General features: G+C 38.8%; 7 protein-coding genes and 1 long non-coding RNA gene across 14 annotated transcripts; 3 read left to right on the forward strand and 5 right to left on the reverse strand.

Annotated features, from left to right (window-relative positions):
• The first annotated feature begins 24,955 nt into the window (after nt 1-24,955).
• Nucleotides 24,956-25,645, forward strand: LOC138898347 (uncharacterized). Its single transcript, XM_070184406.1, has one exon. The coding sequence runs from the start codon at nt 24,956-24,958 to the stop codon at nt 25,643-25,645; it is 690 nt and encodes a 229-aa protein (XP_070040507.1).
• Nucleotides 25,646-38,439: 12,794 nt separating this feature from the next.
• Nucleotides 38,440-41,622, forward strand: LOC104097966 (protein ECERIFERUM 26-like). The gene is made up of 2 exons (XM_009604597.4): nt 38,440-39,053; nt 40,647-41,622. Exons 1-2 carry the CDS (start codon nt 38,622-38,624, stop codon nt 41,508-41,510), a joined length of 1,296 nt encoding a protein of 431 aa, XP_009602892.1. The 5' UTR covers nt 38,440-38,621; the 3' UTR covers nt 41,511-41,622.
• Nucleotides 41,623-52,557: 10,935 nt separating this feature from the next.
• Nucleotides 52,558-53,097, reverse strand: LOC104097968 (uncharacterized). The gene has a single exon (XM_009604599.2). The coding sequence runs from the start codon at nt 53,095-53,097 to the stop codon at nt 52,558-52,560; it is 540 nt and encodes a 179-aa protein (XP_009602894.2).
• A 1,646-nt stretch (nt 53,098-54,743) lies between these two features.
• On the reverse strand, nt 54,744-55,748 carry LOC104097967 (uncharacterized). The gene has a single exon (XM_009604598.1). It carries the CDS (start codon nt 55,746-55,748, stop codon nt 54,744-54,746), a length of 1,005 nt encoding a protein of 334 aa, XP_009602893.1.
• A 3,330-nt stretch (nt 55,749-59,078) lies between these two features.
• LOC104097965 (chaperone protein dnaJ 20, chloroplastic-like) lies at nt 59,079-60,806 on the reverse strand. Its single transcript, XM_009604596.4, has 2 exons — nt 60,353-60,806; nt 59,079-59,523 (listed from the first exon to the last, which is right to left on the reverse strand). Exons 1-2 carry the CDS (start codon nt 60,749-60,751, stop codon nt 59,380-59,382), a joined length of 543 nt encoding a protein of 180 aa, XP_009602891.1. The 5' UTR covers nt 60,752-60,806; the 3' UTR covers nt 59,079-59,379.
• A 6,194-nt stretch (nt 60,807-67,000) lies between these two features.
• LOC104097963 (uncharacterized) lies at nt 67,001-75,702 on the reverse strand. 5 transcript variants are annotated; one of them, XR_686664.4, is made up of 7 exons: nt 75,027-75,702; nt 72,655-73,080; nt 71,663-72,182; nt 68,993-70,784; nt 68,405-68,589; nt 68,156-68,284; nt 67,001-67,535 (listed from the first exon to the last, which is right to left on the reverse strand). XR_686664.4 is itself a non-coding variant. In XM_009604595.4 (4 exons), exons 1-4 carry the CDS (start codon nt 75,592-75,594, stop codon nt 69,362-69,364), a joined length of 2,937 nt encoding a protein of 978 aa, XP_009602890.1. In that variant the 5' UTR covers nt 75,595-75,702; the 3' UTR covers nt 68,717-69,361. The 5 variants fall into 5 exon arrangements, 1 of the variants encoding a protein (XP_009602890.1); XR_686665.4 differs by having other exon boundaries at nt 68,156-68,288; XR_011411147.1 differs by having other exon boundaries at nt 68,402-68,589.
• A 206-nt stretch (nt 75,703-75,908) lies between these two features.
• On the forward strand, nt 75,909-98,940 carry LOC104097961 (uncharacterized). The gene is made up of 31 exons (XM_009604593.4): nt 75,909-76,096; nt 76,615-76,737; nt 79,949-80,106; nt 80,886-80,930; nt 81,517-81,595; nt 81,694-81,767; nt 81,943-82,049; nt 83,551-83,733; nt 84,110-84,313; nt 84,390-84,606; nt 84,691-84,765; nt 84,912-85,243; nt 85,572-85,770; nt 85,863-86,115; nt 86,185-86,524; nt 86,692-86,872; nt 86,978-87,118; nt 87,234-87,495; nt 87,614-88,027; nt 88,919-89,382; nt 91,131-91,267; nt 91,365-91,546; nt 91,630-91,986; nt 92,268-92,393; nt 93,455-93,520; nt 93,608-95,415; nt 95,507-95,786; nt 96,071-96,304; nt 97,160-97,672; nt 97,836-97,998; nt 98,418-98,940. Exons 1-31 carry the CDS (start codon nt 76,028-76,030, stop codon nt 98,669-98,671), a joined length of 8,040 nt encoding a protein of 2,679 aa, XP_009602888.1. The 5' UTR covers nt 75,909-76,027; the 3' UTR covers nt 98,672-98,940.
• Nucleotides 98,941-103,473: 4,533 nt separating this feature from the next.
• On the reverse strand, nt 103,474-115,179 carry LOC117277161 (uncharacterized). Of its 3 annotated transcripts, none has more exons than XR_004507436.2 (3): nt 114,793-115,179; nt 104,707-104,831; nt 103,474-103,757 (listed from the first exon to the last, which is right to left on the reverse strand). It is a non-coding gene; the product is annotated as an uncharacterized lncRNA (long non-coding RNA). The 3 variants fall into 3 exon arrangements; XR_004507437.2 differs by lacking the exon at nt 103,474-103,757 and adding an exon at nt 103,767-104,187; XR_004507438.2 differs by lacking the exon at nt 104,707-104,831.
• Nucleotides 115,180-130,131: the final 14,952 nt, after the last annotated feature.

The following is a 130,131-nucleotide window of genomic DNA, read 5'->3' on the forward strand; positions in this document are numbered from 1 at the left end:
TCACATAAGTATCAACGGTTTCAACAAAGTATGCAACTTTACAGTTGCTACGGGGCGGACCAAGTCGCAAATCCCCAACAGTGCACGCCCACACGCCCGTCACCTAGCATGTGCGCCACTAAAAATAGTAGAATGATACAAAATCCGGGGTTTCATACTCTCATGACTAGATTTATAATCGTTACTTACCTCAAACCGGTCAAATCTCTACCCCGCGATGCTCTTACCTCTGGACTCGGCCTCCAAATGCACCAAATCTATTCACAATCAGTATAATACCATCAATATACGCTAATGGAATGAATTCCACAAGAAAAGCATCAAAATTAGACCAAAACCCGAAATTGGCTAAAAAATTGCTTGTGGGGCCCACACATCTCGGAACCCGACAAAAGTTATAAAATCCGAAAGCCAATCCAACCACGAGTCTACCCATACCAATTTTACCAAAATCCGACCTCAACTCAACCCTCAAAGCTACAAATCTTATTTCCAAATTTCTAAGTTTCAATCTATGATTTACAGCTCAAAATCATGAAAACTAGTCGGATTACTCGATGATAATTCAATATTATGGAGTAGAAATGATCACAAGGGACTTACCTCAAGTTTTCCTTGAAAATATAACAAAAATCACCTCTCCCCAAGCTCCAATTTGTCAAAAATGGCAAATGGGACGAAGCTCCCGTTTTTATAATTCTGCCCAGACATCCTCGGTTCTGCCTCGATCTTGGCCTTCGATCGAGGTCCTCGATCCTGGTTCTCGATCCTAGGCCTTCGATCATGCCTCCGATCCTGGCCTTCGACCGTGACCCTCAACCCTGGGCTCGATCATATCTTCGATCGTGGCCCTCGATTCTGGGCTCGATCATGTCTTCGATCGTGCCCCTCGATTATGGGCTCGATCATGTCTTCGATCATGCCCCTCGATTCTGGGCTCGATCGTGTCTTTGATCGTGCCCCTCGATTCTGGGCTCGATCGTGTCTCCGATCATTGCCCTCGATTCCAGGCTCGATCGTGGCCCTCGATTCCAGGCTGGATCGCTGGGAGATTGCTGGGCTCGATCGCTGGGCAAAAGCAATTTCTAACAGAAGGAAATTGCAGCAACTGTTCTAGTTCAATTTGATCTGTTAACCATCCGAAACTCACCCGAGGCCCTCGGGACCTCAACCAAATATACCAACAAGTCCTAAAACATCATACGAACTTAGTCGAATCCTCAAATCACCTCAAACAACGCTAAAACCATGAATTACACCGCAATTCAAGCCTAATGAACTTTGAAATTTCTAATTTCTACAAACAACTCCTGAACCTATCAAATCATGTCTGATTGACCTCAAATTTTGCACACAAGTCCTAAATGACATAAAGAGGTATTCCAATTTTTAGAATCAGATTCCGACCCCGATATCAAAAAGTCAACCCCCCGGTCAAACTTCTCAAAAATAAAACTTTCGGCATTTCAAGCCTAATTCCTCTACGGACTTCCAAATAATATTCCGGACGCGTTCCTAAGCCCAAAATTACCATACGGAGCTATTGAAATCACCAAAATTCAAATCTGAGGTCGTTTACATATAGGTCCATATCCGGTCTATTTTTTTTTCTAACTTAAAATTTTAATTATGAGACTAAGTGTCTCATTTCACTCTAAGTTCCTTCCAGACTCGAACCAACTAACCCGATATAATATAATATAGCTGAATGACACAAAAAGAAGTAGGAATGGGGAAAATAGGGTTATAACTCTCGAAACGACCGGCCGGGTCATTACAGAATGTCCTTTTGGGTCAGTGGGCCCATTTGACACAATTTAGACAGGCTTCCTACAAAGGAACACTGTACTTAGGACCGGGCCTTGCTATGTCATAATGATATGATGCACATAGTAATAACTTAAATGTTGACCTATGTTTAGGGTTCACTAACAAGGCAATTCAGGGAAGCATATGGTCGATGGTGGTTGCTCAAGCTTTCCACCCACTCCATACGTCCGACGGCCCCCCTCCTAAAATAAGGGTGACTCAATAAAGAGTTCGTGTACGTGACGCTTACTATGAGACCTCTTGCAGAAAGAATTGACCCAGGGTTATGCAAGTGATGACAGTTATAAAGCAGTGACATATAAAAGGAAAAACTGTAAACACATAAACAGATTGCAAATAATAAAACAAAATAAACAAAACAAAAATTAAATAAAGCAAATAAAAAACTTAAAAACCTCAACCAAATACTCTAAAAAGACAACAAGATCTAGTACCGGCTCGAACCTTCAACTCCCCAGTAGAGTCGCCAAAGTTGTCATACCCCTTTTTGTCTGGAACCCCCCCCCCCCCCCCTATGCAAAAGCGTTCCCTTTTTTTTTCTATTGTCCCCCACTCACTTGTCACTTGTGTGTGTATTAATTAGAGTGGGGACCACCTAAACATTTGTTATGGAAAAAAGACAAAATCTAAAAATGAGATGCAATGAAAATCCTTCTCTTTTTTTATACACATCACGTGAGCATGCTTTTGTGATGACCCAATATGTTATTTTTAATTTTAAATATTCATTTATGTGTTCTGAGAACTCGAAAAGCATTATTCAGCATTCCTCGACTAGCGTGCACAATCTGTAAATTTTTTCGAAAAGTTTTTATATGAAAAATTGATTAAAATGTGAAAGAGAGCTTTAAAACTCATATGAGTTGACTTCGGTCAACGTTTTGGGCCAAAAAACCCGGATCAGTATTTTGACAGTTCAGGTAGGTCCGTATCGTGATTTGAAACTTGGGCGTATGCCCGGAATCAAATTCGAAGGCCACTAGGTCAAATTATCGACGTTTAACAGAAACTAGAAATTTAAAGGTTTAAGAATTCCATAATTTGGTCATAATTGGATTTTTGTTGATATCGGGTCCCGATTTAGATTCTGAGAGTTCGATCAGCTTCGTAACAATATTTATGACTTATGTACAAAATTTGAAGTTATTCCGAGGTACATAGGCACGTTTTCGTAACAATATTTATAACACGCGATTTGTAGTTTCGCCGTTGTTATGTGTGATTTGAGACCTCGAGTAGGTCCATAATATGTTTTGAGACTTTTTGGTGTGTTCGGACTGGGTCCCGAGAGGCTCGGGTGAGTTTCAGAGTGGTTTCGGACCATTTTTAGATCATTTTTAACTGCTAGTTTTTGACTGCAGTGTGCGAAATTTCTGATGCGTAGAGCTGACTTTGGAAGCTTATATCTGGCAATCTATATGGAATCTGGAAATTATCAAAACATAAAAGTTGTATCCCTTTGATTTTAGTTTTCAGAAAGATAAACTATTTATCATTTGAACATTTATACAAAACGTTATGATCGATTGACGGAAGACTGGTACCGCAATTTTTGGCTTGAATATTTTGAGACAATTTGCATCTCACGTATGCGATTTGCCTGGACAGAATATATATGTCCGGAGTCCGACGTTTTTGTTCATTTTTAGAGTTTTAGACCTCGATTTTGGGCGATTTCAGAGGTATTTTTCACGAGTTTGAGTTGGGTAAGTATTCTTTATTCGAAATTAGTTATATATCATGATTCCATACTCATTTATATCATGAATCTGTGAATTTATGGAAGAAAAAATATATTTTTATAAAATCTTCCAAAAATTAAAATTTAAGATTTGAAAGCCAATCCGATGTCAGAATTCGATAATTTTTGTATGGTTGATGTGATGACCCAAAAGATCATCTTATGTTTAAAACTCGAATCTGCGCTCTTAAGCCTTAGAAATCTCATTTTTACCCTCCTCGATTTGCGTGCGCAGTCTGGGCGTGTTTCCGGAAAAACCTTTATGTTGAAAATTGATGAAAATAAAAATTTCTACCTTAAAAGTTTATTTTAGTTGACTTCGGTCAATATTTTTAGTAAATGGGTCCGGATTCGTATTTTGACGGTTCCGGTGGGTCCGTATCGAATTATGGGACCTGGGCGTATGCCTAGAATCGAATCCAGAGGTCCTTAGCTCGAGTTATGAATTTTTGATAAAAATTAAAAGTGTAAAAATTAATTATTTTTAAGAATTGGTTGAAGTTTGGCCTTGTTGATACGGTGTCTGTATTTTAGTTCCGGAGCCCGGTATAGGTCCAATATAATATTTATGACTTCTCTGTGAAATTTGGTGAGAAACGGAGTTGGTTTGACGTGATTCAGACGTCCAATTGAGAAGATAGGAATTTTAAAGTGTTCTTGAGAGTTTCATTTGATTTGGTGCTAAATTCGTAGTTCTAGTTGTTATTTTGGCGATTTGATCATGCGAGCAAGTCTGTATGATGTTTTTAGACTTGTGTGCGAGTTTGGTTTAGAGCCCCGAGGCCTCGGGTGAGTTTCGGATAGGCCACAGGATGTTTTGGACTTTGGAAAATCTGGTTTTCTGCAGATTCTGGTGTTCTGGCATGTCCTTCTTCGCGTTCGCGAAGGTCCTCTCACGAACGCGAAGTGTAAACTGATGAGGCCGTAATTTTCTTCTTCGCGAACGCGAAAGCTTGATCGTGAACGTGAAGCGATGGGGGCATTACACTTCGCGAACGCGACAAGCTCATCGCGAACGCGTACTGTTAGGAACTGGAGGGGGAGTCAGCCTTTCCTTCATCGCGAACGCGAAGGCCAAGGGGGGATTGCCTACGCGAATGCGAACACTGTCTCGCAAACGCGAAGGCTTGGCAGCCAATGCTCTTCGCGAACGCGATAGTGGCCTCGCGAACGCGATGCACACCGTCGTCCAGCACTTAACAGAATCCAAACACGGGATTTAGCTAAAAAAATCATTTTCTCAAAAACCAAACGGTGAGAGGCGATTTTCAAGAGTCATTTTCTTCCCCCAAAGTGTTGGTAAGTGATTCTAAACCATTTCCGTTCAATTACCCATTACATTTCATGAATTATCAACCTAAAATCTAGAGTTTTCATGGTAGAATTAGGGGTTTGGGTAGAAACTAGGAATTTCAAAAATTTGGAGATTTAGACCTCAATTTGAGGTCGGTTTCAAAAACCAATTATATATCCGGGCTCGGGGGTGAATGGATTAATGGATTTTTTCGAACCTTGCGTTTTGACCAAGCGGGCCCGGGGTCGATTTTTAACTTTTTAGAGGAAAATTTGGGAAATTTAATTTATGCAATATAATTGATTTCTTTAGCAATATTTGATATTATTGAGTCATTTTTGAATAGATACGTGTGGTTTGGAGGTGAATTCTAGAGGAAAAGTTGTGATTGAGAATTAAGTGGCCTTCGTAACGAGGTAAGTGTTGTGTCTAACTTTGACTTGAGGGAATTAGGAACCTCAGACTATTTGTTATGAGAAATTCATGTGAGCGGCGTATATGTGAGGTGACGACTACTTATGTGCCGCTAATTTACCTGTTTTCCCCGTTTCTCCCGTTTTTCTTATATTGTCTCTTTCCCATGCCTAATTGCTACAGGTTTAGTCTAATGTTGTTAAACTAATCGTTCTTATCATGTTTACGGATCTTCAAGTGATAATTGAGTATTTATTTCAAACTTGAGATTGATATTGTGGAATCAAATGTTGAAGTAAAGCTTGTACTTGTTATTTTATTTTCCTGTTGTTATTTATGCATTGCATTATGGTAAGAGAGAGTGTTAATGCATGAAGGGTGATGTCGTGCCATATTGTGAGTGTTAATGTACGAAGGGTGATGCCGTGCCGTCAAGGTATATCTGTCGGCGTTTACAGACCTTGAAGTCCCCGTCTATCTTTTCTGTTCTACTGTTTCTTTCATTCTGACAGTTGTATTTCATTCAGACTATTACTTGTGGTAAATTCTAGAATGCTCGTGAATTGTGACTCCAGATCCAGGTGGTAGTAATTGATACAGTTTTTTTTATATATTATTCCGCACTTATTATATTTCATCTTAGCTAATTATTGTTACTTACTGAATGGAAATAAGGATTTGGGTTAATGATTCTCTAATGTTGGCTTGCCTAGCAAGTAAAATGTTTGGCGCCATCTCAGTCCCGGCGGTGGGAATTTCGGGTCGTGACAAGTTGGTATCAGAGCATTAGGCTGCCTAGGTCTCATGATTCACGAGCAAGCTTAGTAGAGTCTGGAGGATCGGCACAGAGACGTCTGTGCTTATCTTTTGGAGGCTATGAAGTTTAGGAACAAATTTCACTTCTATTCTTCTTTGTCATGCGATGTTATTTTCTCAATACTGATTGAACTTTTCTACTCTTATTCTCTCGCAGATGGCGAGAGCATGTACCGCTTCCTCGATTGTGCAGCAGCCAAAGCCTCCAGTGGTCGAGGTTGAGGCCGTGCCAGAGGTCGAGGTAGGCGCAGGGCTCAGCCCAGAGCCAAGCAACAGCCTCAGTAGTGGAGCCTCAGATAGAGCTTGATGAGGAGGTTCCTGCCCAGACTGTTCCTGCCGGACCAGCTCAATTTCCGGAGGGGTTCATTTCCACCCTAGTACTTCAAGACGCTTTGATTCGTTTGGTGGGCCTTATGGAGAGTGTGGACCAGACTAGCGCATTTCCCATGGCACCAACAGTCTCTCAGGCTGGAGGAGGAGCTCAGACTCCTACTACTCCCGCTCCGGAGCAGATAGCTCCCCAGTATCAGGCTCCAGCAGGTCAGCTAGTCGGAGTAGTTCAGCTTGTTGTTGCGGCACGGGTCGGAGATGGACCAGCTATGTCTTCTGAGGCTTTATGGAGATTAGACAGGTTTACCAAGCTCTTCCCAGTTCACTTCAGTGGTGCTCCTTCAGATGATCCCCAGGAGTATCTTGACAGCTGTCACAAAGTTCTACGGAACATGGGTATAGTGGAGACCAATGAGGTTGATTTTGCTGCATTTCAGATGACTGGTTCCGCCAAGAAATGTTGGAGAGATTATTTGTTGACCAGACCAGCTGGCTCTCCTGCTCTTACTTGGGACCAGTTCTCTCAGCTCTTCATAGAGAAGTTTCTGCCTATCATATTGAGAGATGAGTGTCGCCATCAGTTTGAGCGTCTCCAGCAGGGCAGTATGATTGTTACTCAGTATGAGACTCGTTTTGTGGATTTGGCCCATCATGCTATTCTTCTGCTTCCCACCGAGAGAGAGAGAGAGAGAGAGAGAGAGAGAGAGAGAGAGAGAGAGAGAGAAGAGGAGGAGGTTTATTGATGGACTTGCTCAGCCTATCAGATTGTAGATGGCTAAGGAAACTGGGAGTGAGATTTCTTTTCAGGCAGCTGCTAATGTCGCTAGACGAGTCGAGATAGTTCTTACTCAGGGAGGTCAGGGGTCTGACAAGAGACCTCATTATTCCAGTGAGTTCAACAGTGCCTCATCTAGAGGCAGGGGTACTTTTGGTAAAGGCCATCCTCCTAGACCGTTTCATTCAGCACTCAGGCATCCCACGCTGCCTCAGGTGGTCGTGGCCCTCAGATGCATTATTCCGACCAACTAGCCTATAGTGCACCACCAGCTCCTATTAGTGCACCTCCACTCCAGAGTTTTCAGGGTGGTTATTCTAGTCGACAGGGTCAGTTTTAGGGTCAGCAGTCACAACAACCGAGGTTATGTTATACTTGTGGTGATCCAAGGCACATTGCTAGATTTTGCCCTCGAGCAACGGGAAGCTCACAATATCAGAGTTCTCGTGCCATGGTTCCGGCACCAGTTGCTGCACCACTTGCTCAGCCAGCCAGAGGCAGGGGTCGGGCAGCCAGAGTAGAGGCCAGACTGTTAGAGGTGGAGGTCAGGCCGTTAGAGGTGGAGACCAGCCAGTTAATGGTCGTCCCAGGGACGTAGTTCAGAGTGGTGGGGACCAGCCCCGATGTTATGCTTTCCCAGCCAGGCCTGAGGTTGAGTCATCTGACGCTGTTATCACAGGTACTATTTCAATTTGCAGTAGAGATGCTTCAGTTCTATTTGATCCGGGGTCTACTTACTCTAATGTGTCATCCTATTTTGCTTCATATTTGGTTGTGCCCCGTGATTCTTTGAGTGCTCATGTGTATGTGTCTACACCGGTGAGAGATGTTATTATTGTAGATCGTGTTTATCGTTCGTATGTGATCACCATTGGGAGTCTTGAGACTCGTGTAGATCTTCTACTCCTCGATATGGTTGATTTTGATATCATACTGGGTATGGATTAGTTGTCACCTTATCATGCTATATGAGATTGTCAGGCCAAGATGGTGACCTTAGCCTTGCAGGGGTTGCCTCGATTAGAGTGGAGAGGGACTCGTGGCCATTCTACCAGCAGGGTTATCTCTTATATGAAGGCTCGATATATGGTCGAGAAGGGGTGTCTAGCTTACTTGGCTTATGTCCGCGATTCTAGTGCAGAGGTTCCTTCCATGGATTGAGTGCCAGTTTTTCGTGAGTTTCCATAGGTGTTTCCTGCAGACCTGTCGGGAATGTCACCCGACAGGGACATTGATTTTTGCATTGATTTGGCTCCGAGCACTCAGCCCATTTCCATTCCGCCATACTACATGGCCCCGCCAGAGTTGAAAGAATTGAAGGAACAATTACAAGATTTGTTTGATAAGGGCTTCATTAGACCTAGTGTCTCGCCCTGGGGTGCACTTGTGTTGTTTGTGAAGAAGAAAGATGGATCGATGAGGATATGTATAGATTATCGGTAATTGAACAAAGTCACCATCAAGAACAAGCACCCATTGACGATGATTGATGATTTATTTGATCAGCTTCAGGGTGCCCATGTATTTTCGAAGATTGATTTGAGATCCGGCTACCATTAGTTGAGGATTAGGGCATCTGATGTCCCTAAGACAGCTTTTCGGACTCGGTATGGGCATTATGAGTTTCTAGTTATGTTATTTGGGCTGATAAATGCCCCAGCAACATTTATGGATTTGATGAACCAGGTGTTCAAGCCCTACTTGGATTCCTTTGTGAGTGTGTTTATTGATGATATCTTGGTCTACTCCCACAGCCGAGAGGAGCACGAGTAGCACCTTCGGATCATTCTTCAGACTCTGAGAGACAACCAGTTATTTGCTAAGTTCTTAAAATGCGAGTTTTGGTTGAGTTCAGTTGCTTTCTTGGGTCATGTTGTATCAGCAGAGGGTATTCAGGTGGATCCTAGGAAGATTGAGGCAGTTCAGAACTGGCCTAGACCCACATCAGCTACAGAGATCCATAGTTTCCTGGGTTTGGAGGGCTACTACCATCGATTTGTGGAGGGGTTTTCGTCCATAGCAGCCCCATTGACCAAGTTTACCCAGAAGGGTGCCCCATTTAGTTGGTTAGATGAGTGTGAGGAGAGCTTCCAGAAGCTCAAGACAGCTTTGACTTCGGCACCGGTATTGGTGTTACCCACAGGTTCAGGATCTTATACAGTATATTGTGACGCATCTCGTATTGGTCTTGGTGCGGTATTGATGCAAGATGGCAAGGTTATTGCATATGCTTCACGCGCTGAAGATTTGGAGGCACTATCTTTACGGCGTGCCTTGTGAGGTATTCATAGATCATCGGAGCTTGCAATATTTGTTCAATAAGAAGGAACTCAATTTGAGACAGAGGAGGTGGTTGGAGCTATTGAAAGACTATGATATCACCATGTTATATCATCCCGGGAAGGCCAATATGGTGGCCGAAGCTTTGAGTAGAAAGTCAGCTAGTATGGGTAGCCTTGCTTATATTCCAGTTGGTGAGAGACTATTTGCATTGGATGTTCAGGCCCTGGCCAATCAGTTCGTAAGGTTGGATGTTTTTGAGCCCAGCCGTGTTCTAGCTTGTACAGTTTCTTGGTCTTCCTTGTTTGAGAGCATAAGAGATCGGCAGGATGACGATACCCATTTACTTGTCCTTAGAAACACAGTGCAACACGCTGGTGCCAAGTAGGTCACTGTTGGAGATGATGGAGTTTTGAGGATGCAGGGTCATATTTGTATGCCTAATGTGGATGGACTTCGTGAGTTGATTCTTGAGGAGGCCCACAATTCCCGGTATTCTATTCATCCAGGCGCCACCAAGATGTATCAGGACTTGCGGCAACATTATTGGTGGAGAAGGATGAAGAAAGACATAGTTGCATATGTAGCTCGGTGCCTAAATTGCCAGCAAGTAAAGTGTGAGCATCAGAGACCTGGTGGTTTACTTCAGAGGTTAGAGATTCCTGAGCGGAAGTGGGAGCGTATCACTATGAATTTTGTTGTTGGACTCCCACGGACTCAGAGGAAGTTCGATGCAGTTTGGGTTATTGTGGACAGGCTGACTAAGTTAGCGCACTTCATTCTTATGGTAGTTACCTATTCTTCGGAGCGGTTGGTAGATATTTACATTCGTGAGATCATCCGTCTTCATGGTGTCTCCGTGTCTATCATTTCTGATCGAGATACGTAGTTCACCTCGCACTTATGGAGGGCAGTACAGCATGAGTTAGGTACGCGGGTTGAGTTGAGCACAACATTCCATCCTCAGACGGACGGGCAGTCCGAGCATACTATTCAGATCTTGGAGGATATGCTCCGTGCATGTGTTATAGACTTTGGAGGATCGTGCGATTTGTTCTTTCCCCTTGAAAAGTTCGCCTACAATAATAGCTACCAGTCGAGCATTCAGATGGCTCCATATGAGGCATTATATGGTAGGCGATGCCGGTCGCCAGTTGGGTGGTTCGATCCGGGAGAGGCTTGGTTGTTGGGCACATACTTAGTACAGGATGCCTTGGATAAGGTCAAGATTATTCAGGATCGACTTCGCACAGCTCAGTCCAGGAAGAAGAGTTATGCCGACCGCAGAGTTCGTGATGTCGCATTCATGGTTGGGGAGAGAGTGTTGCTTCGAGTATCACTCATGAAGGGTGTAATGAGGTTTGGAAAGAAGGGCAAGTTGAGCCCTAGGTATATCAGACCTTTTGAGATTCTAGAGAGGGTAGGAGTTGTGGCTTACAGGCTTGCGTTGCCACCTAGTCTAGCAGCTATTCATCCGGTATTCCATGTATCCATGATTTGAAAGTATCACAGCGATCCGTCCCATGTGTTAGATTTCAGCTCTTTCCAATTGGACAAGGATTTGACTTATGAGAAGGAGCCGGTGGCTATTCAAGCCTCGCAAGTTCGCCAGTTGAGATCAAAGAGTTACCCTTCAGTTCGAGTGTAGTGGAGAGGTCAGTCTATTGAGGCAGCTACTTGGGAGTCTGAGTCCGATATGCGAAGTAGATATCCCCACATTTTCACCAGCTCAGGTACTTTTCTATGTCCGTTCAAGGATGAACGGTTGTTTTAGAGGTGAAGAATATGATGACCTAAAAGGTCGTCTTATGTTTTAGAACTCAAATCTGCGCTATTAAGCCTTAAAAATCTCGTTTTTCCCTCCTCGATTTGCGTGCGCAATCCGGGCGTGTTTCCGGAAAACTTTTATGTTGAAAATTGATGAAAATAAGAATTTTTACCTTAAAAGTTGATTCATGTTTTGACGTCTCGGTGGGTCCGTATCGAATTATGGGACCTGGGCGTATGCCCGGAATCGAATTCGGAGATCCTTAGCTCGAGTTATGAATTTTTGATGAAAATTAAAAGTGTGAAAATTAATTATTTTTAAGAATTGGTTGATGTTTGGCCTTGTTGATACCGGGTCCGTATTTTAGTTTCGGAGCCCGGTATAGGTCCAATATAATATTTATGACTTATCTGTGAAATTTGTTGAGAAACGGAGTTGGTTTGACGTGATTCGGACGTCCAATTGAGAAGATAGGAATTTTAAAGTGTTCTTGAGAATTTCTTTTGATTTGGTGCTACATGCGTAGTTCTAGGTATTATTTTGGTGATTTGATCGCGCGAGCAAGTTCATATGATTTTTTATACTTGTGTGCATATTTGGTTTGGAGCCCCGAGGGCTCAGGTGAGTTTCGGATAGGCCACAAGATGTTTTGGACTTTAAAAAATCTGGTTTTCTGTAGATTCTGGTGTTTTGGCATGTCCTTCTTCGCGTTCGCGAAGATCCTCTCGCGAACGCGAAGAGTAAACTGATGAGGCCGGAATTTTCTTCTTCGCAAATGCGGAGGCTTGGTTGCGAACGTGAAGCGATGTGGGCATTACCCTTCAAGAACGCGTAGTGTTAGGCACGGGGGGGGGGGGGAGGGAGTCAGCCTTTCCTTCATCGCGAACGAGAGCAATACCTCGCGAACGTGAAGGACAACGCGAACACTGTCTCGCGAACGCAAAGGCTTGGCAGCCAATGCTCTTGGCGAATGCGATAGTGGCCTCACGAACGTGATGCACACTGTCGCCAAACACTTAACAGAATCCAAACACGGGATTTAGCCAAAAAGAATCATTTTCTCAAAAATCAAACGGTGAGAGGCAATTTCCAAGAGTCAGTTTCTTCCCCACAGTGTTGGTAAGTGATTCTAAACTATTTTCGTTCAATTACCCATTACATTTCATGAATTATCAACCTAAAATTTAGAGTTTTCATGGTAGAATTAGGGGTTTGGGTAAAAACTAGTGATTTCAGAAATTTGGGGAGTTAGACCTCAATTTGAGGTCGGATTCCAAAATCAATTATATATCCGAGCTCGGGGGTGGTGAATGGATAAATGGATTTTGGTCCGAACCTCGAGTTTTGACCAAGCGGGCCCGGGGTCGATTTTTAACTTTTTGGAGGAAAATTTGAGAAATTTAATTTATGCAATATAATTGATCCCTTTAGCAATATTTGATATTATTGATTCATTTTTGAATCGATACGTGTGGTTTGGAGGTGAATTCTAGAGGAAAAGCTGTGATTGAGAATTAAGTGGCCTTCAGAACAAGGTAAGTGTTGTGTCTAACTTTGACTTGAGGGAATTAGGAACCTCAGACTATTTGTTATGTGAAATTCATATGAGCGGCGTATATGTGAGGTGACGAGTACTTATGCGCCGCCAATTTACTTGTTTTTCTTGTTTCTCCCATTTTTTCTTATATTGTCTCTTTCCCATGCCTAATTGCTACAGGTTTAGTCTAATGTTAAATTGATCGTTCTTATCATGTTTACGGATCTTCAAGTGATAATTGAGTATTTATTTCGAAGTTGAGATTGATATTATGGAATCAAATGTTAAAGTAAAGCTTGTACTTGTTATTCTATTTTCCTGTTATTATTTATGCATTGCATTATGGTAAGGGAGAGTGTTAATGCATGAAGGGTGATGTCGTGCCATATTGTGAGTGTTAATACATGAAGGGTGATGTCGTGCCATATTATGAGTGTTAATGCACGAAGTCGTGCCATATTGTAAGTGTTAATGCACGAAGGGTGATGTCGTGCTATATTGTGAGTGTTACTGCACGAAGGGTGATGTCGTGCCATATTATGAGAGTTAATGCACGAAAAGTGATGTCGTGCCATTTCTATTGATTTATGGTGAGAATGGGAGTAAAAGCACGAAATGTGATGTCGTGCATTTTTCCTTTACTGTATTCGTTGTTTCTGTTGATTCATAGTATATTGGTTGTTCCAGTTATCATTCTGCTGTAGTTCCTTATCTCTTTTTTCCCCAGCATGTTTCCCCCTCCCGATATTTCCTGTCTAGCTCTTCATTACTATTCTTTGTATATACACTGTTAAATTGTACAAGTTGATTTGTAGGTGCCTTGCCTTAGCCTCGTCACTACTTCGTCGAGGTTAGGCTCGACACTTACCAGTACATGGGGTCGGTTGTACTGATACTGCACTCTACACTTTCTGTGCAGATTTTGGTACCGTCTCGGGTTGATCGAGTTTTTGCTATTGGACCTCTATCCGGAGACTCAAGGTAGATATGTCGGCGTTTACAGATCTTGAAGTCCCCATCTATCTTTTCTGTTCTACTGTTTCTTTTATTCGGACAGCTGTATTTCTTTTAAGACTATTACTTGTAGTGAATTCTAGAATACTCGTGAATTGTGACTCCAGATCCGGGTGGTAGTAATTGATACAGTTCTTTTTTAAATATTATTCCGCACTTATTATATTTCATCTTAGCTAATTATTGTTACTTACTGAATGGAAATAAGAATTTGGTTTAATGATTCTCTAACGTTGGCTTGCCTAGCAAGTGAAATATTAAGCACCATCATAGTCCCGACGGTGGAAATTTCGGGTTGTGATAGTTGAACTCGTATCGGAATAGGTGTTCGAATTTTGTGTATTTTTCGGGATTCGAGACGTGGGTCCCACTGTTAGTTTTCGAAATGAATTTCGGATTTTAATCCGAAAAATTATAATTTCATATTGAATTAATTCCTACGATTCATGTTGAGAATATTGAATTGTTTGTGACGTGATTTGAAGCTTTCAGACATCAATTCGCGAGGCAAAAGTTTATTGGAATCTTGAATTTGGTTGCGAAGCAAGATAAGTGTCGTGGTTAACCTTGACTTGAGGGAATAGAACCATTGAATTATTGTTACGTGAATTTCATGTGTAACGACGTATATGCGAGGTGGTGAGCGCCTATACGTCGTCAAATTGATTATTTGCACATTTATATGGAAATCATAAATTATTTTAAATCATGAATTAATTATTATATTAATTCTTTCTCTCATATTCCTTGCTCAATATTATGCCTTGAATCCATGCTATGTTTGCTATATGCTTATTTGATTTATGTAACTTAATTGTTACTTGACATTTAGCATACTAAATATTAAATTGCCTATTTTCTCGTTAATTTTTACAATTAATTGCTACTTGTCATCGCTTGTTACTAATTAAATCATAATTAGTATATGTTTGTTGTCTTACAATTTCATATTAATTATTGTGTTTATTGGAATAATTTCTTTTAAAAGAATTGGTAAATTATATTATTGAGGAGCGAGTTGCACGCCGCAACAAAAATGAAAGTGAATATATTGGAGGAGCGGGTTGCACGCCACAACAGAATTGATTGAAAAGATATATTGAGGATCGGGTTACACGCCGCAACGGAATTAAATAAAAATAAATATATTGTGGGATCGGGTTGCACGCAGTAACGGAATTGAATATGATTATATTATGGGATCGGATTGCACGCCGCAACGGAAAGTGATTTAAGTAATAATTGGTTATGACTTCCGAGTTGGCTTGATTGTTGATATGATTTACCGGTTTAATTTCTATTCTTGTTCTCTTATATTGTTGTTATTATTATTATTGTGTACATGTTAATGTAAGTGACATGCCTTTGCCTTGTCACTACTTCGTCTAGGTGAGGTGAGGTACTTACTGGGAACATGGGGTCGGATGTACTCATACTACACTCTGCACTTATTGTGAAGATACCGGAGTTGGTCCCAATGGCGTACAGTAGATTTTTTCGGATTCAGCTATCCACAGGAGATTTGAGGTATAGCTGCACGGCGTTCGCAGCTCTGAAATCCCCATCTACTTTATTTTAGATGTGTATTTCTGTCAGACAAATTTATTTTCATTAAAACCCTTATTTGTATAATTCTAGTAGCTCGTGCACTTGTGACACTAGTTCTGGGATGGTATTTAGATATTGCTATTATTATGATTTACTCACTTTATTTCAAATTATATTCCAGTTATTAGTTTGTTTATTATTAATTAAATTAAATTATTAAAAATGGTTAAAATTATTTTAACGTTGACTTTCCTAGCAAATTAAATGTTAGGCGCCATCACGGTCCCGAAGGTGAGAATTTCGGGTCGTGGCAGCTTTAGAGAAGAGGGATGGTGGGTCCAACTCAATTTCTTTTCCCTATTTGCTTTGTTATTTTCGCTCTTTCCTTTTTTCTTTCTTTTTTTCTAAAATTTGATAATAAAAATGAAACTAAAAAAACTTCACAAAATTCTAATTTATCTAGGATAACAGAAAATATTATGAGACATAAAGTTACTAAGTTAATGAAATTTAAATACTACTCTATATATACTAAAACCTACAACTTTAAAACTAAACTAATTAAATATGTTTTTTTGAAATTTTTCTTCTTATCTTTCTTGGAAAAATAAAATATCAATACTATTTTTGTATTTTTTTTAATTTTATGAAAGGTAAGATAAACTAAAAGTAACTAGATAAAATATCAATTAGTTAAATAAAATAAAATATTTCTGTAGTTTTCATTTTTGTGATAAAATAAAGCAAAAGAGTCAAAACTAGTTAAAATAGAGATATTAGACCTAAACTAAATATCTAAACACTAAAATGTGTAAAATTTCGGGAAGGGTCAAAAATTACATGTCTACAAAGAGGATTCTCCACAAAAAGATTTTGTACAAAAACTTGAATACGAGGGTATTCCAAAATACTGTAAATTTTGTGGGAAACTTGGGCATAATATGATTAATTACAGAGTTTTTGAGAGGAAGAAATTGGCAGAGAATAAAGAACAAGACGGCAAAAAAGAGAACGAGCAAAATGTTGAGAATGAACAACTGGAGAAGGAGAAGGAAAGCACAAATGAAAACGTAGAACAGGAAAGCAACATTAGGCCGGGACATAAGGGCCAAAGTCAGAGCAATTGCAATAGAGATCATGGCAAGGCTATGAATAAAGAGAGTCCAATTGGCTATATACATAATACTAATGCTGGGATGGAAGAGAACAAACAGGAGAAGGCTCCAAATATCAAAGCTAGAACTTCCAAAAAGAAGAATATTGTTAAAAATAAGAAACTTCCGAAGAAAAAATCCAAGGTGACCTTCAAACCTATTTACCAACAGCCAACAGGTAGAAACAAAGATGAAAAGTATCGAGGGATGGCTATAGATATGCAGGATAAAGGAAAAACTATTGAACAAGAGGGCAGCAACACAAGTGAGACTAAAGAAACTCATGGTTCAAGGGAGCTTGATCAGAATCATGGTATCAAAGACAATACTCAAGCAAGTAGTAAAAAAGCTGTCAACACAATCTCCTACAATTCGGATGAGGTGATTCATGAGTGGACCAACATTTAGAATGTAAGAAACCAAAAAATTCCTAATTTGGAGGATTATGTTAATGGATCTACTAGTATCCCATCAGAAATCAAGGCTCTGCCAGGAATTGACTTGGTAGTGGATATAAATGCTGAAAAAGAGGTCAAGGCTTACAGGTGCCTCAACAATAGATAGAAGTCACTTCCCCAAATAGAGTCACTATAGTGATTCCTGAAGATCAAGTGTAAACTGGACATGAAAATGAGGGTGAGGATGATGGCTTCTCTCCAGTTATTAATGGTGGGAACAAAAACAATAAGAAATGAAAAAAGAACAAAGACAAAACTTATGTTCCTCTAGTAGGAGGAAAATAAAAATAATCCCCTCTTTTTTTCCACGATAAATTCCATCTTCTGGAGTTAACACCAAAAAATCCTTGCCAAGGCTCAAAAAATTTAGTATCATCAATAAAGTTGAGTTCATTGCCATCATGGAACCGTTTATTAGTATGAAAAAAACTACGAGATACATGAAGTTCTTAGGATTTCAGCACTGCATCTCCAACACCAATAGGAATATTTGGCTTATGTGGTCAGGAAACAACCAGACTAGTGTGGTTGAAAATGATGATCAACAGATTACTATCAAAATACAAAACGGGGCTACTAATGATAATCGTTTCTTAACTTCTGTATATGCTAAATGTACTGTAAAATAAAGGAAGGACTTATGGTGTAGTTTGGAAAATATTCATGCGCAAATTGATGGACCATGGTGTATCGGAGGAGACTTCAATATTATCCTGGATCCAGATGAAAAAAGAGGAGGCAAGCCTCACAAAATGTACAAAAGCTTGGATTTCAGTAGTTGTATGAATAATTGTGAAGTTATGAACTTGGGGTTCGTTGGGCCTAAGTTCACTTGGTGTAACAACTAGGAACCCAAAAGAAGAATCTGAAAAAGGTTGGATAGAATATTTGTTAACGACCAATGGTGCCAACTCTTTCAAAATAATATGGTTAGAAACCTACCAAGAACAGGTTCTGACCACAAGCCACTCTTGATTAATTGTTACAACAACAATCAGAATGGGATAAAGTATTTTAGGTTCTTGGATTTCTAGGCAGAGCAACCTTCTTTCATACAACTAGTGGAGGAAGTCTGGAACACTCGAACAAATGAAAATTCTATGTGGAGACTACAACAAAAGATGAAACTTCTTAGTAGAAGACTCTCTCAATGGTCCAAAGAGGATATAGGTAATATATATGATCAAGTCCATGTATGGGAGGCAAAAGTACATGATCTAGAGGAACTGGACTTGGCCAACAACACTGACACATCAAGAGCGGAACTAAACAAGGGCCAGGATGAGTACATATAATTAAATATCACAAAAATAGATGGGTTGAAGGTGATGACAACATATCCAAAGCTGCGATCCATCATTTCCAAAAATTATTTAACATTAAGCATCAATTCAATGACTATGACATTTTCAATTTCATTCCTAAATGCATCACTGCTGATGACAATGCTCACCTTACTGCCATTCCGGACACAGAGGAAATTAAAGAATCTATTTTCAACATGAGTGCATCTAGTGTTGCAGGACCAGATGGTTACAATGGCACTTTCTTTCAAAAATATTGGGAGATTATCAAGGAAGAGATCAAGAAATTCATCCAGGATTGTTTTAATGGGAAAAGAATAACTATGTTTTTTTCCCACACTTGTGTGGTCCTTATTCCTAAAGTGGATACCCCAACTAATTTCTCTGAGCTTAGACCTATTAGTCTGAGCAATTTTACTAGCAAGATAATATTAAAATTTCTCGCAATAAGGCTTAATCCTATGCTTGGAAAACTCATTTCAGAAAACCAAAGTGGATTTGTCAAATGAAGGATGGTTACTGAAAACATCTTGCTCGCACAAGAAATTGCCCAGAATATCAACAAAAACAACAGAGTAGGAAACATGATCATCAAGCTGGACACGGCTAAAGCCTATGACAGAATGCCATGGAATTTTTTGATGTCTGTTATGAAGAAGTTTGATTTTTCAGAAGAATGGATAGATCTTATTTGGGATCTGGTGGATGAGATTTGGTATTCTATCATTAATAACGACACCAGAAAGTGTTTCTTCACCTTATCACAAGGTCTTAAGCAAGGTGATCCTTTATCACCATCACTTTTCATCATTGGAGTTGAGGTGCTTACAAAATCCTTGAATAGTCTTATTGCTCATGCAAACTTCACCCCTTTTACCATGGATCACAGAGGTCCTGTCATTAATCACCTCGCATATGTTGACGATATAGTTATCTTCTCTGGAGGCAACAATGCCTCTATCAAACTTATCAAGAAACAAATCAGGAGATATGAGAAAGCTTCTAGGCAAAAAGTCAACAATGATAAAAGCTTCTTCATTACTGCACCAAACACTTCCCCTACTAGGATTAATAAAATGAGACAAGCCTCTGGTTTTATGGAAAAAAATCCCTTTTATTATCTTGGATGCCTGATATATTATGGTAGGAAAACCACCACTCTTTTTGATGGCATGCTATCTAAGATTGTGAAAGAGCTTAATGGCTGGCAGGATAGGATGATGTCCATTGGAGGAAGAGCCGTCCTTATCAAACATTTTCTTCAGTCAATGCCTACATACATCCTCTCTGCTATGGCTTCACCAAAAGATACTATCAGACTTATGAAAAATTGTTTTGCTAATTTCTTCAGTGGTGCAAATGAGGGAAAAAATAATTACCACTGGAGTTCATGACATAATATGTATTTACCTAAAGATGAGGGTGGTATTGGAATTAGGAGAATGGAAGATGTTATTGAAACTACTAGTATCAAAAGGTGGTGGAGATTTAGAACTCAACCATCCTTATGGGCCATTTTTCTCAGGTCCAAATACTGCAAAAGAGCTCACCTAGTAAAGAAACTACCAATCTCCTCTGACTCTCATATGTGGAAGAATCTTATGAAAATCAAGGACAAAACAGAGCCTTATCTCTACTGAAAGATTCAAGCTGGCAACTCTAGCTTCTGGTGGGACAATTGGACTGGTAATGGTCCTTTAGCTAGTCTGGTTCAGGGAACTAAGAAGTCGGCTATAGTTTATTTGAATAATTTCATCCATAATGGAACTTAGGACATCAATAACCTAGAGCAATTTCTTCCATCAGTATCATCGATAGCATCATCAACTTGGATATTGGCAATTGCCACACGGATGATTTCCCTGTGTGGAACATCTCTGAGGATGGTCATTTCTCCAACAAATCTGCCTTGCAATCAATTAGAATGAAAAGGCAGAAGAATAATTTCATGAGTAATTTTTGGCAAAATTCTATCCCCTTTGAAATTTCCTTTCTTACTTGGAGACTTTTTTAAGAGAAAATTACCTTTTGATGATATGCTTGGAAGATTTGGCACTAACATCACTTCTAGATGTTCTTATTGTACTAATGCACAGGTTGAAACTATGCAGCATGTTTTCACAGACAGTGAAACAGCTAATTTTATCTGGAATGAAATCGGCAACCCTCTAGGAATCAAACATTAGCCTAGTCCAGTCATAGGGATTATCAAGCGATTGTGGGATGAAAAGACCATTAATAGAGTGCACAAAGTAATGATACAAATTGCTCCAACTATGATTTGTTGGGAAACCTGGAAACAAAGGAGCTCGGGTAGACATGGAAACCAAAAGAACTCTCAACTCAATCATATGAAGCATCAAAGTATTTGGACTATTAAGGTTGTCATTTCCAAACTGATGTGAGGAGTTGATTTACAACTTCAATGGCCAATTTTATGCGGCAGAATGGAAAGACTCAGACCATTACAATCATGGAAGCAAGTGCTATGGCAACCTCCTATAATGGGCACCTTCAAAGTCAATACTGATGGTAGTTACATTAAAAAGAGTGGCAAAGCAGGCATCAAAGGTATTGTTAGGGACAACAATGGCGACTTAATCATGGCCTTCTCAGTACCCATCACTTGTGATAGCAACAATATGGCAGAGGTGATGGCTGTAGAGTTTGGAGGGAAATGGTGAAACCGACTAAGATACACTAATTTTACTCTCGAACTTGATTCAATGGTCATCGCCAACATGATTTCAAATAGACACTAATATCCTAAAGATCAAGATGGTGATCGACATGATTATTGACATTTTACAACTTGCCACTGTGACTGTGTAACATTGCTTTCAAGAGGGAAACCAACTAGCAGACTCGTTGGCTAAACTTGTTGCCCCTACTCAACAAAGTCTAATTTGTCAAACTTACTAGGAATTGCCTACAAATGCTAAAGGTCCCTTCTTATTAGATAAGTGGCAAACGCCTAGTATAAGGACAAAGTATGATAAGTCCAATTTTTTTGTTAGTTGAAGTTTGTACATGAAATTTTGCTCAGAAGGGGGCAATAGTGTTAGAACTCCTTCTGATTTATAGGTGATGGAATCACCATTGTTGTATACTTTTTTAGGTCAGGTCTTAGCCCCCCTCAATGCTCTTTTTTGGTAATGCAACACAACCCAGACTACTGTCTGGGTAGCTTTAATTAAAAAAAATTATAAGTGTCTCCCATGTTGCATGAGTAGATTTCAAGATATTTTTGCAAATTTATATATTGATTACAATAAGAACAATTTCACCCATTTTTTTTCTTTTTCCTTTTTTTCCTTCATTTTTCGGTAGCTAGAAAGGTGTGTACATTCATAGGTGATCATGGCTAGATACCTCTCATACTAAACATGAAGAGAATAGGTAAGACAAGTGAGGCTTGCTCAGTTGGTAAAAAGTATCTCCGCTCACGACCGTTAGGTGAAAGATCTCTCCATATTATAATTGAATCACTATTCCATTTCACTGTTAAAATGGGAGAAAGCAAACGAAATTTTGAAAATAAAAAAGTTATTTCATGCATATTCACTAAACTTTATATGTTGTATCAATAAATTCATAATAAAGTTTTTAAAAATAAGACCACTTTAATTCTATGTGATAATTACTCACAAATAATATAACTCATAGAAAAATATAATTGTCGACATCATAAATTACACATCATTACTATGTCAATATTTTTTCAATGAAAAAAGAATCCACGTGTTAAACTATAAACAATTAAAAACATTGAAACTAAAAGAAGAAAAGGAAAGAAAAAACAACTACGGATTTGTTTACTTGGAGCCTGGAGGTTAAAATATGATTACTTGTAGCAGACGGGGATAAAAAAAATGTGATTAATGTATCATGACCAGGCCCAACTATCAAAGTATAGTGTGATCCACTTTAGCCTGATCCTGTCGGGACTTTTGACTAAAATTTTGTATTTGTGCTAAAAACAAATCATTTAATCTAATCTGTATAAGTAATCTATCCAGAACCTAATAAGCAAAAACTATTTATAGTCCTAAACCATAAATTAAAAATCTTAACTCCGTCGATGAGTTTAAGCAAATAATTTGGTTCTAAGATAAAGAATAGATAACTCACATGACTTCTATGGACTTCCACGACCAGAACTAGACCTGGCGTTGTCCTTCTCATAATAGCTATTTGTCTCAACTCTCAACTGTACTAAGTAGTCCTATATTTATTTCTATTTTTATTATAATGATGAAGATGTATACCTAAATTATTGGCTTTCTCATTTTAACTTTACGTGGGTCTTGTTTAATTAATATTTTTTGTATTATGGCATGTGGAAGTTGTAGATATATGGAAGTTTACCCAAAGTTATTTTCTGGGAAGAATAATTATAGTGATATAATAAGGTTGCTTTTTTCCCATTGAAGTTTCATCTCCATAATATACTAGCTTGAACTTAGAGAGTACTTCTAATGACAGAAAACCTAAATTAATTGTTTACCCGAAAAACGGATAGGGTTGAATTTATACACAGTTATAAGAATACGTGGTATAAATTGAAAAGGATAAATAAATGTGTATTGAAATTAGTTATAAAAGAGTTGAATGCAAACCGAATGAACTAGTTAGCCTAAGCCTTCAAGTTTAATCACCTCCAAATTGAGTGAAAAACGATTGGTAGAAGAAACAATATGACTAAATACCAAAAGCCGAAAAAAGGATAGTATTTGCTCTATTTTCTGTATATATCAGAATGAATGTGTGTATCAATCAATGTGCCTCTTACAAATGATAACCACTCTTAATATAGTGAAAAAATCCTATTTTGGATATAATTCAAAAATACATAGTGGGGATCTCATGATACATTAATTAATTAGTTTTTCCTTGATTTTCGCCGAGATTCTCTCCCTAAATGCGGCTGTAACAACTTTTTTGTCCCTTGGCTCGATCTTGATCCTGGCCGACCTCGATCTCGGCCGATCTCGATCTTGATCGGTCTTTGAGTCTTAGAGCTCGATCTTGGTCCTGGTCTCGATCTCGATCGGTCTCTAAGTCTTCGAGCTCGATCTTGGTCTCGATCTCGATCTTGATCGGTCGCTCGGTCTCGAGCCTGGCAACATATACTCATCACCATGTCTCGATATCATAACGATAATCCTCGGACCACCACGTTCCAATCTTGATTAGACATACGAAGGGCAAATTTAGTTTTGACCGTATACAGATAGTCCCCTTGTTTCTTGGAAAGAAGATGACGAGAAACGATATGAATTACCGAAGTCGGGCTTGGTGGATGATGATGCCATCGAAGTTACCCGATTCAGAGCATGTTGGGCCTCATTGAAAAGGCAGGCAGGTCCTACCGTATTCATCATGGTTTGATCCTCTTCGGTCACTAAGGACCGAAGGTAACTATCAATCCCCGGGGGGGGAGAGAAAATTTGGGTATCCTCCGGGACGGAGAGCACTATCTTCCGCCTACGATCGGGATCAACACTCGGGGCCGGGAATTGGTCCACCAGTTTTGGAACCGATGAAGACCTGGTAGAGCCCGACCATGATATTTTCTTTGGTATCGGTAATCTACCGAACTTGATAATCTCCTCCGAGGCAGCTGACTCGAGCCTATCCAGAAAGTCGTGGATATCAGTCGGCTCCTAAATGCCATCGTAAGATCGACCTTCCAACATGCTGGCCTCACGGATCATAGCATCCGAAATCTGAGGGGATCCGCTAATATCAATTATCCTGAGCTCATCCCTCGAGATATCTTCTGCTTCCCGAGAAGTCCTGCCCACGGTTTCCCCTTCAACCATCTCAGCTCGAAACGGAATAGTCTCGGTTTTTCCTTGTTCCGAAATTATGGCCGGGGTTCCCTTATTCACCTCCGCCAATTCGGAGTATTATTGTATCACAACATTAGCCCGCACACAGGCTAATTCCTCTTCTCCTTCTTCAGGCTCATCCCTTAATCGACGGATCGATTCCGAAGGCATGACACCGGAGCACCCCTTTGGCTTGCGAGATTTCTTCACCGGTTTTTTCTTTTCCGAAATCGGGGAACTCGGTATATCTTTTCTCTTCTTTTCTGTAACCTTCTTCGGGACAGGAATCTCTTCATCACTAGATGGGGCCTCATGGCAACGTCCTTTCCAAGTCCATGACTACGGGCCTCCCATCGACCCTTTGATAATTCCATCCAAACGCGCTCGGAATACGGTCTCTGCAGCACCAGACCTTCAACCTATTGTTTAAGATCCGGAATCGGTTCAGGCATCCGAGCCACAGGGTTCATATTTCATTTTTCAGGGAACGACATGTCATCAGCAGGGATCAGGTCCGAGGTTCTGATTCGAACAAATCGGCACATCCAACCTCGATCACGAGTCTCGTCTATACTCTAGAACGACGTTTTGGTGGCTCGACGAGCAAGCTTGATAACCCTCCTTATTAAAGTCAGGGACTATAAAGGCACATAAGGTGATCGAGGGTGAAAAGACACCCCTCGATTTTGCATGAGAAGAATCCAAGGAGAATCACTATTCTCCAAATGGAAGGATAGATCTGGCCAATGGTCACGTCGTATCTCTTGCAAAAGGCGACGATGACAGGGTCCAAAGGACCCAACGTGAAAGGGTATGCATAAACACTTAAGAACCCTTCCACTACGAGCAGATTTGGCAATGGCTTGGGATGAGCATGAGGAGATGGCTGAGCAGGTATTCCGAATTCTTCACGATAGTGAAGATGAATTAGAGATAACCACTAACGATCTGAATCTGCAGGTTCGGCAGAGACTTGAACAGATCGGACAGCTCAATTCACAGGTAGATGAGCTAATGGCCGAGGAGGAAAAATTCAAAGAGAATATGGATATCCTCGCCTCCAACAAGGAGGTCGTTCAAGCGCAATTGGAGTTGGCTGAGTCCCAGCTTCGGGCTGCAAAAGAAAATGCCCCGGGGCAGATCGAGAGGGTTAAAGAGCTTCAGAGTCGGTTAGATTTAGTCACTTATGATAAGGCAAGCTTGGCTAATGAACTCGAAGTGGCCAGATCCGAGGTGTCCATAGCCAGATCCGAAGTGGAAGTAGCCAGATCTGAGGTGACTAAGGCTAATAAAAGAGCTGATGCTAAAGTGGCCCAGTTCAGGATTGATGTTGAGGTCAACCAGGCCAAGGCTAAGAGCATGGTCGAACATGCTAAATGGCAGACTCGGAGGGAAGCTCTCGACGAGGTCAGTGCTCAAGGCTTCGATGTTGAGGAAAATAGGGCTCGAAGGCTGGCCTTCCCTGAGGAAGACTCCGATAGCTCGAGCGAATCTGAAGGCGGGGAAGATCTTGAGGACGCGGCCTCCGATGAAGAACAAGCCACTTAGGACATTAAGTTTCTTGTTTTTTTTTTTTTGTATTTATTCTGAGGCCGATTTGGCCTTTTGTAAAAAAAACTTTTGAATATAAACATAAGGCTTTAATTGCCTCTTTGGTTTTTGTATTTTTCCTTTGCTTTTCTGTATTTTACAAAGGTCGAAAATGCCTTAGCATAAAATTGTATTCGAGGGTTCGGGAAAACCTTGTCTTTATTTCCCTTCTTTTATGAAGTTGTATTCTAAGGTCCAAGGTTCAGACAATTTCGATTGAAACCGAACCAGTGTAGCCTTTAGGAATTTACGATTGAGTGAGTGCTTGCTCAAACTCGAAGTAAGGTAACCCTTAGATTTTTTAGTTGAGCGAGGATGATCTCTCGAACTCAAAGCAAAGAAATAGCCCTTAGGCTTTTATAGAAAGAGTTTTTAAGGCTTTGTCCCCTTTTCGGCTTTTATTTGCAAAACTTGTAATGCCTTAGCATAAAGTGGGGAATTGTTTGAGAGTTCGAACCGTTTTGTACTCATTAGAGTTTTGAGGCTTGATATTATCGGAGCCTTTTATGATTTTGCCGGGGTAGCCTTTTTAACCGGTTTATGAAAGATTTCGAAGGCCTGTTTCGTTACGAAATTAGGACGTCTCTGATCCGTGTTAATTTGGTTGTAACCTCTTTAGTTCGGGGTTTGCCTTTTGGGATTATTTTTTCGTTTTACTTTGAGCTTGCCCGAGGTGGCCGTAGCCTATAAAATAGAAGGTTGCCTAAAAGGTCTTATGATTTCGGGCGACAGTCCCCGATTGTAGGGGTAATTATTCGAACTCCGATCATGGTCGGCCCTTAAGCATGTTTGCATAATAGATCGAGAATATGAAGTAGAAAAACTTTTCCAAGGTACGAGATATTGGTAAAGAAGAATACTTCTCTCTATAATTCATTATACATGCGTACATGTTTTGTGCCAGGGCTCGAGTAAACTATACGGGCATGGTTCGTTTGACCTTTTGGCCCTTACAAATTTTTCCTATCGAGACCTTGCCGCCATGAAGTAACTTCCTCGCATCGAAGTTGACATTTGAGGGCAATAATTTCCTCGCATCGAACTTGATATTTCTAGGGCAATGCCCCCCAGAATTCGGGGTTGATTGTAAAGAAGCCTCGGATATTGCTGAATTGTTCTAAGTTAGTACGATCAATGGTTGCCTCATTAAAAACCTTACCAAAAAACCCATTTGGGACAAAACCGGTCTAAGGAAAAAAGAGTGCAACGCATGCTTTCAGACCTAAGGGCTTCGTGTTGAAGAATCCATCATTGTTTCTGGTCGAACACCTGCAAGGGTTAGTTTTGAAATATAAATAAAAATGGGTGGGGCCGTACCTTAGCAGTAGTATCGTTTTAGGTGCGATACGTTCCAATTGCTCGGTAATTGTTTGCCATTTATCATGCTGAGCTTGTAGGATCCTTTTCCGACGACTTCGAGAACCTGATACGGTCCTTCCCAGTTCGGGCCCAGTTTCCATTCATTCGGATTTTGGGTGTTGAGGGTGACTTTTCTCTGCACTAAGTCCCCGATGTTAAAGTATCAAAGATTGGTTCTTTGATTGTAGTACCTTTCGATTCGCTATTTTTGGGAAGCCAATCGGACGAGAGCGGTTTTGCGTCTTTCGTCCAACAATTCTAGGCTCGTATTCATGGTCTCGTTGTTCGAATCCTCTGTTGCATATCAAAACCTGATGCTAGGTTCTCCGACCTCGACCGGGATCAGAGCTTCGGCGCCATAAACCAACGAGAATGGTGTTGCTCCAGTACTGGATTTCGATGTTGTGCGGCATGCTCATAGGACCTCGGGCAGTATTTCTCTCCATTTTCTTTTGGCGTCGGTCAATTTTTTCTTTAAATTTTGGTTGATGGTTTTATTGGTCGATTTGGCTTGTTCGTTCCTGCTGGGATGATAAGGTGTTGATAGGATTCTTTTGATCTTGTGATCCTCGAGAAATTTAGTTACCTTACTGCCGATGAATTATTTTCCATTATCACATACGATCTCTGAGGGCATCCCGAATCAACAAATGATGTGGTCCCAAATGAAGTCTATGACTTCCTTTTCTCTGAATTTCTCGAAAGCCTGTGCTTCTACCCATTTACAGAAATAATCAGTCATAAACAAAATAAATTGAACCTTACCTGGGGACCGATGGAAGAGGGCCAACGATGTCCATTCCCCATTTCATGAAGGGCCATGGGGATAGGACCGAGTGGAGTAACTCCCCGGGTTGGCGAATCATGAGCGCATGCCTTTGGCATTTGTCGCATTTTCGAATGAACTCCCTTGCATCCTTGCCCACAGCCCATATCGGTCCAATAATACCCTGCTCTGATCACTTTGTAGACCAGCGAATCAGCACCTGAATGATTTCCACAAGTGCCCTAATAATTTCTCGTAGGATGTAGTCGGTGTCTCCCGGTCCCAAACATATTGCCAATGGTCCATCAAATGTCCTTCTAAACAGTGTTCCGTCTTCGGATAATGTGAACTGTGCTGCCTTTGTGCATAGAGCTCTCGAATCCTTTAGATCTGATGGAAGCTTCTTGTTCTTTAAGTACTCTATGTATTTGTTTCTCCAGTCCCAGTTTAAACTTGTGGAGTTTATCTCGACATGACCTTCTTCGATTACCGATCTCATGAGTTGTACGACAGTCCCCGAGTTGAGTTCGTTGTCTTCGATCGATGAACCTAAGTTTGCGAAAGCGTCAGCCTCGTTGTTCTATTCTCAAGGTACATGCCGCAAGGTCCATTCCTTAAATTGATGTAGAGTCGTTTGTAGTTTATCCAAGTATCTATGCATTCGGTCTTCTCGGACTTCAAAAGTCCTGTTAACTTGGTTTACCACGAGGAGGGAATCACACTTAACCTCTATGACCTCCACTTCCAAGCTTCTAGCTAGTTCGAGACCTGTAATCATGGCCTCATACTCGGCCTCATTGTTAGTTAACTTAGTAGTTCTGATAGACTGTCTAACTATATTACCCGTGAGTGATTTTAGTACGATGCCTAGTCCGGACCCCTTCGCGTTCGAAGCGCCGTCCGTAAAGAGGGTCTATACTCCCTAAGATGTACCTGATTTAATTAGTAGTTCTTTTTCAATCTCGGGTACGAAGGCCGGTGTAAATTCAGACACGAAGTCCGCTAAGATTTAAGATTTGATAGCGGTTCGGGGTAGATACTTAACATCGTACCCACTAATTTCTATGGCCCATTTGTCCAATCGACCCGAAAGCTCGGGTTTGTGTAAAATATTTCGAAGAGGATAAGTTGTTACAACACATATCGGATGACATTGGAAATATGGTTTTAGTTTCCAAGAGGCGCTAATTATAGCAAGCGCTAATTTTTCTAAGTGTGGATATCTAGTTTCGGCCTCACCTAAGGTCCGACTAACATAATAAATAGGGAATTGCGTACCTTGTTCTTCTCGGACAAGGACTCCACTTACTGCTATCTCCGAGATAGTTAAGTACAGATAAAGTTGTTCATTCTCTTTCGGGGTATGAAGCAACGGCGGGCTCGATAAATGCCGCTTTAGTTCCTCCAAGGCCTGCTGGCATTCCGGAGTCCATGCAAAGTTACTCTTCTTCTTAAGTAGTGAGAAACATCGGTGGCTCCTATCTGAGGATCTCGAAATAAATTGCCCTAGGACGGCTATCCGGCCCGTTAGCCTCTGCACGGCCTTTACATTATCCACTACCGTGATATCATCTATAACTTTGATTTTATCGGGGTTGATCACGATTCCCCGATTGGATACCATGAAACCAAGAAACTTGCCCGAGCTAACCCTGAATGCACACTTTTCGGGGTTGAGCTTCATATTGTACTCCTTTAGTATATCGAAGGTTTCCTGCAAATGCTTTAAATGGTCCTCTGCTCGCAGGGACTTAACTAACATGTCATCAATGTAAACTTCCATTGATTTTCCTATTTGTTCTTTGAACATTTGGTTTACTAAGCGTTAATAAGTTGCACCAGTATTTTTTAGACATAATGGCATTACGTTATAATAATAGGTACCGTACTTAGTGATAAACGAGGTCTTTTCCTGATCCTCCGGGTTCATCTGTATTTGGTTGTACCCCGAGTAGGCATCGAGAAAACTGAGAGTCTCGTGGCCGGCCGTGGCGTCGATCATACGATCGATATTTGGCAAAGGAAAAGAATCCTTAGGTCATGCTTTATTTAGGTCTATATAATCTATGCACATTCTTAGTTTGTTTCCCTTCTTAGGGACTACCACCATGTTTGCTAACCATTTGGGGTATTTTACTTCTCGAATGGATCCTATTTTGAGAAGTTTGGTTACATTGTCCTTGATGAAGGCATGTTTGACTTCGGACTAGGGCCTTCTTTTTTGCTTTATCGGATTGAATTTCGGATCCAAGCTTAGTCTATGGTGGTGATTCCCGGTGGTATCCATGTCATGTCAAGATGGGACCAAGCAAAACAGTCCATGTTAGCTATAAGAAATTGAATAAGCTTTTTCCTGAGCTCGGGACTTAACCCCGTGCCCAGGTATACCTTTCGTTCGGGCAGATGTTCGATAATGTGATTTGTTCCAAATCTTCGACTCTTGACTTGGTAGCATCGGAATCATCGGGGACCACGAAGGACCTAGGGATCCCATAATCATCATCTCCGTCAGTCTTCTGCTTCTCTATTTAGGTCGAGGCTGACGTTTGTGATTGATATTTGGTATCTTATGTCTCCTTCAAATTTGATCCCTTTGTCGATGAGAGTGATGATATCGGAATCACCTCATCGACGGCAAACATTTACTTTACAGCTGGTTGCTCTCCGTAGATTGTTTTGATTCCCTCCGGTGTTGAGAATTTTAGAACCTGGTGAAGGGTCGAGGGTACTGCTTTCATGTTGTGGATCCACGGTCTCCCAAAAAGGGCGTTATACCTCATGTCGCCCTCGATCATATGGAACTTCATTTATTGGATGGTCTTGGCCACGTTAACTGGCAGAATTATCTCGCCCTTAGTAGTTTCACATGCCATGTTGAATCCGTTTAGTACCAGGGCTGCGGACACGACCTGGTCATGTAGATCGAGTTGCTCTATGACCCTCATTCGAATGATGTTGGCCGAACTACCTGGATCAATTAACACACGCTTAACTTGAGTTTTATTCATAAGGACAGATATTACCAGTGCATCGTTATGGGGTTGCATGATTCCTTCTGCATCTTTTTCATTAAAGGACAAGGTTCCTTTTGGTATGTAATCCTGAGCCCGAGATCATTTTTCCCTTATAATCGACACCTTAGTGAGTTTAAACACTGGCCCTTGGGGAATATCGATCCCTCCGATAATCATGTGAATAATGTGTTGCAGCTCTTCTTGCTCCTTTTGTCTATTGAGCTCTCTGTTTTTGAAGTGATTCTTGGCCCGATCACTTAATTGAACAACCGGGCAACTTCTTCTCTCAACTGCCTGCAATCTTCCGTTCTGTGGCCATGGGTGCCATGATACTTGCACATTTGATTGGGATTTCTCTGGGCTGGATCGGTCTACAGAGGTCGAGGCCATTTAGTATCTTTGATGCGCCAGATAGCCGATACGATGGCGGATGCATCAATGTTGAAGTTATATTCTAATAACCGCGGTGCTTCCTTAGGTCCGGAATGCATGTCGAAACCATTCTTGTTCATCAGCCCTTGAGACCCTTGGCCTCGGTCACTTCTCATTTCACCTCGTACGGGGTTACGTCCTGGTTCGCTGCCCCTATGATCTCCAATATACGGCCGGTATCGGTCCCTGTTCGACCTTGGTTCTCGGTCGATGTCCCTTTTAATAACAGACCCAGAAGGGGCTCCCAACTGGTCGTCTTCGGTCCTAATCTTCGATTGATATCGGTTATGTATATCGGCCCAGGTAACAGCCGGGTACTCAATCAAGTTCTGCTTCAACTGCTGTGAAGCCATTGAGCTTCGTTCGTTTAGTCCTTAGTTGAAGGCCTGAACGTCCCAATCATCTGTGACCCGTGGTAGATCCATTCGTTCCATTTGGAAACGCGATACGAACTCTCTTAGCATCTCGTTATCTTTTTGCCTTACCTTGAAAAGGTCCGACTTCCTGGTCTCGACCTTTATGGCTCCGGCGTATGCTTTCACAAAAGAATCTGCAAGTATGGCAAAAGAATCAATAGATCTAGGTGGTAAATTATGATACCATATCATTGCTCCCTTTGACAGGATTTTCCCGAATTTCTTCAATAATACGGATTCGATCTCGTCGTCCTCTAGATCATTCCCTTTAATGGCACATGTGTATGAGGTGGCATGTTTGATGGGATTGGTCGTCCCATTGTATTTAGGGATCTCGGGCATGCGAAATTTCTTGGGGATCGGTTTGGGAGCTGCGCTCGGGGAAAAGGCTTTTGTACGAACCTTTTGGAATCCAAACCGTTCAATATTGGTGGTGCCCCTGGGATTTGATCAACCGTGGAGTTATAAGTTTCTACCTTTTTGTCGTTTGCTTCAATCCTCTTTTCTCCTGACTTTATCCGTATTGTCAGTTCTTCGAGCAACTTTATAATTTCGGGGTTAGTCCCCGATTCTTGTTCATTTGACCTTATCATAGTTGTCCCCGTTCTGAGGGTGACTTCTCGGGGTGGACCGAGCTCTGGCCTGCTTGGTGCCTGGGCTTGGCTCTGCAACTGAGCTATCTCTACATGTCGAGCTTGCAATATTTCGAAAATCATACGCAGGTTGATCTCGTCTTCTCCAACATTTTGGGTATTTCGAACTACATATCGAGTTCTACCATGAATGTTATTTTCGGGGTCGGAATGTTGGTTTGCTTCGATGGCCACATGCGAATTAACGTCAATTAGATCTATGACACGAGTTCCAATGGGTTCAACGGGTGGCCTTTCATCCCCGGGGGTCACGTTGTTATTCTCATCTTGATGGCCAGATTCGTTGTCGATAGGTAGGGCCATTAACTGAGAGTTCGTCATTTTAGCCTGAAATCAAAGACACTTCCAAGAGCAAGTATAAAATAGTATATTTTTACAAAAAAATTGTACCAAATAACCACTATTATCCTTAGCCCCACGGTGGGCGCCAAACTGTTTACCCGAAAAATGAATAGGGTTGAATTTATACGTAGTTCTAAGGATACGTAGTATAAATTGGAAAAGATAAATAAATGTGTATTGAAATTAGTTATAAAAGAGATGAATGCAAACCGAATGAACTAGTTAGCCTAAGCCTTCAAGTTTAATCACCTCCAAATTGAGTGAAAAACGATTGGTAGAAGAAACAATATGACCAAATACCAAAAGCCAAAAAAGGATAGTATTTGCTCTATTTTCTGTAATGTGTGTATCAATCAATGTGCCTCTTACAAATAATAACCACTCTTAATATAGTGGGGGAATCCTATTTTGGATATAATTCAAAAATACATAGTGGGGATCTCATGATAGATTAATTAATTAGTTTTTTCTTGATTTTCGCCGAGATTCTCTCCCCAAATGCGACTATAATGACTTTTTTGTCCCTTGGCTCGATCTTGATCCTGGTCGACCTCGATCTCGGCCGATCTCGATCTTGATCGGTCTTTGAGTCTTAGAGCTCGATCTTGGTCCTGGTCTCGATCTCGATCGGTCTCTAAGTCTTCGAGCTCGATCTTGGTCTCGATCTCGATCTCGATCTTAATCGGTCGCTCGGTCTCGAGCCTGGCAACATATACTCCTTACCATGTCTCGATATCACAACGATAATCCTCGACCACCACGTTCCAATCTTGATTAGACATATGAAGGGCAAATTCGATTTTGACCGTATACATTAATATTGGATTAAAACTAGTTCTATGGAGGCCATGAGTAATAGATAATATAAATTCATATAGGCAATCACCACTAGCTTGGAATTGAGGCATAGTATTAGTAGTAGTAGTAATTGTAGTTGTATTAGAGCTTACAAATACAAGTTCAAACTCAGCTTTAATCCATTTATTATATAAAAAATCACATATTTGGCTAATGATAAAAAACCAAGTGCATACGTAACAAAACATCTTTAAAATATAATTAATTATGAATATAAAAGTTAGCGCCCTCTAACAGATTAACCTTTTAGATAATGTGGTAAAACAAATAAAATAATTAAGCGCTATTTAATTTCTAAGAAACGTCTCTCAATTTGCATTAAATACATACATACATATATAGGATCAACTTTAATCATGCTAAGAAACTAAAATTAGCAACAATAAATATATATATATTTGCATCTTGAAAGAACAATTGATTTGTTTGTACAAATCCTAAGAAGGACAGGAAAATAAATACTACTCCCTCCGTTTCAATTTAGATGTAATAGTTTGACTCGACATGGAGTTTAAGAAAAAAGAAGAAGACTTTTGAAACTTGTAGTCTTAAAAGCTTAAGGGGGTAAAAACTTTGTGGGGCCATTACATTTGTATGATTATAAAAACTTCTTATTAAGGATAAAATTGGTAAATGAAGAATTTAAAATTGAATTATTTTCAAATTTAGAAATGTGTCATTTATTTTGGAATAGACTAAAAAGGGAAGTACCTTGTCTAATTTGAAACTGAGAGAGTAGTAATAGCTACCACTTCATTTTTATTCCACATAGAAAGATATAATTGTTGCTTATGTTTCAGAATAATTGTATTAAGCTATTTTTGGCCAATAATTCTCCTAATTACATTTGTAAGGTCAGTCCTTTGTGTGTGAAACATACCGACATTTTTTCATTTCTTGATGCTGAAATTCTAACTTTAATTAATTGAAGTCTTGTTCTTTCTTCCTTTTTCTTTCTTTTAATTTTTTAAATTTTTTATTTTGCTGCAGGTGCTAACTAGAATGTCCATTTTAATATTTTAATGGGATGACATACTAAAAGTGCCTATTACAGTTGTCTAGTTAGATTGCACTAGTATTATTTAAGGCAATTAAGGCAATAAGTACACACTATTTCTAAACTTCAATGATTTGTTTCCTTTTTGGTGGTAAAAAGGAAGTTAAGGAGACGTTCTTCTTCAATTCCATCAGGCAAGGAAGAGCTTTTTTTTTCATATATTTTACCCCTCCCTTGGAATTCCTTCCATTTTACTTTTTTTCATGACTCGAACCAACAATCTTAAGATCGGAGCTGAAGAATACTTAACACTTGAACAATTTATTTTTGTCAAAAAGAGCTAAAAGTTCTTGTATATGCAAGACGGGATGACGTAGACATTTATTTATTTGTATTTTTAAAATATGCTAGTCTCCGGATCAATTTGTACTAAGGGTGGCATGTGGGCCGAGGCCGGTCCTAATTGGGCTTTACGGGCCCGGTCCTAAGTGGGCCGGTCATAAGTGGGCCGGTCCTAGGTGGGCTGGTCTTAAGCGGTTCCGGGTTTCGCGGGTTTCTTGTTGGAACCGGTCCGGGACCGGGACCACGAACTAACGGTCCCGGGTTAAGTGGGCGGGTCCCGGGCCCAAGCGATACGATAGTATATATACATCTTAAGATATATAAGTTATATTCGATTTACTATATATACATCTTAAGATATATATATAAGCTATATATATATATATATATATATTTTTATAGTATAGTATATACTATAGTATACTGTATATACATCTTAAGATATATAAGCTATATTCGATATGTATATAAACTTATATATATAATATACTATATTATATATACATCTTAGGATATATAAGCTATATTCGATTTACTATATATACATCTTAAGATATATAAGCTATATTCGATTTATATATTATATATACATCTTAAGATATATATATATATATATATATACACTATACTATATATACATAGTATATAAGTCATATTCGATAGTATATATTTTAAGATATACTATATATACATCTTAAGATATATATATATATATATAAAAGAAAAAGTGTAATTATAACAAAAATTGGAGTTAAAACAAAGTTGGGGGGTTAAATGCCTATTTATAAATAGCTAACGGCTATTTTGGCAGGTAAAACGACCATATTTTAGATGCCATAATAACTATAATGTGGCAGATTTTTTTTAAAAAAAATTTAGTCCTTGGGCCCGGATAGGCCCGTTTAGGACCGCTTGAACCGGCTCACTTTCCAGCCGGTCCCGGTCTCGCGGGCCTCGCCTATGGGACCGGCCCACTACCCATCCCACCTCCCCACGGTCCCGGTCCTATCCGGTTAGAACTGTTTAGGCCCACTGCCCATTTGGACTTGAGGTCCTGAGCCAGGCCCGGTCCTAACCGGCCCACATGTCACTCTTAATTTGTACTAATCTTGATTATGCCAGTCAATACCTACTAATATCATTTATTTATCCTCTGAATATAATAATAATTATCATTTTATATAAATTCTATATTTCTTAGTCTTTTAAAAAAAGATAATTATACACATCAAAATATTGAGAAAACAAACATAATCCTACTACAAGCTTTGTTCATTCTTCTATTTTGACAGATGGTCGAAACTTCATATTGGTCTGAATCTTACTAAGAGGTCTGTTTTAATTATCCAATAGATGTTTAAATTTAGAGACAATATCTTAACAATCATATTTTATTCAGATTCAAACATTTTATTCAAAATTGGGTCTTTCTCTCTCTCTCTCTCTTTCTTTTTTAGTATTCCTATTTTTTCCTAATCACATTTAATCCAAAATGTTGCTAAATCAAACTTATATTAAGATCTAAGACCTTCTCCTTTTATCAAAATTAAGAACGTCAACACCTAGAATAGCCTTACAAGTTTCTAACTATGTGCATTCACGAGAAGCTTCAAGAGATCTATAGTACTTACTATTAAATGGAATTAACTCCCTAAGAAATAAAAGGTGCAGTGGCAGTTAGGGACTCAAGGGCCGAGCCCGCGCCGAACCCAATAGCTTTGGTCTAAATCTTATATTTGTCTTTATTAAATATGCACAAATTATTAAGTTAGAACTCACTAACTTTAAAAAAAATAGAATTCTGAACTCATAAGTTTCAAATCATGACTCCGCCTCTAATTAGGGTTTGTACATTTTTTTTGCAATATATTAATAGCATAACTACCTCAATGTGGACAATATAATGACTCACACGCCATAATTTGCAATAAATCCCATCTACCAAAATTTTAATGCCTTGCCGCTACCTGTACTATTTTTTTTTCCAATTAGTGATAAGACTTTACCTCTTTAAATTACTTAGATAGCGACTATTCTTTTATTCCATTTTATATGGAAATTCCTATATAAGAGATGTTTAAAATATTTTCAACTGGAGTTCTCATTATACAGGTCTTGAAATATACGAAAATAGAAGTGGAGAATTTCATGTACAAAAATGGCATCTCAATTATGCAACAACAACAACATACCGAGTGAAATCTCACAAGTGGACTGAAGAGCATAGTGTGTATATAGACATTACTCCTACATATCGAAAATATGTTATTTTCAATAGACTTTCGGCTCATTTCAATTATGCAAAAAGTTAAATAATGAAGAAAGAACTACGTCTCAAGTAATTGAACACAAGTACATAATAGTTTATTCCCAATTACTTTTATCGTGACGAGAGATGACTATATAAATCATAATATCAAAAATATCTATTATCTTTAAATTTGATGTATCGACCTTTAAAGATTTTAGACATGGACTTATTATACTTTAAAATATATGTCCATATCTGAAATTTCCTGAAATTTTAATAGAGTTTTACATATATATTTGTGTCGAAATATCGTGAACCCGCAGTCCAGGAGCTGCATCCGTCCCTGTCTATAATCACACAGCAAAATTGAAGAAGAAGGTATTCAAAATTGAAGTTGAAAAAATATATTTAAGTCTTAGAATTTGTTTTTGAACATAAAATACACTTGGAAAAAAAATTGCGTCTTTGTACTTTTTCGCTGGATTTATATTCTACCTTAGATTACCTGGATATTGTTTCTGTCATTGTCTTTCAGTCAAATGTTGTCCTAACAGTTTCTTCTTTAACCCTTGGTAAAGAGTCTTATCATCAATCAAGAAAACATTGACCTTGCGATTTTCTTATTTCACTTTCTCTTTAAAATTTTACCTGAAAATTGACTCACTCTTATTTCGAAATTCGAATATATAGTTATAGAATATCACACTCATATTTTTTTTGGTAAATTATAGAAATTGCAACGAGAAAGATGTTTAAACTTCTTATATACTCCTAACTTGGTGGAGCATTTTTGGGATTATTTGCACCATATGACGTTCTTTGAGGTCACTCTTTAAATTTTTACCCACATTTAATCCAACGGACTAATTTAGCTTTTAAAAGCGGGTTAATGAACTTTTATAGATAAATTTAGCCAATTGCGCTAACGAGGAACATTATTTCAAGAACAACAACAGCATATCCAATGTGATATAAATTTAGCCCATTACGCTAACGGGAATGTAATTTCAAGAATAACAACAACATACTCAGTGTGATATAAATTTAGCCCATTGCACTAATTAACGGGGAACATAATTTCAAGAACAACATCAACAACAACAACAACAACATACCTAGTTTGATATAAATTTAGTCCATTGCGCTAACAGGGAACATAATTTCAAGAACATACTCATTGTGATTCTAGAAGTAGGGTCTATGAAGTATGGGATGTACGCAAACCTTACCTCTATTTTGTGTACGGGCAACATAATTTCAAGAGCGGCCTAAAAAAGGGACCATTTATGCAAATGTCCTTTATTTGTTCATGAGCTAAGTGATTTATGGCTAGTCCATTATCTCACCTCTAACCCTTTAAATATGCTTTGCAATCAAGAACATCACACATACAGTCAACAAAAATCCCCCTTACTTATAATCTTTTATCCTTCAACTTCTTTCCAAAGAAAAAACCAACTCAATCAAAATAATCTCAAAAATAGAAAAAATTTAATTTCAAGAAATGGTGTCTTCAAAATCAGAAGCTGGTCTAATTTACAACATCAAGTTTTCCTCAGTTGGACCAGCAAATGTAACAGGACAAGATGTAGTTTATGAGCCAAGTAATATTGATTTAGCCATGAAATTACACTACTTGAGAGGGATTTATTACTTTAATAGCCAAGCGTTTCAAGATGTAACCATATATAAAGTTAAGGAGCCAATATTTTCATGGTTTAGCCATTTTTATATGACAGCTGGTAGGTTTAGGAGAGCAGAATCTGGGAGGCCATATATAAAATGCAATGACTGTGGAGCTAGGTTTATTGAAGCACAATGTGATAAGACTTTGGAAGAATGGCTAGAAATGAAAGATGCTTCTCTTGAGAAATTACTTGTTTCTAATCAAGTTCTTGGTCCTGAGTTGACTTTCTCCCCTCCAATCCTCATACAGGTATTGTTCCTTCTTGAAATTAATTAGCTTCTTTCCAGTTTAATTATACATTATTCAATGCACTGGCTCGACTAATTAGGGTTTGCATCGGGTAGCGGCCTATTAAAAAGATAAAATTCTCCTTAACAAAAAGTTCTTTATTTTGAAAATACCAGCAGATGCAAAGAACACTAGATGATTTCTCTAATTCCATCTATCCTAACTTTGGTGGATTGAATTATTTGGTATCTGTTGTTGGTGGGAGGTATCCTGTGGAATTAGTCGAAATCACGAGCTGACGGAAAAGTACCAAATAACTTGGTCTACTAATACTTGATAGATGCATATCTCCTTTCAATTTCTAACTAAATGAAAGACAAACTAAAGCCAAATACATTCTCTCATGTTTTCGTTCTTCCTTTATACCTCATTTCTTTTTAGTCATTCGGTATTCAAAATTGATTGAATCAATTAATTCGAATTGTGTTACATGAAGCTAACAAAATGGGATAAAACGCTTCTTACTGGAAGCTTGCCCATGTCATGAGTTAAAATTAAAGACATCTAGTTAAGGTTAAGAAAAGCCTTATCGTTAGTTCTTTTTTATTTAAATAGTGTCAAATTTAAAAATAAAAGGAAAAAGATGCTTGTACACGTTAGATTTGCTAACTCAATTGATCTTACTGTGTCTAGATCAGGTTTCCCGTTTGTTAGCTTCTTATTGGCTCCCATCTTACTTAACGGCCCCTAGTTCAATTGTAATTATCCCACCATACTTCGGTTGTACACCCCAACTATTTGCTTCGAACATATATCATATATGTATAATCATTTAAATTTCCAGAAGAAATTAATTAGGTCCAACCAAGTGGCAATTATTTCCCTATCGTATTAAAGATCGTATGGTTGTATATGTTGACTGATATTATTTCAATTAAATGAGGTAGTTGTGGTAGCTGCTTTGATAACGCAAGACTTTAAATGTACCAATTAAAGAAAATTGACAAGAAAATACCGCCATTATTATTTTGCCAACGTTATTACAGTTAGTTGGCTATTACTTTTTTTTTTGTTTGTGTGTGTGTGTGTGTGGGGGGGGGGGGGGGGGGGGGGGGAGTTATATAGAAGGTACTTTTTTAAAAGGCAAAGGTGAACATCAATTCTAAGGCTCGAGAAATATTTTACAAATCTAGTAATTTATTATATTTTGTAAAATAACATAAATTATATAAAAATATATAAGATGATGCATCATTAATGCTCTATAAAATCCATATCAACAATTTTCGAGAATCGATTTCGTAGGCATAACTATATAAAACTTTCTAGATCAAAAAATCCTTAATTATAGAAAAACATATCATATGAATTACAATCAAATACACTTAAAAGGAATAACAAGAATGAAATGACGTGGCAATGTCAATTGTTGGTTATGTTGCATGACCATCTATACATTTGCATCCACATTGTGTAAGGGAATTTTTTTTTTTTTTTTAATTTACCAATTTTGCTATATGAGTATTACTTTTCCCTCTTTCTTTTTTTTTTTTTTAAACTTTTCTTATTTGTAATTGATAGTTGACTCATTTATATCTTGGGCTATCAATGTAGCATACAAAATTCAAATGTGGAGGAATTGCATTGGGCTTAAGTTGGGCCCATGTACTCGGAGATGTATTCTCAGCCACTGAATTTATTAACTTTTTGGGGAAAGTAGTTGGTGGATTCCAACCAGCCCGGCCCAATAACTTGGCCCATTTATTGACAAAAGCAAACCCAACCCAAACCCTGCAAAAGATCGTGGAGGATCCACTTTCAATAAAACGGGTCGGACCAGTTGAAGATCATTGGATTGCCAACAATAGTTGCAAAATGGAGTCCTTTTCATTCTATATTACTGCCTCCAAATTGGGCCACTTGCAATCAAGAACAGAAATTCAAGGCCCATTTGAATCATTATGTGCTATTATTTGGCAGTCCATTTCTAGAATTAGAGATGGGCCTGAGCCCAAAGTTGTGACCATTTGTAAAAAGAGTGAGGAAAAGAAAGAAGGCCCCGTAGGAAACAATCAATTCATTGGTGTGGTAAAGGTTGATCACTCAATTAGAGAAGCTAATCCTAGTGAATTAGCAAGGTTAATTAAAAATGAGATTATCGACGAGCGATTAAAGATCGATGAAGCCATCGAAAAAGATCATGGAGTATCGGACGTGGTTGTTTACGGAGCAAATTTGACTTTCGTGAACGTGGAAGGTGCTGATCTCTATGGATTTGACTGGGAGGGACACAAACCGACGAATGTAAGTTACCTAGTCGATGGAGTTGGCGATGCAGGAGCCGTCGTGGTGCTTCCGGCCGGGCCAAATGATTCTAGCAAGGATGGTGATGAAGGAAGGGTTGTGACCATGACTTTGCCTGAGGATGAGATAATGAAGTTGAAATATGAGCTAAACAAGGAATGGTCTATTGCTTGAAGTTAAAATGTATTTGTTTCATTCTTGTTCCATAATTTTAATTTGGTGTGAGGTCCAAAGACACTGTATTTAATAATTGCTTTATGTAATGCTATTTAGATATTAGCCAGTATTTATTTTGTCATAAAATTTTAAATTAAAATTCGTAATTTCAAGACAATTCAGGATATTTTTGTCCTGAAAAACTGAAATTCATGATACATTGGCTAATTTTTAAATAGCAGCCTTTAGAGTGGCTACCTAGTGTCATTTTCTACTTTATGTATTGTGTTGGAAATGTTACTACTTGTGTGTCTTTCTTCTGAAAAGCATTGGGCCCAAAATTGTAAACATGGGAGAATATAAATTAGTTGTTAGTTTGCAACATTACTTAAGTTGTGCTTTTAAACCTTTTCTTTGTCAAATGATTTTTTTTATTTAACCAAGTAAACAATATACATGTATTAGCCCTTTTGACTCTAGAGCTAGAGCAAATTAAAATAACCACTCCCAACAAATCCTAAAATAAAAAATAATCCTAAACTTTATTTTTTACTAATTTTAAAGAATACGGAGTATATAATCCGCATATAATCGATGTGTATGATGATTATACACTTGTTATATAAAATGTATAAGGCTCGGCGTCGAGCGAGAAATAATATATACATGTTCAATTTCAGATAGACAAAATATGTAAGAAAATTATGATATAGATATATAGATTTAAAGTACCAATAACTGTAACTGAATTTTATTAATGACAATCACAGCTTTTTTTTTTATTTAGCAACATGAAACTCACGAGTACAAATAGATAAAAAACCATAATACTTTCTCGAATTAACAAATATTTTTTAAAAAAATTAATCAATGGTGACAATTTGCAAGACAATCTTCAGGAGAAGGATAGCATCCTGAAGCCCAGGCACAACACCATTTGGCTGGTACACCAGGAACTTGGATGCATGGATCGATTGAAACTTCTGCTTTAACTCTTGTACTTTCGTCACCTGCATTTCATGAAATAAGAATTTTTTACACTGTCAGATCAACTAAAAGATAACAAACGGTAACCGTACAAAAATCTACTTCATATTGTTTGCATTTGTTTTTTGTTAATTCTAATTCTAATTCCAATAATAATAATAATAATAATAATAATAATAATAATAATAATAATAATAATAATAATAAGTTAAAAAAAAAAAACTAAATATGGACATACAATGATGAAGAGCCAACAAGGAAAACAAAACCATGCAAAGCAGCAAAACTGACTGAAGGGAGAATTTGGTAGTGGCCATGGAATTTAAGATATGATTTAGTGCTAAAATGTCAAAAGATAGTGAGAAATATTTATGGAATTCTTCAAAATATATAGACCTATGAAAGTGCTTGATTTTGGTAATTAACACAGACTAATGATTAATTTACCAAGTTATTTCCTATTTTTTTATAATCTAGCTAGAAATACAACATTTAAAATCTTAACTACTTACCTTTTTCATGCTTTAATTGAACACCCCCTCGCTATGGTAATGAGAATATTGATAAAACAGAAGATATTATCTTACTTTCTATAATGATATAAACGTAAAATTGCAAATTTTTGACAAGAAATTGGTATGCCCCTAGTATGTTGTAGTTTAAAAGTTGTAGTTATTTTTCAAATATTTTGCAAAAGCTGCTTATATTTCAAAGCGTCCCTAAAGTGGCTAATGGCTATTTGGTATCATTTTTACCAAGAGCTGAAACGCTTTCCTGTAAAATTAACAAAGAGGTCCAACCTACGGTTTATGGGCTAAGAAATAAGCAAATATCTGGGTATTATACAACATAGATTCGTAAGAATGAAGAATTAACCCAAATAGCCGTCTATCCAATTGCTTAAACTAAAAATAGCCGGTGGATGTATAATATATGCATATGTATACTCAATATATAATCTATGTATATAACTAGAAAAAGTAAACAATAAATATTGTCGGCTATTTGTATAAAGATCCCTGTAAGAATTGCACCGTAGAAATAACAACAGGTAGCCACTCTATAGGGCTGCTATTTAGGATTTAGCAGTGCATTTTGAATTTCAGTTTTCAGTTCAAATTTTCGGGATAAACGTGTCATGAATTGTCCTGAAATTAAGATTTTTAGTTTAAAATTTAAGGACAAAATAAATACTGGCTAATCTCTAAACAACATCCCTAAAAATGGCTATCTATGCACTTGCCTCAATTGCACCAAATATCCTCTTTGAGAACCTCTATTTTAAGTTAGGGAAATGTATGAGTATCCCCTGAGATATAGCCGAATTTTCAACTACACACTTAAACTTTATGTGGGTCATATTTAAACTACATACTAAACTATTTTAAAATAGAATAAATTTACCCTTAAATTGTCACAACCACATCTATATTATGTGGTGGAGTACACACGCCTCAATATTTTTTATCACTAATTTTTTTTTTTTTCAATCTTCTCATTTCTTTCTCTATTCTTTCTCTCGCCTCCATTGTCAACAACCACAAAAACTACCATTATCATACTTGCTTCATCAGACACCATATCTTTACCACCTCCAAAAGAAATTTTTGACTTCCGCCATTTTTATTTTTACCTATCTCATCGCATTCGCCACCTTTATTTCTCCCCCCATAACCATAGAACTTTAATACTCCATCCGTTTCAATTTATGTGAACTTGCTTGATTGGGCATGGAGTTTAAGAAAAAATGAAGATTTTTGAAATTTGTGGTCCTAAACAAATCAAAAAAGGGCCCAGAGTATTTGTGTGGTTATAAAAGCTTCTCGTTAAGGGTAGAATTGTAAGTTAAAGCAAAATTGTTTCTAAATTTAGAAAGGGGTCATTCTTTTTGGTACGGGCCATAAAGGAAATAGGTTCACATAAACTGGAACGGGGGGAGTATATTAATACAAACATAATTCCAATAACGCCGATCAATTAGAGTACAACATAAACGAAAGATAGATCTTTTAATCCTCGAAAACTTCTTAGAAGATAATAAAAAAAATTAGAATCGTCGTTGTCACCATAGACAAAATAGTCGCTGGTGGTTTTGATACTCTCAAGTTCTAGAGTTGTCAAACCATCATTATCTTCTTATTTTAATTCAATAGTTGGTAGTTTTTATTGGGTCTTTATTATTGCTGCAAAAGGGGGATGCACGGGTAAAAATAAAAGTGGAGGAAGACGAAAATGGTGAGATGAACTCCATTTTTCCTGGCGAGGAATTCGCCGGAGTTCTTGTGGGAATCCCTTACAATGACCGGAAATAATTAAATGGGTTAGATATTATTGTAATAATAAAATATAACTAATTATAAAGTATCCAATTATAAAAAGACATATATATGTAGACATTTAATAAAAAATTTAAGGTAGTTTTATGCTCTCACGCGCCTCTAAGAAAGTGAACATACTTTTTGTACCATGTCATCTCTCAAGGGGATATTTATTCTACTTTAAAATAGTTCAGGGAGTACTATTGACCCCGGCAAACTTAAGTGTAGTTGAAAATCCGACAATATGTTAGAGAGATACTTATGCATTTTCCCTTTAAGTTATATTTACTTTTTAAAAACTATTTAAATTTTAGCCAGAGTTGGCAAACTTAGACCTCCTCCTCCTGCTCTTCCGCCTCTTCTTCTTCTTTTTGTTCTTCCTCCTCCTTCTTAGCAAGTCGCAAAATCAGACATTAATTATACATAAGGGATCCATTCTGGCGCATCTTTCGAAGTAAATGTCATTTACTTACGAGTGTAAAGTTTTGCTTTGTAAATTCCATGCACCTCTAGAGTGCTTAAAAATAATAAAATTGAATCGTATTCATTAAAAAGTTACTGTAAAACACTTATATTTAGTGGTGACAAAATAGATAACAAAAAATAGTTATTCATTCATATGTTTTACTAAAAAATGAGTTGGATAATAAATTTTTTAAAAATGGGTCAAATATGAATAAAAATTATATATATCCACTAAGAAATGGATCGGATCGGATATATTATCTGTTTTGCATTTTCCGTTTTCAATCCGACTATATCCGACCCGACCCGACCGTTTGTCACCCTACTTATATGCATGCTAGGAATGTTTTCTCTGAACCTGTTAAATTTTTGTGTTTTTTGAACCGATGATCTATCGAAAACAACCTTTTTATCTCCATATTGTCTTTTGTGTAGTAAGTCCATGCAAGGCGGGATAGTAATGCCAAGTTTCAATAGTTATCTTACCTTCAAATCTAGGTTATGCCAGCTTTAGATATTAATGTACAATTAGGCTCTGCCAAGTAACTTCCTCAGGTCTGATTTTGAACTTAATTCAAACTAAAAAAATCAAAAATCATACATTTGGTACTGAAGTTAGTTTTTGCAGGCCCATCTTTATACCCACATATTTGAAATTTGAAACTTTAGACCCAGGATTTTCAACTTCAATCGTCTCGCGTGAGTCTAAATTTTATTCCAAGGTGGCTAGACTTTTTTTTTTGTTGTTATAAAATTCGACTATTTTTTAAATAGAGATCCTAAAAACGGCTATTTGTGCGCTCTCCCAGATTCTTTACTCTAAGAATCACTTATTGCAAAACCCACGAGGGCTGAAAATTACATTTCCTAATAATTTGAGAGGTGGGTTAACAATTATGAAAAGTTTGTGCAAAATTTCAGAATGAGAATGACACATTAGTTGGCTGAAAATATAAGAAAAATAAGACCAACAAGCAACAAAAACGCAAAATGAACGCAACAAGTCTACGACTCTCCATTGCTCCAATTACAAAAGATTCAAAGAATAAACGTCAGGTGATTTCTTCATATTTATTTAAATTTTAATGCTAGAGTTACATTATTCGTAATAGTGTGAGTTAATTGATACACTGTAAAATATGTGTCGTCTTTCTATTAAGACGATACATATTCCTGCATCTTTTTGTTAATTATTGTTCCTTTCATTCATTTTAATGTGAAACCTACCGCCCGTACTCCAGAGCAGCAGGTTCACATTAATCAGGTTTCAGGTATAGTACCGGTACAATCTGTTATTCCGATTCAGCATGAGGTCAGGCCAGAGGTATCAGAAGAGGAACAAAAGAGACTTGAGAGATTTAAGAGGTATAGTCCACCTATCTTCACTGGCACATCTACCAAGGATGCCTAGGGATTTCTAAAAAAGTGTCACCGTATTTTCCGCACTATGGGTATTGTAAAAGTGAGCGGAGTTGCCTTTACTATATTTCAGCTGTCAGGAGCAGCGTATCAATGGTGGCAAGCTTATGAAAAGGGTAGACTAGCCGATGCAACACCACCAACTTGGGCTCAATTTTCAGAGATTTTTTGAAAGAGTCTATTCCCCAGACTCTCCGGGATGCGTGGCGCACAGAATTTGAACGATTGTGTCACGGCACCATGATAGTATCAAAATATGCCATCAGGTTCAGTGAGTTAGCCCGTCATGCACTTATTTTGGTTCCCACAGTCAGAGAGCGAGTCCGTAGATTCATTGAGGGGCTCGATTATGATCTTAAAATATGCATGGCTCGAGAATTGCAGTCTGATACTCCATTTCAGCAAGTAGTAGAGATTGCTAGAATGTTAGAACGTGGTAGGAATGAGGAAAGAGAGTCTAAGGAGGCCAAAAGGTCTCAAAATTTTAGAGGATTTAGTGGATTATACTCTGCATCTAGCACTCATCATGGCGGAGGCTCAGGTAGTCGGTCAGCCCAGTCTGCAATTCAGAGTACTCGTAGTGCTCCAGCTAATACTTTTAGTACACCACCGGCACAGGGTTCTTACAGTGATTATTCAAGTTATTCTGCATAGACTCAGTATGAGCAGTCGCGCCCGTAAAGGGGTTGTTATGATTGTGGTCATACTAGGCACATCATGAGAGATTATCCCAAACTTGGGAGAGGTGGATTTCATTAGAACACTCAGGCTACATGTTCTATTCCAGTTACTACCCCACATGCACAGCCAGTTAGGGGTGGAGGACAGGCGGGTAGAGGGCACCCTAGAGGGGAGGCCCAGCCCGTTGATATAATTGCTATAGTATGGCCGAGGCCGCTACACCAAATAGTGTCGTTACAGGTATCATTTAATTCATAATAGAGGAGCACTATTCTTATTTTGATTCAATCCCGATTATCGAGGTGAGATCTCCTATCATGCTCCTTATATAGCGAGTTTATGAATTTGTACTTCACTCACGTGTTTATCCCTGTTGGGAGATTTGATGGTGTTAGCCCGTGTCTATCATTTTTGTTTTGTACACTATTGAGAGCTATGAGTCCAAAAGTGACTTTCTATTACTCACTATAGTGGGTTTTGATACAAATTCAGGATAGTTTGGTTAAAAATTATGAATTTAATATACTACCGGTATGAGGGGTTCATTATGTGTTGTGAAATTATTTGTAGAGATTTATTTAAAAGAAATGAAAAAATTTCAGTTGGCATGATGTGCATAATACTTTTGATTCAGAGCTGAGGATGGGATCTTCGCGCTTTAATGTGAATTGATATGTCTAAACCGGGCTACGTGCCGCGGTGGAAGTTATATTGAGATCTTTGTGGTTAAATTCATATATTTTAAATTCTCCCTTGTGAATTTTTTTTCATTATAGTACAAATAGGGAGTTATGCCTGTTGGGCTTGTTTGATAATTCTTATGTGTATTTATCTGCGCATGCTAGTCATAGTTATGTTGTGCTTATTGTATTTTAGCCTATGAGGTGTGTGCCCAGATGATGTTAAATGTGACTCGTTAATTCAGGTGAATAATTACGAGGGTTTCATGTTCCTCAAATCATTGTCATTATTGTGAAGGTTTGAAACAAGGCTTAAATTGAGGTGAGATTAATTGTCGATGCTATAATTGATTATGGGCTTATGTATGATGTGTCACACAATGTGAATGTGCCGTGCGAGAGTAGGAACGAGTTGCTACAGCCGGTTGAGACTAATACCATGTGTTGATGTGAAATCAGTCCTTTTGAAAATATTTGGAGTGTAAGAAAAGTTTGGTTTTAAGGCTTGTAAGTGTAAACATGAGAAATAATCTCAACTGAGATGGTGTTGTCGGACCCATATTAATTTTCGGTGACGTAGGATCACCCGCGAATATATGTATAGTAAATACACTTAGTAAATTGAAGTCCTCAAAATAATTCTTGACACATTCGAGGATGAACGTATGTTTAAGAGGGGGAGAATGTAACGACCCGACTTGTCATTTTGAGAATTAGCGTCCCGTTTAGTGACTTAAGGTCCAGGCGTAATATGTATTATGACTTGCGTGTTATTTTCGGAAGATTCATAATTAAATTGATGATGTGGGGTTATTATACTGGTGATTTTCACGTGATGTTGTGATTTCCTTGTGATTACTTTTATATCTTGTGCAATTTATTTTGTTAATTCAGTAAATTTGATAATAGTCTGATACATGTTGAAATTGTAAGCCTGTGGCTATTGCCGGGCGGAATATGTTATTGGCACGTGAGTTGTCCGTGCAGTTGTGATATGAAATGTAGGCACGAGGTGTTGTGGGTATATAATGATTATAATATTGGCACGTGAGTTATCCGTGCAGTTATAAAATGAGATGTGGGCACGAGTTGCCGTGAGTAAATGATGATTTTATTATTGGCACGTGAGTTGTCCGGGCGGATCTTATATATTAATATTTTGGCACGTGAGTTGTCAGTGCGGTTGTGATAGAAATATGGGCACGAAGTGCCGTGAAAATATGAAAGTGGACTGAGACCCGTGTTACAAAATATGAAAGTCGGCTGAGACCCATGTTTTATGATTATGAAATGAGGTATCACATAGTGACTTTATTTGAAAGAATTATATTCGAAAGATATTTGTTTGAAAGAAGTATATTCGAAAGATAGTTATTTGAAAGAAGTATATTCGAAAGATATTTATTGGAAATAAGTATATTCGAAAGATATTTATTTGAAAGAAGTATATTCGAAAGAATTATATGTGAAAGATTTATATTTGAAGAACTTGATTAATTGGTTGTACTTGTATTCCTTATTCGTTTGAGCAATAATTATGGTGTTCTTGTTGCCTTGCTGTTTATATCACTGGTTGATTTTTATTGCTATCATTACTAGCTGTTTTCCAGTACTAGAGCAGAGAATACTTAGATGCGCCGAATCAATCGCTTGCCGAATCACCAATATTGTATACTACTATATTGCACAAGTTATTCGACTAGTGAGTATCTTGATTGTACCGCGTCACTACTCCACCGAGATTAGTCTTGATACTTACTGGGTACCGACTGTGGTGTACTCATACTATACTTCTGCACATTTTTATGCAGAGCCAGGTATTGGAAATATCGGACTCGGACAGAATTATACTATGATCACAAGGATTCAAGGTAGAGCTGCTTGGTCGTCGCAGTCCCTTGGAGTCTTTCCATTTTATTGTACTGTTAATTTCTTATTCGAACAATATTGTATATTCGATCCTCGAGATCATTTCATGTATTCAGTTAGAGTTCGTGACTCAATATTACAAGTCTTGGGAGGTTGTTATAATTGTTTCCGCTTTTAGTTTCGACACTTGTATAAGATTCTATTTTTTAAAAAAGGTTGGAAATGTAATTGTAATCGGCTTACCTAGTCTTAGAGATTAAGTGCCATAACGACGCATGTGGTGGGATTTTGGGTCGTGACAAATTCCAACTTCTTGTACTATTACATTTTGTATGTATTGAACGAACCAAGTAGAGATAAGTATTTTATACCGACTTAATAAAATAAACTCTCTAGCCATTAAATGTACTTATACTCTTAATCTTGATATAATTATTATTAGCTGTGTATATTATTATTGTTTTAATTTATTAAAAGGCGAGATCCTTTCGTGGGTAAATATGTCTGGTAAATTGGATAATAATAATGTATATTATCGAAGTAATAGTTATTTGATGGAATCCATGTCTCGGTTTAGAGATTGATGATACACCTTTATGAAAGCTTATAAGTTTTCATGTGTAAAGACATTAATTTAAAGGATGCAATATATTGACATTTTGTTAAGAAGGAATTTAATTCCGGTTTCTGGACAAAATAAGAGATGGATATTTGTTTTATTTTTCGAATAACTCTTGAGTTATTGAGCTTGATAAATATTTTATCTCTTATGGTACATGAATGCATGACCTTGTTATTGTATATAATGTCTCTCCTGAACATAACAATATTAGTCTACCTCATAAGTGAATATGTTCTTCAAAATTGAGTAAAACTTATCTATGCACTTTTGTCTAAGTCATATTAATTTGGATAGGATTTCAAGTTGGTCAGGGATGGACCTTAAGGTTCATTGAAAGTAGAGGCACTACCAACTTGTGGATCCCGTTTGGAAAGAAATTTGACTAAAGTATATTTCCCTTCAAAAGGAAATAAAGCTAGTGATAAGCTAGAATGAATCCCTTCTGATTTGTATGGTTAAATGAACATAATGGTAAGAGATAGTTTTGAGTATTTTTGTGACATTCATAAATGATTACTCAAAATATTAATATATTTATTTGATGCACTGTAAGTCTTAATGATTTAAGTAATTCAAGGTTTTTAAGACTTGAAACGGAGAAGCACCAAGGAAAAATATTAAGTTACTGCAATTTGATTGTAGTGACGAGCACCTCTCTAAAGAGTTCTTTTGTTACTTATCAGAATAAGGGATTACATCTCAATTATCTACACCGTAAACTCCATAATAGAGTGGTGTGGTAGAAAGAATAAATAAGTAAGTCTCTATTGGACATGGATAGATTAATGAAGCATTATTCAGATTTGCCTTATTCGTTTTTTGGAATATTTCCTAGAAATTGCAAATTACATTCTGAATTTATTTCCTTCTAAGTTAGTACCTGTGACATCTATAGAACTGTGGACTGAATGTAAGCTTAGTCTGCGGCATGTTCAGATATAGGATTGTACAGCATATGTGTTGAAAGGGAAAGCAGATATGTAAGTTGGAACTAAGAATGGATAGGTGCATGTTTATTGAATATCCAAGAAAATGAATGGATGTTTATTTTATTGTCCTAAAGGAAATAAGACAATTGTTAAAATAAATATAGTTTTCTAGATAAGGGCTGCATAATAAACCACGTTCCTAGAAGTAAACTAGTTTTACAGGAATTAGGCAAAGAAATAACTAGATGTTCAAGAACATCAAAACCCAAACGTTGGAATTGACGTTCCATTACATTTTAAGTAATGGGAAAGCGTTAATAGGCAGAATATGCCTTTTATCGAGTGGGAGTGATGTTTGAACAATCAACACTATAGCAAGAAGACGCTAATATTTTAATACTGTAAGGTAATATTAGTAGTACTTCGTCGTAATAGGAGAATACTAAGGAAGATCATAGTTCGGTGTACACTCTTGGGATATATTTGGTAACAGGATTCCTGGAGAGTTTAATACCAAACTAGATAGTTACGACAAAACACTAGTAGACAAAGATTGCATCAGAAAATAACTTGGCAAGATTCTTTAACAAAACCTTATTTGGTAAAGACTTTTAATAGTCATGTAAAAGAATGCCCGAGAAAGTTGTAGATGCATGGTTATGAGTCTAAGTGAGAGATTGTTGGGGCATATACTATTAACCATGCGTTTGGATATAGTATATTCTAACAATTGTCATGGCTAAAAGTCTAAGTGAGAGATTGCTGGGATATATACTATTAACCATGAGTTTGGTTTAGATATAGTATTTTTATTTGGTAACTGTATATTTATATTTCCACGAACAAATATTTACATCCATCAAAGAAAACCCAAAGAACAACAACTTGGACATTTAGTCCCAAGCTTACTGAAACCTCAACTCTGCAAACTAATCTATTTCTATATACAGCCTCTTATGGATAGAAATTTAGTGACTGCATACGTATATCTAGTCTAAGAATTCTACGTGCTCTAAAATGTAGTTCTCTTATCACTTGCCTTATCACTTGATCCGCAGTTCTTCTTTGAGACTTGAAGATCCTTGCATTCCTTTCTTACCACAGATGATATACTCCCCCAGCTAGTGTCATCCGATACAATTCCTGTTCAGCATTTTTCCCTTTTGCATTTTCCATTGCCCATGTTACTTTATGCTGCCAATTACTCACATCCCTGTGAATTCCTTGCCAGAATAATAACTTGGACCACACTTGTTTGGCATATTCACGTTCAAACAGTATGTGATCTATATCTTCATTCTCCTTCGAGCACAGAACACATTCCATGTCTTTAATATTTGCCCAACATGCAATCCTCTCCTTTATTTGTAATCTCCTTTGTAGTGCCAATAATAGGATGAATAGCCATTTAGGTAATCCTGCATTATTGCATATCAATCTTCGCCATGGGATTTTCTGAAATTCTCCACGACAGAGTCCATATACTTTCTTTATTGAGTAGTTGCTCATTGCTGCCACATCTGCCTCAGTCAATCCTATCTGCTCAAACATTGTCTTTGCTGCACAATCCATGAAGACTGAGTAGTCTTGGTTCCCCATACAGTACCTCTCTTTGTATAGTAGGAATGAATCCATTTAACCCATAAGCAGTCTTTCTTCCTGCATATATTCCATAATAGTTTCCCAATAGCTACCAAATTCCACACCTATATGTCTAGGATATTCAAGCCACATGCAGTTCTAGGAAGACATAATCTATCCCACGCAATAAGTGCTTTTTTTTGTAAGCTCATTTCCACCTGTCCATAGAAAGTTCCTGCAAGTTGATTCCACCAGTTGAGCCACCTTTTTAGGTAGAATAAAAACTTGCGACCAGAATATTTGAATTGAGAAAAGCACTGATTTCACAAGCTGTAATCTGCCTACATATGATAGATATCGTGTAGTCCATGATTTGATCCTGGCTAGCATTTTATCAAGGAGAGGTTTACATTGCACAATTGATAGCCTTTTAGTACTCATGGGGATTCCTAAGTATCTAAAAGGCATCTCTCCCTTTTTGAATTGGATAGCATGTAGAATATTATGTTGAACTTCTTGTTACACCCCTCCAAAATACACTGAGCTTTTATCAACATTAGCAACCAAACCTGACACTTGTGAGAAATGCTGAAAGTATTGGACTAGTAAGTTGACTGATTTCAGCTCTCCTTTGCAAAATAGTAGAAGATTATCAGCAAACCCAAGCTGTACAATTTGCAGCTTCTTACACCTTGGATGGAATTTGAAGCTTGGTTCCTCACTGGGCCTATTTAAACTACGACTAAAGTATTCCATAACTAGCACAAATAAAAAAGAGGATAGAGGATCCCCTTGTCTCAATCCTTTTCTTGCTGGAAATGGAACCACTGGCTCACCATTGAGTAAGATTGAGTATGAGACAGTTGTAATGCAACACATGATCCATTTGACAAATTTAGTTGGGAACTGGATACAATTTAGGATTTGCTCAATGTATAGCCATTCCACTGAGTCATACGCTTTCCTCATGTCAATTTTCAGCATACATCTAGGAGTGATGCCCTTTCTTCCATACCCCTTCCCCAGTTCATGGCTCAATATGATGTTGTCAGGGATTAGCCTTCCTGGAACAAAAGCAGATTGGCTTTTATCCACTAGACTGTCCATAACACCCTGCATTCGTTTAGTGAGGATTTTAGAGATCAATTTATACAACATAGTGCAACAAGCTATAGGTCTAAATTCAGATATCTTTGATGGATTCTTGACTTTTGGAATCAGTGTTATTGTAGTGCAGTTAATAGCTTTATGTATATCCCCATCCGTGAAGAATTGAATCACAACAGCTGTAACATCTCTTCCAATCACAGACCAAGCCTTTTTGAAAAAGAGAGCATTGAAACCATCACAACCAGGAGCTTTGTGATCATCTATGCTAATAAGGGCTTAATATACTTCTTCATGAGTGACATGTGCTATCAATTGCAATTGTTGTTGTCTTGTTAGTCCATTCCCACACTTCATGATTTCAGTATTTACAGCTGGTAGCTGATCAGCAACATTGCCTAATAGCTTCCTATAATAACTGATTAATTCCTCTACTATGACTTCTGGTTATTGGAGGATATCACCTGTGGCATTAACAATACTTTTGATCCTGTTTTGGGCTTGCTTATTCTTTAGATGAGCAAAAAAATAGGCAGTGTTTGTCTCTCCCAATTCCAACCATTCTGTTTTACTATTCTCTCTTCCACAAGGCCTCATTTCTCTAATTCTAGCTTTAATTCCTTTTCTTCTACAAACAACACATTTGGATGATTGTGGCTTCCCATTTGTGTTTGAATATCATGTAGCTTCTGTCGATATAGCTCAATATTCTCCTCTACATTCCTGAATTCTCTTTGGTTTAACTGCTTCAAATCTGTCTTCAACACTTTGAGCTTCCACCATATATCCTCCATGTGATTTTTACCAGTTGGCCTGCACCATACATTAGCCACCACACTTGGGAAATCTTTGTGCTCCGCTAAACAGTTAAGAAATCTGAAAGGCTTTGGACTCCTCTTCACAGCTTCCTTGAGTTGAATACTTAGTGGTGTATGATCAGAAATCTCAGGATTTAATATCACCACCTCTGTAACAACAATTGTTAACAACCATTCAACATTTACTAGAGCACTATCTATCCTGCTACAAATTTGCCCATTTGGCCATGTATATCTTCTACCCACTATACGTAATTCAGCCATGCCACTTGACTGTAAAAAATCATTAAAATCTCTGATCTCATTTTCCTGAACTGGATTACCAAATTGTCTATCATCCATGTCAGTTATTGCATTAAAATATCTAATAGCTAGCCATGGTCCTTGAACAGAGTTGTTGACACTTCTCAGTTCCTCCCATATGTCCTTCCTTGTTTCAATAGTATGCATTCCATACACTGCTGACATAGTAATTTTTATTTGCAACTGAGAGATACTAATTGTACCATGGATGGCTTGAACACTCATACCAGATATTTCAAATTCTACGCTATTTGGGTCCCAAACAATCCATATTCTCCCTTTAGAACTATGTGAGTAGTTTGCACACCATCTCCAATTTGTTGTAATCTTGTTGATCACTCTACTTGCATTCTCCTCCTTGACTCTATTATTCAGTATTGCTATCAATCCTACATCATTATTTGTAATAAACTTCTTTACTTCTTTTTGCTTGTATACTTTATTTACACCCCTCACATTCGATGCTATGATTTTCATTTAGTTGGTTGCTTGAGTTTTGGGTCCCCAGTATCACCTTGGTAGCTGCATTGTCCCTTCTCCTTAGTAGAATTGTCCACTGATTCACCAGCTATTTCAGTAATGAATGGACTAAATCCATTCACTACATTAATGCTTGTTGTTTCTCTTATTTTGGACAGTCCACCTTTTGCTGCAGATTTCCTTTTTGCTTGCTCCCATTCTGTTGTTTTATCATCCTCACAATGTGACCTTATGTTTTGTATCATGCTATCAGCATGTTCCTTTGCAGTTGTTTCCACATTGTTTGGATCTGTTCTTCTTCTCCATTCCATCCTTGGTTTTTGCTGTTGTTGTTTGGCTTCTGGTATGATCTGTGTTGGTCTGCAAACATGGCCAACTTGAAGACAAGTGTGGCAGTATTTAGGTATCCAATCATATGCAACCTGTTGCTCAAAAACTTTGCCCATCAGATCTATAATTTTTATGACTCTAGGCATGTCCTTTGTAACATCCATCTCTACTAGTAGCCTTGCATAAGAAATCCTCTCTACTTTAGTGTTGCATTCATCTGCATATATTGGGATTCCTAATCCACTCCCAATCCTACTCCTAATCCTACTAAGTGAATCCATACTCCAGCAGTTTAGTGACAAATTTGGCAGTTTAACCCATATAGGAATTGTCTGTAATACCTCTGTATCAAAATCAAAGTTATGTGACTATGCTTTGACGATTATAGGTTTGATCCTTATAGTATTTGGCCCTGATATCAACACAACATCCCTATCTTCCACACTATTGAATTTAAACACAAAATATCCGTCATTATGAAAGTAAATTTTTGGCTTACTAACAAAATTCCACTGCGCAGCGATGAAACGATCTAAAGCACCTATTGAAGGAGAATCACCAACAACATACAACACAATTGCATGTTTCCATTTCTCTGTTTCTCGATCTACCTCAGCATTATCTAATTCAACTACTTTTTCTCCATTTTTGACCATAGGAGCAACAAATTTGAGGTTCATACCTCTAGCCGCTAAATAACAACCAGCGAATAAGTTCACCCATTCCTTTTTGTTTTTCTGCAGCTCCTCATCCAATTGTCTATGAATCTGAACTTCCTGCTCCGTAATTGGCTTAATTGTGCCTAGCTGCTCTGTTTCATTCCTCTGAATCTCCTTATCAGCATCAATTCTCTTAGCATTTGGACTCTTCGCCGATGTCATTAGAGTTTGGCTATGATCGCCATTATCAATTGAAAGCGATTTAGCTGAAATCGATCCATGCAAAGGCAGCCACATCACACTTGAGTTTTGCAATTGTTCCATAGAGATCCGAGGACTATGCATGTCCCCAGTCCCTCTAAATTGTTCCTTTCCATCAATTTTTGTCTTACTTGCTGGTTCCTTACTCGGATTTGTGATCGGAATCACTCTCTTTGGTCTTCCTCTACCCATGCCGGCAGAGGCGCACGTTAGCTCACCGTCGGGGCGTCTTAGATATAGTATTTATTATGAAATAATTGTTTATTCAGTTTTATTAAAGTTTTAAATAGATCATCTGTATCCTTTGCTTATATAGTAGATGATTTAGTGTATAGAGTTTAGCTTATACATGAAAGATTAAATCATCGGTTCTTATAAGTATAAAGTTTGAGTTCACAATCTAATGATGGAATTGGACAAACCATCGATTGTAATACAAGATTAATATAATTTATCTTGATTATGGGAATAATTTAATTCCAACTTCTTGTGCTAGTACATTTTGTATGCATTGAACGGACCAAGCAGAGATAAGTATTTTATACTGACTTAATAAAATAAACTCTATAGCCATTAAATGTACTTATACTATTAATCTTGATATAATCATTATTAGCCGTGTATATTATTATTGTTTTGATTTATTAAAAGGCGAGATCCTTTCGTGGGTCAATATGCATGGTAAATTGGATAATAATAATGTACATTGGTGAAGTAATAATTAGTTGATGGAATCCATATATCGGTTTAGAGATTGATGATACACCTTTATGAAAGCTTATAAGTTTTCATGTGTAAACCCGACCGATGGATTTTGTATCCGACACATGAAATAAGTCAAGCAAAAGTCTAAAGGAAATAATCAATAAATTAAATTGTCAGTAGTTTAATTTAATTGATTAGCATATGAATCTTAACATGAGGAGTTAAATAAGATCTAATTGATGAATTTCGAAATTAAATAAGGAGTGCAATTATGAATTCTTAGTGGAATAATTCATAATTAATTATGGTGGATATTAATTTCAAAAATTAGAAATTAATTCCATAATTGGAAGGCTTGTTAATTAAATTCTATGGTCTCTGTTGTGCCTAAATAAAAGAAAATAAAAGAATCTTTTTTTTCTGGTGGAAAGGAAAACCAACAGGTTTTGGAAAAAGGGTTTTAACCCTTAAAACTTGTGCTATAAATACATAAGGTTTTTTTACATAGAGGGGATATACATGGTGGCCGAATTTCAGCTTCTTTTTTCTAGGAAATTTCGCCCACACGAAATTACTATTTTCGAATATTATTTGGGTAACACAGTAGAAAATCATGAAACGTTCGAGGATCATGATTGTGCGGGTGGTGGAGATTCCATTGAAAAGTTATGGAACTGAAGGCTCACGTAATAGAAGAGATATATTCACGCTTCAAGAGGTAACCCGTGAAACCCCGTATATGCTAGTTTTCTAGATTACATGTGATTTTGATACTGGGATTGCTTCCGCTACTTATAATAATCTATCATCTACAAGAGAAATATAGCTATCAAAGTCAATAGTACAACAGTAACGCGTATATATATATATATATATATATACACACACACACACACACACACACACACACGTTACCTATACAAAAATGGAGTGTCCATTATCTAATCAAGAAAGCAACGCAACAATAACAATAACATCAATAACTATGCCAAAATTTCAAACGATCAATTGAGGTCAGTTATATGAATCTTCATTGACCATATTACTCTATTAAGCTCATCGCAGGCCAACATTATACAGACAAGAAAGCAATACAAAGAAAGCGATCGATGCTAAGTCAACGTACATACATAGCCAGGGCAGATTTATAGCCCAAATCACGGGGCACGTGAACCCATGCTCCAAAAAGCTTAATGGTGCAATAAATTGAATAATACGTTATTTATTATCTAGAGGAATAGGGATCAATTCCCACTTAATAATTTTTTTTATTTACCTTTTTTAGTGGTACACTCATGTTGAAGAAATCCTAGATCCGCCTATATATGTAAATAGCAGAAAGAAAGCAAATGGCTCGAGAAATAAGAGAGCGTTAAGGTTAAATAGCATCTTGATTCAAATAACTCTATGTACATATACTAGTTGTCCTCTATTTAGTTACAACAACAGTAACATACCCAGTAATATCCTATACCGTGGGGTCTGGTGAGGGTAATGTGTACGCAAACCTTACCCCTACCTTGTGAGGATAGAGAGGCTGTTTCCAACAACCATCAGCTTAGGTTATCCTCTTTGGTTATTATCTAATAAAAGGAGAGACCAAAAGAGAGAACATAACTACTCTATATACTGCTATATATATAGAAAAATTTACATAGCAAAGGATTTGTTGATTATAATGATGTTTCATTCCTTTGTCTGCGCATACGTGCACCCCAAGACATATTGTTACCAGAATCCTTATGCATGTTTCTTCTCTTTAACTCTGATAACTGAGATTGCCAACAATTTTTCCATTCACCTTTGTCCGCCTTTGACTAAAAATGTATAAAGAAACCATATTAGCAAAGACAATATAATAGAAGATATCGAGAGTAGATAAGTCATGGATATATATCATCTTACAATAAAATTCAATTACATGAATGCAAAAATATGATCTCTAAACAAAAATATCAATAATGTTATATAGATGCCCAGAGCCCGCAAGGGCAGAGCTAGGTGAGCAGAGCTAGGTGAGCGGAAGGGGTTTCAGCCGAACTTCCTTCACCGAAAATTATACTGTATCTGTTAATTTTTCTTTTTATGTATATATAATAGATGTTGAATTTCCTCAGCTTCTTCGTGTGTTTGCATTTTTATTTTTTGAATTCTCTAGATGAAAATTCTACTTGAAAAGTAATTGGTCAGAAAAAAGTGGGTAACTTTAAATAATGGTAAAAATAAGTTGGTCAAATAAGCTTTTAAGCTCTTTTTAACTTTTTTCGATGTTTGACCAAGTTAAAAAATACTTAAAATAAGTTTAAAATTACTTAAAATAAGCCAAAAATAATAAGGTGCGCAATCCCAACTTATTATTTTTTGGCTTAATAGTTATATCCACTCAAAAAAACCATTTTTTTTTAAAGGTAATCCAAATGGGCTTTAAATTTGAACCTTTTCTTTTGGAAAATTTGTACACGTGGGGTCCACCTAGTGGATGCAAGAAAGGACTTGCTCAACGACAATGATATAAATGAACAGTAGTTTAGCAAAACCAAATTTAGAACAATTTGAATAGTAGAAGAACAAATTTGAACCTTTTTACCAAAAATTAAATTAACCAAAAAAAAATGGCAAAAAAAAAAAAAAACAAAAAAAACCAACCTCATCATTCTGGTACCTCCTACGAGCAGAGAATGAGAAAGCAAAGTGAAGGCCTTTAGACATGTCTTTATCATACATAGCCTTTAACTTAGGATCCGATAATGTTTCATAAGCTTCTTGAACCCGAATAAACCTTTGGGTATATTCTTCGACCCGACCCGGAGGTGAAACATCTGGGTGGTACTTTCTAGCTAACTGCTTGTACGCTTGTTTAATTTCGGAAAAAGATTCAGTTTCTTGAATACCCAAAAGTTCATAAAAGCTTTTGGGCTCAGAAATTTCAATCACATTGTTTAGCTTTGAATGCACTTTTAAAGAACCAATTTGGGTTTTTAGAAATTGTGGATTTGATGGGAAAAATACCTTAGGATTTGGGTCTATTGGGGTTCTTAGATACATTTGTTTTTGCTGTGTGTGTGAGTGAGAAAATGGATTGAAGTTTGAAGTTTATGAGAAGTGTGAAGGTGTATATATAAGGAAGAGTGAAGGGTATTTGTGTCATTTTACTACTTTTAAAATTTGATTTTCTATAAATTAATGCCAAAAACTTAATATTGAGACTATAGGCGGATCAAGAATTTTAAGAAGGTGGTACACTATTGCGAAGATGTGGATCTTGAAACATATTTGACAGGTTTAACTTTAGTCTCTTACCCTAGACCCACTATACTCTTGAAATTATAGGTCAAAATTATATTCCTTTTGAAATTTTATTGATTTTCATGTATATATTTATACTCTGCATGAAAAACAAAACCGTACAAAATGGGAATTATATTGAACCGTCAGTTTCACTTGTAGAGGTGCACTCAATAATTATTGCACCATAGGAGTTCATGAGCATGGGTGCACGCACATATATTTAAGTAATTTGAAGAAATATAACATAGACGACTTCTATACAGTTCACATTTTGTTTTTGCTTTTATTCCCCTGGCATATTCACATTTTCTAAAGTATGTCAAATATCATGTCAAAACTCTATATAAATGCAAGATTTTTGTTAGTTCAGTTTTTACTAGAGTTGGAAGTGTTAAAACTACAAGAAACCAGTTTTTTTTCCTATCTAAAATTTATTATTTCTATTACCTAGCTAATAAGTAAATTGTAAGACAATATATGTAAGTGGAGTTTTAATTATCTATGACCAATCACTTGATTTTGACTCCTGTGATATTTTTACCTCTACAAGACTACAACTACAAAATTCAATAGATAACTTTAGTATGAGCACTTTATAAATCGTTTAGAAATGTTGGTCAATATTGGTGCCTTGGCAAGAGTTATTATTAAAATAATTTTTCTCTGTAAATATTAAGAGAAAGTCAATTGTGGTTTCGTACGTTTTATTTCCGACAACATCTCTCTGTCTTTTCTACGTGGATGGATAAGATCTCACTCCAGTGGTGGAACCAAGATTTTTATTAAGGGAAGTCAAAATATAAAGAAATAAATTTACCAAGAAGTCAAAGGGTGTCATTATATAATATATATACATATGTTTTTTTAAAATTACCGAGCTAAATAATATAATTTTCCGATGATGGGGTGTCGGTTGACACCCCTTGGGTGAATGTTGCTCCACCACTATCTCACTCCTCTTAAATGCAAAACAAAATACAAAATTTTGAACATGATTGTGCTTCATGTTTGTATTATTTTAAAAGTTTTTACTTGTTTAGCCATATTTTAGCCCGACTATAGTTTATGGCCAATTAAATTTATTTAAAATCAGCTTGATTTTGCCTTCTGTGGTACTTTATCTCTAATATTACAAAATTCAAAAAATCACTTTGTAAATTGTTCAGAAATATTGGTCCATGGTGATGACTTAGCAAGATCAATTCAACCTTATTCAAAATCTCTAATTCGAGCTTTAATGGAGAAATTTCTTATAAAAAATATTTTCTCCTTTAATGGACCTTTGAGGTAATTAATACTTTAATAGCACTGGTTAGTGATTCTGAATACCAAATGAGTATACATAAATTTTTTTATACATTGAATAAATTTTGCACCACGCTAAATATCAATAGAGAGTAAATTGTACGTTGTACTGAATCTTTTGTTTCTGGACAATGAATATGACATAGGAAACTTAGTGGCCACATTCTGTGTCTTTTTTACGTGGATGGATAAGATCTTTACTCCTCCAAATTGCAAAACACAAAAGCCAAAATATAAAAGCTGCCCATTGACAAAGAAATATCAGTGTGCAACTTAATTTGGATAAGACCATAACTTATAAGACAGTTAAATGTTTTTTTTTTTTATGTATACAAGAAATTATATGCCATGAAAAAAAAGGATATAAGCGGAGATGCTCTAATAGAATTGTGAAATATACTACCTTATTTTGAAAGGAAATACTAAGGACTCATTTGGTACGAGGGATAAGGGATAATTAATTCCGAAATTAAATTTGAGATGAATTTATCCTTAGTTTGAACAACAATAACAACAACCCAGTATAATCTCACTAGTGGGGTCTGAGGAGGGTAGTGTGTACGCAGACTTTACCCCTACCCTGTGGTAAAGAGACTGTTTCCGATAGACCCTCGGTTCTCTCCCTCCAAAAACTCCCCACCTTGCTCTCAGGGTGACTCGAACTCACAACCTCTTGGTTGGAAGTGAAGATAAAATCATGATATAATTAATTCTGAAATTAATTATACCGGAATTATAATTTTTTTTAACCCCTATAAAAATATGAAATAATTAATCATGGGATAACTTGTTTTTCCAGCCAAACTGATCCCTAAAAGTTTTGCGAATCTCGGCAGTTATAATAGTTGTATGTGTGCTAACAAACTAATCGAAAAGCATGTCCAAACATTATGGATATGATTTATTAAAAGGAGACAAAACTGATCAACTTTCTTGGACAAATTTCAGTTGTCGTAAGTAAATGTTTTTTTGGTTAGACAAACACGTACAAGAAAACTATTTATATATAAAAAAGTTATAACAGAAATTGTTACTTTTAAATTGTGGCAAGTTTCATACCTACAATATTAAATAAAATATAATATATATGTAGCAGTAAATCAAATATTTCATATTTGGCCAAACGAAATTTACATTCGGTAATTAACTATCCAAAAATGGACCTTTAATCGAGAATGAGGTCTAATTATTGTTCCAAGAATCTCTTGGAAGAATCATGAATTAAGTAAAAATAGACTCCCAATAATTCCCTTCCTTTAAGGGACTCTTTATTTTATTAAGGTAAAAAAATATAAATTTCATTCAAAAACTCTACAAAACTCTAAAAATATTAGTAGAATATAATATGTGTGTGTATATATATATATATATATATATATATATATATATATATATATATATATATATATATATATATATATTTTATAAAATGACCTCCTGGCCACTTATACGTATCAGTTTGCCAATCCGATAGACAAACTTATATCTTTTTCATTTTAACACCTCAACTTGACGAACTGAATGCAAATAAACACTTCCGATTGAATGTGGTGGTCACTCGCTATGACATGAATGACACGTTATATCCTAAGCTTTTTATTCTTTGACATGTGTAAAATGTAGGGCCCACTTTTTAAAAAACGCAACTTACCAAAATTTAAATTTATTTTCATATTTCTTTTCTTTCATCTCTTCCTCTAACCTTCTAAGACCTAACCTTCAACCATTAGTGAAAATCATAAATTGAATATAATAATAGTGCTAAGGAGGTGTTCAAACTGGCATAACTTCAAGAATGCGGGGAATTGTCACCATAAATGAAAATAAGTTCTGCCGGATTATCGATCTTTTCTTCCAAACATTGGAGAATATTTCAGGTGGGGTTTGCCGGAGGAACGATCCATATAAAACAGTTTTACTTTTCTATAAATTTGATTTTAAATGTTTGAGAAGTGTTTGTAGTGTATTTGGGTGTTATCTAAGAGAGGTGGACAGATAGGCAGTCGTGGTGAAGTGTTTTAGGCCATAAGCTCCCTCTTTTATGGTAAAATATGATGATGACCGCGTCCTTATTTTTGTGGTGGTGCTTGCCGACTTTTTCCGTCTGCGATGGGTCTTAAATTTAAGGTGATTTTTAATGGACAATATTGAAAATAGAGGTTTTTATAGTAGACTTTTTTCTTAAAAATCCTTTCCGAAGATGATGGAGTGGTATTGATTTGATGGAGTTGTGGTTGCTTTTTAAAGGGTAAGGTTGGAGAGGAGAGGTTTGGTGGGCGGGAATGGGGGCCGGCGGGGAAAGAGCAAAAATCGAGAGAAGGGGAAAAAGGAGGGTAACGGGGAAAGAAAGGTTGGGTAGGCGTAGGGGTAGGGAGTATATTTTTTTCCTTTTTCTTCTTTAGGAGCTTTTTGTCCTTTCCTTTTTTAATCTTTTCTTTTGTAATTGTTTTCTTTTCCCATTTTTTAATATTTTTTCAGCCAAAATTCTATTCTGACGCGCTTTATTATCGTGATTGTCACGCACTTTGGCCGCATAAACCTGTTGTTGCTACATAAGCGTAGTCAACAATCAAACATGTTTATTAGCATTCAGTTCGTCAAGTTGAGGTATTATAATGAGAAAGATATAAGTTTGTCTACCAGATTGACAAACTGACACAAGTTTAAATGGCCAGGAGACCATTTTGCCTATGTATTTTATGTGCATCACATGTATATTTATATATTATACAAAAATATTATGTAGTATATAATGTGTATTTTAAGTGCATCACATGTATTTTTATATATTATACTTAATATATAGTAATATATAATGTGTATAGGGAACTAAGATATTTAATATCCAGAGATTTAAATTATTTAAAAAATAAATAATAAGAAGATGAATCATCAAAGAACTGAGAGATGGTAGAATTGTGAACTTTTTTGAGAAATTACGGTAACTTTATGAAAGAGGGAGAAGGTACCAAATAAAGAACATTAACGTAATTAATGTAAGGATAAAAACGGATTGCTTGTTTTGTGGGGCATTAGATTTTTTAAATAACCACATAATCTTTCAATCCAGCTAAAAAGGTCAAAAAAATCTATCATATTTGAAATAAACAAAGAATGCTACTATTTATGAAAATAGTCTTTAAATAAGGAACAATAATGTAAAAATCTCTTTAAATTGATATTTAAGTGGACCAGGCCATGATTTCTTTAGTCGTGCTGCTAATCCATCTATGGTGGCTGAACGAAAATTACCTATACGGCTGTCGCTAAACATAAATACAGCCCTTTTTTTAACGGACATTTTAAGTGTAAAAGCTCCCCTTCTATCGAATGAATTACGTGCAAATACTCTTGGTTTAAAGCTCTATTCCAATTAACATCGAAAGTAAAGGAGACAAATAGAACTAACAAATTGGTGACTTCGTATGCCATCATGCATTATCATTCAGCTTCCAGATTTCTCTATTCCTAAACCTCTTAAGCACCCAAAACAGAGAAATCCAGACAATGAGTAAGACCAAGACTCGCCCGGGAAGAAATTTAGGACCCGTTTGGCCATAAATTTTGCCAATTTTTTTGTCAAATACATGTTTGTTCAAAATTTTATCCATATTTTGACAAATTCCCAAAACCCAAATTTTGGCCCAAAATATTACCATCACATTTTTTAAAAATTGCCCAAACTTTTGCATTTTATAAGAGTCTAACCATTTATTATTTTGTAACAATACTACTTCGTCTTCTCAGATATCTAATAGTTTATTATGTAGTTCATTATAAAAATAATAATTTTGTACTAAATTTATTTATGTTCAGGACCATGGTTCGTGATAATGACAATGAATGTTATTGATGAAGGTACTGTTGGATATTTGTGATAGTTTTTTAAAACCTATAGGTATAAGTCATATTTCATATTTTTTTTTTAAAAGTAAAATATGTTTTGAAACTAATGTCCAAACACATTTTCTATCTTCAAACCAAACTTCACCCAAATCAGATTTTTCAAAACAAATTTGAGAATCTATGACCAAACGCTAGCTTAGTGTGGCCCTTCCCCAGACCCTGAGTGGATTTTGTGCACCGGGCTGCCGTCTATTATTAAAAAACTAAAAACAAAAACAGATAAATCTCTCATAACATACTGCTCAAATCCAGAATGCAGTTGGGCCTAGAAAAAAATCTTGATGCCATTCATTCATATATATATATATATATACACACACACATATAACGGATATATAATCACAAAGTTTCTTTTTATGGATTGTGTATCCTCAGTGCTAGCACGACACGTAAAACAAATAAATATTCAACTAAAACAGTTAACACTATAAGTCTATAACCCCAATTCACGAACAAGATGAAATTTAACCTGACAAAATTTCTGATGTTCTTCAAACAGAGCCAATGAGAGATACTATATCGATTAATTTCTCCCATTGGACCACGCCAAAGTATAGTAACCTCCAGAGATAATTTAATTAGTCCATAATAACCTAACACACCACAAGCATCTTTATGACTAAAGGGATGGGAACATCAGAAATTCCAGGGTAAGAATCAAATTTTACCCTAAAATTAATCTGACTATCAGGGATTGAAAATGGCATCAGCCAACACCATTTGTAACCAGAAGACAAGACGACCACAATGGCCCACTGGGGAACAGGTAATTTGACAGGAAAGAAGGTTATAAGAGGGTGAAACTTCTGTATTGAAAACTTTAACCTACAGAAAGTGTCTACACTGAGCTATAATCCTTGTTAAAACAATTAAAGCATACAACATACCCTGTATTATCCCACACCGTGGGGTCTGAGGAGGGTAGTGTGTACGCAGACCTTACCCCTACCTTGTGAGGATAGAGAGGCTGTTTCCAATAGACCCTCGGCTCAGGAAAGCATAAGCACCACATTAAAACAATTAAAGCATCCTAACAGAAATAAATTGTGGAATCACCAGCCAAAATTGATGTTTCCTCGCCTTGCTGCTTGTGTCTTTTTGCTAGTTATATAATCCTTATAGAACCTCCAACCACCAGCCAAAAGAAAAAAAGGAAAGAGGAAAGCAAGGAAGAGAACAGAGAAGCCAGTTGGAAAGATGGGGAAGAATAAAAGTGAAAGGAAAGAGAAAAGGGGGAGCGAGGAAAGGGAAGGAAATGAGAAGTGTGACATCAACCACATCTAGTTTGAGAAACAGGATACAGCTCTCAGTTCCATACATCCAGCACCACCTAGAAAAAAAAAAAGGAAAACCGAAAAAAGAGAAAAAGACAAAAAAACAAAAAAACAGAAAACATGATGGGCAGATATTCTTCAGACAGTTAACAAAGAGTGCCTTCAGAATGACTAATGTAGGCACCATGAAAGAATAGGAGTCAATGTAGCTATTAAAAAGGTATAACTTCCACAATCACATACAAGATACAGATCAAGCAATTGTCCAGATTAGGTTTTTCATACAACGAATATAGCTTCTATAGTAATAGCATGCTAATAGCAAGTTCCAACACACAGTGCAAACATGGACTTCATAGAAACCATCCCACCAAATAAATGGCTTCACATTTTCTGTTTTTCTAAAGCCTACTGTTTTTTTAAGTGGCAAATTTTTCCTAATATTTAAAGTAATTGCACGAGGTTTCAATTACCTTTATTAGTGTAAACCGTGAGGGACACTAAGCAACTAAAATACAAGCAAGAGAGCCCAGATAAACCACCTGTTAGTCATTTAGACTGCTGCGGCTACTTAATAGTGTGTGAACTAGAGCATTCAGCTATAACCACCAAGTCTTCCAGCTATTGTGTTTGCAAGGGTAAAAACTAGAAGCTAGTGAATTCAGCATAATTTTACCTGTTACGGAACAACAATTGAGTTTCACCAATTAAAGAACAGATATGAGAATATCTGTTCATGCTCGATTCAGGGAGCATCATGATTCTACTGATCTCAGCAACACCTGGTTGCAATAGCCTTAGCAGCCTGCCTAACCAAACATTTTCAAGGGAAAAAAAGGAAAAAAAAGAAGGGGAAAAAAGAAGAAAATGAAAAAAGGCCGAAGAAAAGATGAGGAAAGAAGCAATGAATGTGAAGATTAACCACCTTAAACTTTAACATATTTCTTCATCCAAGCAATTTTCAGCCAGCATTCTCAATATATTTGTTCCAACAGCAGCAATGCCCTCCCATTTAAACAACCAAAATTTTCAATTGCACACCTTCAAATACAATCAGATATAACTGTGCCCATTCATTTGATAAAGCGCCGACAAGAATCAGTCCACAACCTGCATGTTTTTTGGAATTTAACAGGCCCACCAAGCCACTAAATGAAAATAAAATTGGTGATCCTCCTACAGAAATACCAGCATCTAATTCATCATTGCAAAGTAGTACATAAAATCACAAGACATCTAAGCTACTTCAGAAGAAACGTTTTTTCAAACCCTTTATCAATAATTCACTTCAGTTAAGGGTACAGTTAAGAGTACAGTATATGAAGTCATAAAGCTCAAGGACGTTCAAATTCTTCAAGTGGAAGGCATAATTCCCTCACAACAAAGGGCATCTGATATACCTTCCGTCACAGTACTGAGATTACTAAAAGGATAAGGAGTAATTAAGATCCTTAAACAGGCATACACAATTAAGAAGTTACTACCTACTGATAGAGGTAAAAGTTCACCATACATGAGGCTCAAAAAGTAGTTCACAAGAAACTCAGCACAGTTGATCCAAGATGGTGCAGAAGCAAGCTTGATATTCAATCTTTCAACTAATGCTACTTCACTTTCTGCACATGTTCCACTGAAAGACCTGCAAAAGAAGCAAAAATATGCGTATTTGTCATACAAACTGCAGCTAATTCACTCTAAGAGATCTTGCTCATCAAAAGGAGTCAATCTGTGTCCTGCGGTCACTTTCTTCCAAGGCACCTTCCTCCTCAAAACCTTCCATGTTTTCTGCAATGATAAAATAAAATGTTCACAAGATCAACAATCACAAGCCATAACCCATAGATTCAGAAACTCTTCGAATTGGAAGCTATCTGTAGCTGGTTCACATTCCCTTAGCAGGATCTTCTTCAATCAAGCTAGCTTCACTTATTCCATTATTACTGTCATGCCGCCTGGAACTTTTCTGGTGACCCCTATGACCTCTCACTTCATCCTTTATGGTTTCATCTTCACCTGATCCATGCCTACTTTCAGCAGATTTTGATCTAGAGCGTCCCCTGTGTCTTGATCGTCGGTCATCGGAACGCCTTGTAGACTGTTTACTGCTGTGCTGCTTATCATCAACAGATCTTGACCTGGACCGTTTTTTACTACGACTCTTTGACTTCTCTTTTCTGCTCTTTTCCAATTTATCACTTGAACGATGTTTTTCTTCAGGAGATCTGGACCTTGACTTTGAATGCCTTCTACTTCGATGCTTTGGCTTATCTCCTTTACTTTTATCTAATTTATTACTTGAGTGATATTTCTCTTCAGGAGATTTGGACCTTGACTTGGAGCGCCTTCTAACGTGATACTTTCTTTTATCTTCTCTGCTTCTGCCAGAACGATGCTTCTCTTCTGGAGACCTGGACCTGGAGGTTCTTCCATGCTTTGACTTGCTTTCTTCCAGCACTTCTGGTGACATTTTCTTCTGTGCATCCTCAACAACCTGTGGTGATGCTGATCTTCCCTGATCTTTCTCTTCAGGAGATTTGGACCGTGACTTGGAGCGCCTTCTAGCATGATGCTTTCTTTTCTCTTCTCTGCTTCTGCTAGAATGCTGCTTCTCTTCTGGAGACCTGGACCTGGAGGTTCTTCCATGCTTTGACTTGCTTTCTTCTGGGACTTCTGGTGACATTTTCTTCTGTGCATCCTCAACAACCTGTGGTGATGGTGACCTTCCCTGGTCCTTGTGCTTGGCTTTTTCACCCCTGCTTCCTTCTAGCTTATCATCAGACTGATCCCTACCTTCAGCAGACTTTGATCTCGATCGCCTGCTATATTTTGACTTTCTTTCACCATCTTTTGGGGATGACCTACTTCTTCGTCCATGTTCAGGAGATAGTGACTCACGGCGAGAAGCTCTACTTGTCTTGTGTACTGGACTTTCTCGGCGGCGTTTTGGTGAGCCTAAATCAGCACGGTAAGATTTTCTAGTTCGAGGACTTGTGCTCCTACTTCGGTTTCTCCTTGAAACAGGAGAACGGCGATCATAGAATCTAACAGAATCCCGCCTTCTTCCTCTGTCACTAGCATATCTAACATCCCTATATGACCGCCTTTCATCTTCATAGCCTGAATAACGACGGGATCTTACCGGTGACCTTGATCTATAATCTCTTGATCTCCGCGGCAGAGGAGAGAAAGAGCGGGATCTCAGTCTTCGCCTATAACTTATTGGAGATCTGGACTTAGATCTTGATCTGGATCGCGATTTGGATGGTGACCTGGATCTTGACCTAGCACGATCAGCAGATGGTGACCTGTGGCAGTTCAGCTCATTAGTAGAAGTCAAATACAGTTAAACCAGCAAATAATGGTAATGAAGACAAACTCTATACACATTCGGACATCTGGAGACAATTCAATTCTAGAAAAAGAAATTGTCATCTTCCTAGAAAAATTGCTCCAGATTAACATTTCTTCCCCTTGTTTTTCCATAATAAGGTACAACCACTACTAGGTATACATTAAAGCATCTCCTGCAGAACCGAAATAGATTATGCAACAATTATTCAAGCTTATAAATTTTATGTAAACTATGCTCAGGAGCTTCACTAAGGAAGCCTTGTGCTTGGTCCTCCCCCATGCCCACCATTGCAAGACATATGATACTTGGGAGATTCAGTAGGCCAGGTTCATACTTAGGTTCCCCTCCTAGAATCCATTTGCATATAACTTATACAGCCAGTCTAACAGTGGCCCCAAAAAGAGAGCTGGTGAACCGTATTATTTTAATTGTGCCATCATGCAAAAGAAAAATTCAAATCTAATTAAGCAAAGTAGGTCCTAAACTTGAATTTGGTTTCGAGTTGCCTCTTTATCCGTCAAGTTTAAAGACATCCAAGGGGACGCTTAATGAGTCGCATGACTCACAACTATGTCTATTAAGTAGTCAATTATCATCAACGGATTGAAGATAGCCAGCTACATGTCATCATTCTTGGTATCTTCAAGTATGGGTATTCATAGCTTACACTCACTTAAAGCTGTTTCACAAACGCAGGCATGATGATGGTCTTCAGGTGTAAAAAGTCCTACTACTAATGGCTAACCAGCTACTCCTGACAGCAGTTAGATGAATTACCAAACACATAAGATAGATTATAAACATATGAGGGAAATAGTTCAGGTGACATACTTGGCCTTGTCATCAGTTTCCTTATCATCAGAAAGCAGACCATCAGCTTTCAACTTCTTGGTTATTTCTGCAGCTCTTGCGGCAGCCAAATCAGTGGCACTCTTCATGGTTGCAGCTCGATTAGCTGCTTGTTGCGCAGTCATAGCTTGCTGCATTAGTAGGGCCTGTTGGAACTGCATCTGCTGCATTGCTACTGCTTGCTGCATCATCAAGGGCAAAGAGGATGAACCCATTGATGAATTTAAAACAGCTGGCTTTGGAGGAAGTTGCTTTGCCATTTCAACATTTAAGGGCCGACCACCAACTTCTATGTTGTTCAACGCCAAAGCAGCAGTTGCTTCTTCAGGTTTTGAGTATTCAATGTAAGCAAAATGTTTGGATTCAGTAATGCTACAATCAACGATTGTACCACAGAAACCAAACAGTTGTTTCAACTGATCCACTGTCAGAAGTGGGCTGAGATTGCTGACTTGCAGAGTTCTTTTAAGGGAATCAGCCTTTCCATCTTGGTCACCTGTTCCTGAAGGAAAGGAACGCAAATAGCAAAAACAGTAAGAATGAGGTACACTTTTATGGACACCTAGGAGAATGTGTTATATGCTTTCTACGCATCATCTATTGAGATGTGTAGGTTAAGCAAGTAACAAAGAAAAAGTAGTAAGAGACTATCTGGAAGGAGCAAAGTACATTTCAGTCTTCTCTTTTAAGTTATAGCAGCAAACTATTTTGAAGAATATTATTTGAGTAAGAAAAGTTTATGGATCACCGCCAGTTAACCACCAAATATGAATTACTTATTGGACAATAATGGGAGATAAAAGTAGCAGACAAATTTCAAGAATCAATGTTTTACTGGAGTAAGAAAATTTTAAGAATCACTCACAATAATTCATCAACAAATAGGAAGAATTTATTAAAATTTTAAGAATCACTCACAATAATTCATTAACAAATAGGAAGAATTTATTGACCATGATGGGAGCTAGAAATACCAGAGGAATCTTTTGCAGACTGAGCTTGTGCATGCGCTTGAAGAGCTTGAGCAGCAACAATTGCCTGAGCAGCAGCCATTGCAGCCGCAGAAGGTGCCATGGGCACTTGACTAAGAGTTCCCATACTGGTAGTCGCAGCTAGAGCAGTCATTAGAAGATTGTGAGGGGGGTGATTGAATTTGCAATCAGTTTTTGCACACCGTCCGTAAAGGTATTCTCGACAAACTTCCCCAAGAGATGCCCCAATTCCAGGTAAAACTACTCCTCCCGAAGCTCCAGGAACAATACCTGGTATCATCCCGAGCAATCCTGGGACTGCCCCAGATACAGAACCAGAATAGTTTGGCATATTAGGCATATTCTGGTTGACCATATTTGGAAAATTGGCTGATGGTGCTACACCCAATACTCCACCAGTAGCACTACCTGCATGATATAAATAAAATATTAAAATTTTCAAAATCTAGAATACGACGTTGACTTTTCTGCGTTCACTTAAGCAGAGTGAACACGTGCTGCATGAGAATCAAATCCAAAACACCCCCCCTTTCCTTCCACATCACTCTACTGTATTTAGTTTTTGTTTGACACAGTACCAGGCTCGAACTCTTGACCTAGTGGCATGAAGAAGACTCTCTCAACCACTATGAACAAGAACGACGGGTATCCATGTCACTCTACTGTTATTTCATTAAACAGGAGGATAGACTTCAACTTGAGAAACAAATATTTTATTATTTTCTCAAATATTCACTGCTATCAAATAGCAGTGCATCTACATTTTCTCGCCAATGCTCTGATTTATTTGTAAGGTTTGACTCTTCTATCATTTTTTAAAAGAATACAACAGTAGATGTACATACTCATGGAAAGGGACAAATATGATCACACAAGAAGATAAAATTCTATTTTGGGGGCAGAGTAGAATAATTAGGGGGAAGAGGTAAACTGGATACAATTCGAGACTACTGATGGGTGGTGAAAATTGTCCCCAAGGTGAAATAATATAGTCCACAATTACATTGAGGTGTTACTTGTTTAGTTCTTACTAAGCAAAATCTCAATTTAACACCAAACAGCTTTGTTAAAAATGGAAAACAGAAACGGGTCTTTTTTTAAAATAGAACTTTGCTAAAATTGGAAAACAGAAATGGACTTTAAAACATCACAGGTAGGAGCCCCATAAATATTAACTTACCAATTTATTAAGACCAATACAACAACTAAAGGAACTCAACAAGCCATCCGGATAACCACAGGAATTATCAAGACAAACCAATTAAATATAAGGTAACAATTGAATTGACCAATCTCAATCAAATGGAAACCTCATCTCAGCAACTCCATTGATACTAGATCAAAAATAATTCAGCTTCTATTCTATAGATATGTGAAGTCTTTGAGCAGCTAGTTTGTGGCCTATTTGGTTTGGATTATCAGAACTATTTTGACTATTGGATGGTTTACTACAATGACCAATTTCATTTAGGTTATAGCTATCAGCTGCAAAGACCTTTTTTGTGGTACAATAGCCAAATAGTGATTCTGATCAATGAAATTGATTAACTTAGGTTGTACAATAGCCAAACAAGCCTTTATAAATTTACAATCCATTTACCAAAACAAATATCATAGCTTCTATGCAAGCTTGCAACCCAATCAACTATCTCATAACCACATTCACGATAGAACACAAACCAGTTACAACTCACTCCATCCCAAATCTTAAAAGTCAAATTAGATTGGTCAAAAGTAACTTTAGATGAATTTACACCTTTTTAAAAATAGTTGTAGGCCGTATAGGCGAAGAAATCGGTGCATGAACAACAACTACACCTTAATCCTACTCTAGTTCAGGCCGGATTAATGAATCCTCATGACCATTCTTCTCCATTGGGACCTATTTAATTCCAATGTTAAATAATTCAGATTTTATAATACTAGAGTATCTCTACAATATACTTTTTATGACGGTAGTGTCCCGGCCAGCTTGCATGTTGGCTATTCCACAGGATACTTGCTACTCCGAACACAGGTACATAATAACTGTGCTCACCAAGACGTAGGTAGACGGAAAAAAATCAGCTAGTGTAGGAACTCATGATTCTCCCACACTTCATTGACCACTAGGCCATATCATTGGGTGTAGTATCTCTACAATAGTTACAAATATACAAATCTCTAGACAAACTAAAAAAACTCCTCCTAGCAAATACTAAACCAAATATAAGCTTACTATTGTGACCATACCTTTACCCCAACTAATTACTAGCATCTTTTGCTTCCATTGTTTTCTATTTTTCACTAGTGAACGAAGCAAGTATAAAGCAAAAATAATATTCACAAATCTGAAGTGAAGAAAAAAAGCAAACCTGTGCTGAAGAAAACAGGGAAAGGACTACCCATGATGGGCTTCCCATTACATTCCACATTCACCATGTAATTCCCTCTCTTCTGAACAATATAACTCACTGTGTACGTCCCATCACTCATATCCTTTACTATCCCTTCCAAATCCGATCCTCCAACTCCAACACCAGGTGAAACTCTAACCTTAACCTGGGCCCCACCATGCGGAATCTTACGACCGTCGAAATCCTTCGTGACAACAGTGAACGTCGACGGAGCACAAGCCGTTCCGCCGGCGATCCCGGTGCCGGCGGCCGTGCATTTGGTAGGGTCAACCGGACCGATCGGCTTCTCGGCGAGCCTCTTCTGCTCGTACTCCTCATCATCTTCGTCGCTGTCGGATGCGGCGGCGGCGGCCGCCGCCGCGGCTGAAGCTTCGACGTTTTTGAATGTGGCTTCGAATGCAGCTTTCGCGGCTGCGTCTTTCTCCGCTTCGCTCTTCAGCTTCGCTTCCTCGGCTTGCTTCACCCATATTGACTTCACCGCCGTCGTCGCCGCCGTAATCGCCGTTGAATTGCTTCGGTCAGCCATGTACTACTGTAGCAACAAATGTCCTAACCCTAAATTTTGTGAGGGATGTCCGGGGTAAGAGAATTTTCATAAAAGGCCGAAGAGAATAGAAAAAATAAGAGGTGCAAATGTATAAAAACCTCAAACTTTTGGACTCGTATAGGATCTAAAGAAATAGCAGTACTTAAATAAACTATTGAAAACTATAGATTATAACCCTTCTATCTAAAATAAATAGCGGACTAGACTAGGAACCCGGTTTTAGAGGAACGGTTTAGTCATTTTTTCGAGGATCATGAACCCGGTTTTAGAGCCCTTGCGCTAAGCCGCTAATAATCTTAAACCCTTTCTTCTCCCCAGTAGAAAAGCACAAACCTTAAAACCTTACTTCTTCCTCCTCCTCCCTCTGCGGCAGCCAAAGAGGAGTTCAATTTGTTAATTATTCAGCACAAAAATGGCAACAGCTTCAGATGCCTATGCTGTTAAATCTCTCAACAAATCCCCTGGTCGCCGCCGCTTTACTGTAAGCTCAAATTTTGTATTTTATTGAGGCTCGTGAAATTATTCTATTGTTATTGTTTTGCGCTTTTAGCTCATACCAGCAAATTGTTCCAGTAGTTGTTTTTCTAGTCAAATAGTTGAATACCTCATCTTCTTGAGCGAGGGTCTTTCGGAAACAGCCTGCCGCAAGGTCTGCGTGCACACTACCATCCCAACACTCCACTAGTGTGATTTAACTGGACTGTTATTGTTGTTGTAGTTGAACACCTCAACATAATTTGATGCTTCTTCTTCTTCAATCTTAAGAATCTGTCTCTATATCAATTCTAGCTGTATTTTGCACTCTGACTTGTATTTGAGCCTACTAAATGTGCAATTACTGATTGCTTTCTTGCTTGTCTATGATGCAAAAAGTATGAATAACAATTAAGCATCTTGCTTTGTCTAAAATTTTTATATGAACTGTTCGTACTCATTTTTGTTGCCTTGCTGTTTCTCTTTTGTGGGAATTGCATTTATTGAGTTTTATGTATGTTGCAGTTCAAGACATTTTCGGAACGGATTGAGGATGTTGACATTGATGTGTACAGAAGTCTTGACCCTTTAAAAGCTGAGCCCTCTGAAGGTTCCTCCTTCTTCCGGGATTGTCTTGTGGAATGGAGAGTATGTATTTTCATGTATTTTATATGATACTTTTGTATACCATTTTGTAAAGAGTGTTGAATTTTTGGTTAAGTTGTGGTTTTGGGAGAATTTCTTTGTTGAAAAAACTTCCCTTTTTTTTTGGTTTTGTTAGGGTGACATTTACATGTCTTTTGTTTGAAGATTCTTAGTAGGTGCTTGAATTTGATGTTTGTGAGAAAATGTCAGCGGAACAATTCTGTTGGGAAATGGGAAGACGCTGTCTTTTCAGAAAGTTTAGCTAGAGAATTTTGTTTTGGATGGTGTTTACATATTTTTGATCAGTTGATAGTGTATGTTTTTGTATAAGAAGATTCAAACAATTCATAAGGGTCCAAGCACGATTCTTTTCCCTATCAGGCTGTTAAACAAAGACATGAAAATGGTTGGTTTAGAGTTTATAAGTTTCTCCTTTGTCCAAATAGTTTTGGACTGTGCTCCAGACAAAAGTCCAGGTCCGGACGGTTTTACAATGGCTTTTTTTCAAAGGTCATGGGTCTTTGTTAAATCGGATTTAATGGGTGCTGTTAATCATTTCCATCAACACTGTTATATGGTGAGGTCCAATAATGCTTCTTTAATTGCTCTAGTTCCCAAGAGGAAAGGTGCTATAGAGCTCAGAGATTTTAGGCCCATAAGTCTCATTGGAAGTGTCTATAAGATAATTGCTAAACTCCTAGCTGAGAGGATCAAAACAGTCATCGACAAGCTGATTTCAAAAGAGCAAAATGCTTTTTTGAAAAATAGACAGATCACAGATGCATCATTGATAGCTAATGAGCTGCTAGATGGGAGGTTGAAAAGTGATGTTCCGGGTATTCTTTGTAAGTTGGACATAGAAAAGGCCTTTGATCAAGTTAATTGGTCATACCTTCTTTCTATTTTGAAAGGAATGGGGTTTGGTGACAGATGGATAAGATGGATCAGGTACAGCCTTACTACTGTTAAGTATTCCATCTTGGTGAATAGAGCTCCAGTTGGTTTTTTTCAACCACAAAAAGGAATTAGACAAGGAGATCCACATTCTCCTTTTCTTTTTATCCTTGCAATGGAGGGTTTGAGCAGAATGCTTGATAAGGCAAAACAAATGCAGTGGATTGAAGGGTTCAGGGTGGGAAACAACACAGTTGACCCAGTTGCATTGTCACATTTACTCTATGCAGATGATACTTTAATCTTCTGTGGGGCGGAGAAGCTTCAGGTCCAGTACCTAAATTTGATTTTACTGATTTTTGAAGCTATCTCAGGATTACACATTAATATGCAAAAAAGTATGATTTACCCTGTGAATACAGTGCCTAACTTGGAAGAGTTGGCTAGTATTATGAGTTGTGTAATTGGCTCCTTTCCAACAACATATCTAGGCCTTCCACTGGCAGCAAAATACAAAGCAATAGGGGTTTGGAATGGAGTTCTTGAGAAGGTGGAAAAAAGATTGGCAACTTGGCAAATGCAATACCTATTCATGGGAGGAAGACCGACACTGATCAATAGTGTCTTGGACAGCCTACCAACCTATATCATGTCCTTATTCCCTATGCCTAGAAAGATCCAAAGACAACTGGACAAAATCAGAAAATCCTTTCTTTGGAAAGGGAACAGTGAAGGCCACAAGTTTCATCTGGTAAAATGGTCTAAGGTAATTCAACCTAAGGATCAAGGTGGATTGGGTGTTAGAGACTTAGCCAAGCACAATAAGAGTTTGCTTATGAAGTGGTGGTGGAGATATGGTCAGGTAGGAACATGTTTATGGAAGGCAGTAGTGAATGCCAAGTACGGGAAGCTAAACCACTGGAGTACCAAATAGAGTAGAGCCCCTCATGGTGTTGGTCCTTGGAAATTTATCAACAGTCTGAAAGAGGAATTCTTTCGGGACGTTTCATTTAGAATTGGAGATGGCACCTCAGTTAGGTTCTGGAAGGATAAATGGCTTCACAATCAACCATTAAAAGACACTCATCCAGCCCTGTACCAGATAGCAGTCGATCCGGACTCAAAAGTTACCCAATGTAGATCAAGGAACATATGGGACCCCCTCTTCAGAAGACACATGCAGGAATGGAACTTGGGGAACTCTTTGATCTAAACCGGCTACTGGAAAGCTTTCAAATGAATACACAAGCTCAAGACAGTTTAAGGTGGGGCAATCTGAACGAAGGTTGTTATTCAGTCAAGGAAGGATACAAGAAATTGTGTGCTAGCAATGAAGTAACTGAGCTTTGGCCATGGAAGTTCATTTGGAAGACAAAACTCCCCACAAAGGTCATGTGCTTCACCTGGATAGCTCTTAAAGGTGCGATTTTAACCCAAGACAACTTGTGTAGAAGGAATTTCCAGCTGGTGAATAGATGTTACATGTGTCTAGACAACTCAGAATCTATAAACCATCTGCTATTGCCCTGCAGAGTGGCTGCAGATTTGTGGCACATGTTCCTCTCAACGATTGGCATAAGTTGGACAACACCACAAGGGATAAAAGAAGCAGTTGAAAGTTGGAGTCAATGGAAAGTTGAGAGAACCATCAAGAAGATCTGGCAGATGATCCCAGCAAGTATATTTTGGTGTATTTGGGCAGAAAGGAATCGCAGATGCTTTGATGGAGTATCAACTCCCAACCGCTACCTGAAAGCAAAGTGCCTTAGGAATCTATATAGCTGGAGCAACCTTTCCTCTGTAAATGATTTAATTCCATTTCTAGATTTTATTAGCTCTCTGTCTTTGGCTTGATTGACAACCAAAGGCTTTTGGTGATTCTAGTTTAGCTCCTTGGTCAGAATTGTATTTTTGTGTAAATGGAGCTAACCAACCTCTTTTGTAATGATTTGCATCTTCCTGATGCCAGCAATATAACACCTTACTTCATAAAAAAAAATAGTTTTGGACCGTGTACATGGATTTGGTTATGGTTTCAGTGTGTATAGGCATTCAAGTACATTCAACTGTTAGACAAGTTTTAGTTTAGTTCGAAGGACATGCAAGAAGTACCCATAGGCATCACACCCTGTTCAAAATAGATATGCCTAAGAAAATGAAGAGTTTATGCAATATAGCTTTTGACTGCATTGCCATTTGAATATGTAATTGGTTTTTGCTACTACTGGTTTTGCTATTCCTACTTTTTAAGGTTGTTTTTTTCATTTTTTTTTTGTTTGTTTTCCCTAATTCTTTTTTTCTTTCTTGGACAAAATAACAGGAATTAAACACTGCCGAGGATTTTATTTCATTTTACGAGGAAATATTTCCCTTGGTACAGACGCTACCGCAAATTATACTGCACAAGGAACAGATAGTCGCAAAACTTCTTTCAAGATTGGACATGAAAGGGAGACTATCCCTTGAGCCAATCCTCCGGTATTTTGCGAACTTACTGGGTTCTTTTAAGGATGATTCACTTAGTTTATGTTTTTATTTCCTCTTATGAGCAGTACACCTTGTTCTCTCTAGTTTGGAATCTCACCACCTTTTATATCTGAAGAAGATTCAAAAAACTAAAACTAGATTCTGATTAACCAAACTAAGAGCTTTTATAACAGGGAAAGACTTATTCAGGTTCCTTGATTTGTTCCCATCTGAATATAACCCCTTTGCTAGTGATAAGAGCACAACACATGATGCGGGTTAGGCGCGCGTCGCGGACTCAAACCTGCCACAGACAAAAGTATGGTATTTAAGTGGAGAAGAGTATAGGGTCAGGCACGAGTTTCGAACTATGCGCCACTGACCCTCAGAGATTTCTCGGTTATCCAAAATGAAAAAGAAAGAAAAGAAAATATAGCCCCTTTGCCTGTTTTGGAAGCGGAAATGTTATTTTGTTATTTGTTTAAGAATTATGTTAGGCTCTCAAAGCTCATAAAAAGTTCCTAGAACTGTAAATTTTTCATTCATCAATCTCCAGAAGCTAACTGCTAAACATGTTCTTTTGCGGCAGACTACGAGTATTTGACTTTTGCTCGCTTTAGAATAAAAATGGTTGAGTGAAAACTTTTTGCTCTTATGGTTCTTGCTATTTGTTTGCTACATGTATTGTTCCCATCATTTTTTCTATAGAGCGCTGGAGATGAACTGCTTAGCTATTTCTTTTTCCTCTTCATTGTTAAGTCCCTTCATTGACTAATTATAGTTTTCTGTAGGTTGATTGCAGCCCTATCTAGAGATCTCCTGGAGGACTTCTTACCGTGAGTGCTGCTTCTATCTGGTTTTCTTCTTCCTTCACGCATAACAACATCGTCGGGGGATTCTTTAGCACCTTGCTTATAGTCTGGAAATAGTAAAATTTGGAAATAGTATCGTCATTTTTGGGAACAATTCCTTGATATTTTAACCTCTGCTGTCAGCTTTTCTTTCTTATCTTGTTTGGTTGTCTTTTCGCTTTTATCCTTATCCTTTCGCGGGTCATTTTCTTCTGATGTAAATTGATACATTTCATTGGCTTCTGTTCGTCATTATGTCCATTTCAATTAGAATGTTTTTCATTAGTTTTTTTTTTATGTTTCCCTGTGCTTCATCTGTCTAATTCCATGATGTCGGGAACGATAAAAGTTCTTCCTTGTGAGCTTGAAGACGTCAAGTATCTGGTGGAGTTTGCTGATAAACCCTGTCCTAGGACTTCTACAAGTTTGGGCATAAAGAACACCTTTCAACAGTTCTACCCATGTCTTTATGCCAGCTTATTCCACTATGTTTTAGTACTTTAGTAAGTTTGTGCATGCAGAACAGTTTTTAATTGTTGCTTTAAGACTTCTACTCATATTTTGTTGCCAGCTTTCTCCAGAGGATTGCTGACTCTTTAGCGTGTCTTCTCAAAAGTGGTGCTGATAGAGAACCAGATGTAATTGAGCAGGTACTGGGTTTTCCGGAAAGTAATCTTTAGTATACCAGCTTCAACATTATCTTCATATCAGATCTGAGTTCAACTTTGTATTTTTTATTTTTTTGCAGATTTTCAAATCATGGTCTTTTATTATGATGTACCTGCAGAAATATCTTGTTAAAGATGTTGTTGATGTTCTAAAGTAAGTTTACCCTGCCACCAAAGCTTCACTTTGCAGATATGACTATGATTCTCCCCTATTTCAGCAGATCATACTTAAAGTTGTTCCCTGTAAACATAAATAATTGGAGGATCCACCTGTTTGGTTGTTAGTAAGTAGCTTATCCATCTCTCTGTCGCTCTGTCTCTCTCCACAGGGTAACAGTAAAATTAAGATACTATTCCAAGGAGTACGTCCACGAATTTATGGCTGACTCAATATCATTCATATTGAGGAATGCTCCTGTTAAGCAGCTTATAAAAGGTATTCTACCTGTGTGTCTTTCAATTTGTGTTCTCGGAGAAAATTCTATCTATAAAGATTTAGTTACAGCAAAAGAATATTCGACCTGTTTTAAGCTATCAGTTTCAGAATGTAATAATAAAATATTTCTGTCTTAGCTTCTAATATCAGTATCACTCCTTTATGAACCTTCTGTGAGGGCTTTCTATTTTGTAGCTGTTAATGCTTTCGGGTTCAACAATTTCGTCATCTCCAAGGAAATAAAATGCAGGGGAACTGCCATAATTTGTATTCAAGGCCAGAATTTTTTAGATGAACTTTTTAGGTGTCCCTTAAGTATATCTGATATGGCTGATTCTTGTTTGCCTTTTTTGAGTCTGATTCACTACTATATATTATTGTCTTTCCTCATAGTTAGACTTTTTTTGTGTGGTTGTAACCCCCTGTTGGCTAAGCTGGGAGATTTCGTCTAATGTCCGTCATCGTTATCTTCCTTACTCCCTGCCCTATTTATTTCATGTTCTTTTGTCCTTGTCTGCTGTTCCTGCATTCATATGGTTACATAGGCAATGAAGATATGGAAGAAAAGAAACAGAGAGTTAACATCACCAGCTTTTGCCTTCTTATTTTGCCCTAGTAGATCTTATCCTGCTCATTCTTTAGACCTTTAGTGATACTTTCATGATACAGCTTGATGCAGGACGGTATTATGTCAATTCAATATTATTTTTCTTAAGGGTTGTGGCAGAGAAGTGTAGAAATATCAGACTTCAAATGGTCAAATGTTGTGCAATAAGTTAACTGTTGTTTTGAGACAAAATATTGATGAAGTGAAATGGGTTTTGCTCTTTTAGGTGCTAAAAGCTAATGATCAGAGAGGTAGATGAGAAGACTAGGAAAGAAGCAAAATACCTGTTATGACTCGGCTTCTTAAACAGTGCAACTGGGTTTGACATCCCATTGTGCATATCAAGAATTAATTATAGAAGTCCTGATGAACTCTGATGGATAAGAATTTATATGACAGTGACTCGTAGTCCATATTTGTTTTTAAATCAAGAAGTATTAAAGAACTGACTAATAAACATGCGTGTACCAAAGATATCTGCAGAAACAAACCCAGTAAAGAGATGCTCAATGCTTTTGGCAATTTTCTCTGAGATGCCAGCATCCTGGAAATATAGGAGTAATAATTCTAGGCTGAAATTGGAAAAATTCTTCGAAAAAAGTGCTAAATACCATCAAATTCGCTATGAAAGCTCTAGCAGTCTCAAGCATCTCTGTAGTTCCAGAGAAGTGCTTCGGGCATATTGTGGCTCTTCCTATGCCTAGATAGAAATGTTCAGATTTTCTGGAAATCAACTCAAGAGGTTTTTCTTCGCAGTTCCTTCCAGTTCTGATCTCTTTTGTATATTTCTCTGTTCATACATTTCTTTGTTTTCATGATGGGTGAGAAAGGTAAGTATTCTGCTATATTTCGGCTAACCTTTCCTCATCGGTGTTAACTTCTTGAAACCAACAGGGGTGAGGAAGCTTATGTTTGAAGTTGCGAAGAAACCATTGGAAATAAGAAAATCCGCTGTCAGTTCACTGTTGTGGTATGTTGTTAGAGGAAGCTCCTCAAGGTTACACTCAAGGGCTGAGCAAGTGTTATGCCTACTGATTGACAAGTCTCTGTTTGTTATAGGTGATCAGTTCTCCGGGGGTAAGCTCATCTATCATTCCGGTACTTTATATTTTGTTGCCTGCAGAAAATTGGAATTGCTAGTTTCGTATAAATTGTGCTTTGATCTCTCTGTCTTCTATATTTTCTGGGTGGTACGATATACAAAATTTACTGTGATTTACCCGTGAGCCGGCAGGAGAACTGTCTAAAATTTTTTTTTACTCCCTCCATCCCAATTTATGTGGCACTCTTTTCCTTTTTAGTCCGTCACAAAAAGAATGTCACTTTTCTATATTTAGAAACAATTTGAATTAAAAATTTCCCTTTTACCCTTAATGAGATGAATTACAACCACAATCTGTATATTGTCGGGTTTAACTTTTCCATTTGGCTTGTGTTTTTTTGCAAAGTGTAGGTGCTGAGACCATCCTTGAAGTTCTTGTTCTAGCACTGCAGAGGTTATGTGCGGAGTTAGAAGCTTCAGAGTTGGAGTTGATGTGGGCTTGCTTATATGAGGAGATAATTGAGTGTGTATCTCAAGGTCACCTATTGCATCTTGGTCACCTTTTGTCCCTTCTTGCTTCTACCCTGCAAGCTAGTTACATTCGGAAAATTTCTGGTAGGTTAAGTGTTGTCCATGTGCTTTGCCTCAGTACATTATGAAATGGTTTTCTAAGATATTTTGCTTATCTCAGATTACCAAGGAGTGCTTCAATTGATCCAGTTGCTTGTACAGACTTACATTCTGCCTTATCCTATTGTGAAGGCAATTGATCAAACATCAATCATTGTTGAAAAAGTTTTGCAGTCAATGCTTTGCATTCTTGATGGTCTATATAGAGCTAATAATATTTCTGCTCTCTCTTCTGTTTCGATGCAATGGGCTCCTGTGTTTGATTTAAGGAATAAGAGGTATTGCCTTCTTTTGCAAGTGCGAGCTCGTCTTCCAAAAATACATTTTTTGCTTGTTTCCCTAACAATTGCCTATTGTTGTAGTTTGTTGTCTTTTATCGAAGATCTACTATTGAAGGACCCTTGCGTTGTCCAGTTCTTCAGAGCTAGCATTATAAGGTAATGTTCCTTGTCCCTGACTTTGTTTTTGCACGTGAAAGCACACTTCATGGGATGAATTGTGGTTGCTTACTGGTGTCTAATATTTCTTTCTTTGTGATAATTAATGGTTGCTAACCGATTTTAATCTTTGAATGGCTTTTCAGTGCATTAAATGATATGATAGAGATGTCAGAGGAAGAGGTTATACATTTGCTGCAGATCTTTGTTAAGAGGCTGCCAGCACAAGGACATAGCTTCTTGGATGAGGTTCCAAAAGAGAAGCTTTCAAGAATTCACAATTTTCTCCAAGAAGCCATCGTTTGTTGGATTCGGCGGATACAGAAGGAACCATATTCTACCCAAATTGGAGAAAATGAGTTAGCCATACTGTGGGGAGTCATTGGCTGTTATCCGTACGTAGTAGGTGCTTCAGCGAATGAGTCATTGCTAATAGACTTGGTTAATGCTCTAGATGAGCTTTTGAGTACTGAATCTGGTAAGGCATGTTATCCGAGATGAGTTCGATTCCTTGGGGAGAAATTTAGCTATTAAAGTCTATTCCACCTTTCGCATTTGTGGGACCAGAAATAACAAATATTTCATGCACACAAATACTAACTTTTGGTTTGGGGAATTTAGTTCCATGATATGGACCTTAGTTGCCTTATGCTAGAACTGGTGAAATCTGTTTCTAAAAGAAGTGAATCTTCGATGACCGAGTTGTTGCGACCTTTTCCTCCTCATGTATAGTGATTTTTTTTGTCACTAAAACTTGTTACATGCCTCTCTTTCTAACTGTCCTTTATATACATTGCTTTTCCTAGCTGACATTGCTGGGCATCCCAGAACTACCTGGCAGAGCTTGGTTGGTGCTGCATTGGGTTCTTATTATAAGTCGCTGGCTAATCAAAATTCCAGATCTGATGATTCCATCATAAGCAGAATCTTAGATCTGTCAAGGAAGCACAAGACATGTTATCAAGTGTTGTCTCCAGTAGCTGATATTTTGGATTCAGTTTGTGGGTATGTTGGTATTTTTTTTGAAAATCAGGTCTTGGTAACCCTTCTTGCTCCTCCTCCATTCAGTTGGTAACCCTTTAAAATTATGCTTCAAGGTCCATAATCCAAGCTGATGCAAGCACTAAAAAGTATCACCCGGTGCTGATAGCGAGTAAGATGGTGGATGCCCTAGGCGTGTTTGCTGCAAATTTGAGCCATCCCGACAAGAATATGCGTCTTTCGACCTTAAGAATATTGTGCCACTACGAACATTTGACTGATGTCAGCTCTATTAATGAACAACCTGTTGAGAAGAAAATGAGAATAGATAATCCTGAGACTACTCTTATGGACTACCATGGCAACAATGTATGAATGTGATACCTTCTCCTTTGTTAATAATGTCTTCAGTCGCTAAAATTTCCTGGTTATTTTCAGGTGATGCATCTCCTACTTTTGATTGAAGAAACGCCTCTTTCTATTGCCACCAGTAGAAAGGTCATTCGACTGATTTCCAAAATACAGATGAGTCTATCTGCTGGACAGATAGCTGAAGAGTATATACCTGCTGTTCTTGATGGAATTATTGGAATCTTTCATAGCCGTTTTAGCCATTTGTGGAATCCAACATTGGACTGTATAGCTGTCCTCCTCAGTCAATATTTTGGGCTGCTGTGGGACAGATATATTGAGTACCTTGATCATTATCTCTCTGTTTTTCTCGGTTCTCATGATGAAGCTGCTCAAAGCAAGGAGGAATCATTAGAGACGACTAATAGTATGTTCCATCTATTTTATCCCAGATATCAAAGATAAATTTGATTTGTTGGCTAGCTTCTCTTTTAATTCATGTAGTCCTAGCTTGCTATTTTGCTAAACGGCTATTCTTTTTGATCCACAATGGTTTCTCACTTTAATGTTCATTACTGTGATATGTATATGCAGATTTGACTGGAAGCTTCAGGTCCTATGTCTTTCCGGTGTCTGAAACTGCGTCATGTGCAACAATTTTTTCTTTATTGATTCAGTGTTTGCAGAAAATTCCATCTGTTGCTGAATCGCGTTCACGACAAATCATACCTCTGTTCTTGAAGTTCCTAGGCTATAATATTGAAGATCTTGAGAGGTGCATTTGATTTTTTAACTATATTTTTTTAAGGGTTCGCGAAAGTGTTATTGCTTCTATCTTTTCCAATTGACCCGTACTTATCTGCTCATTCTGTAAATGCAGTGTGGAATTATACAATCCAGAGGGTTGTAAAGGGAAAGAGTGGAAAGCCGTTCTTCAAGAATGGTTGTCCTTATATAGACTGATGCGAAACCCTAGGTCTTTTTATCTCAATCAATTCTTCAAGGAGGTTTTACTATACAGGTTTGCATTTAGGATTATTCTCCTTAGTCAAAATTAGTATACTTTATTGAATGTTGTTTGAGGTTACTTATGTATTGCATTCTTCTTCGTTTTTTTTGGGGGTGGTGTGGTTCAGAATTCTTGAGGAAGATGATGCTGACTTGCAAATTAAGGTCATTGATTGCCTGTTAAATTGGAAAGATGACTTTTTAATTCCGTATGATCAGCATCTAAAAAATCTGATCAATTCAAAAAGTCTGAGGGAGGAGCTCACAACATGGAGCTTATCCAGGGAATCAGATCTTGTTGATACAAGGCATAGAGTTTTCCTTGTGCCTGTTGTTATCAGAATACTGGCTCCAAAAGTCAGAAAGTTAAAGGCGCTCGCTTCTCGTAAGGTATTTATTAATTTCTCTGGCCTCTAGTAGCATAGCTTGTGGTTCCTATTCTTTCTGTTTTCTTCATTATTTACCACTTCCAGTATAATGCAGTAACTTGATGCATTATTTGTCTTAGCATGCAAGTGTCCATCATCGAAAGGCGATTCTTGGCTTCTTAGCGCAGCTAGATGTTGAAGAGCTTCCTCTTTTCTTTGCCTTGCTGATAAAACCACTTGTATCTGCTTCACAAGTTGCTGCAGCAAAGAGTGCACGGCTCTGGACAACACCTGAAACTCTAAAGCATGGGTTTGACTCATTTAGTATCTTGGAGCATTTTTCAAGAGATTGCATCAATGCCATTTCATGGAAGAAGAGATATGGTTTTCTGCATGTAATTGAGGATATTGTAGCTGTTTTTGATGAAGTGCATATTAGCCCTTTTCTTGATCTGTTAATGGGATGTACTGTGCGCCTCTTGGAAAGCAGCACATCAACTCTTGAAGGCACAAGAAATGAGGGGGGGCTAGCTGATCATGATCACCAAGTGGAGGTAATGTCATCATTTGCTGTAATTCTAGCAGGCTTAAGTTTAGAAAAGAAAAGGCCGATGCTGTTGCCCCATAATATTGTATTAACTGGTTAACACTAAAATATTAAATGATTTTGTATATCTTGGTGGTTGACAGCGTTAGTCCTCCTTTTCTTGGCCAGATCACCCTTGAGCAATAGCCTAAATAGGTGGCTGTTTGAGGGTGGTTTGGTCAAATAATTCCTAAGATTGATGGCTTAGAATTGGGAAGGCGCGGAAGGTACTAATTTGCTCATTTTTTCAGTCAGAGCAGATGTCCTTTGGGTTTTAAACCCTTTCTTTCCATATGTATTCACGCTTGATCTCGAAAGGAATTCAGGAATTCTTAGCTGCTGAATAAACGCGGTTTTTCCTCTATATATCTTTTGAAAAAAATAAAGATGGTTCTGTGTTTGTGGTACATTGTAAATTGAATTAAGTAATACTTTTTAACCAATGTTTGAAAATGCTATATCAAAAAAATGCTTATTAACCAAAGAGACAGAGAGATGGAGAATTGTCCCAGCTTGTATATGGTGGACAGCTGGACAGTCTGGTAAGAGAGAAACCAAAGATGCTTTGAAGAGAAATCCAACAACATTCAGAAGATAAAGATGAAATGTTTAGCTCTTTTTTATTTTTGGTGTAAAGGAAAACTTTTGGAGGATAGTGTATCCATTTTAGATGCCTTAGACTCATTGTAAGAGAACAAGGCAGAAAAGAGCCCTTTTTGTGTAGTTTTGTATGGGCACTTACATTGTAATTATGGGTGACTTCACAATTTTAGTGAAGTCTTTATATGAATATACAAATATGTTACCTTGTCAAAAAAAAAAAAAATGCTTATTAACCAATGTCTTTGTTTTTATGCAGACAAACATAGTTGCAAAGCAGTCCAAGGATTTGAGATCTTTATGCCTGAAGATCATCTCTTGTATTCTTAGCAAATACGAAGATCATGATTTCAGTTCTGAATTTTGGGATTTGTTCTTTACGTCAGTAAAACCCTTAGTTGCTAGTTTCAAACAGGAAGGTGCTAGTAGCGAGAAGCCAAGCTCGTTATTTTCTTGTTTTCTGGCTATGAGTAGAAGTTCCAAACTTGTGCCTCTGTTGTCCAGAGAAAAGAATCTTGTACCTGATATATTCTCGATGCTAGCAGTCTCAACAGCATCGGATGCCATCGTTTCCTCTGTTCTTAAGTTCGTTGAGAATCTATTGGATCTTGATATTGAGCTGGGTAATGAAGACAACCCTCTTAGGAGATTACTGCTTCCTCACATTGATGTACTTGTATGCAGTTTGCATCGTCTTTTTGTACATGATGGTGCGCAAAAGAGGTATGGCGATGTGAAATAACTTCATTGCTTTATTTTCCCCCTCTTCAGTGATTGTGTCAATTTATAGACTTCACCATGACTACTATTCTCAAAGTTGTCCCATATGCTGAAAACAATTTCTTTGCTTAGTATAGCTTATTGCACAACTTATTGATGTGCGATAATAAACAACTATGTAAATTTTGGGTTGTGACTTACCGGCCTCAAAGCTGTTCTTTAGCTGATATTACAAATTTTGACAGTCACCTAAAAAATGTGATGTTTTAACATGAGAGCCTATCAGAAGAGTGTTATCTGCATATCAAATGTGGATGGGTAATAATGTACATAATGCTGAATTATCGTCTGACGTCTGTAGCCTCCACACAGTTGAAGTATGGAAGTTATGTTCTCGAACTATTTCTTTTGACCACAGTTTTACTTGCATTGATAAGTTTTCACATAGGACTTAGATATCATCTTAAAGAATGTCGTGGCACTCTTAAACAATTCCAGGTCAATGAAGGAAAAAGAGTTTCCAAGAAAAAATTCTCAGTTTGTGTCTGACCGTTCTTCGTTTTATGAATTTATCTTACTTTGCACCTCATACATTAATTCTTAATGCTTCCTCAGCTTCCTGTCCTTTTTCACTATGGATTTTCTTTGCTGCTATTTGGAGCTACCAACTCGATTCCTTGTATCGGCTTGTTCTTTTTTTATTAGTCTTTTCTTAAATTGAGGGGGATTAGTGAATTGTTTCTCCCCCCCAAGACCAGTTTCCTTAGTTCTTTGCTTATCCTGTACTCTCCCCCCAAGATCAGTCTCCTTAGTTCTTTGCTTATCCTGTACTCTCCCCCCAAGATCAGTCTCCTTAGTTCTTTGCTTATCCTGTACTTAGATTTTTATATGAGCCGCTAAGTTGCTCGGACACGGGGTGCGGATCTAGAGGTCGGGTCCTTCAAGATGTAAATTCTAAGATTCGGGGATATGGGTTCTAGTACGGATACGGGTGCCGGGATCTGGCTAAAAATAATTCAAAAAAATAAAAATTATCTCTAAATTATGAGAAATTTTGTGGAATACTTATGTATAGCTTGTAAAGTGTGGATTTCTTTTTTATTCTCAAGTTGTAGATAAGGAGTAATTTTCTAGATAAGGTATGCTATTTTCTTCAAATTTACCCTAAGTTTTGGTTCTGATTTCGGGAATCAAATTGTATCTTGTCTCGAATTTTTCCGTCCGTCGTGGTCAAAGTACCCAAAACTGTTTAACCAGATCCGGTACGGATCCCATACCCACACCCATACTAGTGTCGTGTCAATACGGGTGCAGTACCTAAACTGCCGTGTCAGAGCAATTTAGCTGAGCGGGAGAGAGTGGGGATGGAGGGAGGTAGGGATAGTAAGATTGAGATTTTGATGGTTTTATCATATATCATAAGGTCCTATTCTGACTTATGTGCCCGCATGGAGAAGTAAGCTTATCTTGGTAACATGCTCCCTATTTATCACCCTCCCCCCCAACACACACACACACAAAAAAAAAAAAGGGCAGGAAAGAAAAGAGCATCTGCATGCTTCCCCTCCTTTTCTTGTATTTCTAGCTTTATCTTCCATAATGCTTCCACCTTACAACCATGAGAGAGAGAGACTGCATGTCATCCACCGTATATGGCTAAGTGGACTTAGCATGCTGTTTATGTAACTAAATATCATATGATATGCACAAGCATCAGTTCTCCTATTAACTGATCTGTTCACTTTTTCCAGGAAACTTGTCAGATATCCTGGGGAAAAAGAGTTCAATGTTTTCAAGCTGTTATCAAAACACATAAAGGAACCGTTGGCTGCAAGGAAGTTTCTTGATATCTTGCTTCCGCTTCTGTCAAAGAGATCCAATGACCCTGGTCTGAGTCTCTCTCAGTTTTATCTCACAGTTTAGTTGGACCTGTTTGGTCTCATTCCTTGCTCTTTTTGTAAGATTACTTTGCTTTCTGCTTGCAGAGATTTGTGTAGGCACTTTACAGATTATTAAGCATATCGTAGAACCATTGGGTAGTGAGAGCAGTAAAAAGATCGTCAAATCAGTTTCTCCGCTCGTAATTTCTGCTGGCTTGGATGTTCGCACTTCTATTTGTGACGTTCTTGATGCTGTCGCAGTGAACGATTCTTCTGTACATCCTGCGGTAGTGCTAGCCCGTCTATTTTTCTTTTACACCTGTTCTTTTAGGTGTTTGTTGACGTAAATGCACCTTTTAATTTCATACAGGCAAAACTTCTTCGCGAATTGAATGCCACGTCTACCGTGGAGTTGGGAGATCTTGATTATGATACTATAATTGCTGCTTATGAAAAGATAAGTGCAGACTTTTTCCACACTGTCCCGGAAGAACATGCGTTGATTATTCTGTCACATGCTATCCATGATATGTCGTCTGGGGATCTTATTTTGAGACAGAGTGCATATAGATTATTGCTTTCGTTTGTCGAGTTTTCTAGTCAAGTGCTCGATAGAAAGTTGAAATCTGAACAAGAATCTTCTGGAGCCTGGGTTAGGCACATCCTAAGCAACTTCTTTTTGAAGCACATGGGTACTGCCATGAACAAAGAAGATTCAATTCAGAAGGTATGAAATACGAGAACCGAAAAGAATGCTCTACTTATCTGGCTACTTTCCTCTCTTTTCCTTCCTTTTTGTGTTTCCCAGCCATCAATACTTGAAGCAGTTATTTGACTTGCTAGTGGTTATTTACGCAACGTGTTTTTTCATCTATATGTCTCAAGGTTCCTCGCTCCTGTTGGTCAGTGGAGGACTGACCCGGGAGTGGAGGGAGGGACATTGTAGTGGGCAGAGAATATATTTTCTCAAGGATCGGAATTTCTTCTAAAGCTGGTTTTCTGATTTAGGTATGGATCGATCTACTTCGGGATATGGTCCTGAAGCTTCCAACGGTGGAAGACTTCAAATCATTTGCAGTTCTTTACAGTGAAGATCCAGAGCAGGACTTTTTTAACAATATTGTGCATTTGCAAGTAAGTTATTCCCATCTTGCCTTATAAATTTTGGTCTATGCTATGTGTACTCCACAACTAAGTTGCTCGGACGCTGGTGTGGATCTAGAGGTCGGATCCTTCGAGATGTAAATTCTAAAATTCGAGGATACGGATACGGGTACGGGGATTCGGCTAAAAATAATTCAACAAAATAAAAATATAAAAATATCTCCAAATTATGAGAAATTTTGTGGAATACTTACCTATAGCTTATGAAGTGTGGATTTCTTTTTTATTCTCAAGTTGTAGGCATGATTTCTTGAATTTCTTCCATTCTTGGATTCTCCTACCAACTAACTTTTTTATAGTTATCTTTCATTTATAATTAAATATTAATTTATATAATTTAGATTATATCTCTAATTATTATTATAAAAATTAGACTTAGTGTGTGTCAAGCTTTCATTACAAAGGGTACAATATATTAAATATAATAATATCTAAATAAAGTCAAAGGACTTGCACTTTCCCAAATTCTCGAACGCTCCGCCTTCCCCATTCACAATTGACGCTCTCTGCTGCTCTTTCTGCTCGATCAAGAGGAGAAGCAGAAAGTAAAGAATTGATTTCCTAGATAAGGTATATGCCATTTTCTTCAAATTTACCTTAGTTTTTGTTCTGATTTCGGGAATCAAATTGTATCTCGTCTCAAAATTTTTCATTCGTCATGGTCAAAGTACCCAGAATCGTTTTACCAGATCCGGTACAGATCCCATACTCACACCCACACCAGTATCGTGTCGACACGGGTGCGGCACATAAACTGCCGTGTCGGAGCAACTTAGCTCCACAATTTACTCTTAAATAACTTACTGCTCTATTTTATTTATGCTTCTCCATTAGTAGCATTAGAAGTATTAGTTTATGTTTTAAAGGAAAGATTTTTCAGTCCCTTGGACCTTCTCATGTTGCTCTATTTATTCTCTCTTTTTTTGAAAGAGTATAGCACTGTTACCTTCTCAAAAAAAAAGAGTATAGCACATGGTCCAAAAGCTAGTTTCCATGCTTTCTCACCTATGCCATTACGTTTGTTTATTCAGAGACACAGGAGAGCAAGGGCTTTGTTACGATTTAAGAATGTCATCAGTTCTGGAAATTTGTCTAAGGTGGTTACTTGCCTTTTTCTTTTAAGCATCAATTATGTGCTCAGTGTTGCTAAGTGGTACTAATAGTTGGGAATAATTCTGGTGCAGGTTCTCATAAATAAAGTATTTATCCCACTTCTTTTCAAAATGTTGCTTGATGGACAAGTTGGAAAGGGTGAAAATATTAGAAGTGCATGTTTGGAAGCTGTTGCATCAATTACTAGATGCATGGAGTGGCGATTGTATTATGCATTACTCAATAGATGCTTTCGGGAGATGACACTGAAACCAGATAAACAAAAGGTGTTATTGCGGTTAATAAGCTCCATTTTGGACCAGTTCCATTTTTCAAACACTCCTTCTGATCATGACACCGCAGATTCTGTGCAAGATATTCAAACTACTTGTTTGATAGAGTCAGGCAAAGTCACCGGCGTTTCTGAACTTGCGGAGATACAAATGTGCCTCCAAAAGGATATGCTTCCCAGGGTACAAAAAATGTTGATTGCTGATACTGATAATGTCAATGTAAACATCAGTCTAATTCTGCTTAAGTTGCTCAAGCTACTTCCTGGAGACATTATGGAAGTGCATCTTCCATCTATAATCCATCGCGTAGCGAATTTCCTTAAGAATCGTTTGGAAAGTATTCGTGATGAAGCCAGAGCTGCTTTGGCTGCTTGTTTAAAAGAACTAGGGCTGGAGTACTTGCAATTTGTTGTCAAAGTCTTGAGAGGCACTCTGAGGAGAGGATTCGAATTGCACGTTTTGGGGTTCACTCTCAATTTTCTACTATCAAAATTTCTTATAAATCCCAGTAGTGGGAGGTTGGATTATTGTTTAGAGGATCTTCTCTCGGTTGCAGTAAATGATATACTCAGTGATGTTTCGGAGGAGAAAGAGGTTGAGAAGATTGCTTCAAAGATGAAAGAGACTAGGAAGCAAAAGTCATACGATACCCTTAAATTGATTGCACAAAGTATCACATTCAAAACACATGCTCTGAAGCTGCTTGCGCCAATTATTAAGCATCTACAGAAGCAGCTGACTCCAAAAGTAAAATCAAAATTAGAGAACATGTTGTCTCATATAGCTGCTGGAATACAGTGTAATCCTTCTGTAAACCAGACGGAACTCTTTATCTTTGGATATGGTCTAATTAAAGATGGGGTAACAGATGAATCTCCTGGGCATGCAGAGACATCGACTTCAATGGAAAGTCAGCAAAAGAAAGATGGAGTAAGCAGCCAGATTGCTAAATCAGATAAGTTGGTCAGCATTGATTCACGATATTCTCACCTTATTACCGAATTTGCTCTTGGAGTGCTTCAGAATTACATGAAGAACATGAAATTTGACAAGAAAGATGAGCAGTTGTTATCAATGCTTGATCCATTTGTAAGATTATTGGGTGAATGCTTGAACTCAAAATATGAGAATATCATGTCTGCTTCACTTAGGTGCTTGTCTCCTATGGTGAGGCTTCCTTTGCCATCACTTGAATCTCAGGCGGAGAAGATAAAGAATTCGTTACTGAATATTGCTCAAGGTTCAGTAGCTTCCAGTAATCCATTGATGGAGTCATGTGTTAAGTTGCTAACAGTGCTTTTGCGTAGCAATAAGATCACACTTTCTACGGATCAACTGCATATGCTAATTCAGTTTCCGCTTTTTGTTGATCTTGAAAGAAATCCCTCTTTTGTGGCTCTCTCACTGTTGAAAGCAATAGTGAGTAGGAAGTTGGTAGTTGCGGAAATCTATGATATAGTTAAACGTGTTGCAGAGTTGATGGTGACTAGTCAAGTTGAATCAATTCGTAAGAAATGCAGCCAAATTTTGCTGCAGTTTTTACTGGACTACCATATCTCCGAGAAACGTCTGCAGCAGCATCTTGATTTCTTACTTTCGAACTTAAGGCAAGAACATAAGAACTGCACAAGCAATTCTTTCATTTGGTAAATTTTCTAGATGGTCTCATCTCTGTAATGATGGTTTTGATTTTTGCAGATATGAGCATTCAGCTGGGAGAGAAGCCATTCTTGAAATGCTTCATGCTATCATAATGAAATTCCCAGTTAGCATCATAGATGAACAATCTCAGACGCTTTTTCTGCATTTGGTGGTTTGTCTGGCGAATGATCATGACAACAGAGTCCGTTCGATGACTGGTACTGTCATAAAGTTACTTATTGGACGAGTCAGTTCCCATGCACTCCAGTCAATTCTTGAGTTTAGTCGGTCCTGGTACCTGGGAGATAAACCACATTTGTGGAGTGCTGCAGCACAGGTAAAGGGGTGAAAGTCCCAAACTGTTCTTTTATTTCAAGTACATTATGTTGGATCAGCTTGGTTGGGTTGTGTTATCATAGAGGAGCAAGTTGGGAATACTGAAGAGTAGAAGTTCCATATGTCTTTCACTTTTTTCATTTTCATTTATGTATGAAAATTAGACAAGAGGAAGGCGGACGAGTTGACCTCTAATTTTTTTTGTTTTCATGAATCTGAGATATAACTTCTTTCTCATCAAAAATAGAAAAATAATGTTTCAAGGCTTCATCATTTCTTCTACAGGTTTTGGGGTTACTCATTGAAGTGGTGAAGGATGGTTTCCAAAAGCATATTGATAGTCTCTTGCCTGCTTTGAGAAACATCTTGCTATCTGCTGTTAGTGTTCTTACAAATAAGCATGTGGATCTACCCAATGATGCAACGGCTTCATCTTGGAAAGAAGCATATTATTCACTGGTTCTATTTGAGAAGATATTAAATCAATTTCCTAAATTGTGCTTCAGAAAGGATCTTGAGGTATTTTTCTTTTTCTTTTAATCTTCTATTAGAAACTAAAGTTACTATTGTACTGGGTACTATACTAAGTGATTACTTCTGTAAATATGAGCGTTCATAAAATTTGCCTGCCATCCGGACCTATTCTATTTGAATTACGTGGAGCTAATGGATATTCATAACTGGTTGAGGGCGTTTTGAAATTTTTTCTTGGTACTTTATAAAACACATTGGATGTTTGTCTCTGTAGAATGTAAAAAGATACAGTATCTTCTGTATCTATCCTCTATAGAATGGATGTTTGTCTCTGTAGAATGAAAAAAGATGCAATATTTTCCGTCTCTATCCTTTATTAGTGCTGCTGTTGCTGCTGTACTAATTGGGTATCCGATGCACTATTGTTGTTGTACTTCGTTATTTTAGCTATAGTCCTAAAATGTGGGAGAGCTAAAACCAAGTCATCCATAATATGTCCAACTTATTACATGTACGGGGTGACTATGTGAAAACCACTGGGCCTCATTTTGCTTTGCGATCGATTTAAGAAATTATAACTTTTTTTTTTTTTTTTTTTCTGTGTGTGTGTGTGTGTGGCTAAAAGCACTTCGGTGAAATGCTCAATAGATAGTGTGCTACTAAAAACTAGGTGTGAAGTTAGGCACCATTCGAGAATCAAACTTAAATCTTTTAAGAGTATGTTTAGAAGTATACTGGGAAGTCTATCAATCAAAAAAAAAAAAGAACAAAAAAAAAGGTATACTGGGGAAATTACGTTTCCACAGCGACCACACTTCCATTTCCAGATTGCCAATATCTTATTGTTTTGTGGACAAATTCATTTGGTTTCTAATTATTATTTTTACTGAAATCTCATAGGATCTGTGGGAAACAATCTGCGAGTTGCTTTTGCATCCGCATCTGTGGTTGCGCAACATATCAAACCGTCTTGTGGCTTGCTACTTTGCCACTGTGACCGAGGCTTGTAAAGAAAACCTTGAACTGCCACAAGGAACTTACTTTTTGATGAGGCCGAGTAGACTTTTCTTTATAGCTACTTCTCTTTGTTGTCAACTGAAGGTGCTGCAGACTGATGATGCTGCCAGTGATCTCATTACTCAAAATCTTGTCTTTTCAATTTGCGCTCTGTATTCATTCTTAGGAAAAAATGAATGTAAGCGTCAAAACAAGTTCTGGTCCACCATTGAACATGATGAGCAGGGTCTTCTACTTAAGGCTTTTCAACAGCTTGATTCAAGGAAAGGGAAAAACATCTATTTATCTCTTGTGTCTGACCTTAGCGGTCAAGAAGATGAAAACGAGCGCTACTTGGTCATTTCCTATTTGCTTAAGACAATGGGAAAGATTTCCCTTCAGGTGGAAGATATGCAGGTGGGTGGTTAAAAGTATTAAGGTTACTTCTATGTGCTTGACTCACAAAAGAATTCTTAGCTTTGGCAATTTTTTCAAAATAAATGCTTTGTGCCTTATTTTCCTATACGTGGTACTAGGGGTGACTGTCTCATGCTGCCGAATGGGCATACTTTTTTTGCAGATGAAAATTATCTTCAGTTGTTTCAAATCAATTTCACCAAAGCTTATAGATCAGAGTAGATTGTTGTCCCCTGAAGGTGAGGTTGATTCCCAAAGCTATGCATATCATATGCTGTTGCCCCTCTACAAAGTGTGTGAAGGATTTGCTGGAAAAGTTATTTCAGGTATGTCTCTCATGTGGACATTCAGTTTCTTGCAAGCTTATTGTTTTAACGGTCCATACTATCTTAGATACAAAGTGGTAGTTGCAAAAGTTTATGGTGTTACCTTTGTCATTTGGTTCAATTATATTCCATGATTTGTTGGCTTGAAAGCAATTTTAGTAAAAAAAATGTGGAAAAAAAGGATACACTTCATTTTTGAAAAAAAGAAGAGAGGTAACAAACAACATACCCAATGTGATCCCACAAGTGGGGTATGGGAAGGGTGAGTGTACGCAGACCTTACCTCTACCTTGTGTGAGGTAGAGAGGTTGTTTGAGATAGAACTCCGCTCAAGAAAGGCATTTTCAAAACAGGTTTTAAAAATACAAAAGGAAAAGGCTAAGATGAAAATACTGATTACGTTTGCATCTACTCCACAGATGACGTGAAACAACGGGCTGAAGAAGTGCGCGGAAGCATAAGCAATGTTATAGGAGTGCAGAGTTTCGTCCAAATCTACAGTCATATAAGGAAGAATCTCAAATCCAAGAGGGATAAGAGGAAACAAGAAGAGAAGGTCATTGCTGTGGTGAATCCAATGAGAAATGCCAAAAGAAAGCTGAGGATCGCCGAAAAGCATAAAGCACACAAGAAAAGGAAAATGATGTCAATGAAGATGGGAAGATGGATGTAGTTAGACTGTGGACTATAGAGGTACAAAGCCATTGTTAGGTGTGAAGAATTGAGTATCTTCAATTGCAGTAGCTTCTATAGAAAATTTTGTTTTAACTTATTTGATCAAGTTTTTTCATTGTATAATGCTAGTAGTTTGCACTAAGCTTAGTTATGGAATTTGTATAGTGAATATAGTGGCCCTTTGATTAACCAACAATGCCATAGAACATTGTAAGCGATTCAACAGTGTAATTTAAGGATTTTAAGTATGGGAATCAGTTTGTAGCAGTTTTCTTCCTATTTTGGAGTGCAAATGAAGAAATGTTTCACTCCCTTCGTTCACTTTTACTTGTCCACTATACTAAAAATATATTTTCATTTTTACTTGTCTACTATACTAAATCAAGAGAAAGATGTCTTTTTTTCCCGTTTTATCCTTGTCATTAACTATTCATTTCAAAGACTTCTGGTAATATTATTATTATTATGAGTAAAGTTGTAAAATATATATTTTTTTATTATTTCTTAAAGAGTGTGAAAAATTCAAAGTGGAAACCTAAAAGTGAACGGAGGGGGTAAATAGTTTGGGGGTGGGGGTAATATGACTTTATCCAAGCTTGGCAACATGAATTTGATGGAGCCAAAATCTATGTAAAGTAAAGGGAAATTCAATCTCAAAATTGGATAGGTTTTGAAATCCTCATTTCTTTAAAGAGTTACGTGAAATTTGGACTTGCAGAGTTTTTATTTCGACCAGATTTAATTGAATAAAAACCACATAAACACTAATAATAATATATAATTACGGTTCAGTCCAAAGCAAATTGAGGTCGGCTATATCAATTAATGCTCCGTATTGGGGCCAAGGAGAGTTAAAAAGTGAAAGGATTTTGAAATTTACAGTGAGCATGAGAATAGAAATATGCCAGTAAAGGATTCTCAAGAGCCCGTTTGGCCCCAAAAAAAAAATATTATTTTTTTTTCAAAATCAGTGTTTGTCCATAATTTTTCAATTTTCACTTGAAGATGAATTTCAGAATTTTCCGAAAAATTGAAAAACTCTAAAAAGGTTTTATTCAAAAAATTTCACTTATCACTCACAAAAATTCAAAAATAACCTAAAATTGTATTCTATGTCCAAACACAACTCTAATTTTCAAATACCATTTTCACTTGATTTTTTTCCCCATTTTTTTCCGGAAATTTACAATTCTTATGTCCAAATGCCTACTTAAAGTACTATTACAGTTTTTACATTAAGGACTCTTGGCGTGTCTGCTCAGGATGTCAGTTTACATGTATTGTAATTAGCCAGAATGTTATGACTCTTTTATCAGACTTTTCTTGATTTTTTTGAGGTCGAAACGATACAATCTTCAAACTTTCGAATAGAACAAAAATCCAGAGTTGATTGAATAATAATGGATCTCGATTAATTTGGAATTGTGAAGTACTAGTATTGATTGAATATTTCTGCAACTTTCTGTATACATATTAACACATACTCTATATTGTAAGTCTTCACGTTTCCTTGTCTGCTACCAGAGGTGTCAAATGAACGGGTTGCGTTGATTTTGGGCGAGTTAAAATGGGCTAAGTCAATTGACCCGCCCAAAAATAGCTTGGGTTAAAATGTGTTGGGTTAAGTTGGGCTAAAATTTGGATCATAGCCCAACCCGTCCAACTCTTACCAAACTTTAATTAATGTGTATGATTTTCTTATGAATTGTTTAATTATCAAATAACATATTTTTTCTTTTTTTATGGTAATATAATATATAACATATCAAACAAAAACAAAAAATATTTTAAAGATATTTTAGCAAAGTTACTCGTGAATCAATCTGGGCTAAAAATCAACCAAACTTTTGATGAGTTGAATTGAGTTGGATCAAGATGGGCTAAGTTCAATAAATGGACGGATCAATAACCAGTCCAACCTTGAGCGGATTGGGCGGGTCAAATAGGTTTGAGCTCAAATTAACACCCTACGTCGGTGCCATTACTTTAGTGGGAAAATGGTTGTAGATGATGGATTTGTTTATATGATTATGGTTGAGAATGCCCACGAGAAGAGCATTATTCAATGTCTGTGTTTGGAAAGTGAAAAATTTGAAGAAATATTATTTTCAGATGAGGATATAATGATGAAAAATCCAGCTCTATTAACTGAGGGAGAAAACATTTTGGCTATTTGTTCGACACATATTAATGAGATGCAAGATTGGGAAGTTTGACATTAATTTTCTTGTTCCTCGAGTCCCCTTTATTGAGTGATGGTGGTTGTTTACTTTCTTTTCTTTAATAAATAATAAATAATTTTCCTGGGGAGGGGTACTTAGAAGGTAACAATGTAAGGTAGAATAATATTTTGGATATATAATCACTGTTCAAACTATTTGGAAAAGAAAATTTCCTCCCATGCAACAATATTTGATTTGGCTGTAAAGATGGGTTAACCTCCCATGCCACAATATTTACTGTAAAAGATGAAGAGAAAGTAAAGATTTTCAGCGGCATTACTTTAAACATAAAAGATTGTATTAATAGCCTATTTGGCCAAAAGTGCTTTTTTTTTAATTTGTCAAAAATGTTCTTTTTTTCAGCAAGTCGTGTTTATTCAGAGGAACCAAGACTGTAAAGTGGCAACCATGAAATTTCCTTGTTTTTCTAGGCGCAACTGCATTGTAAACTGGCTAATTGCCTTAAATCGTTTAATTTTCTCTCTGAACTTTATTCTTGTACAAAGCTACCCTTTTTGTTGTAATATTTTATTTAAAATTATCATTAGTGTTACTATTGGTGTTTCCCTGATTTGGGCAGTTCAGACCAATTTCTTGTTATGTACAAGTGCATTTCTAAGATACTGAGTAAGAAACTAAAAGAGATACTACCAGCATTAGTTGTTAAGGGGAGATCTTTAGTCCATAATGTTCTGGCACTACAACAGGAAGACAATCCCAAGATGTATGATGAAAATAGATTTGAGGAAAGCATATGGTGAAATAGGATTTTATTGAAGATATATTGAATGGGTATTGCTTTCCCAGGAAATTTACAAAGTTGGTTATGGTAAGTATCAAATCAACAAAGTTTTATGTGAAAGTTAATGGAGTATGGTATGGCTAATTTGAAAGCAGGAGGGGTTTTAGGCAGGGAGATCCAATATCTCCCTTCATATTTGTAATGGTCATTGAGTATCTGAACTGAGTGCTAAACAAGATGTCTCAATTGCCTGACTATAGGTTCCATCCTATGTGCAAGGGATTGAAACTAACTCTTCTTATCTTTGCAGATGATTTAATGATATTTTGTAAGGGAAATATAGCCTCTATTACAACACATAAGTGAAACAACAGGTTTGATAGCAAATTTAGAAAAATCAAATATCTACATTGCAGGGATGGATGAGAATATTAAAGCTGAATTACCTAGGATAACATGCTTCTCTATTGGCTTGTTTCCTATGAGATACTTGAGGCTTCTACTCTCACAAAAAAAGTGGAACAAAATGGATTGTCACCAACTAATAAGAAAAATTACAGAAAAGATCACTGATGTATCTGCTAGGCACTTGTCCTATGCAGGGAGAGTGCAAGTGATAAACTCTATTTGGTTCTCTTTACATAATTTTTGGGGAGCTGTATTCATACTGCCACAGAGCATACTCAAAGTTGTGGATAGAAGGTGTAGGGACTATTTGTAGGGAAGTACAAAAGAGAGGAGGAAAATAGCACTAGTATCCTTGGAAAGGGTATGCCTACCAAAAACGTTTGGGGGTCTAAACATAAAAGATTGTGGATCATGGAATTTGGCTTCAGTAGGGACTATTTTGGCTCTTATGTGAGGAAAAATGATGTGCTATTGGTGAAGTTTGTTCATGGAGTGTATATGAAGAAAAACGTTGATGTTTAGTCTCATTCACCACCCTCTGACGGCAGTTGGTATTGGAGGAAATTGCACAAAATGAAGGCAGGCATGAGGAGCTGGTACTCTGAGGGAAGATATATACTGACAACCAATGCAAATACTCAATAACAAGTAGCTACTTAGCAATGAAGGGGCCTAGAGCAAAGACTAGAGAATACAGAACAATAGGGATGTGACTGGGGCAGTGAAGAAAGCAGGGATCATCTATTCTTTGAATATGATTGGGCCAAAGCATTGGGAGAGGAGATCAGAGCTTGGATAGCGCAAGAATTTCAGCTAACACACCCAAACCAATGGCTGCAACAGGTAAGGAGAAAGCACCAGAAAAGATTAAAAAAGGAGACTATGGCAGTTGTAGTAGGAGCACTGACATACCATACTTGGATAGGTAGGAATGGAAATTGTATAGAAATATCAATGTTAATAGAAATTGTGTGATACAACAAATACATAATGAGATTAGGGAGAGGGTAGAAATGTTGTGAGAAGGTAGAAGAGCTAGGACATGTCTTTCTTTTGTTTACAGACTATGTAATTAGAGCCTGGTTACTGAGGTCTTAGACCTTATTAGTTAGGATTTAAGATGCTCTTAGGTGTGTGATTCTTTGATTTGTTAATGGTAACCCCCCCCCCCCCCAACCCACCCAAAAAAACAATGGTTTGAGAGGCGAATAATATTGGTATCTGTACCGATATTTTTTATTGCTTTTTGATATTATCATTGTTGGGAGAATTTCTAGTTTTAATTTCTGTTGTCAAATCTTCACCACTTTTTTTCTTCCTTGCTTTGTCTGTTATCGTTCTTAGCTGTAGTGTTGACATAGACCGCACAACACATAATATTGCTCCAACTACATGCTACTGTACACCATTTAAGGGGCTAACAACATACGAAAAACAACCAATTCTCTGTTTCACCATCAATAAGTAATACATTACAAACTGATAATCATGCGAAGATAATACGCACTTAATCATATACATACAAACAAATTGAACAATCTCTACACAGAAAATATTTGGATAAAGAATCAGTTTCAGTGTTGCAGGCTCTTAAACAAAAGGATTCCCAGGCCACCAACTACTAATGTTAAGATGAGAGGTATTCCAAGAACATTGCGAATACTGTCCGAATGATGCATAACTTGACGCTGTCCGCGTGGAATATCAGATATCTGTATCCAAAAGGAATTGTCAGAGAACAACTAAGAAGTGCAGATACATAATTCAGGCACAAAAATTCAATGTACACAGAAACATCAAGAGATCTCCTTTGGTCTTTATAACCAGCACTCTTTGGGGGGTCTACAGACAACCCAAAAGGCTTAGTATATTCATATTAAGAAACTGTTTGATCATATAAAGTGAAGGGGAGCCTAGGCGTAACTGATAAAGTTGTTGTCATATGATCAGGAGTTCACGGGTTCGAGCCGTGGAAACAATCTATCGCAGAAATGCAAGGTAAGGCTGAGTACAATAGACCCTTGTACCCTCATAAACCTCTGGAGCATAAGGGAGATTCAAATAAGGAATGGTAAGTACTCCGTTATTCTCATCCTTTACACGAACCAGGAAACCAAAGTTCAATACGTTTATGTTGAAGTCCTGCAAATAGTACCGGAGCTAGGAATTCATATAAGGGGATTCAAAAAGTACTAGATCGTCACACCTATAATTTGATCTTGCAACCTAAAACAATTTTTAAAACCCCTGTGGCGCAACACCATAAGCTTTTGTAATGCTGGGGGAAGTAACAATTTATATCATTATACAGAAAATTTTCATTTTAGCATACTTCACAGTATAATTTTCAGGCGAAGAGGATTCAATCGAACCCCCTTGCATCCACCTACCTACGCCCCTACAAGCCAATGAAATAGTAACTTGTAAAACGTCAACGAGAAGGTCGTCTATGGGGTTCAACTGTAGGGGTAGACCTAGCTTATAAGTTAAGGGTTCACGTAAACCTACTACCTTTTTCTCAAATCCTGTATTTGTATTAAAAAGTTGACTAAATATCTATAATATTTAATAGTAAACACAATTATTATTGCATATTAACATGAGGTCGTTGTACGAATTCATAAACTTTAAATCCCGGATCCGCCTCTGATTAGTTGTTACCTTAACAATCATTATGCTCTAAGGTTCCATACCACCAAATGCAAATTGTCTCTCATGCAACCATGTGAAAAGGCTTGCAAGTTGAGTTGCTATCTTCATTCTATCATCCCATCCAAAGTCTTCGCCTACCCAAGAAACAAATGATAAGTCAAAATCAAAACACACAAAACTACTAAATTTAGTAGCCACCAAACTATAGCAGGTGAAGATTTCTTCAAATAGCTGATCAAATACCAGAACGAAGCACGTCCGACAAATATTTATTTGGTTTTTCATCATAAACAACTGCAAGTTTATATATACGGTCAAAACCAATTAGTCCGTCGTACGGACTGATCGAGATGATAATACTTTGATCGAAGGGCGTCTGCGTAATATCAGGTTAAGGTCCGAAGTAAGATCATCAAGCTTCGAGTTCTAAGACCGATTAATGACAAAGCTCGGTATCATTATCGAGCTCGTATCCAAATCGAACTACGAGGCAAAGTGAAATTGTCGAGCTTAAGACGCATAGACCGACCAGCACCGACCTCGAATCAATACCGGACTCCGAATTAGAATCGAGCTCGAGTCAAGATCAAGGGCTCGAGTCAGTATCGAGCTTGAATCAATATCGAGCTCACAGACAAGAGCCGTTGCAACCGCACTAGGGGAGAGAATCCTGGCGAAAATTAGGGAAAAACTAATTCATCATGGGTTCCCCAATATGTATTTTTTATTATATCTAAAGTGGGATCCCTCCACTATAAAAAGGATGATTATTGTTTCTGTAAGCATCAAAACATTCACACATTGTAACAAAAGACTACTTCTCATATTGAAAGACTACTTCATCTTATCTAGTTCAACCATTTTTCTCCTTTCTATCGTTTTTATCTTTCATTCTTATAGTCAAGATTGTATATTTCTATTTCTTTTTACGATTTTGTATCAAGTTGTACCACATACCCTTAGAACTGCGTACAAATTCAACTCTATCCGATTTTCTGGGTAAACAGTTTGGCACCCACCGTGGGGCTAAGGATAAAAGTGGTTATTTGATACAAGTCTGCAACACACACCGTTTTATGCTTGTCTTTTGAAAGTATTTTTGACTTCAGAATTAGCAATGGAAAACCCTCAATTAATGGCTTTACCTATCGATAACGAAGCTGGCCTTCAAGATGAAACCAACAATATGACGCCCAGGTCCGGAAAGCCGCTTATCGATGCCGTAGAAGCTCGAGCCGGAGTACCTGAAGCTCGAGTCTAAGTACCACTGGACGTTAATTCGCATGTGGCCCTTGAGGAAAACCAACGTTCGAAAATAGCATTCATGGTGGCACTCGATCTGCAGCTCGAGACACCCATAACGCTGAGGAAAACAGAGTCAGCTTGCGTATGATTTTTGAAATGCTGCAAGTCCAACAGGTAGCGATAGCTAAGTTGCAAAGCCAAACCCAAGTGCCAAGCAGGCCGCAGCCTGGTTCACCTCGAGATATTGCCCACAGAACGAAGCCAGCTATAATGAGGTCAAATGAGCAAGAATCGGGGACTACTCCCGAAATTGCTAAGATACTCGAGGAGCTCATAAAGTGGATCGAAGCTAACGATAAAAAAGTAAAAACATATAACTCCAGGGTCGATCAGATCCCGGGGGCTCCACCAATGATAAAAGGGTTGGATTCCAAAAAATTCGTGCAAAAGCCTTTTCCTTCGAGTGTAGCCCCAAAACCAACCCCCAAATTCCCAAATATAACGGAACGACAGACCCCAACTAATACGTCACCTCTTACACATGTGCCATCAAGGGGAACGATTTAGAAGATAACGAAATCAAATTTGTGTTGTTAAAAAAATTCGGAGAGACCCTCTCGAAGGGAGCAATGATTTGGTATCACAACCTGCCACTGAATTCCATCGACTCATTTGCCATGTTAGCAGATTCTTTTGTAAAGGCACACGTTGGTGCCATAAAAGTTGCAACAAGGAAATCGAAACTTTTCAAAGTAAAACAAAAAGATAATGAAATGCTGAGGGAGTTCATGTCCCGGTTTCAAATGGAACGCATGGAATTACCACCAGTCACAGACGATTGGGCCGTTCAAGCTTTCACCCAAGTGTTGAACGAGCGAAGTTCGATAGCATCATGTCGGGTGAAATAAAATTTGATCGAGTATCCAGTGATAACTTGGGCAGATGTGCACAATCGATACCAATCAAAAATCAAGGTCGAAGATGACCAATTAGGAGCTCATTCCGGATCAGTACATCCAAACAGGTTGGCTATTAAAATCCAAAGGGACATCGACAGAGAGCCAAGGTCGAACAGAGATCGATATCAACCATATATTGCAGATCGAAGGAACAATGGTTCGGGACGCAATTACGCCCGGAACAATCAAAGAAGTGATCGAGGACAAAATTCTCGGGGACTTATGAGCAAGAGTGATTTTGACAAATATGTTGATCCTATAGAGGCACCTCAGTTATCGGAATATAACTTCAGCGTTGATGCATCGGGCATTGTATCGGCAATCAGAAGAATCAAAGATACTTGGTGGCCCAAACCCATGCAAACCAATCCTTCCCAAAGAAACCCGAATTCAATGTGCAAATACCATGGTACGCATGGCCACAAGACCGAGGATTGCAGGCAATTAAGGGAGGAAGTAGCCCGTCTATTCAACGAGGGCCACCTTCGAGAGTTCCTCAGCGATCGAGCCAAGAATCACTTCAGAGAAAGGGACACCAATAGAAAAGATGAACAAGAGTAACCTCAACATATCATTTAGGTTATATTGATCGAGCATCTGCCCGAGAGAAAGGTATACCTGGGAACGGGATTGACCCCCGAACTCAGGAAAAAACTTATTTAATTTCTTATTGATAACATAGATTGTATTGATTGGTCCCATTTAGACATGGCAGGAATCCCACCGTCGATAACAACACACCGGTTGAGCTTGGACCCTAGGTTCAAACCAGTGAAGCAAAAAAGAAGACCTCAGTCCGAGTTAAAGCACGCATTCATAAAGGACGAGGTAACTAAACTTCTCAAAATAGGGTCGATTCGGGAAATAAAATATCCCGAATAGTTAGCCAGTGTAGTTGTAGTCCCTAAAAAGAGGAACAAACTTAGAATGTGTGTAGATTATAAATATCTAAACAAGGCATGCCCCAAAGATTCTTTTCCACTGCCTAACATCGATCGCATGATCGATGCCACAACCGTCCACGAGATCCTTACTTTTCTCGATGCCTATTTCGGGTACAATCAAATTCAAATGAACCCGGAGGACCGAGAAAAGACTTCATTTATCACTAAGTATGGAACATATTGTTATAATATAATGCCCTTCGGGCTAAAAAATGCAGGAGCTACTTACCAACGCCTAGTGAATAAAATGTTCGAAGAACAAATAGGTAAGTCAATAGAAGTTTATATTGATGACATGCTAGTTAAGTCCCTACGCGCAGAGGACCATTTGACTCATTTGCAGGAGACGTTTGAGATTTTAAGGAAATATAACATAAAGCTCAACCCCGAAAAATGTGCTTTCGGGGTTGGTTCGGGTAAGTTCCTTGACTTTATGGTATCGAATCGGGGAATCGAGATCAACCCCGATAAAATCAAGGCTATCAAAGACATCACCGTCGTAGATAGTGTAAAAGAAGTGCAGATGCTAACCGGACGGATAGCTGCCTTAGGTCGATTCATTTCGAGGTCGTCGGATCGAAGCCCCAGATTCTTCTCTCTACTCAAAAAAGAAGAACAATTTCGCATGGACCCCAGAATGCCAACATACATTAGAACAATTGAAACGATACTTGTCGAGCCCACCACTGATTCACACTCCGAAGACAGATGAGAAACTTTACTTATACTTGGCGGTATCGAAAATTGCGGTAAGTGGCGTCCTAGTTCGAGAAGAGCAAGGTACGTAATTTCCTGTTTATTATGTAAGTAGGACCTTAGGAGAAGCAGAGACTAGATATCCACACTTAGATAAATTGGCACTTGCACTGATAAGTGCCTCTAGGAAGTTAAGACTATACTTTCAATGTCACCCCATATGCGCTTTGACCACTTACCCACTTCGTAATATTTTACACAAGCCCGAACTATCGGGCTGATTGGTCAAATGGGTCATCGAATTTAGCAGGTACGATATCGAATATCAACCCCGTACGACCATCAAGTCTCAAATTTTAGCGGACTTCGTGGCCGATTTCACGCCAACCCTCGTACCCGAAGTTGAAAAAGAACTCTTGCTAAAATCAGGTACATCATCGGGGATTTGGACCCTCTTCACAGATGGTGCTTTGAATGTGAAGGGGTCCGGGCTTGGCATCGTGTTGAAACCCCCCACGGGTGGCATTATTAGGCAATCTATCAAAACTTCTAAGTTGAATAACAATGAGGCCGAGTACGAGGCCATGATTGCAGGTCTCGAGCTAGCTAAAAGCTTGGGAGCAGAAGTCATTGAAGACAAATGTGACTCTTTACTAGTGGTGAACCAATTAAACAAAACCTTCTAAGTTCGAGAAGATAGAATGCAAATGTATTTGGACAAATTGCAGGTAACTTTGCACCGTTTCAAGGAATAGACTTTACAACATGTGCCTCGAGAACAAAACAGTGAAGCCGATGCACTCACAAATTTGGGGTCATCGGTCAAGGAAGATGAGATTGACTCTGGGACTATCGTTCAACTCTCGGGATCCATAATCGAGGAGGGGCATGCTGAGATAAATTCCACAAGTTTAACCTGGGATTAGAGGAATAAGTATATTGAATATTTGAAAAATGAAAAAAATCCCATCTAACCCTAAAGAATCAAGGGCCCTACGAACCAAAGTTGCTCGATTCACGTTGGCTGAAGATGGAACATTATACAGAAGGACGTTCGATGGACCATTGGCAGTATGCTTGGGACCAGGAGACACCGATTATGTTTTACGAGAGGTCCATGAAAGCACTTGTGGTAACCACTCTGGCGCCGAACCACTGATTCACAAAATAATCAGAGCAGGATATTACTGGGATAGCATGGAAAAGGACACTAAGGAGTTTGTTTGAAAATATGATAAATGTCAAAGGTTTGCACCGATGATCCATCAACCCGGAGAACAACTTTATTCAATTCTATCCTCATGGCCATTCATGAAATGGGGGATGGATATCATCAGCCCTCTACCATCGGCCCCAGGTAAAGCTAAGTTCATGACCATAAAGCCTACAGGCTATCTTACTTCGAGTTCGAGCAATCACTCACTCGACCATAAAGCCTACGGGCTACGATACTTCGAGTTCGAGCAATCACTCACTCAACTATAAAGCCTAAGAGCCACTCGTACTTCGAGTTCAAGCAAGTACTCACTTAGTTATAAAGACTACAAAGTACGAATTCAATCAAAATTGCCTAAAGCCTCAAACTTATGAACATTTTCAAAAGGCACAAGTAAAACAAAATCTTCAATAGGCAGAAAAGAAAACAGAGACAAGTTGGGAAAAGAAAAGACCTTTATATATATGATGATGTTTACAAAACGTTCGATCAGGACTGAAACCCTAATTATCAACGAGAGTAGTCTTTTCTCCATCGGGCTCCTCCCCACTCTGAGACCCGCTCTTTCTCCCATCATCGTCATCATCATCATCATAATCATCGGAGACCAAGGCCCCAGCATCGGCTTCAAACTCTCTTGCCTTTATTATCTCTTCAGTAAGATCGAAGCCTCGAGCATGGATCTCCTCGAGGGTTTCCCTTCGATATTGGCATTTGGCAAGTTCAGCAATCCAATGTGCTCGAGTTTGAGCGGTCTCGGCTTCCTCTCTTGCATGTAATTGAGAAATTTCAGTATCGGCTAGATAAACAGCCACAAATGCATCTGCATCGACCTTTGTCTTTTCGGCCTTGGCAATTTCAGAAGCCAACCGAGCCTCGAGTTCCTCTATTTTTCTTGCTTGAACCAAGATTTTCTCCTTCAGAATTTGAAGTTGACCTTTGGCTGATGATAATTGGGCTCGAGCAGCCTCTCTCTCTGCAGCAAAGCGGTCCATACTTTCTTTCCACTTTAAGGACTCCGCCTTTGTCTCATCGACCTCCTCACGGAGTTTCCCGATTATCTCAATATTCTACTGCAGCTGTGAGACTAAAAGATTAACCATCGCTCCAGTATCGAGCCCATAGGCTTTTAAAAGTATCATTACCTGCTCGGTCAGATCGGTCTGATCTTGGTGAGCTTTAGCTAACTCAGCTCGGAAGTCCTTGATTTCCTCTCCCCTTTACCCTAAGAGGAGTTTAAGGGCATTTCTCTCCTCCGTGACCCGTTGGAGGTCGGCCTCGTATCGACGCAGCTCAGTTCAGGAACGAGAACATGCTTTTCGATGAGCTTCCACGACCTACGAAGAAAGAAGAAATGAAGTAAGAAAAGAAAAACAAGCATAAAGGTATTACAGGTAAATAGGTAAAAAAAAAAAAACAAATATAAAGATTTAAGGCTTACCTGATTCAAAGCCTGCTGCACTCCGTGAAAAAGATCTGATGCATCGCTAGTGCCGGCAACGTCCTCGACACCGGTAAACAGGTCACAAAAAGGGTCATCTCCCTCATGAGGCCTGTCTAGTTCGAGGGCTCCTAAAGCTTGGGCTTCCCGTATCGCCCCTTCGGAAAAGGCAGGGAAGGTGGGCGAGTCTTCGATTGCTACTGCCCTAAGTGAATCACTTGGGGCGTTCTCTTCGGTTCGAAGAGATTCGGGGACAGCCCCTTCAGATATATTCCCTATATGTTGGCTTCGATGGGAAGCATCCTCGATCTCCAACGACTCGGGGACTCTGCCCAAATCGTTCTCCGATACATCCTCAGTTCGAGGCGGAACCTTATAAACCACCATCGATCCAGCTGCCTGTGGAGCATCAGTGGTTTTCTTTACTCGGGCCACCAGTACGGACCTGTCATCTTCTTTTTCCTCGTCTTCATCCCTTAGACGCTGAACTGATTCTAAGGTCAAAGGGATGGTATTCTTCCTCGTCTTACGAGTCGACCTTGCCTTCGGTTTTGGATTTTCGAAAGTAGAGTCCCTTTTTCTCTTATTGCTCTTCACCGGTTTAGAAACCGGGGCCGAGGCTTCTTCCTCGCCGGACAGAGGCCTCAAAATCGCATCTCTACCCACGCCTACACACAAGAAAATTGGTTGAATATGTGGAAAATATTTCTTTCGAACTCTCAAAGACATGAGAAATAGGCTTACCATGATTTTTGGCCTCCCATCGGCCCTTTGCCAAATCACGTCACGAACGTTCGGCGTATGTAGAGGTCAAAGCCAGGGCCCGTACCCAGCTCTTAAGGTCGGAAACAGCATCGGGCATCCAAGGAACCGTTGCATCACAAAAAAGATATCAACAAGAAAGAAACAAAGAAACAAGATGATAGGGAATAAAACAGCAGAATTACACTTACGCTTCATATTCCATTTTTCGGGGAATGGCATTTTTTCGTCTGAGATCAGATCCGAAGTCTTCACTTGAATGAACCTGCTCATCCAACCTCGATCCTTGTCCTCGTCTATGCTCGAGAACAGTACCTTGGTAGCCCGGAGTTGAAATTTTATTGATCCACCTCGAAAGAGGCAGGGTCTATACAATCTAATAAGATGGTCGAGGGTGAAAGGCATCCCTTCGATCTTGTTTGCAAAGAAACAGATCAGAATAACGATCTGCCAAAATGAAGGATGAATCTGGCCTAGAGTTATGTGATATTGACGACAGAAATCGATGATAACAGGGTCGAAAGGTCCTAATGTAAAAGAGTAAGTATACACACTTAAGAACCCTTCCACGTAGGTGGTAATATTTTCGTCTTGAGCCGGAATTACCACTTCCTTCACATCTCAGTTGCAATGTGTCTTTAACTGTGCAAGTTGCTTTTTGGTTACCGAACATAAATACCTCGATACCGGCTCACACCGACCGGGAACCAACGAGCCTTTGTCTACCTTAAAATCGGAGGTGAGAAGACACATTCCGGGAACGAACTCCTCAGGTCGTGGCTCCACCGGTGTTTTATCGGCGGGCTGTGAAGAAGAAACCTCTTCCTTTTTGGGGAATATTTTTTGATGTTTTTACCATTTTTTGAGTTTAGAAGAAGGAAATAAAGAAGATATGGTGTTTCAAAGAAAGATTTTGCAGTAAAAACCACTGAAGGAAAGTTTCACACTCACAAACGAATTCAGAATGTATGATAAAATGCTTAGAAAATTTTGAGATCAGAAAATGTAAAAGTGATTAATGGTGAAAAAGGGGGTGGTGGCGGTTCAATATCGGTAATGGCCGACCATCATCTGACACACATTAAATACCTCGGTAAACTGAACCGACGGGACAACTTTCACGTACGTCACGATCGAACTCGATGCAAACTTCAGTATATATCTAATCATGCCGTTGGAAAATTATATCATTTCTCGTTACATCCTTCCCGAGAAACGAGGGAACTATCTGTATACGGTCAAAACCAATTAGTCCGTCGTACGGACTAATTGAGATGATAATACTTTGATCGAAGGGCGTCTGCGTAATATCAGGTTGAGGTCCGAAGTAAGGTCATCAAGCTTCGAGTTCTAAGACCGTTCAATGACAAAGCTCGGTATCATTATCGAGCTCGTATCCAAATCAAACTACGAGGCAAAGCGAAGTTTTCGAGCTTAAGATGCATAGACCGACCGGCACCGACCCCGAATCAATACCGGACTCCGAGTCAGAATCGAGCTCGATTCAAGATCGAGGGCTCGAGTCAGTACCAAGCTCGAATCAATATCGAGCTCACAGACAAGAACCGTTGCAACCGCACTAGGGGAGAGAATCCTGGCGGGAATTAGGGAAAAACTAATTCATCATGGGTTCTCCACTATGTATTTTTTATTATATCTAAAGTGGGATCCCTCCACTATAAAAGGGATGATTATTGTTTCTGTAAGCATCAAGACATTCACACATTGTAACAAAAGACTACTTCTCATATTGAAAGATCAATCCTTTGAGCTCTTTTACTTCATCTTATCTAGTTCAACCATTTTTCTCCTTTCCACCGTTTTTATCTTTCATTCTTATAGTCAAGATTATATATTTCTATTTCTTTTTACGATTTTGTATCAAGTTGTACCACATACCCTTAGAACTGCGTACAAATTCAACTCTATCCGATTTTCCGGGTAAACATTTATATTGAAAACAGAACCCTTTAACTTCATCAAACATGGATGCCGGTTTTCATCTGTTAGTATTTCAACCTCACTCTGCAAATGTATTTCAAATGGCTTAGCAAAAAATGTTAAATCAAATTCAGAAATCAAAGAGAAATTTGATCAATCCAACAAAACCAAATATGCTTAACATACACAAAATCTAGTTGGATGATTAACATAGGCTTTTTTACATGGCCAAAATAAATCCCATGTTTTGATAGTAATTGCTTCATCTCCTCTGCAGTTGAACAATCTCCCATGCCTGGAGTATTTTTAAACACGTAGTGCGGGTGAAGGTTGTGGGTCATATCATTCAAATCCTTGTGTTAGAGTCATTTTCCAAAGAGTCATGCACACATTCAACAACAAATATCACTGTCCGACACAGGGCGTACGCAGGAACTGTTGTATGAGGTATCGAAATTTATAGAAGAACGAGAATTAGTAACTTTAATTATTATATTTCTATATAAGAAATAGCCTTAGTCCATTGGTGTCATTTTTTTCCTATACTTAGAGCAAAATCAAGAACATAACTGACATGCCACGAGACAATCTAGCCGAAGTGGTGTTATTTTTTCCTATACTTAACCGTCCTCACAATATTAATACATATATTTAGTATAATTTTCCGAGACACTGCTTCGTCGAACGTGCGTCTGCTCTTTGTTCGACATATCTATTGGTCCGACTAATCTGGATTCGTACTGTGCCAGATCCTATTATAGGGGAAGCACCAATATATCCAAAAGAAAAGAAATAAAAAAGGGAAAATACACATATAATAACAAAAATCAAGAGTATACTTGATTTGTCAAAAGATTATATATTTGGAGAAGAAAGAGAGAACATATATACTTATCAAACTCCTTAGCTGCATTGGAGCACTCCTTGAGAAAGCTGTCAACGAGGGATAGATAATCGCAGGGCCGGAGCTAGAGCTTCGGACACGGGTTCAGCTGAACCCAGTAGTTTTGATCTAAACTCTACATTTGTCTTTAAAAATTCATTGAATATATAAGAATTATTAATTTAGAACTCAGTAACTTAGAAGGAATAGAATCTCGAACCCATTAGCTTCAAATCCTGACTCCGCCTCTGGATAATCGGATATAGTATTAGTGTTATGATAATTGTCCTCTTGATAGTAATACGCTAGATAAACCATTTCCTTCCTCAACTTTACCAGGTTTTCCATTTTGCAGCTACACAAATGGATCTACGTAACTGCATGCATGCGCGCGGTTCCGATACATATATAGCTGATAAATAAATTTTAATTTGAAATTAATTATAATTTCTACGTTCAGCATTTTTTTCCAACGACTTCAAGATTTTACCACAGCTGATTTAATTCTAAATCTATTACTATTAAAATTTTGACACATGTAAAAGATCCTAGCCAAATACCGATTTCGAACCCCTCCTCACTTTGTTGAAATCGTTTTATGTTTGATTTTCGCACTCTACGTTTATTAAAGAGTAAGATAAGTGTATCGTTAAGTGTTTATTTGGGGAACGTGATTAACGACGTATGATGTGTTAGTTTTTAAAAATTGATAGATAAAATTTTACATTGAAAATAATCAAAGTGGGTAATGTCATGTTATAGTCCCTTCGGGAGACATCAGATAAAAAAAGTAACGCCATGTTATATTGAAGGTTAACGAGATTATGCGATCCGGGTCCCGGGGCCCGGACCCACGCGGAAGGCGTGATTATAGCACACGAAAATATGGGAATCTGCCAGAATTCCAGTTTTATGGCCGTAAAATGCCAAAAAACGAGGAACGGTCATGGCGGGGCGGTGACTATAGTTCCTTAGATCGTTTTGATGGCCCAGACAATTTTTAGGCGATCCGGGTCCAGGCACCCGTGCCCACGCGGAAGACGTGATAGCACACGAAAATATGGGAATCAGGCGGAATTTCAATTTTATGGTCGTAAAACGAAAAAAATGAGGAACGGTCAAGGCGGGGCGGCGACTATGGTTCCTTAAGTCGTATTTGATGGCCCGAAAAAATTTTAAGCGATCCGCGTCCGAGGGGCCAGGCCCACGCAGAAGGCGTATAACACACAAAAATATGAGAATCTCGCATAATTCTAATTTTATGGCCGTAAAATGCCAAAAAAGAGGAACGGTCATTGCGGGGCGGTGACTATGGTTCCTTAGGTCGTATTTGATAGCCCAAAAAATTTGTAGGCAATCCGGGTCCGGGACCACATAGAAGGCGTGGGCTATAGCACACAAAAATATGGGAATCGGACAGAATTCTAATTTTATGGCCGTAAAATGCAAAAAAATGAGGAACGGTCATGGCGGGGAAGTGACTATGGTTTCTTAGGCCGTATTTGATGGCCCGAAAATTTCTTAGGTGATCTTGGTCCAGGGGCCCGGGCCCACGCATAAGGCGTGGGTATAGCACACGAAAATATGAAAATCGGGCGGAATTCAAGTTTAGTGGCCGTAAAACACAAACAAACGAGGAACGGTCATAGCGGGGTGGTGACTATGGTTCCTTAGGTCGTATTTTATGACACAAAATATTTTTAGGCAATCTGGATGTGGGGGGTCGGGTCCAAACGGAAGGCGTGGGCTATAGCACACGAAAATATGAGAATCTGGCGGAATTTTAGTTTTATTGCCGTAAAACGTAAAAATACGAGGAACGATCATGGCAGGGCGATGACTATAGTTTCTTAGGACGTATTTGATGGCCGAAAAATTTTTAGGCGATCCAGGTCCGGGGGCTCGGGGCCCATGCGAAAGGCGTGGGATATAGGACATGAAAATATGGGAATCGGGAGGAATTCCAGTTTTATGGCCTTAAAATGCAAAGAAACGAGAAACGGTCATGGCGGGGCAGTGACTATGGTTCCTTAGGTCGTATTTGATGGCCCGAAATATTTTTAGGCGATTCAAGTCTGAGGGCTCGGGTCCACGTAGAAGGCGTGGGATATAACACGCGAATATATATGAATCAGAAGTAATTCTAGTTTTATGGCTGTAAAACGCAAAGAAATGTGGAACGATCATGGAGGGGCGGTGACTATGGTTACTTAAATCGTATTTGATGTCCCGGATAATTTTAGGCGACTCGGTTTCGGGGGACGTGCCCACGCGGAAGGCCTGGGCTATAATACGCAAAAATATGGGAATCAGGCGGAATTCTATCTTTTTGGCCATAAAACCCAAAAAGGCGATGAACGGTCATGAAGGGGCAGTGACTGTGGTTTCTTAGGTAGTATTTGATGGCTTAAAATTTTTTTAGGCGATCTAGATCCAGGATTCGGGCCCACGCGGAAGGCGTGAGCTATAGCACATGAAAATATGAGAATTGGGCGGAATTCCAATTTTATGGTTGTAAAATGCCAAAAAAGATGAACGGACATGGCGGGGCGGTGACTATGGTTCCTTAGGTCGTATTTAATGGCCAAAAGTGTTTTTAGGCGATCCAGGTCCGGGGGCCTGGGACTACGCGGAAGGCGTGGACGATAATAACACACGAAAATATGGAACTTAGGCGGAATTCTAATTTTATGGTCGTAAAACGCAAAAAAAAAGGGAATGGTCATGGCAGGGCGGTAACTATGGTTCTTTAGGTCGTATTTGATGGCTTGATAATTTTTAGGCGGTCCGGGTCGCGGAAGGAGTGTGCTTAGCAAACGAAAATATGGGAATAGGGCGGAATTCCAGTTTTATGGGTGTAAAACGCCAAAAATGAGGAACGGTCATGGCAGGGCGGTGTCTATGGTACCTTAGGTTGTAATTGATGGCTAGGAGATCGGGGTCTGGGGCCCCGGGCCCATGCGGAGGGCGTGGGCTATAACACACAAAAATATGGGAATTGGGCGGAATTCTAATTTTATGGCCGTAAGATACCAAAAATAAGGAACAGTCATGGCAGGACGGTGACTATGGTCTTTTAGGTCGTAATTGATGGCCCAGAAAAATTTTAGGCGATTCAAGTCCGGGGCCCGGGACCACGCGGAGGGCGTGGGCAAAAACACACAAAAATATGGGAATCGGGCGGAATTCCAGTTTTATGGTCGTAAAATGCCAAATAACGAGGAACGGTCATGGCGGGGCGATGACTATGGTTTCTTAGGTCGTATTTGATAGCCCAGAAAATTGTTAGGCGATTCGGATCCGGGGGAGCGGGCATAAGAGGAAGGCGTGGGCTATATCACACGAAAATATGGGAATCAGACAGAATTCCAGTTTTATGACCGTAAAATGCCAAAAATCGAGGAACGGTCATGGCAGGGCAGTGACTATGGTTCCTTAAGTCGTATTTGATGGCCCAGATCCACACGGAAGGCGTGAGCTATGACACGCGAAAATTTGGGAATCGGGCGGAATTCCAATTTTATGGCCGTAAAATGCCAAAGAATGAGGAACGGTCTTGGCGGGGCGGTAACTATTGCTCCTTAGATCATTTTGATGGCCGAGAACATTTTTAGGCTATCCGGGTCCGGGGGCCCCTGCCCACGCAGAAGACGTGATAGCACATGAAAATATGGGAATCGGGCGAAAATCCAGTTTTGTGGCTGTAAAACGCAAAAATACGAAGAACGGTCATGGCGGGGCGGTGGCTATGGTTCCTCAGGTCGTATTTGATGGCCCGAAATTTTTTTAGACGATCTGGGTTCTGGAGGCGGGGCCCACACAGAAGGCGTGGGCTAGCACATAAAAATATGAGAATCGGGGGAATTCCAATTTTATGACCATAAAACGCAAAACAAAAAGAGGAACGGTCATGGAAAGACGGTGACTATGATTCCTTAGATCGTATTTGATGGCCCTAAAATATTTTAGGGGATTCGGGTACAGTGGCCTGGGCCCACGCGGAAGGCTTGGGCTATAGCACACGAAAATATAGGAATCGGGCGGAATTGCAGTTTTATGGCCGTAAAATACAAAAAAAAAAGGAACGGTCATGGCGGGGTGGTGACTATAGTTTCTTAGGTCGTATGTGATGGCCCGAAAAAAATTTAGACGATCCGTTTCCGGGGGCCCAGTCCCACGCTGAAGGCGTGGGCTAGCACATAAAAATATGAGAATCGGGCGAAATTCCAGTTTTATGGCCGTAAAACACCAAAAACGAGGAACGGTCATGGGGGAGCAGTGACTATGGTACCTTAGCTCGTATTTGATGGACCAATTATTTTTAGGTGATCCAGGTATGGAGGCTCGGGCCCACGCGGAAGGCATGAGTTATAGCACACGAAAATATGGGAATCAGGAATAATTCCAGTTTTATTGCCGTAAAACGCAAAAGAATGAGGAGCGGTCATGGCATAGTGGTGACTATAGTTGCTTAGATCGTATTTGATGGCCCAAAATATTTTTAGGCGATCCAGGTCAGGAGGCTCGGGCCCACATGGAAGGCGTGGGCTAAAGCACACGAAAATATGAGAATCGGATGGAATTCCAGTTATATGGTCGTAAAACACCAAAACATTAGGAACAACCATGGCGGGGTGGTGACTTTGGTTCCTTAAATCGTATTTGATGGACCGAAATAATTTTAGGCAATCCGGATCTAGGGGCCCGGTCCCACGCGGAAGGCGTGGGCTATATCCCACGAAAATATGAAAATTGGGAGGAATTCCAATTATATGACCTTAAAACGCCAACAAACGAGGAACGGTCATAGCGGGGCGGTGACTATGGTACCTTAGATCGTATTTGATGGGCCCAAATATTTTTAGGCGATCCAGGTCCAGAAGCCCGGACCCACGCGAAAGGCATGGGCTATAACACACGAAAATATGGAAAAATGGAGGAATTCTAATTTTATGGCTGTAAAAAGCAAACAAACGTGGAACGGTCATGGTGAGGCGGTGTCTATGATTTCTTAGGTCGTATTTGATGGCCCAGAAAAGTTTTAGGCGATCCGGGTCTAGGGTCCCGGGCCAACGCGGAAGGCGTGGGCTATAACACACGAAAAAATGGGAATCAGGCGGAATTCCAATTTTGTGACCGTAAAATACCAAACAATGAGGAATATTTATGGTGGGGAGGTAAATATAGTTCCTTAGTTCATATTTGATGGCCCGAAAAAAATTTAGGCGATCCAGGTCGGGAGCGCGGGCCCACGAGGAAAGCGTGGGATATAACACAAAAAAATATGGGAATCGGGCGAAATTTCAGTTTTATGGCCGTAAAATGCAAAAAACATAAAACGGTCATTGAGGGGCAGTGACTATGGCTCCTTTGGCTGTATTTGATGGTCCGAATATTTTTAGGCAATCCGGGTCAAGGAGGCCCGGGCCCACGAGGAAGGCGTGGGCTATAACACTCGAAAATATAGGAATCAGGTGGAATCCAGTTTTATGGCCGTAAAATGCAAATTATCGAGGAACGGTCATGGCAAGGCAGTGACTATGGTTTCTTAGATCGTATTTGATTGTCTGGAAAAATTTTAGCGATCCGGGTCCGGCGTCTCGGGCCCAAGAGGAAGGCGTGGCTATTGCACACGAAAATATAGTAATCAGGGAAAATTCTAGTTTTATGGCCATAAAACGCCAAAATATGAGAACGGTCATGGCGGGGAGGTTACTATGGTACCTTAGGTCGTATTTGATGGCCCGAAAAACTTTTAGGCTATTCGGGTGAGGGGACCCAGTTCCAAGCGGAAGGCATGGGCTATAGCATATGAAAATATGGGAATCAGGAGGAATTTCAGGTTTATGGCCATAAAACGCAAAACAAGAGGAACGGTCATGGCGGGGAAGTGACTATGGTTCCCTAAGTCGTATTTGATCGCCCAAAAATTTTTTAGGCGATCCGGGTTTGGGCACACGCGGAATGCGTGGGCTATAGTACACCAAAATATGGGAATCGGGCGGAATTCTAATTTTATGGTCGTGAAACGCAAACAAATGAGGAACGATCATGGCGGGACGGTGACTATGGTTCCTTAGGTTGTATTTGATGGCTCTGAAATATTTTAAGCGATCCGTGTCTGGGGACCAGGGCCCACGAGGAAGGCGTGGGCTATAGCACTCGAAAATATGGGAATCGCGCGAAATTTCAGTTTTATGACCGTAAAACGCAAAACGAATGCGGAACGGTTATGGAGGGGCGGTGACTATGGTTCCTTAGGTTTTATTTGATGGCCCGAGAATTATTTTAGGCAATCCGGGTTCGGGGGGTCGGGCTCACGAGGAAGGCGTGGACTATAGCACACGAAAATATGGGAATTGGGCGAAAATTCAGTTTTATGACCGTAAAATGAAACATTAATGAGTAACGGTCATGGCAGGGTGGTGAATTGGTTTCATAGGTCATATTTAATGGCCCGTAAAAATTTTAGGCGATCAAGGTCCGGGGGCCCGGGCCCACGAGGAAGGCGTGGGCTACAGTAAATGCAAATATAGGAATCGGGAGGAATTCCAGTTTTATGACCGTAAAATGCAAACAAACGAGGAACGGTCATGACGGTGGGGTGACTATGGTTCCTTACGTCGGACGGAATTCCAGTTTTATGGCCGTAAAACGGTCATAGAGGGGCAGTGACTATGGTTCCTTAGATGGTATTTAATGACACGTAATATTTTTAGGCGATCAGGGTCTGGGAGCCCAGGCCCATGAGGAAGGCGTGGGCTATAGTACTCGAAAATATGGGAATCGGACGGAATTTCAGTTTTATGGCCGGAAAACGCAAATAAACAAGGAACAGTCAAGGCGGGGAGGTGATTATGGTTTATTAGGTCGTATTTGATGGCCTGAAAAGCTTTTAGGTAATCCGGGTCCGGGGGCCCGGACCCACAAGGAAGGTGTGGGTTATAGCACACGAAAATATGAGAATCATGCGGAATTAAAGTTTTATAGCCGTTAAAGTTTCATGGCAGGGCGGGAATTATGATTTCTTAGTTCGTATTTGATAGACCGAATATATTTTAGGCGATCCAAGTCTGGGGGCACGTTTCCACGAGGAGGGCGTGGGCTATAGCACACAATAATATGGGAATCGGGCGGAATTCCAGTTTTATGGCCGTAAAAGGCAACAAAATGAGAAACGATCATGGCGGGGTGGTGACTATGGTTCCTTAGGTCGTATTTAATGGCCAAAAGTATTTTTAGGCAATCCGGGTCTGGGGACCTATAGCACACGAATATATAAAAATCGGGAGGAATTCCAGTTTTATGAGCGTAAAATGCAAAAGAATGTGAAACGGTCATGGTGGGGTGGTGTATATGGTTCCTTAAGTCGTATTTGATGGCCCGAAAAATATTTTGGCGATCCCGGTCTGGGGGGGCGGGCCCACGAGGAAGGCGTGGGCTACAACACACGAAAATATGGGAATCGGGCGGAATTTTAATTTTATGGCCGTAAAACGCAAAACAACGAGGAACGATCATGGAGGGACGGTGACTATGGTTCCTTGGGTCATATTGGATGGCCCGAAAATATTTTAGGCGATCCGGGTTCGGGGGTCGGGCTCACGAGGAAGGCGTGGACTATAGCACACAAAAAATATGGGAATCAGGCGAAATTCCAGTTTTATGACCGTAAAACGCAAATAAATGCGTAACGGTCATGGCGGGGCGGTGACTATGGTTTCTTAGGTTGTATTTGATGGCCTGAAAAACTGTTAGGTGATCCGGGTTCGGGGCCCCGGGCTCACGAGGAAGGCGTGGGCTATAGCACACGAAAATATGGGAATCACACAGAATTTCAGTTTTATGGCCGTAAAACGTGAAACAACGAGGAACGTTCATGGCAGGGCGGTGAATTGTTCCTTAGGTCGTATTTGAAGGAACAAAAAATAAATAGGCGATCCGGGTCGAGGGCCCGAGCCCACGAGGAAGGCGTGGGCTATAGCACACGTAAATATGAGAATTTGGCGAAATTCTAATTTTATGGTCGTAAAACAAGAAAGAACGTAAAACGATCATGGCGGGGCAGTGACTATGGTTCCTTAGGTCGTATATGATGGCCCAAAAAAATTTTAGGCGATCCGGGGGCCCTGGCCCACGAGGAAGGCGTGGGCTATAACACTCGAAAATATGGAAATCGGGCGGAATTCCAGTTTTATGGCAGAGCAGTGACTATGGTTCCTAAGGTCGTATTTGATGGCCTAAAAAAGTTTTAGGCGATCCAGGTCCTGGGAACCGGGCCCACAAGGAAGGCGTGGGCTATAGCACACGAAAATATGAGAATCGGGCGGAATTCAGGTTTTATGGCCGTAAAACGCAAAAATAACGAGGAACGGTCATGGAGGGACGGTGACTATGATTCTTTCAGTCCTATTTGGTGGCCCGAAAATATTTTAGGCGATCCGGGTCCGAGGACCCGTGCCCCCAAGAAAGGCATGGGCTATAGCACACAAAAATAGGAGAAATAGGCGGAATTCCAATTTTATGGCCGTAAAATACAAAAAAATGAGGAACGGTCATGACGGTGGGGTGACTATGGTTCCATAGGTCGTATTTGATGGCCCGAAAAAAATAAATAGGCAATCCGGGTCCGGGGGCGGCGTGGGCTATAACATAGAAAATATAAAAATCAGGCGGAATTCTAATTTCATGGCCGTAAAACATAAACAAACGAGGAACGGTTATAGTGGGGCGGTGACTATGGTTTCTTAGATCGTATTTGATCGCCCAGAAAAATTTTAGGCCATTCGAGTCCGGGAGCCCGGGTCCACGAGTAAGACGTGGGCTATAACACACGCAAAATTTGGTAATCTGGCGGAATTCCAGTTTTATGGCTGCAAAATGCAAAAATAAGGAGGAACGGTCATGGAGGTGCAGTGACAATGGTTTATTAGGTCGTATTTGATGTCCCGGAAAAAACTTAGGCAATCCAGGTCCGAGGCCCCCGGCCCACGAGGAAGGCGTACACGAAAATATAGGAATTGGTTGGAATTCCAATTTTATGGTTGTAAAACGCACAAAAATGTAAAACGGTCATGGCGAGGTAGTGATTATGTCTCCTTAGGTCGTATTTGATTGCCCGAAAAAATTATAGGCAGTTCGGGTCTGGGGGCCTGGGCCCAAGAGGAAGGCGTGGGCTATAACACACGAAAATATGGGAATCGAGCGGAATTCCAGTTTTAGAGCCGTAAAATGCAAAACGACGAGGAACGGTCATGGCGGGGCAGTGACTATGATTTCTTAGATCGTATTTGATGGCCCAAAAATTTTTTAGGCGATCCGGGGGGGCCGGCCCACGAGGAAGGCATAGGCTATAACACACGCAAATATGGAAATCGGGCGTAATTCCAGTTTTATTGCCGTAAAACGTCAAAAACTGAGGAACGGTCATGGAGGTGCAGGACTACAGTACCTTAGGTCATATTTGACGGCCGGATTCTTTTTAGGCAATCCAGGTCCGAAAGTCCGGGCCTAAGCGGAAGGCATGGGCTATAGCACACGAATATATGGGAATCGGGAGGAATTCCAGTTTTATGAACGTAAAATGCAAAAGAATGTGGAACGATCATGGCGGAGTGGTGTCTATAGTTCTTTATGTCGTATTTGATGTCCTGGAAAATTATTTGGCTATCCGGGTTTGGGGGCCGGGCACACGAGAAAGGCGTGGGCTACAACACATGAAAATATAGGAATCGGGCGGAATTCCAGTTTTATGGCCGTAAAACGCAAAAGAACGAGGAACGGTCATGGAGAGACGGTGACTATGGTTCCTTGGGTTATATTTGATGGCCCGGAAATATTTTAGACGATCCGGGTTCGGGGGGCCGGGCTCACGAGGAAGGCGTGGACTATAGCACACGAAAATATGAGAATTGGGCTAAAATTTAGTTTTATGACCGTAAAATGAAACATTAACTAGGAACGTTCATAGCGGGGTGGTGAATTGGTTCCTTAGGTCGTATTTAATGACCCAGAAAAATTTTAGGCGATCAAGGTCCGGGGGCCTAGGCCCACGAGGAAGGCGTGGGCTACAGTATATGCAAATATAGGAAACGGGCGAAATTCTAGTTTTATGACCATAAAATGAACACAAACGAGGAACAGTCATGACAGTGGGGTGACTATGGTTCCTTAGGTCGTATTTGATGGCCTGAAAAAAATAATTAGGCAATTCGGGTCCGGGGGCCCGACCCCACGAGGAAGGCGTGGGCTATAGCACACGAAAATATGAGAATTGGGCGGAATTCTATTTTTATGGCCATAAAATGCAAAACGACGAGGAACGGTCATGGCGGGGCAGTGACTATGATTTCTTAGGTCGTATTTGATGGCCTGAAAATTTTTAGGCGATCCGGGGGGACCGGCCCACGAGGAAGGCGTAGGCTATAGCACCCGCAAATATGGAAAGCGGGCGTAATTCCAGTTTTATTGCCATAAAACATCAAAAACTGAGGAACGGTCATGGAGGTACGGGACTATGGTACCTTAGGTCATATTTGACGGCCCGATTCTATTTAGGCAATCCAGGTCCGAAAGTCCGGGCCTAAGCGGAAGGCATGGGCTATAGCACACGAATATATGGGAATCTGGAGGAATTCCAGTTTTATGAGCGTAAAATACAAAAGAATGTGGAACGGTCATGGCGGGGCTGTGTCTTTGGTTCCTTAAGTTGTATTTGATAGCCCGAAAAATTATTTGGCGATATGGGTCAGGGGGCCGGGAGCACGAGGAAGGCGTGGGCAACACACAAAAATATGGGAATCGGGCGGAACAACCTGTTTTATGGCCATAAAATGCAAAGAAACGAGGAACGGTCATGGAGGGACGGTGACTATGGTTCCTTGGGTCGTATTTGATGGTCCGAAAATATTTTAGGCAATCCTGGTTCGGGGGGCCGGGCTCACGAGGAAGGCGTGTACTATAGCACACGAAAATATGGGAATTGGGCGAAAATTCAGTTTTATGACCGTAAAATGAAACATTAACGAAGAACATTCATAGCGGGGTGGTGAATTGGTTCCTTAGGTCGTATTTAATGACCCAAAAAAATTTTAGGCGATCAAGGTTCTGGGGCCCGGGCCCACGAGGAAGGCGTAGGCTACAGTACATGCAAATATAAGAAACGGGCGGAATTCCAATTTTATGACCGTAAAATGAACACAAACGAGGAACAGTCATGACGGTGGGGTGACTATGGTTCCTTAGGTCTTATTTGATGGCATGAAAAAAACAAATAGGCAATCCGGGTCTGGGGGGCCCACCTCACGAGGAAGGCGTGGGCTATAGCACACGAAAATATGAGAATTGGGCGGAATTCTATTTTTATGGCCATAAAATGCAAAACGATGAGGAACGGTCATGGCGGGGCAGTGACTATGATTTCTTAGGTCGTATTTGATGGCCTGAAAATTTTTAGGCGATCCGGGGGGATCGGCCCACGAGGAAGGCGTAGGCTATAGCACCCGCAAATATGGAAAGCGGGCGTAATTCCAGTTTTATTGTCGTAAAACATCAAAAACTGAGGAACGGTCATGGAGGTGCGGGACTATGGTACCTTAGGTCATATTTGACGGCCCGATTCTATTTAGGCAATCCAGGTCCGAAAGTCCGGGCCTAAGCGAAAGGCATGGGCTATAGCACACGAATATATGGAAATCTGGAGGAATTCCAGTTTTATGAGCGTAAAATACAAAAGAATGTGGAACGGTCATGGCGGGGCTGTGTCTTTGGTTCCTTAAGTTGTATTTGATGGCCCGAAAAATTATTTGGCGATATGGGTCAGGGGGCCGGGAGCACGAGGAAGGCGTGGGCAATACACAAAAATATGGGAATCGGGCGGAACAACCTGTTTTATGGCCATAAAATGCAAAGAAACGAGGAACGGTCATGGAGGGACGGTGACTATGGTTCCTTGGGTCGTATTTGATGGTCCGAAAATATTTTAGGCAATCCTGGTTCGGGGGGCCGGGCTCACGAGGAAGGCGTGTACTATAGCACATGAAAATATGGGAATTGGGCGAAAATTCAATTTTATGACCGTAAAATGAAACATTAACGAAGAACATTCATAGCGGGGTGGTGAATTGGTTCCTTAGGTCGTATTTAATGACCCAAAAAAATTTTAAGCGATCAAGGTCCGGGGGCCCGGGCCCACGAGGAAGGCGTAGGCTACAGTACATGCAAATATAGGAAACGGGCGGAATTCCAATTTTATGACCGTAAAATGAACACAAATGAGGAACAGTCATGACGGTGGGGTGACTATGGTTCCTTAGGTCGTATTTGATGGCCCGAAAAAAACAAATAGGCAATCCGGGTCTGGGGGCCCACCCCACGAGGAAGGCGTGGGCTATAGCACACGAAAATATGAGAATTGGGCGAAATTCTATTTTTATGGCCATAAAATGCAAAACGACGAGGAACGGTCATGGCGGGGCAGTGACTATGATTTCTTAGGTCGTATTTGATGGCCTAAAAAATTTTAGGCGATCCGGGGGGACCGGCCCACGAGGAAGGCGTAGGCTATAGCACCCGCAAATATGGAAAGCGGGCGTAATTCCAGTTTTATTGCCGTAAAACATCAAAAACTGAGGAACGGTCATGGAGGTGCGGGACTATGGTACCTTAGGTCATATTTGACGGCCCGATTCTATTTAGGCAATCCAGGTCCGAAAGTCCGGGCCTAAACGGAAGGCATGGGCTATAGCACACGAATATATGGGAATCGGGAGGAATTCCAATTTTATGAGCGTAAAATGCAAAAGAATGTGGAATAGTCATGGCGGGGTTGTGTCTATGGTTCCTTAAGTCGTATTTGATGGTCCGAAAAATTATTTGGTTATTCGGGTTCGGGGGCCGGGCCCACGAGAAACGCGTGGGCTACAACACACGAAAATATGGGAATCGGGCGGAATTCTAGTTTTTTGGCAGTAAAATGCAAAAAAATGAGGAACGGTCATAGTGGGACGGTGACTATGGTTCCTTGGGTCGTATTTGATGGCCCGAAAATATTTTAGACGATCGGGGTTCGAGGGGGCCGGGCTCACGAAAATATGGAAATTGGGCGAAAAAATAGTTTTATGACCGTAAAATAAAACATTAATTAGGAACGTTCATAGCGGGGTGGTGAATTAGTTCCTTAGGTCGTATTTAATGACCCAGAAAAATTTTAGGCGATCAAGGTCCGGGGGCCCGGGCCTACGAGGAAGGCGTGGGCTACTGTACATGCAAATATAAGAAACGGGCAGAATTCCAGTTTTATGACCGTAAAATGAACACAAACAAGGAACAATCATGACAGTGGGGTGACTATGGTTCCTTAGGTCGTATTTGATGGCCCAAAAAAAATAAATAGGCAATCCGGGTCCGGGGGCCCGACCCCACGAGGAAGGCGTGGGCTATAGCACACGAAAATATGAGAATTGGGCGGAATTCTAATTTTATGGTCGTAAAATACAAAAACACGTAAAACGATCATGGAGGGGCAGTTACTATGATTCCTTAGGTCGTATTTGATTGCTCGAAAAAATTTTAGGCGATCCGGTGGGGCCAGCCTTCGAGGAAGGCATAGGCTATTGCACACGCAAATATAGAAATCGGGTGTAATTCCAGTTTTATTGCCGTAAAACGTCAAAAACTGAGGAACGGTCATGTAGGTGCGGGACTATGGTACCTTAGGTCATATTTGATGGCCTGATTCTTTTTAGGCAATCTAGGTCCGAAGTCCCGGGCCTAAGCGGAAGGCATGGGCTATAGCACACGAATATATGGAAATCGGGAGGAATTCCAGTTTTATGAGCATAAAATGCAAAAGAATGTGGAACGGTCATGGCGGGGCTGTGTGTTTGGTTCCTTAAGTCGTATTTGATGGCCCGGAAAATTATTTGGCGATCCGGTTCCGGGGGGGGCGGGACCACAAAAAAGGCGTGTGCAATACACGAAAATAGGGGAATCGGGCGGAATTCCTGTTTTATGGCCATAAAATACAAAGAAACGAGGAACGGTCATGGAGGGACGGTGACTATGGTTCCTTGGGTCATATTTGATGGCCCGAAAATATTTTAGGCAATCCGGGTTCGGGGAGCCGGGCTCACGAGGAAGGCGTGTACTATAGCACACGAAAATATAGGAATTGGGCGGAAATTCAGTTTTATGACCGTTAAATGAAACATTAACGAGGAACGTTCATAGAGGGGTGGTGAATTGGTTCCTTAGGTCGTATTTAATGATTCGGAAAAATTTTAGGTGATCAAGGTCCGGGGGCCCGGGCCCACGAGGAAGGCGTGGGCTACAGTACATGCAAATATAGGAAACGGGCAGAATTCCAATTTTATGACCATAAAATGAACACAAACGAGGAACAGTCATGATGGTGGGGTGACTATGTTTTCTTAGGTCATATTTGATGGCCCGAAAAAAACAAATAGGCAATCCGAGTCCGGGGGCCCGACCCCACGAGGAAGGCGTGGGCTATAGCACATGAAAATATGAGAATTGGGCGGAATTCTAATTTTATGGTCGTAAAATGCAAAAATACGTAAAACGATCATGGAGGGGTAGTTACTATGATTCCTTAGGTCGTATTTGATAGCCCGAAAATTTTTTAGGCGATCCGGGGGGCTGGCCCACGAGGAATGCGTAGGCTATAGCATGCGCAAATATGGAAATCGGGCGTAATTCCGGTTTTATTGCCGTAAAACGTCAAAAACTGAGGAACGGTCATGGAGGTGCGGGACTATGGTACCTTAGGTCATATTTGACGGCCCGATTCTTTTTAGGCAAACCAGGTCCGAAGGCCCGGGCCGAAGCGGAAGGCATGGGCTATAGCACACGAATATATGGGAATCGGGAGGAATTCCAATTTTATGAGCGTAAAATGCAAAAGAATGTGGAACGGTCATGGCGGGGTGGTGTCTATGGTTCCGTAAGTCATATTTGATGGCCCGAAAAATTATTTGGCTATCCAGGTCTGGGGGGCCGGACCCACGAGAAAGGCGTGGGATACAACATACGAAAATATGGGAATCAGGCGTAATTCCAGTTTTATGGCCGTAAAATGCAAAAGAACGAGAAACGGTCATGGAGGGACGGTGACTATGGTTCCTTGGGTCGTATTTGATGGCCCGAAAATATTTTAGATGATCCGGGTTCGGGGGGTCGGGCTCACAAGGAAGGCGTGGATTATAGCACACTAAAATATGGGAATTGAGCAGAAATTCAATTTTTTGACCATAAAATGAAACATTAATGAGGAACGTTCATAGAGGGGTGGTGAATTGGTTCCTTAGGTCGTATTTAATGACCCGAAA

This window comes from Nicotiana tomentosiformis, chromosome 9 (genome assembly GCF_000390325.3).
Source record: "Nicotiana tomentosiformis chromosome 9, ASM39032v3, whole genome shotgun sequence".
Classification (NCBI taxonomy): domain Eukaryota; kingdom Viridiplantae; phylum Streptophyta; class Magnoliopsida; order Solanales; family Solanaceae; genus Nicotiana; species Nicotiana tomentosiformis.

What these genes read in the sequence shown, in the direction of transcription:
- LOC104097963 (XM_009604595.4), bottom strand. Translation starts at nt 75,594, where the DNA reads ATGGCTGACCGAAGCAATTCAACGGCGATTACGGCGGCGACGACGGCG. An exon ending in GTCTGCAAAAGATTCCTCTG is followed by an intron (nt 72,183 to 72,654) that starts GTATTTCTAGCT and finishes CCTTTCCTTCAG; the next exon opens with GAACAGGTGACCAAGATGGA. An exon ending in GAAACTGATGACAAGGCCAA is followed by an intron (nt 70,785 to 71,662) that starts GTATGTCACCTG and finishes GAACTGCCACAG; the next exon opens with GTCACCATCTGCTGATCGTG.
- LOC104097965 (XM_009604596.4), bottom strand. Translation starts at nt 60,751, where the DNA reads ATGTATCTAAGAACCCCAATAGACCCAAATCCTAAGGTATTTTTCCCA. An exon ending in GGAGGTACCAGAATGATGAG is followed by an intron (nt 59,524 to 60,352) that starts GTTGGTTTTTTT and finishes ATACATTTTTAG; the next exon opens with TCAAAGGCGGACAAAGGTGA.
- LOC138898347 (XM_070184406.1), top strand. Translation starts at nt 24,956, where the DNA reads ATGGCTTGGGATGAGCATGAGGAGATGGCTGAGCAGGTATTCCGAATT.
- LOC104097966 (XM_009604597.4), top strand. Translation starts at nt 38,622, where the DNA reads ATGGTGTCTTCAAAATCAGAAGCTGGTCTAATTTACAACATCAAGTTT. An exon ending in CCCCTCCAATCCTCATACAG is followed by an intron (nt 39,054 to 40,646) that starts GTATTGTTCCTT and finishes CTATCAATGTAG; the next exon opens with CATACAAAATTCAAATGTGG.
- LOC104097967 (XM_009604598.1), bottom strand. Translation starts at nt 55,748, where the DNA reads ATGAAAATCATAGCATCGAATGTGAGGGGTGTAAATAAAGTATACAAG.
- LOC104097961 (XM_009604593.4), top strand. Translation starts at nt 76,028, where the DNA reads ATGGCAACAGCTTCAGATGCCTATGCTGTTAAATCTCTCAACAAATCC. An exon ending in ATTTTGGATTCAGTTTGTGG is followed by an intron (nt 85,771 to 85,862) that starts GTATGTTGGTAT and finishes TTATGCTTCAAG; the next exon opens with GTCCATAATCCAAGCTGATG. An exon ending in ATCATGATCACCAAGTGGAG is followed by an intron (nt 88,028 to 88,918) that starts GTAATGTCATCA and finishes GTTTTTATGCAG; the next exon opens with ACAAACATAGTTGCAAAGCA.
- LOC104097968 (XM_009604599.2), bottom strand. Translation starts at nt 53,097, where the DNA reads ATGGATTCATTCCTACTATACAAAGAGAGGTACTGTATGGGGAACCAA.